Here is a 143,884-nt window from a genome sequence, read left to right as displayed (position 1 = left end):
AGACTAGAAGTGAAGTTGTTTTGAAAAAAAATCCCCAGGATTTCTCTTTCTTTTTGTGACAAACTCTGTTTTAATTCCATTTCTTTAGATTCTGTATTTGTCTGTTTGGCACCTGTCCATCACAGGGCCAATTATATTTATTATATTTCCTTATTTTCTGTGTTCTTTGGTGCTGTGACTGTGTCTTCCCTGACTGGGTAGAGACTGCCCATCTTGGGGCTAGCACATTCTTAGACGTAGAAGTGGGTTTCCTGGAGCCAGCCTTTCCTATGAAAATTTACCCACCCAGAGCCCATGCCCCAACCCTCTCCATGTCAAACTCTCACACACCAAGCCAATATTCTGCTCTCCTAAGTCAACACAAAGCCAGATACCAGACAACTAGGAACAGCCCCTTTCCCCAAGGCCCTCAGGAATGCCTCAATCTGGCCAATCCTGAACTGTGCACCCCGCTCTGCCCTGCCTTTCCTTTAAAAATCCCATTGGCCTCTCTGTGTCATCACTCAGTTACTTTTCTAAATTAAGACCCATGCACTGAATAATGTCAGAGCTAGAAGATAGAAGTCTGCTTCTGATGTGGTGAAAATTAAGAACAAAGGGATTTTACAGAAGGTTGAGAAAAATGCCCTCTTTGGTTAAATCCTGTAATTTTAGATTCTGTGAGCATCAGAAATCAGGAAGCAAGATCCAAAACATCTATGACTATAATATGAAGCCTCACACATGTGCAGTGATTTATATTTACCACCTCCTTTCACGCGCAGAATGCCCTGTGAGACTCACAATATCCCTGCGAGGAATGCCGGCAACTGCTATATCACTGGAGGATTCAGACTTAGAAAAGTTAACGATTTGTCCAAAGACAGCAACAGGAAGTCCTGCCTCTAAAACCAATCAGTGCTCTTCACACTACATCTCAGCAGTTTCCCTCTAATGGAGAAGACATCTTGGTGACTTTGTTATCCTTTAATTCCTGAAAATGCGCAAACAATATAATGGGAGATGTATGCCCAGATTCTGCTTTCTTTATACCTCCCTGTGAAGCCTCTCCTTTCTGAGAGGCTCAAGCTGTAAGAACTGACATCCTCAGAGACTGGCAACCTGGAACTCATGAGGAGAGATTATTAGAAACTCATAGAGGTGTCAGCATTGAAAAGGGAGATTCTGCTGGGTGCATTGGCTCACACCTGTAATCCCAGGACTTCAGGAGGCTGAGGCAGGTGGATCACTTGAGGTCAGGGTTTCGAGACCAGCCTCAGCAACATGGCAAAGCCCTGTCTCTATTAAAAATACAAATAGCCAGGCGTGGTGGCGGGTGCCTGTAATCCCAGCTACTCGGGAGGCTGACGCAGGACAATCACTTGAACCCAGGAGGCAGAGGTTGCAGTGAGCCGAGATTGTGCCACTGTACTCCAGCCTGGGTGACACAGCGAGAGTCTGTCTCAAAAAAAAAAAAAAAGAAAGAAAGAAAGAAAGAAAAGGCAGCTTCTTGCCTTGTGTGTTAATCTGCTCAGGCTGCCATAACAAAATGCCATTGACTAGGTAGCACAAACAACAGATATTAATTTTCTTAGTGTTGTGGAGACTGGAAGTTCAAGATTGAGGTGAAGGCAGGCTTGCTGTTTTCTCCTTGGCATGCAGATGGTCGCCATTATGAAGTGTCCTCAAAGTCTTTATGTGCACGACACTCTGGTGTCTCTCTCTGTGTCCATATTTTCCCTTTCTATAAGAACATCAGTCAGATTGATTGGACCCCACTCTAACACCCTCATTTTAATTTAATCACCCTTAAAGGGTTCTATCTCAAAACACATTCTAAGGTACTGGAGATTCGGGGCACTTCAACATTTAGATTTGGGTAGCAGCACAAAATTTTTCACATAACACCTTTCAGTGATCCACCCTTTGGCCCCTTTTGGCTGAGCAAAGTGGCTTATGCCTGTAATCTGAGCACTTCAGGAGGCTGAGGTGGAAAAAATCCCTTGAGCCGAGTTCAAGGCTGCAGTGAGCCATGATCGCCACTGCGTGGCAGAGCAAGATCCCATTTACTGAAGCAAAAAATGAACTAATCAGGGAATTTAGGATACCCATCACATTAAATGCTTATCATTTCTTTGCGTTGAGAACATTTTAGATCGTCTCTTAGCTATTTTGAAATGTACAATAAATTATTGTTAACAATAATCTCTACTGTGCTAACAGTAGAGCTTATTCATTCTAACCATATCGTTGTACTAATTAATCAAAATTTCTTCACCACCAGCACCCCAACTTTTTGCTGTACAGAAGTTTTGGATATAATCCCAATTGTCTATTTTTGCTTTCATTGACTGTGCTTTTGGGGTCATATCCAAAAATCATTGCTTGGACAAATATGATGTAGCTCTTCTCCTATGAATTATTCTAGTAGTTTTATAGTTTCAGACCTTATGTTTAAGTTGTTAACGCATTTTGAGGCAATATTTGAATAAAAATCGGATTAGAAAACCCCAATTTTATTATTTTTCTAGATAGATATCCAAATGCATCCTTCCACATCATGTGTTCTTGGCACTATTGTTGAAGTCAGCTGACCATGAATGCATGGGCTTATTGCTGAGCTCTCTATTCCATCCCATTGGTCCATCTGTCTGTTTTCATGCCAGTGTCATATGTTTTGATTAGTATAGCTTCATAGTAGATGTTGAAATCAGGTAGTGTTATACCTCCAGCTTTGTTTCCTTTACCCAAGATTACTTTGGAAAATTTGGGGGGTTTTGGGTTTCATATGAATTTCAAGATTGTTTTTTCTATTACTGTGAATAATGCCATTAGAATTTTGATAGGGGTTGCACTGAATCTGCAGATTGCTTTGGTTAGTATGGACATTTTAACACTATTAATGCTTCCAATTCCCAACCACGACATATCTTTTCATTTTTTTGTATATTCTTCAGTGTTTTATCAACATTTTATAATTTTCTGTTTACAGGTTATTCACCTCTTTAGACAAAATCACTTCTATGTATTTTATTGTTTTGCTGGTTATTGAAAAAAGATTGTTTTGATTTCTTTTGCAGAGTTAATTGTTAGTATATAAAAATGCAACTAATTTTGCTCACCAATTTCATATCTTCAAACTTTTTAAAGTTCATTTATTATCACATTATTTCTAACAGTATTTTTGTTTAGTCTTGAGTTTTCTGTGTATAAGATCATTACTAAACAAGCATAATTTCACTTTTCTTTTTTATTTGAATGCTTTATATTACTTTTTCTTGCCTGATTGCTCTGGCAAGAACGTTCACCACTATGTTAAATAAAAGTGGTGAGAGTGTGCATCCTTGTCTTGTTCCTGATCATAGAGGCAAGGCTTTCAACTGTTCATCTTTGGGCATAGTATTAGCTGTGGGTTGGTCATATGTGGCCTTTGTTGTGCTGAGGTGCATTCCTTCTATACCTAATTTGATGAGAGTTTTTATCATGGAAGAATGTTGAATTTTGTCCAATGCATTCAGTGAATCTGTTGAGATGCTCATATGGATTATGTTTTCATTCTTTGTATGTGGTGCATCACATTCACCGATTTGCATAGGTTGACCCATCCTTCATCCAGGGATAACCTACCACTTCATTATGGTAAATAATCCTTTAATGTGTTGCTTTTTTTTTTTTTTTTTTTGAGATGGAGTCTCACTCTGCCACCCAGGCTTCACCTCCTGGGTTCAAGTGATTCTCCTGCCTTAGCCTCCTGAGTAGCCGGGAATACAGGCACCTGCCACCATGCCCAGCTAATTTTTGTATTTTTAGTAGAGACACGGTTTCACCATGTTGGCCAGGCTGGTCTCGAACTCCTGACTTCAGGTGTTCCACCCACTTCAGCCTCCCAAAATGCTGGGATTACAGGCATGAAGCCACCGTGCAGGCATATATATATATATACATATATATATATATTTTTTTTTTTTTTTTGCTAGTATTCTGTTGAGGATTTTTCTATCTAAGTTCATAGGGAATGTTGACCTGTAGCTTTTTCTTGTATTATCCTTGTGTGTAGCTTTGGCATCGGGGTAATGCTGGCCTCAAAAAAGAGAATGGAAATGTTTTCTACTCTTAAATATTTTGAAGGAATTTGAGAATGATTGGCATTACTCTTTTCTTAATGTTTGGTAGAATGCTGCAAAGAACACATCATGTCCTGGGCTTTACTTTGATGCAAGTGTTTTATTACTGATTGAATCTCGTTTCTCATTCTTGGTCAGTTCAGATTTTTAATTCGTTTTCGTTTTTCTTAATTTTATTTATTTGAGATAAGAGTCTCCCTCTGTTGCCCAAGCTGAAGTACAGTGGTGCCATCTAGGCTCACTGCAACCTCCACCTCCCCGGTTAAAGTGATTCTTGTGCCTCAGCCTCTCAAGTAGCTGGGATTACAAGCATGCACCACCACACCCAGCTAATTTTTGTATTTTTAGTAAAGACACGGTTTCGCCATGTTGGCCAGGTTGGTCTCAAAACTCCTCACCTCAAGTGATCTGCCTGCCTCAGCCTCCCAAGGTGGTGGGATTACAAGGGTGAGCCACTGCACCTGGCCTAATTTGTTTTCCTCAATTCTGCATTAATGAAAGATACTTTCTATTTCCTCATGATTCAGTCTTAGCAGGTTTTATCTTTCTAGGAATTTCTCCACTTCTTTTAGATTGTCTAACTTGTGGGCATATAGTTGTGGATAATGTTGTCTTATGACCTTTTGTATTTCTGTGGTATTAAGTGTAATGTCTCATCTTCCATGTCTGATTGACTCTTCTTTTTTCTTGGTTTGTTTGGCTAAAGGTTTGTGATTTATCTTTTCAGAAAAGCAAACTTAGTTTCAAGGATCTTCTCAATTGTGTTTTGCTGCTCTCTCATTTTTTTCTGATTACACTGGATCTTTATTACTTCCTTCTTTTTACTGACTTTGAGTTTAGTTTGCTTGTCTTTTTCTAGTTCCTTAGGGTGTAATGTTAGGTTGTTTCGGAGACCTTTGTTGTTGTTGTAGGCATTTATTGCTCTGATCTTCCCCCTTAGAACTGCTCTTGCTGCTTTCCACAAGATTTAGTATGTTGTGTTTCTATTTCTGTTTGTCTCAAGATACTTTAAAATCTCTCTTGTGATTTCTTTTTTGACCCATTGTTTGGGAGCATGTGGTTTAATTTTCCCATATCCCTCCATCTTGAAATTCCTCGTTATTGATTTCTAATTTTGTCCCATTGTAATAGGAACTAATACTTGATATAATTTCAATTAAATTTGATAAGATTTGCTTTCTTATCTATATGATCTGTCCGGAGAATGTTCCATATGCCTGAGAAGAATGATACTCTACTACTGTTTCATGGAATGTTCTGTGTATGTCTGTTAGGGTACATTTGGTTTAAGTGCAGTTTGCATCCAACGATTCCTTATTGATTTTCTGTCTGAATGATCTGTCCACTATGGAAAGTAAGATATTTAAGCTCCCTACTAATATTGTGTTGCAATCTGTCTCTCCCTTCAGATTAATATTTGCTTTATATATTAAGGTTCTCTGATGGTGCACATATCTACATTTACAATTCTTATATCCTCTGGATGAATTCACCTCTTTATCATTGTATAATGACAATTTTTGTACTATTATAGTTTTTCCTTAATGTTTATTCAACCTCTACTCTGTTTTGGTTTCTATTTGCATAGAATATCTTTTTCTAGTTCTTCACTTTCTGTGTTCTTAACGGTTAAGTTAGTCTCTTCTCACAGCATATACTTGGGTCTTTTAAAAAATTATTATGATATTCTGTGTCTTTAAATAACTTAATCCATTTACATTCAAGGTATTTATTTATTTGATGGAGTTTTGCTCTTGCAACCTCCGCCTCCTGGGTTCAAGCGATTATGCTGCCTCACCCTCTCAAGTAGCTGGGATTACAAGTGCCCGCCACCATGCCCAGCTAATTTTTTTTATTTTTAGTAGAGACAGGGTCTCACCATGTTGGCCAGGCTCGTCTCGAACTCCTGACCTCAGGTGATCCACCTGCCTTGGCCTCCCAAAGTGCTCGGATTACAGGCTTGAGCCACAGCGCCTGGCCTCATTCAAGGTAATTATTGATAGTTAAGAACTTACTCCTGGCGGGGCACAGTGGCTCATGCCTGTAATCTCATCACTTTGGGAGGCCAAGGCAGATCACAAGGTCAGGAGTTCGAGACCAGCCTGGCCAATATGGTGAAACACCGTCTCTACTAAAAATACAAAAAAATTAGCTGGGTGTGGTGGCAGGCACCTGTAGTCCCAGCTACTCAGGAGGCTGAGGCAGAATTGCTTGAACTGGGGAAGTGGAGGTTACAGTGAGCTGAGATTGCACCACTGCACTCCAGCCTGGGTGAGAGTCAAACTCTGTATCAAAAAAAAAACAAAACAAACAAACAAACAAAAAAAACTTACTCTTCATTTTATTATTTCCTCATTGTTTTCTAGATACTTTGTTTCTTCCTACTCACTTGCTGTCTTTGTTATTAGACGCATTTATGAACTGGTATGTTTAGATTTCTTGCTTTTTATCTTTTGAATACTTACTATAGGTTTTTTGCTTCATGATTAGCATGAGTCTTGCATATAACATATTTTACTTATAAATGGCTATTTTAACCTGATAAAAAGTTAACTTCTATCACATAGAAAACACTACACTTTTATTCTTCCACCCACATTTTATATTTTTGATGTTAGACTTCTTTCATATTGTATATCCCTAAACAAGTTAATATGCCTATTAACAGTTTTGCCTTTTAGACTTTATACTCAATATATGTGATTATCATACTTCCATTACAGTGTTAGAGTATCCTGAAATTTGATTCTGCATTTACTTTTATCAGAGTTCTATCCTTTCACGTTTCCACATTACTACTTAATGTCCTTTTTTTCATATTAAAAAAACTCCCTTTATCATTTTCATAAGACAGGCCTAGAAGTGATATACTTGCTTAGCTTTTGTTTGTATGGCAAAGTCCTTATACGATGTCCTTCATTTGTAAAGGACAGATTGCTAAGTAAATTATTCTTAGCTGCCAGGGTTTTTTTCTTCTGTAATGTAATAATATCAACCTACTGTCCTCCTGGCCTTTAAGAGTTTTTACTGAGAAGTCTGCTGATAGCTTTATAGAGTTCCATTGTAAATGATGAGTCTCTCTTCTTTTGTGCCTTTAAAACTGTCTTTGGGCCGAGTGCGGTGGCTCATGCCTGTAATCCCAGCACTTTGGGAGGCCAAGGCAGGCAGATCACTTGAGGCTAGGAGTTCAAGACCAGCCTGGCCAACATGGTGAAACCCTATCTCTACTAAAAAATATAAAAATTAGCCAGGTGCGGTGGTGCACACCTGTAGTCCCAGCTACTTGGGAGGCTGAGGCACAAGACTGGCTTGAACCCAGGAGGCAAAGGTTGCAATGAGCCAAGATGGTGCCACTGCACTCCTGTCTGGGTAACAGAGCAAGACTCTGGCTCAAAACAACAAAAAACAAAAACCCCTGTGCTTCTGTCTTTGATTTTTGACAGTTTATTACAACATATCTTGCTGAAGTTTTATTTGAATTAAAACTAATTGGAGACCTTTAAGCTTCCTACACCTAGACATTTATATCTTTTCCCAGGTATAGACATTTGTGGCTACTATTTCTTTAAATAAGCTTTCTATAGCCTTCTTTCTGCTTTCTTTCTTGAAATCCTGTAATGTCAACTTGGCTCTTTTGATGCTGTCCTGTACATCCTGATGACTTTATTTTTTTATATTCTTTTTTCTTTCTTCTCCTCTGAGCATGTATTTTCAAATAACTTATCTTCAAGTTCACAAATTCTTCCTTCTGCTTGTTCAATACTGTTGTTACCGCTCTCTATTGCTTTTCTCATTTCACACTCGTGTTTTCAGCTCCACAATTTCTGGTTTTGATTAGGTCAGAGTATACACAGATATCTAAGAGATGAGGCAGTACAGCTGATATTTGGGTTACATACAGAATAGCAGGGGAGTTATTAGTGTATATAAAGTATGATGAGAGAATGAAGGTGGGAAGTAAGGAGGCCCAAAAGATCAAGTGGGGTCAGGACAGGTGGTAGTGAACCCATGCCCAAAGAGTTAAATAAACCAGTAACTAACAAAGATTATGAATTTACAGAACAGCAGATAAGAAATAACTTTCTGAAATGTTCAAACTCCCTCTACAAAACTGGCCAAAATTGGTTGAAACCAATATGGCCAAATGGAGTTTGCACAGACCAAGCATGCTGATGTCACAGCCTGAATTTCCTCACCATGTTTCAAACTCCCACTAAATGTGCGCATGATGCATGAGGAGACATGAAGAGAACTGTGCACGCCTGAAGACTCTCCAGACCTCTCCTTTCCTTCTACCTATCACCTGAGAACCCCAGAATCCACCTCCTAAACGTTTTATAATTAAATTACTGCCTTAAAACCAGCACAGGGAGACAGATTTGAGCTTGACTCATCTTGTGAGTCAACTTACAATAAAAAAACTTTTCTTTCTCAAAAACCTGGTGTCAAAATATTGGCTTCCAGTGCCTCAGGGAGAGAGCTCCTTTTGCTTGATAACAGTAGTATCAATTAGACCAGATGGCATAACAGGGGCTGCAGGTTCATCTTTTCTTAGTGCCTTTCCTCACCCTTAAGAATCTTTTGGGACTGTTCCATTGCTGTGTGATGCAGGCACAGAACTCAAGAGTGAACACGCTGAGAATTCTCGATGCCAGGCTGCCCAAGGCCACAGTGAGCATCAGATAAGGGAGAACTATTCCTTTGTTCTGAAAAGACTTCATGACTCAGGGCTGAGCTCAATCTAAATGACATGCAGCGTTAATTTCATTTTCTACTTACTATGTAGTCTAGGGTTCCTCCTGTTTCTCTGCCATCTAGAGATCAATTCATTTTTATCAATATTTGGGAAAATCAGCGACATAAATCAGGTAAGAGGACCCTAGATCCAGCCTCCAGGATCCTGCCCTTTGCCTGTTGATCCCGCCCTTTGCCTTTCCACTTTTCTAAATAAATTACACTAGCACAGACACACTGACATGCAGACTCTCGGGAGATACTAGCACATAAGCACTTCAGAGCAGTTTGGGGATGACAGGTATCAAAGTGAGGGCTAGGGCTGGGGCTTCTATCTGAAGTTCATAATCTATCTGTGCGTGCCGGCTAGCTCCTGGGAAAATCCCAGGGTATTTCTGTGGCCATGGGGGAGATTATTGAGACAGGGCAGGACCCCTGCAGAACAGTGTCTCCCAGACACTTATTATTTCCCTTTTCATGTGAAGATCTCTGGACCAAGCCTCCGTGATAGGGCTGATCTGGAGACCACTGTGGATGCTGTGAAAGCCTCTGATCACATAGGAGAGTAAGCTCTGGCCTCAGGAAGCAGGATCCTATCCAAGAGAGCTCCATGCTCCTGGAGGTGAGATTCTGTATGCTTCTTCAGTAGATGGCCACAGACTGAATAATCAATTGAGATTCGCATATCTTTTAGTTTCCCAAAACAGAAAAATTTTTAAAGTATTTTTATCCATGTTAAGAATAACAGCAGCTACTCAGGAGGCTGAGGCAGGAGAATCGCTTCAACCCAGGAGGTGGAGGTTACAGTGAGTGGAGATTGCGCCACTGCCCTCCAGCCTGGGCAACAGAGCGAGACTCCATCTCAAAAAGTAAACAAAAATGGCTGGGCACGGTGGCTCACCCCTGTAATCCCAGCATTTTGGGAGGCTGAGGCGGGCAGATGACCTGAGGTCGGGAGTTTGAGACCAGCCTGACCAACATGGAGAAACCCCGTCTCTACTAAAAATACAAAATTAGGCGGGCGTGGTGGCGCATGCCTGTAATCCCAGCTACTTGTGAGGCTGAGGCAGGAGAATCGCTTGAACCTGGGAGGTGGAGTGCCACTGCACTCCAGCCTGGGCAACAAGAGCAAAACTCCGTCTCACAAAATAAAATAAAAAAAAAGCTTAGTATCTGTATAAAATATACGAAAAAAGAGGAGTAACAGCAAAGGAACACAGACATGAATTAACTCAACATAGAAAGCCTAAGTATTCATGAATAATAAACATCTGCCATTTGCCTAGAGAGTGAGATTGGAGTTCTAGCCCCTCATTCTTATTTTCAGCATCAGGGAAGGTCCATTCTCCCTACTGCTCTAGAATATGCACAGGGTACAGGAACAGCAGGGTGGGGACTGAGGCTAAGCCCAAGCTAAGGGGTGGGTGGAAGCAGATTCCCGCTACTCAGCTTCTGTCAGGAAAGGCATGTGCTCTTGGGGACAGAGGGCAGTGATTCCCCATGAAGAGTTGGGGCCTCAGGTTTCCCTTCCCTCCTCCGAAGTCTGGGAAGGACCCAACTAGCCAACCCAAACTTCGAGCTACTAGTCTCTTACCCTTCCTGGAGGCTGACTGGGAAAAATCCAGCCCTACAAAGCCTGTAACCCCCCACCACCTTGCAGCTCTGTATGGCAAGACATCAAGAGAGCAGAGAGCCTGCTGGAGTCAGGGCCTGGCACTAAATCTTTATTGGATTTTCTCTTTTTGACAAGTTCCTGAATTATTATTTTTTTTCATATGGGGTCTTGCTCTGTCACCCTGGCTGGAGTGCAATGGCCCAATCTAGGCTCACTGCAACCTCTGCCTCCCAGGTTCAAGCAATCCTCCCGCCTCAGCCTCCTGAGTAGCTGGGATTACAGGCGCCCTCCACCACGCCCAGCTAATTTTTTCATATTTTTAGTAAAGACAGGGTTTCACTGAATTGGTCAGGATGGTCTCGAACTCCTGGCCTCAGGTGATCCACCCACCTCGGCCTCCCAAAGTGCTGGGATTACAGGTGCGAGCCACTGTGCCCACACCATTTTTTAAAATGTATGCCTCATGCCACCAGCTTGGGTAGATGAACCTGGCCTCCTTCCCTCCAGCCCTGATGGCCACAGGCAGAATCTTGTCGGTGCCCTGCAGTTCACTCCTCGGGGCTGAGGCACCACCTCATCATCTTCATCTGCCCGGGGGAGCCATGGTAATTCTCCTCTAGCGACAACCACAGCTCAAGCACCATAGGCAGATTCTGCACCCTGAGTCAAGGGCATGGTGATTTTAGAGCTCTACTCGTGCCCCTATGCATTAGCCAAAGGCAACAAGTGACTCGACCTCATCCGCATCCAGATGTCTGGGTCAATGCAGTGGAAGGAAGGGGTCAGTGAAGAGGCTGTTGGCGAAGACAGCCAAAGAAGTGCAGTCATCACAAAAGGAGACAAAATTTGTGTGTGGGCTCTGAAGAACAGTGCTGTGGAAGGAACCATTAGAGATGGCCAGTGTGACTGCTGGGATTTAGGCCTAGAGAGCGGGAGAAACAGGCCAGGGTCATGAGTCCTGGCTCCACACAGTCTCTCCACCCTGACCCAGCTCCAGCATCAAACTTCAGCTGCTACAGAGAAGGCCAAGTGTACGGAGCAAACAAAGCCTGCAGCCTGGGAGATTAGGAACCGCTCCTAACAATGAACTTAATAACATCACATTCATCACCTGATAGGATTCTTCCAACATGAAGCTCACAGAAGGTGAGTTACCTCAGTCCCTTCTCCTGAGAGCACTCCCTCAGTAACACACTTGTACGAGTCTCCACTCGGGCTCTGCTTCTAGGGCACATGACCCAAGACACCGGGCAACTCCTGGTTAACTCAGGACTCTGCCAGGGTTCAATAACTCAAGCTATCCTTCACCCTCGTCTCTCATACTCACTCCTGTGGTCGCTGAGTATCACCTCATTACCCAGCACATCCTGGGTAGCCATTGCACCTCCACCTCCTGTAATAATCCCATTCCATCACTTGCCCAATCTTGCAGCCTCAACATATCCCTGAGCCTTGTCTACATACACACGTCCAATTCTAGACCCCACCTCTGAGCCATAGCACATCCTCAGCCCTAGATCCACGTAGCATTAACCTCACTCTCAAGAGAGAAAAACTGGGTTAGTATTTAAGGCAGGACTTCTCAAACTTCAGTGTGCAGATGAACCTGGGCATCTTGTTAAAATGAAGGCTCTGCCTGAGCAGGTCGTGGCAGGGGCAAGAAGCTCTGCATTTCTAACAAGCTCCTGAGAATGCAAAGGCTGCTGGTCCACTGCACTCTTGTTACAATGGACCAGCAGCGTTAACCATGGGGAAAGTCAAAGTTTAATGTCAGACTTTGACGTTTGGTTACACGTGTGTTCACATTTCTAGAGCAGTTCTCAACTGGGAGAGAGTTTATCGCCCAAGGGCATAAATGGAAATTTCTAAAGATGCTTTTTGGTCTCCTTCAGCCTCATCCCCTAGGGCACAATAAAGTCTAACAAAGGGTAGGGATGTGGTAATATGAAGGCTGAGCTGGTGAAATCACCTTGTCACTCAAAGCCACATTTCCCTTCCACCACCTGGGTCAAAATGTGCTCAAGCATCGTTTCCTCTGTGAAACCCTTCCATGCAGACACCACCAGCCATACGTCCCTTGCTCCTTTCTCCAGGGTGCTCTGGGCCCCTCCCTCCATCAGTCAGAATTCCGGTCACCTTCAAGTGATGAAACCCTAAACGAACAGGCACTTGAGCAGTTTAATTCTCCCAGGTGACAATACTGGCATGGCTCTTCACAGCCTCGGGGAGGCAGGCTCCTTCTATCTTGTCCTGCCTTACTTGACCTTCACTCCTAAGATCATTTTCTGGCCCAAGGTGGCAGCTCCTACTCCAGCCATCTGGTCCACATTCCAGAGTGCAGGAAGGAGGAAAGCTGGGGGATCACGCCTTCCCCCTTAAGAACACTTCCTAGAAGCTGCATATACCACTTCTGTTCAACATCTTTTTGGCTAGAATTTGGTCACAATACCACACCTAATTTCAAGAGACACTAGGAAAATACCTTGAATCCACGTAGTCATCTGCCCAGCTAAAAATCAGAGCTTCTACATTAGGAAGGGGAGAATAGATACCGAGATAACTGATCTATCTTGCCACAGTTCTCTCCCTAGTACCGTCCTGATTACTCTGAGACCTCCTGGGGACAGGGTCCAAGCCCAAGTCTTCTTCAAGAACACAGGAAATGGCCCACAGGGGGTTCTCTGGCAATGTACAGCTAACTCTGCTTCTCATGTTGTGTACTTCTCATGTTGAAACTGTTACACACTTTCCAGGTACTAATTCACTTGGTCTTCGCCACCCACCCTGCAATCTAGGTATTACTGTAACTCTCATTTTACACAATACAAAACTGAGCTCATAAAGACTTAACAAGCTACTCCTAGTCACACGTCTATTAACTGAAGGAGCCACAATTTGGACCCAGGCAGTCTGGTTCCAAGGCACCTGCTCTTAACCCCCCAAATACTCGGCCAACATCTATGAATCTGAACTGCACTACAGGACACCACCCAGAGCACCTCGTGGACCCTCTACCCCGAAGGCCAGCAGCACTCCTGGGGGGATCCCCAGAGAATTCTTTCGGGACATAGGGGTATAATGGGTCCTGTAACAAGATCTTCTCCAGAGAAAAGCGCAGATGTTGTGGCTCTGGGGTGGTGCCCCCTCCTCCATGCTGATGACTAAGGCCAGAGGACCGACTACTTCTAGACCTTTATTTCTCTGTGAAAAGGGGGAAAATAAAAGGAATAAAATAAAAACGGCACAGTTGACACACAAAAAAAAACCAATGAGGGGGAGGACGGGAGGTGGAGAAGTAAATGGGGGAGGGGTTCCCATTACAGCAGCAGGATCCAGTGACCCGGGATGCTCACATCTCTCCCCGACGTGGGCGGAGTAGCCCCTTCCTCCCAAGGTCACTGTCCTGTCCAACCCCGTGGTCCCCTAGCCCGCTGGGAGGTGGACAGTGAGACATCTTCCCAGGCTGGGGAGAGGAGGAACCGTGCTGGGGGAAGGGGCCTGGGGTCAGACCATGCACAGGGAGTGACAGCCAAAGGCCCCCCAGTGTCTCCCCAAAGAGGGACTTGTGGGGGTTGGAGGGTGGACACCAGAGGCCAGTGTTTGCTCCTCTTCCAGCATCAGGCGAGAGACAGAACTAGGAAAACAGGAACAGGCAAGAATCAGAACCAGAGCCCTCTCTCTGCCCACAATGCCATGGTACCTCCCCCTCCCAGAAGCTGCTGCCCGCAGGCCCAGCGCCTGTCCTCAAAGTCCACCCTCCTGCTAGGGCTCCGTGCTTTCTAGGTCTTACCAGTCAGAGCCTCCTGGGCAAAGTATTTGACGTCCACATCCTGGTCCTGGGTCAGCTTCTCTAGGATGGGCTTGACTTCACTCTGCAAGGTGCTGGAAAGCGAAAGGAGACAGGGAGAGAGAGGGTGAGCCAGGATGGACTGGGGCAACAGGTGGGCACAGGGCTCTTGGGCAAGAGAGTGTACACAGACACGGACACACCAAACCCAAGGTGGGAGGAGTCTCAAGAATCCAGGGCACACACAGGAATTAGAAATCTCTGATCACTGCACAGGAGGGTGACCATAGTTAATAATAATATTTTGCATTATTTCAAAACAGCTATAAGAGAAGATTTTGAATGTTCTCATCACAAAGAAACAGTAAACATTTAAGGTGATAGATATGCTAATTATCCTAATTTGATCATTACACATTTGCACACATTATTGAAACACTACTATACCCCCATAAATATGTAAAATTATGTGTCAATTAAAAGTAAAATCAGGCCGGACGTGGTGGCTCACATCTGTAATCCCAGCATTTTGGGAGGCCAAGGTGGGTGGATCATCTGAGGTTGGGAGTTTGAGACCAGCCTGGCCAAACCAACATGGAGAAACCCTGTCCCTACTAAAAACACAAAATTAGCAGGGCGCAGTGGTGCACGCCTGTGATCCCAGCTACTTGGGAGGCTGAGGCAGGAGAATCGCTGGAACCTGGGAGGCGGAGGTTGTGGTGAGCCAAGATTGCACCATTGCACTCCAGCCTGGGCAACAAGAGCGAAACTCCGTCTCAAAAAAAAAAAAAAAAAAAAAAAGGTAAAATCAGGGCCGAGCACAGGGGCTCACGCCTGTAATCCTAGCACTTTGGGATGCCAAGGTGGGCAGACCACTTGAGGCCAGGAGTTCAAGACCAGCCTGGACAACATGGGAAAACCCCCGTCTCTACTCAAAGTACAAAAATTAGCCAAGCATGGTGGTGCACACTTGTAATCCCAGCTACTTGAGAGGCTGAGGCACAAGGACTGCCTGAACCCAGGAGGCAGAGGTTGCAGTGAGCCGAGATCGCACCACTGTACTCCAGTCTGGGCGACAGAGCGAGATTCTGCCTCAAAGGAAAACCAAACAAACTGCAAAAAACCAACCAACCAATCAACCAATTACTTAAAGGTCACAAGTATGATAAACAAGGACAGACTTCTCTGGGGCCCCAAACAGGGAGATCAGAGCAGGCTGGGAAAGTGGAACAGAATCTCAGAACCCCCAAGTCTCTGAGGCCCAGCAAATGGGTATCTTTCATTGATTTCACACATATTCACTGAGGCCTACAATGTATTAGGAGTGAATACGGAGCTAAATCACTCTTGATTTCTGCCATGAGGCACCCGGGCCAGGAGGAAGAGACCAAACTGGTACGTAAGAGGGGAGTGGTAAGTGGCCCCAAGGGGAAGTTCCTGGTCCTCCAGGAGCCCAGAGGAGGCATCCACTCTCATCTACGGGGCCCAGGGAAATCCGCCTGCACCAAGAGTCAATTGTTTTGGAAAACGGAGGAGGACTTCGGAGAGAAACGAAAGCTGAGGTTGTGTTCTGGAACAGACAGAAAGAGAAATCTGCAGTTGTGGGTCCCCCACTTTCAGTTGACAGTTCCCTGTTCTCCCCAAATAACCACTATTCTTACTTCCATCATCTCGATTCCTTCATTCTGCCTGTTTCTGAACTTGACATAAATGGTGTGTTTTCTTGGTTTTGGCTCCTCACTCAACATGGTATCTGTGAGAGTCACCTGTTGCTGCTTATAGCAGGTATTTGTTTCGTCATTGCTGAATAGTTTTCCACTGTTTGAATGAACTAAAATTTATCTACTCTACTGTGGACAGACATGGAGGTTGTTTCCGTTTTTATGGCTACTATGAATAAAGCTACCATGAACATTCTTCTGACAGAAACAGCACTCATTTCTCCTGGATAGAGACCCAGGAGTGGAAGGGCTGTTTCACAGGCTGTTTGTATAACAAGCTTCACCAAATTCCACTCCAGATCCACTCCCGTTTTCAGAGTGATCAAACCCTAAATGTACAGCCCCACGTGCAATGGATGAGAGTTCCAGCTCTTCTATGTCTTCACCATTTGCACCACTGAGTCTTTTTTAATGTTGGCTGTTCTGGGAGGTGTGTAGTCATATGTCACTGAGATTTAATTTGCATTTTCCTGAAGGCTAATGATGCTGAACGCCCTTGTCATATGCTTACTGGCTATTTGGAGATCCTTTTTCAAGTGCCTATTCAAGTCTTTTTCCCCAACTCTTTCTTGTCTTGCCTGATTTGTAGACAGGTATTGTGGATGAGTCCTTTCTCAGAAACATATATTAAAACATCTTCCTCCAGTCAGTGGCTTGCATTTTACTCTCAAAATGCTGTCTTTTGAGAAATAGTGTTACATTTTACAGAGGGTCAACTTACCCATCACTTCCTCTGGTTTGCTGTTTAACAAATCTGTGCCTACGCTAACTCAAGAAGATATTTTCCTACATTTTCTTCTAGGTCCTTTATTTTTTAAAATCTTTCTGGTTCTGGTCTGTCATCTCAAATTAATTTGTTTATGCATTGAGGCGAGACTTCTTTTATTCCTACGTGGATATCAAATTGACTCAGCTATGTTTTTTAAAAAACATACGTTTCTCCACTGAACTGCAGAGGTGCCTACTGTTAAACACATGTGGGACTGTTTCTGTACCCTTGATTCCATTCTATTGGGCGATTTAAATATGCTTGTGTTCACATCTATTTTAATTACTGTGGTGTCATAAGTCTTCGTCTCTGGTAGTATAAATCAGACAACTTTGTTCATTAGAATGTCAATTTTCCACTAAAGAACCTGTTAAGATTATTGGGCTTATACTGAATCTAAAGATGAGTTCGGGGAACTGTCCCATCCGTGAATATTATGTAGGTCTGCTTTAATTTTTTTTGAGACAGTCTCGCTCTATCGCCCAGGCTGGAGTGCAGTGGCATGATCTCAGCTCACTGCAACCTCCCCCTCCTGGATTCAAGCGATTCTCTTGCCTTCAGGCTCCCAAATAGCTAGGATTACAGGTGCGTGCTACCGCACCGGCTAATTTTTTGTATTTTTACTAGAGACGGGGTTTCGCCATGTTGGCCAGGCTGGTCGTGAACTCCTGACCTCAACTGATCCGCCCACCTTGGTCAGGTCTGCTTTAATTTCTCACATTAGTGTTTTACAGTTTACACTACAGGTGTTACATACACATCTTTCATTGAATTTATTCCTGGCTATTTGATATTTTTGGTGCAATTATAAATTATACACATACTTACATATAAAACATAAGGTGATTTCATTTTCTAATGACTTGTTGCTAGTATACAGGACTGCCAGCCCATCACCCCCTCTTTCTATTTCATGCTGTGATGTTCATTTTACAGTTGAGAAAACACACCTTGAGAAGGGAAGGGAGCCAAGGTCACACAGCAAGCAAGAAGCGCTGCCAGGCCTCTGACCCTGGGCTCTACCTTCAAAGGTCTAAGATTAAGGTGCCCACAAGAAGCCCCTGCCAGTGTGTGGGGGAGTATCCAGACCTCACCTGTTGTCCAGGATGGGCCCTATCTTCTGCAGAGACTTGGCCACATTGAAGCGGACATTGGCAACCGGGTCCCCAGCCATGCGCAGAACCGTGGGTAGCATGTGCTTGGTGGTGATGTCCTGCCCACAGACCTCAGACAGCACCTGGGGGCCAGTGAGTGGCAGGGGTGAGTATGCAAAGCTCCTGGCTAACTCTCATTTCCTGCTGCCTCTGACCAGGCCACTCTGGTGATCATCAGGCCCCACAGAAGCTGAGCAATACGGGTGACTCAGTTAGTGGAGTGAATCTCCCAACTCCACTAACACCATCCTAACACCATGTCTCCATTCTGCGATGTCCCAGTTTCTCTGTCCTCAGGCTTCCCTTAATTATTCTGGAGATCGACCTTAATTACCAAGCCCTAGGATCCCTCCTTAAAGCAATGCTCTCCAGAGAGTGGCGTGGGAAGAAATGATCAGAACACTTAGTTATATTTATTTTTAAATCCCTTCCTTTCTAGCCCTGTGTATGGTTTACACATAAATAAGTAGTACATGAGATAATTATAATCGTAGGAAAAGCAAATAGACAGGAGCACTTCCTATCTGTAGCATAACTGTTCTAAGCCCTGTGCGTGTATAACCTGATTAATCTTCACGCTCACCAGGCTGTGATTACCAGTATGAATTCTTTACAAATGAGAACACCAAAGCATCAGTTAGGTAACTATCCAAGGTCCATAGCTAATATATGGCAGCACCAGAATTTAAAACTAGGTCTGACCTAGAGCCCATACACTCACCCAACGCACCACAGATAGAGACACACATTTCTCAGGGAAGGAGAGGGGTGCTCATAAAGCTTGAGATCGCTGCTCCAACAGGTCAAGTCTCCCAGGCCCTGGGTCCCTCACCATCCAAGTCCCCAGTCCCAGAGGCCCTATGACCCTGACCCTGGGAGCCCCACCCCCTTGCCTGCAGTTCCCCAAGGACTCATCTCTGGATAGAAGATGCACTCCATGTCTCCATTCCCAAGCCAGGTGTCTCCCTTGGGGAACCCTCTAGCATCCCTCCTCTCCCATGCGCTCCAGTTCCCTAGGGATGGGCCAGCAGGCAGGTGGAAGGCTCACATTGATGCAGAAGAGCGTAGTCATGCGGTGCAGGTAGTTGGGGTCTCCGGACATGGCCAAGACCTTGGGGATGATTGTGGCATGGGCCCACTCCTTCCCAAACTTTTCCACTAGCTTCTTCAGGTTGCTGGTGGCTGCCTCGCGGATGGCATATACTGCAGAAGGGTGAGGGTGAGAGAGACAGGGATTTGGAGGTGAAGAACTGATGTGGGCAAAATGTAGGTCACATTCACCATGGCTTACAAAGCAGCCCCTAGGTGCCAGGCTGCATGTGAGCCAAAGAGAGAAAAAAGGACTTACTATGTGCTATATCTAGTAACTGTTTTTTTTTTATACAGTATCTTTTCAGCCACTCCAAGAGGTAGGTTCCACTACTGGCTTCATTTTACAGATGGGCAAACTAAGGCTCTAAGAAGTGATTTGCCTAAATTATGTGGCACTTATTACTTCAAACAGGGCTTCACAGAGATAAATAATACCTTTTATTTTTTACCTCTCTTAGTGTAAACAATGAGCCATTCTCATAATGGCCCCAAGGGACCAGAATAAGAAGTTTCAAAGAATGAGTGTGGGGCTCATTCAAAGACAGCAGGTGACTTGTTTTAGATCTGACAGCCCCAAGGGCAGGATTCAAAACCCTGGTCTGGCTGCTCAGTGGCCCTCTGGCTCTCCACTATACCAGGCAACCCCTGGGTGATCTGTTTCATCCTCCTCCCACTCAACACTTCTCTAGGACTCTAACAAGCATGTGAGCTGGTCCATACGAGCATCCAGCGGCGTGGGGAGTGACTCTAGCCTCCTCCACTGCCCGCCACAGCCCCAGCCAATCCATCCTGCCTTTCTGGAGCTCCCATCTCCTCTTGCTGCTCCTGTGAAGGTACTCACCATGATCCACAAGCCAGGCCATGCACAAGGAGTTAAGTTTCTCATCAAAGAACTCCACTCCCTACATGAGAAACCAAGGGTTCCAAGGTAAGCGTTCCAGGAGAGCAAACAGGGGGAGCTGCTAGCCACATCCCACGGAACCTATACCCACCCTAGAAAGACCGGACACTTCTCAACTTTGTCTGAGGTGCTCCTTTCCCTCCTCTCTTTGAATCCAATGCATCTTTTAAGGCCCCATTTCCTGGGTCCCTTCCTTCAACTCCCCAGGCAGTTGTCACAGCCTCCACTAAGCCTTCAAAGCCCCGTTTCCCCATCACAGCCCTGGACATACTGCACCTCCCCTGAGGCAGCACTGCCTGGCCCCAAGGCCTCCTCACTCACCAGCTGTCCAGCCAGGAGGGGCATGTACTCAATGATGGCCAGCCGCACCCGCCACTTGGCGTCCTCAGCCAGCTCCACAATGGCAGGGAGCAGGGACTGGGACAGCTGCCGGATGCCAATCACCTCGTTCACACAGTCCAGGTTAGAGATGATGTTCAGCCGTACCTCAGGGCACTGAGGAGAGGAAAGAAGGATTCTGAGAGAATGCAATGCACACAGCAACCCAGGACAGGATGGAAAGAGCTCAGCTGCATCAACTTTTATGGACATCTCCCGAGGGACTACTCCTGTCCAAGCCCAGCTCCCCGTTCTGGGAACACATTAACGGCACACAAAAAGCAAGCAGCATGGATCACTAACTTAAGCAGATTTTTAAACCTTACAATAGTATCACAAGAAATGTTTATCCATTTTCAAAGGACTTTAAGAATCACAGTAGGAAAATACAGCACCCTGGAAAAAACAGGCAGACATGATTCTTCTAATCCTAGCTCCGCTGCTTGCTAACAAGGGTTCCTTCCTGGATATCAATCCACAACATGGGAGAAGGGAAGGAAGAAAACTATTTCCTTATTAAAACTATTTTAGTCTAAATAAATAAATAAAGGAGCACTGAAATGAATCAATAACCAAGTGAACAAGCCTGGCAGGCTTGGGCTGTTGAAACCCTGCACATTCTGAGAATAGGACTGGCCCTTGCCCAGCTCCAGCCCTTGCTGTGTGAGCCTCAAGCTGCTGAACATGTGCGTGAGAAGAGAAGGCTCAGAGACTATACCTCACCCATTTAAAAAGACTTCTTTTTGGTGCACCAGTAAAAAGGTAGCCTTTTTCATTTAGACAAGTTTATAAATTCTGGTGAGAGTCAAAATGTAAAGTTTATAAATCTAAAATGGAAATCTCAAATATAAGTCAGATGAATTCCTCACACCAAGAAAACCATGCTGGTTCTTTTCTTCTAAGAGAAGCTGCCCTGAGACAGGCTGGCTGCCAGCACATGATTGCCATATAGTGCTTGCTGAAGGTGAAACTGGAGCAAAAAATGCTCCAGTCCTAGCACACTTGCAGCACATATGGGCTTGCCTTCAAACTGGGCTGAGCCTGGATCCTTCCCTCATGCCAGAGGCAAAATGATCCCCAAAACGCTGGAGAGGTGTGAAATGACATAGCAGACAACTTGAGGGGCTCTCACCTGCCAAATTATACCCATTAAAGCATCAAAAACAAATATAAATTGTATTAATATCTATAAAATGATTATAAAAACTCTGTGCATGTGAAGCATAACTCAGATAAATTACTTAAGTCATAAAATTCGTCATGAACATTAATGAAGATTCAGACTTTTAGCAACTGACGTAATTAACTGATTAAAAACAGTACAGTTAATCACCCACTAATAGGGAAAAACAAAAAGAACAAAAAATATATTAAAAATAGCGCACTCTTTTCAATGCATTAAAAATTGACTGTAATTCTGGGGCTAAGAGATTACTCCACTGTAACAGAATTGAATAACGTAACTTTTAGGGGCATGGGGGACTGAAATGTGATGCAGTACTTTCTGTTACAGTATTTCCTCCAACTTTCTAGCAGACTGTGTGGGCGCCTGTGTATAAAAAAGAAAGAAGGGGATGGGGAAGAAAGACTGAGGCTTTTGGGAACAAAGATGTCACACACCAGCAAACAATTGCACCATCTGCCCAGTTTCTCACCACCAAGGCCAAAACCACCACGTGGTCCCTTCTGCCTCCTGAACAATCTTGAATCCTTCCGTATCACTGCAGCCTCATCTCTACATACCACTTAGTCTAGCCTCAGCCTTCCAGACTCCCACAGCCTCTGGTTTGGTCTCCCTACACCGCTGCTGGCCGCCTCACTTCAATCTTTCCTTCACATAAGCCTCAGGGTGCCTTCTAACACCAACTCTATTCTGGCTCTTCCGCTTGCCCACAGTCAAGTCCAAACTCCTTCCCCAGTGGTCACCCTGATGATCTCTCCAGTCACCACCCAGCACCACCTCTCATCCTTTGTAATACAGGCAACCTGAACTGCTGGGTGTGGTCACGTGACCCTCCTGGCCAATGGGTGTATGGGGTGCAAGCACAGGTGAGGAATCTCGTCCTAGACTGTTATGAGAGAGAGAAAAAAAATCCACCACCTAATTTAAGCCAGAATGGATTCTGGGGTCTATATTACAGCACCTTAGCCTAAACCCTAAAAAACATGAACTCATCCTTAACAGCACCTGTAACACCTTAATGGCATCATGGGACTGCCTGTCTCTCTCCACTGCCAGTCTCTGAAGGCTTTTGAGGATCAAAACTCTTATTCTAGGCTGGGGGCGGCGGCTCACGCCTATAATCCCAGGCCTTTGGAGGCCAAGGCAGGAGGACTGCTTGAGATCAGGAGTTCAAGACCAACCTGGGCAACATAATATCTTGTCTCTATGGAAAATGTTTTTAAAAATTATCTAGATGTGGTGGCTCTTGCCTGTAGTCCCAGCTACTTGGGAGGCTAAGGTGGGAGGATCACTTGAGCCTGGAAGGTGGAGGCTGCAGTAGACCATGATCACATCACTGCACTGCAGTGTGGGCAACAGAGCAAGACCCTATCTCAAAACATAAATAAATAATTTTTTTTTTTTGAGAGAGAGTCTTGCTCTGTTGTCCAGGCTGGAGTGCAGTGGTGCAATCTTGGCTCATTGCAACCTCTGCCTCCTGAGTTCAAGTGATACTCCTGCCTCAGCTGCCCGAGTAGCTGAGATTACAGGCACTCGCCACCATGCCTGGCTAATTTTTGCATTTTTAGCAGACACGAGGTTTCACCATGTTGGCCAGGCTGGTCTCGAACTCGTGACCTCAGGTGATCCACCCGCCTCAGCCTCCCAAAGTGCTGGGATTACAGGCGTGAGCCACCGCGCCTGGCCATAAATAAAAACTTTAAATTTCTATTTTTCATATCCTCCATGTCCAGGAAAGGCCTCATGAAGAGTGCCTGGAGGAATGAATGCATGAACACACAGCTATGCCCACAAACATGCAACTCAGCAAAGATCTGGATGTTTGTTGAGATATCAGCAGATTCCTGGTCAATGTAGGTAAACCCTAGCAATCTAGGAAGACCCACCTGTCCCCTCCACAAACCCAGAGCTGAGATCCTGGCGCCCTTACCTCATCCTTCAGCTGAGCCAGGAAGAGGGGCAAGAGGTGCTCGATGGTGTTGTCTTTGCCCAAGATGGGAGAGAGACCCATGATGACTGAGGCCAGGGCAGACTTGACATGTTGGTTGGCATCGGACACCAGCTCCTGGGAGAGAGAAGAGGTAGGCACAGGGGTCAGTGCAACCCCTGCAGCAGCAAGTGGCCAAGCAGATGCCAACTCCTAAGAGACAATAACCTGCTTCTGCCCCTCTCATTCATAGAGCAGGGGATGACTTAGGGTACAGGGGAAATCACTATTCCTTATGAGTACCACCTACTTAGAGTTCAATGACCCCTGCTCTCAGCAGCCCCCACTCCAACCCCAAAACCCTGTGAATGAGAGGACTCAGTGACGTCTGAGGTTCTAGAAAGTACTTCCACCTTTAAGGTCAGCCTCAAGCTGCAGTCAGGACCCCTAACTGCTTGAAACCCAAGAGCTGCCTGGTTCCAGAGGGCTGGGAACCTAGTTTGCAGCTGACTATCCCCAAAGCCTTGTCTCCAGCCCCTCTTTTTGGCAGGCTCGGATCCACTTGGTTCCTCCCATCAAACTCTCTGTTACCTTGATGCAGGGCAAGATCTGGGACATGATCACATTCTCCCGACAGTCAGCTGAGAGGTTTTCACAGAACTCTGTGGGCAGGGAGAGGGAGGCAAAGGGAAGTGAGACCTGATGTGCTAGTTCCACCTCCAGCCCCTCGGATACCCACCCCACTTGCTGTGTTCCAGCTGCCAGCACCAACCTTTGACCTTGTGGGAGGCTGCGGCCCTCACCTCGGCCTCACAGTCTTTCATCAGGTTCTGGAAGGCAGGGACCAGGTCTGTCTTGGTGATCTCAGGCCCCACTGCTTTCTGGAGCTGCAGACAGGAAGGAGGAGGGGGACAGTGAGAGGGGCTGGCAGTTTACTCTGGGCTAAGGAAGCCAAAATCAAAGTGAAGGCACCAGAATTAGGGGACAAAGCGTGGGCCTTGGAAGCAGTGCTAAAATCTAATTCGAGTGCCAAGTCTGGCCCCAGGGCAAGGCTCTTCACCTCGCTGAGCCTCTTCTGCTTCCGAAGAAAAATGAGGACTGCAAGGGCACCTACCTCACAGTGTTGTCAGCATTAAAAATAACACATTTCCATATTATTCAGGCTACTGAGGTTAAGTTTTCTGTTACCTGATTCAAAAACATTCAAATAATATAGTGACTGCAACTTTTTGATTTATATATGGCTGTATTTCTTAAAGATCTGTTACCAGAAGCACGAATTACTTTTGTAATGAAAATAAAACAATAGGCCAAGTGCGGTGGCTCATGCCTATAATCCCAGCACTTTGGGAAGCTGAGGTGGACAGATCGCGGGAGTCCCAGAGATCAAGACCAGCCCGGGCAACACAGTGAAACCCTGACTCTACAAAAAACAAAACAATTAGCCGGGTGTGGGGGCAGGCACCTGTCGTCCTAGCTACTCAGAAGGCTGAAGTGGGAGGATCACCTGAGCCCCGGAGGTCAAGGCTGCAGTGAGCCGTGACTGTGCCACTGCACTCCAGCCTGGGTCATGGTGTGAGACCCTGTCTCAAAATAAAAATAAAACGATAAAGATTGACAGAAAGGAAGGCACTCTAGGGCTGGGCGCAGTGGCTTACACCTGTAATCCCAGTGCTTTGGGAGACCGAGGTGGGTGGATCACTTGAGGCCAGGAATTCGAGACCAGCCTGGCCAACATGGTGAAACCCCATCTCTACTAAAAATACAAAATTAGCTGGGTGTGGTGGTGCACACCTGTAATTCCAGCTACTCAGGAGGCTAAGGCATGAGAATCACTTGAGTCTGGGAGGTGGAGGTTGCAGTGAGCTGAGCTTGTGCCACCGTACTCCAGCCTGGGCAAAAGACTGAGACTCTGTCTTTAAAAAAAAAAAAAAAAGGGAGGCACGCTTGGCCCTGCCTGTTTCATGGCACCAGGCATGGAAAGACACACGGCTCCTGCTGCAAAGCTGGTTCCTGAAGACCTGGTAGGAAGCAGGACAGTTCATTATGAAGATGGGAATGAACAAGTAAAAATCTTGAAGGACCTCATGATATCTTGGGAAAATACTGCCTTTTATTCATCTTGCAAATATTTACTGAATGTCTACTATGTGCCAAGAACTGGTTTAACAGCCTAAAATTCCTGCCCTCATGGAATTTTTATTCTAAGACCCAGTGTGACACAGTTTATGCAGCTCAGGAGACAAGGATGGGAAGAACCTTCCCTAACTGTGGTGATGGTACGCTATTCTGAAGCTCTGAGTCCTTCCCGCAAATGCCAGTGGGAACCAGCATAATTAAAGGCAAAGGGCGCCCCAGGGTGGAGTGGCACTCAAGGCCTCTCTGATCCCACCCTGCCCTCTCTCCTGCTTTCTCTCAGGCTGGGCCATCAAGATCAGGCCTGAATGTTCCTGCTTGCACTTGCTCTCGCCTCCCAGGGTTCTTTGTCCTCTGGCTGGAACAAAGTTCCTATCTTAGCTCTTACCCACTCATCTTCTAGAACCAGCTGTAACACCACCACCCCTCCTCAGTGCTTCCAAGGCCCCACATCTGTCTGTCTGTCCCACACCTGTGACACTTTATAATCAAATTTCCCCTAAGTCAGTCTTCCCCTTCAGACTGCCTGGCTCCGCGAAGGCCAGGAATGTGCCGAATTCACTGGCCCAGCAAATAGCTGGTGCTCAGCAAACATGTTTGTGGGATGAGGCAATCTGGATCCCTGTGGAAGGAGCGCTGTCCTGAGAGTCACAGACCTGGAGTCTTGTCCCCTTTCTGCCTGGCTGTTAGTGTCACTCTGATCAGTTAATGAAACTTTCCGGGGCTGGGCATGGTGGCTAACACCTGTAATCCCAGCACTTTGGGAGATGAAGGCAGGCGGATCACTTGAGGTCAGGAGTTTGAGACTAGCCTGGCTAACAACATGGTGAAACCCCGTCTCTAATAAAAATACAAAAACTAGCCGGGTGTCATGGTGGGCATCTGTAATCCCAGTCCCTCAGGAGGCTGAGGCAGGAGAATTGCCTGCACCCGGGAGGGAGAGGTTGCAGTGAGCCAAGATTGCGCCACCACACTCCAGCTGGGCAACAACACTCTAGCCTGGGCGACAGACTCCGTCTCAAAAAAAAAAAAAAAACCACCAAAAAACCCCACCTTTTTGGGCTGTCTTCCCCTTTGTGAAAGGACAGCTTGATTATGTCAGGAACACCCCACATGTGCTACCCTTCTCTGCTCCTGTGGCACTTTCCTCCACGTAGCCTTAACTTAGCCTCAGAATCTTTCTCAAGGCAGCACTTTAAGATGCCATGTCAATCAACCAGGATTGGCATATGAAGCGAGACGCAGTTAGATGATCATAGAGATCTTACTGCTCAAACGCCCAATGATTCCATCGGCCTAATGGAAACCTCAGCTCCTATACACTTCCCTTCTGAGGGTGTCAGTGTCCCCACCAGTGGGACAATGTCAACGGTCGCTCATCTACCTCTGTGAACTTGTCAGCCACCATGTAGCGGACGCGCCAGGACTTGTCTTCAGCAGCCTGGCGCAGAGTGGGCATCACCAGGGCCTCCAGATCCTCCTGGGGCAGAAGCTGGGCGATGTTCACGCACGCCTCCACCGCCAGCAGCCGCACCGAGTCCTGGGGAGAGGAGAGGAACAGTGGGAGGGCAGCAGAGGCCTTGCTGAGCTCTGGGATTCTCTTTCATGGGTAGGAACCACCAGAAGGACGGGAGAGCAGAGGGCCAGGAAGCAAAACTCACCTGCTCGTCAGAGGCCAGGTTGGAGAACATGGGGATGATCTCACTCTTGACGTTGTCCAGCTCCAGCACCTTGGCAAACTCCCCCAGCTTGGAGGCTGCGGCCCGCCGCACCATGGGGGTGTCATCTGAGCACAGGTTCCGGAAGTACCTGGGAGTCGGGGACGGGGATCCTGAGGCAGCAGGCAGTATGGCAGAGAGGAGCAAGCACAGACTCTGCAGTCGTGTGGGTCCAGGTTTTAGCTGAATGACCTTGGGCAAGTGATGACCCCCTCTGTCTTCCCAGCCCTATGAAATGGAGCTGATAGTAACAGTACCTACCCCACAGGTCCGCATGAGGTTTAAATGAAAATAATGTGTGTGAGACACTTCGCAGATTGCGCATAATAAATCTAGTCAATGCTAAGTGCTGACGATCACATCATTCCCATAAAAATTGCTTAACCAACGAGCCAGGCACAGTGGCTCATACCTGTAATCTGAACACTTTGGAAGACCAAGGCAGGAGGATTGCTTGAGCCCAGGAGTTCAAGACCAGCCTGAGCAACATAGTGAGACCCCATCTCTGCCAAAAATAAAAAATGAGCCCAGCGTGGTGTTGCACACCTGTGGTCCCAGCTATTTGAGAGGCTAAGGCAGGAGGAATGCTTGAGCCCAGGAGGTTGAGGCTGCAGTGGGCTATGACTGCACCAGTGCACTTCTGCCTGGATGACAGAGCGAGATCCTATCTCAAAAAACAAACAAACAAAAAACTGCTTAACTAAGAGGCAGGTCTAGAGCCACAGAAAGGCTTTATTTTTCAGCAGCAATTGCTTCGGTCAAAGACGGTGGGGGCCAGTGTAAGTATCTAAGCAAGTGTACAGCCATAAACCAGAGTTCTGGAGTGAGTCAGGCTCAAACCTGGGCTTGATGGTCAATTGTTTGCAAAGTAGAGGAGCAGGAGGCTGAAAACTGAGGTGGTTTATCTGCCAAAGGCACTGGACCTGGGACAGGCTGGAGATACCATCAGATGTAATTTGCTGAAAGTTTTTATGTTCCAGATTTTGCTCTAAGCACTTTATGTGTGATAATTCTTTTAAATCCTCACATTAACCAGTGGGAAGGAGGACCTGTCATCATCTCAATTCCTAAGTGAGCAAGGGGGCAGAGGTGGGTAAACTGACACGTGGTCGTGTCCAGAGACCAACTCTCGAGGATGTGGCCTATCAGGTGGTAAGCAGGAGTGGGAGTGGAGAGAGTTCAGGGGCATTTGGGCCCCAGCTAGACCGAAAGGAGTCTGAGGCTTTAGAGAAGGTTGGAGCTGAGATGGGAGCTTGGAGCTTCCAAGGAGGCAGAGACTCACTGTCGAAGTTCCGCCTTCACAGCACTGGACACTCGGGGGTAGCAGACGGAGAAGAGGCCGCAGGCCGAGGTCCGGGAGGTGAACCAGTCGCCGCCCGCCAGCCGCTTCACTAGCGGCACAAAGTGCGCCTCCAGGTCAGAGGGCGAGTGCTCGTGTGAGATGGCCCGTAAGGACTCCACTGCCTTGTCCCGCACCACTGTCTCCTCCACTGTGGCCAGCGACTCCAGCGGTGGCTGTGGTGAGAACACAAAGTCACTGGACAACTCCCTCTCCACCATCCGCAGCCCTGGAGCCCCATCCTGCACCCCATCATGGGCTCATCTCCTCAGAGAAAACTTCCCTATTACCCATCCCGACCTTCATTAAAATAGCCTTTAAAAATGGTTGCAATGAATGATTCAAAGGAAAAACGTAACATCATGCCAGCCAGCAGAAGGTCTCTGTCAGCGTGCCTTCCACAAAGGTTCTTATTTAGGGGTCCTTGAAGGAGTTTCACTGGGGTCCATGAACCTTAAAATTACACACGTCGCTTTCTGAGGAGAAAGTTCTTAGCCTCTCAAAGTGCAATGATCATCACTGACACTGTGTAGAACATCTTACTCACTGTGTGTACTAGGCAGGACCTCCGTGTTGTACCAGGGGTGCTTGTTCTTCCTCACTGAATTCTATAAAGCAAGTCCTGATTTTAAAGAAGAGAAAATGGGCCGGGCGCAGTGGCTCACGCCTGTAATCCCAGCACTTTGGGAGGCTGAAGCGGGTGGATCACGAGGTCAGGAGTTCAAGACCAGCCTGGCCAATATGGTGAAACCCCGTTTCTACTAAAAGTACAAAAAAATTAGCTGGGTGTGGTGGTGCGCGCCTGTAATCCCAGCTACTCGGGAGGCTGAAGCAGAAGAATCCTTGAACCCGGGAGGCAGAGGCTGCAGTAAGCCGAGATCGCACCACTGCACTCCAGCCTGGGCAACACAGCGAGACTCCGTCTCAAAAAGAAAAAAAAAAAAAAAAAAGGAAGAGAAAACTGAGGTACAGCCTGGCTTGCCCAAGCTAGTAATAGCTACAGGTCAGGATCGAAAACCTGACCTAAGCTTCCCATGAACAGTTACACACAGCTCTGGTGACTGAATTGGGATCTCATGTTTCTGGGGGACTATGGGGCTCGGGACTGCTCGCTGGTTGTTACTGTAGGCCTAGAATGACTGCGCTCCTTCAGATACATACGACTGGCTCTCCACTGTATCCCCAGAGCCCAGCAGCACTCTTAGCACAAGACAGGAACTCTTAATTAGTGACCTACTGAAGGGAGACTCAACTTATCCCAATATGTTCAAATAAAGGTGTGGAGGTCTCTGATCTGAAATTCAACTTGGGCTGACAGGTATTTAAAGCAGGAAAAAAAAAATCATAAATGGAAATGCCTCCAGGGCCCAGTCAAGTAACAGAATGATGCCATCAGCCAAGGTGACAGGCAGGGGTGGCAGGAGGCATGAATAGGAAGAGGCAGGCACTGTGGCACCCTGGAGGGCATGTAGCCCAGGGAGGGCAGGTGCTCCCCAGCTCCAAGGACTGTCACTATGGGAGAATGCAGTTGGCAATAAGCAAATCTGGTTTTCCAAATGCAGCCCTCAAAAAAACTCAAGAGTCTTGTATGTGAGAAGTCTCATGTAACACATGCTACAACATGGATGAACCTTGAAGATGTTATGCCAAGGGAAATTAGCTAATAGTCATAAAGACAAATATTTTCTGATTCCACTTATATGAGGAATCTAGAACAGTCAAACTCCTACGGTGGCTGCCAGGGGCTGGGGGAGAGGGAAGGGGGAGCTCATGTCCAATGGGTTTGGAATTTCAGTTTGAGGAGGTGAAAAATTCTGGAGATGGATGGTGATAATGGCTGCACAATGTGAATAAACCTACTGCCACAGAGCTACACACTTTAAAATAATTAAAATAGCACATTCTATGTATATTTTTACAGTAAAACTAAGAATAAAAACAAATGTTTAAAAATAGCATTTAAAAATAGTTGCAATGAATGATTCAAAGGAAAAATGTAATACTAAGCAAGCCAGCGTAATGTCACTGTCACAGGTCCTCATGCTATCGTGACGTCTCAGGTTCAGGACAGTATCATGGGAGTGTGACCATAGGTGCGGTGTGACTGGGATACTGCAGGGACAGAGTTCCTGTTGTTCACCTCAGTTCTCCCACCACCTGGGCTGGCACAGAGAAGGTACTCAATCAACACTTGCCAAGTGACTACAGGTGGAACTTACGGCAATCTGTTATAAGGAGGCCTGGGACAGAGGCTGAGCAGTAATTATGTAAGCCAAGGTTCTCTTCTCGAGTAGGTTACTGCAGGAAGTAGTTCTCAAAGTATGATCCCTGACCACCCTGCAGCAGAATCACCCGGAGGCCTATCCCAGCATGGACCAAAACAATCAGAATATCTGGAGGCAGGGCCCAGGAAGGTACACATTTAAGAAACTGCAATTGATGCCTTTGCACAGTGAAGACTCACTACTGTGAAGCCTCTCTGTGAAGTCTGGGGGCAAGGGTTCTCAAACCTGGAGACCACACAGGGTAGGGAAGAGTGTGAACCGCCTAAAATCCTGTGTACTTTTATAAGAAGAGGGTCCAGAATTTAACAGATTCTCAAAGGGATCCATAATTCCAAAAGAGTTAGGAACTGCTGGCCGGATGCGGTGGCTCACGCCTGTAATCCCAGAACTTTGGGAGGCCAAGGCAGGTGATCATTTGAGGCCAGGAGTTCTAGACCAGCCTGGCCAACATGGTGAAACCCTGTCTCTACAAAAAATACAAAAATTATCCGGGCATGGTGATGGGTGCCTGTAATCCCAGCTACTTGGGAGGCTGAGGCTTGAGAATCACTTGAACCCGGGAGGCAGAGGCTGCAGTGAGCTGAGATTACAACACTGCACTCCAGCCTGGGTGACAGAGCGAGACTCTGTCTCAAAGAAAAATAAAAATAAAAAGAGCTGCTGACACAGAAACAACCCTCACACCCAGGCACGGTGGCTCACACCTGTAATCCTAGCACTTTGGGAGGCCGGGGTGGGTGGATCACCCGAGGTCAGGATTCCGAGACTAATCTGACCAACAAAGTGAAACCCCGTCTCTACTAAAAATGCAAAAATTAGGTGGGTGCGGTGGCACACGCCTGTAATCTCAGCTACTCGTGAGGCTGAGGCAGGAGAATCACCTGAACCTGGGAGGCAGAGGTTGCAGTGAGCCGAGATCGCGCCACTGCACTCCAGCCTGTGCAGCAAGAGTGAAACTCCATCTCGGGAAAAAAACAAAACAAACAAACAAAAAAACAATCCTTACACTGCAGCTACAGGAGTCTCTGTAATTAATTCCATTTCATCACTGCTGAGAGCGAGGGCCGGGAGTGGGTCTGACACATCTCTGGGTTTCCACAGCCTAGAGACCTTGCTCAATGTTTGTGGAATGAAGAAACTACACAAAGCCATTTTCTATTTCTTATAACCTGTCAAAATCCAGGTTAACAGCCACCTCCTCCAGGAAGCCTTCCCTGACAACTTCCCAACCCACCTAAGCAGGTTAGGCGCCTTCCCTGGGTTTTAAGGACCCCCCTGCCTCCCTTGTTTACAGCTCTGAAAGCAACCAGGAGCCCTCTGAGGATAGCACATAGGAGTGGCTAAGAATTAGGGGCCTGGGATCGAATCTGGACTCTGCCTCTTCCCAGCTCGGACAATTCACTTAAATCTGCCTGTGCCTCAGTTTCCTCATCTGGGCAATACAGCTAACATCAGTATACAACTGTGTAAGGCTCTTGGGATGTGCACTGCAGGCAACGAGCAAGCACAAGCTATTCTGGTTTCCAGCACTGCCTGGCCCAGACAGCCCCAGGATATGTCTGCTGGCTGACATGAACGTCAGGCACATCGGTCACAGGGAACTGCTTCCCAAAAGGAAGCGTGGCTTGACTGGGACTTTCCTCACTGAGAATGTTCTGTTGGGAGACCCTGGCCAGGTAGGAGAAGGATCCCTGGGTCCCAGCCCAGCTCCACAGCAAGCCTGAGTCCCAACCTCAGTTGCAGACCCTGGGGGCCCTTGTTGAAGCCTTGTGGTTTCATAAAAATAATGTCTTCTGCTCCTAAGTCCTCTGAGAAGCTACTGAAAGCTATGAATTCACTGCTCAGAAGTTCACCTGACAAATACCAGGCAGGGGCTACAGACAATTTTGTGAAATTCAAGGAATCCCTTCTAGGCTGGCCCCCAAACCTCATCATGCTCATGTTAAGCCCTGTTTTGTGTAAAATGTATGAAACGATCTATTTGTATACAATTTTCTGTGTGTCCATACGCACAAATTATACACATATGCCCAGATGAAGGCTGAGATACCCGAATTTAATGGTAACTATCAAGTTTCCTTAGATAATGCTGTTTGGGAAAAAACAAATTGTTATATTGACTCAAATCCCAAGATCCCAACAATGATAAGCACCATTCTTTATACACCACTAGAGCTAGGAGAAAGGCTGCTGCTAACTAATACACCATCAACTGCCGGTGCCACATTGTATCTCTAGCGACAGTGAAATACACAATCACTGGGGGAGTGGGGCAGAGGCAGAGGCAGCAGCAGCGGCCCAGCACTCTGAGAACAGTGAAAACCAGGGGACTAGGTAACCTGTAGGGTCTGCCTTCCCAGATCATCTTCTCTCAAACAACGCTGCTTGTTGGGATCTGGCCCATCTTTGTGTCCTTGGCCATCACCTAGCACGGGACACACAGGCAGGCAGTGGGGTGGGGACCTGGCAGACAGTCAAATGGACAGACCAAGAATCCCAGCTCTGCCATCTACTAGCCATACAATCTGAAGAGACGCTTAACCTCTCAGTGCTCCAGGTGGCTCACCCATAAACAGGGAATCCCTCCTACCCCAAAGGCTGGATATGATGTCACAGCAACAATAATGACAACTGCAGTTAACATCTGTTAGTACCTACTAAGTGCCAAGTACTGTGCTAGGGCTCTTCAAGATAATTTAAAAAGGTTTTCATAACCCCATTGTGCAGATGAGAAAGGTACAGCACAGAGAGGGTAAGTAATTCTCTTACGAGTCACACGGCAAATAAGTAGTAGAACCCAACCTGACTCTAAACCCACAGCCCTGTATGTAGAATCCCAGGTAAGGCCTGGCACTGGGCACCTACCTGACCACTAAACAGAAAGGATGATAACTGCACCCTGAGTTCACGATATTAAAAGCCACTCCTGACTTGCTGGATTAAAGCGGATGTCCATGGCCCGGCTGTTCTGACGTGATCCCCACGCTCTCTGACACGCTCCCCTCCCTGCCCTAGGCCAGCAGGGCCATGGGCCGACCCTAAGGGGTGGGCAAGAGGACTTCCTGCCTTCCACTCACCAGCAGGCAGTGCACGTACTCTGGGCCTCCCACCAGGGTAGTGAAGGTTCCCAGCTGTTCTGCCAGGGCCAGGAGGACTTCATCTTCATCATAGATGGTATCTGTGGAACCAAGACAGACTTCGTGACTATCCCATCTCAACTCTGACCCCAGCCCAAGCTCAGAACACATGGACTCCATTCTGCTTCCTCAGGCTGTCAGCACTCAGTTCTTCCATCCGCCCACTTGCTCCCCACTCTCCACCTGGGCTGACACAGATATTAAGGTACAGGCTTGGCTGGGATAAGAGAGCCCTAAGTCCTGCTTCTGCCCTCTAGCGGGTGTGAAACACTGACTGAGTGATTCTACCTCTCTGAGTCCCAGCTTCTGCGTCTGTAAAATGGTGTTCACCATCCCTCCCTCGTAGCAACGGTTACAGTGAGGAGCAAATATGACTAGGTGTATAAAGCGCAGAGCATGGTCAACGAGAGCTTTTTTGGGGTCCAGCTTCTCCCCTCAGCACTGTTCCCTCTGCCAGAAATTTATTTTTATCCTTGGAGATTCAGTTTAGCCGCCCCTTCTTGGAAGATTTCTAGGATGTCCGCTACACCTTCTCTGGGCTCAGTCTCTCTCTCCTTCCATGCCACCTTTACCACATCCTTAACATAGGCTATAATCAGCGAGCCCAGGACTGGCTCCTCTCTGTGCCCCAGTTCCTGCCAGAGCTGAGCACAGACAGACAGCAATTCAGGTTTGCTGAAAGAATGAATATGTGAAGGGAAAATCCATTCTGTCCCTAATGCCCACATCCAAAGGCCTCTCTCTTAAGCTCCATCCTCTCATCCCTGAGGCAGTGGGAACTGCTGATCTCTGCACAGCACAAGCTGCTAATATCCCTGGCATCTATTGGCACTTAAACCTCCTGCATTTAAGTTGGGTGTATGGCAATCCAGCAGCCGACTGCATTTCCCGGACGCCCTTGCAGTTGGCAAGGTCACGTAACCTTGCTCTGGCCAAAGGGGTGTGAGTGTAAGTGGTGGGTTCAACTTCTGCATCACCTCCTTACCACAACCCTCTCATTTAAGGAGTCATTATCATCATCTCCATTTTATGGTAGGTTCAAATCTTGCTTTACTGTTGGCTGCTTATACAGCAGCTCACTTCATCTCTCTGAGCCTTTGTCATCCCCTAAATCACAACAGGGCTGTTCTCATTTCATAGGGTTGTTCGGAGACTAAAGGGAAATAAATGCTTTCATTGAAGAGCTCAGCACAGGGCCCAGTAGGAGGGTTAGTATCTCTGCCTCTTCCTTCAATAAATAAATTCTCGCCAATATGACTCCAGCTACACTGTTCTTAGGCTCGTTCCCAGCCTCAGTTTCCCTGGCTCCCTCTGCACACAGTTAAAACCACCCTTCCTGTTTTCTTTGTCTCCTGAAGACCTTATGCGTATCCACGGACTCAATTCTTATTCATCTTTATCTCCAGTCTAGACCTTATAGCCAAGCAATGCTGCTGAAGGCCAAACACCTGGGAGCTGCCAGCACCTTGTCTTTCCACCAATCCACAGAGAACTATCCTTCTTGGAAGGGTTGGCAGCTCCTTCTGAGCCAAGCCTGTCAACCCTCCCAACCTAAGGTCACTCTGATCATCACTAGCTGTCGCCTGGGAGACTGCAACAGCTTCTTACCTGGTTTTCCTGCTTCCACCTTTGCCCCTACACCATCTGATCTCCCAGACCCCAGAGTGACTCTTTCAGGTGTAAAAGAAATCCCGACACTCTTTCATTTCAATCTGCCAATAGTTTCAAAGAAACCTGATCTCACATATTGTGGTCACTGTTCTTCTCCAACCTCATGTCCTAGTCTCACTCTCCCTTAACAATCTTGCTCAACCCATGGCTACCTCACTGCTATTCTTCCAACACACTGAGCATACATCTGCCTCTCCCCACAGCCTGAAATGCTCTTCCCACAGAGTTCCACATGGCTGGTGCCTCCGTTCCACTCAGGACCCTCTGCCATTAAGCTTCCATAAAAACCCAGAGGGTTCAGAGAGCTTCCAGATGGTGAAACACGTGGAGGTTCTTGAGGGTGGTGGGCTCAGGGAGGGCACGGAAGCTCCAGGCCCTTTCCCCCATACCTCATTCTCTGTATCTCTTCATCTGTATCCTTTGCAATATCCTTTATAATAAACCAGTAAACATAAGTGTTTCCCTGAGTTCTATGAGCCTAATCAAACCCAAAGAGGGGGTCGTGGGAACCCCAACTTGAAGCTGATCAATCAGAAGTTCCACAGGACCAGCGACTGGTGGGCGGGGTTGGGGACAGTCCTGGGGACTGAGCTGTCAATCTGTGGGATCTGACACTGTCTCTGGGCAGACGTGTCAGAACTGAATTAGAGGACAACCAGCTGCTGTCCACTGCTTAGTTTGCGGAAAAAAACCCAGACATATGGTCACAGAAGTCATGTTCTGTGTTATGATTGCTGTGGTGTGAAAGTAGAGGAAAGTCACAGAGTTTTCCCTACACACCCCAAGTGTTAGGTACTCCTCTTATTAGACTCCTTTACAGACAAGGGAAATGAGGCTAAGAGAGGTGGAGTGACCTACTCAGGTTTTCCTAGCAAGTCAGTGGCACAGCTGCTTATTGCAAACCCAGGTCCAACATTTTTCCTCTACAACTTCTTCACTACTTTATTATCCTGCCATGCTTCAGCATTCTAAAGCTTTCAACTCTCCCCAACAGTTCACCAATAGAAGCCACCTGGTTTGGGGCCATTTGTTCAGTGTCACATGAACAGACACCTACTCTTCATGTACCATCCAGTCAGACACACCTGCACCCCTCAGTCATTAGCTGTGCCACTGCAGGCGAGTCACTGCACCTCTTTAGGCTCCAATACCCCATCTGTCCAGTGTGGGGAGGGGTAACAATCTCAAGCTCCTTCCTCCCCAGGATCATCACTAGGTCCAAGTAAGATGTTCCCATACACAAGAGTTTAGTGACAAAGCACTCTGAACCTTCAGCTGTGATTTCAGCTGGTAATAAGTATTAAGATAGGAAGTAGTAATGGGAATAATGATAACAGAGAATTTACTATTAATTGTGGTCCAGTCTGTGTCAGACAGTGTATTAAGTGCTTTACCTACATCCTCACAAACAGCAGTGCTTAGTAACAGCCTGGCAGCTATCGCTTAGGCGGCACGTACTATACAGTGTTATAAGCACTTTACAGTATCTTATTTAGTCTTCATCTTAGGTTACATAATTATGCCCATTTCATCTGTGAAGAATCTGAAGCAGGCAGATGTAAAATATCTTGCCCAAAGTCACACACCTAGAAAGTGGTAGAGCTCGGATTTGAAATCAGTCATTAACCAATGCTGTTAAGTTAAAGGCCAGAATGACTAGATAAATATCCCTTCTCAGTTACCTCCTCACTGCACGACCTTGGGCAAATGAATCACTTCACCTCTCTACACCTTGGTTTCTTCATCTATAACATGGGGACAGTAGTATTACCTGCTTAAGGCACTGCCGTGAGATCAACTGGGTGAAATGATGGTGATGTATGTTTACTGAGTACAGGCAGCTTTCTAAACACTTTATATGAACTCAATCCTCACAAGATACGGTGTAGAACACCACCTGGCATACAGTAAGCATATCATAAGTATTAGCAATTGTTATTAACATTGAATGCTCAGATCAACACTTTGGCACATGGATGATTATCCCAATCTACAGATGAAAAATGTAAGAAACAGGTAAACTAACTTGTCTAAAGTCACCAGCTTCCAACTGTTGGAGCTGCAACTCAAACCTCGTTCTATCTGCTTCTAGATCCCTTTCACCATCTGTCTCCATCATTCCAGACCATTCTTTTAGAGCAAGACTGCACTTCTCTGAATCCCTTTTCCCACTCCATAGTGTCTAACACAGGGCAGACATTCACAAACAATATGTTAAATCCACAAGTCTTCTCTTATATAGTGAAAACCACCTCCCAAGAGTCCCCACATCTGGGCCCCAGGGGTCCCCTTCGTTACCTGTAAGGAAAGGCAGAAGCTCACTTCGGGTCCTTTCAACCCCAAGGGCCAAGGCGATGGTGGACAGCTTCTTGATGCTGTTGAGGCGAAGCTAATGAGAGAACAAGAAGAGGAGGGGAGAGTGTTAGAAACCCCAGACACGCATGAGTTCTGACAGCTCTGAACCCAGTCAGCCCCTGCAAGCCTTGCTTGGTTACATGTGAAGATGCTCAAGAGTAATTTGGCAAACACCCACCAAGAGACTCTGTGACCTCGAGTGAATCATTAAATAACAACAACAGTAGTGGCAGCAGCAACAAATGCAAAAGCATCCCTTGGGTCTTATGGAGGTGACACCTACTCAGTTGCACTTTCCAGGACCACTCTGTTGAAAACTGTACTCCCTCTCCTCCCTCTCTCTTCATCACTTTCTCCTGTACATAGTATCATGTAACATGCCAATGCACTGTACTTTAACAGCAGCAGCCACGTTTATAACACGCTTCCTCTGTGCCCAGTCCTCGGCTAAACACATCCACACACCTGCACCCATGTCACTAGCTGGAGTCCCATTTTACAGACAGGGAAACAGGCTCGGGGAACAAAAGCCCCCCTCAGGGTCAGATAGCTAAGATCGCATGGAGCAGGATTTAAAGCCAGGATTGCTGGCTAAGTGACTGTAAAAGAACAAACAACACTCCAGCCTGGGCAACAGAGTGAGACTCTTCGTCTCAAAGAAAAAAAAAAATTATTGTAATAAAATGACTACAAAAACAAGAGTAGCATTAGCAGTAGTAATAATACCACCAGTATTATTACTGAATAGCAGCCTCAAAAAGTTATATCCCAGTGACGTGCACGTCAAAACAGTCTTTGCAGACGTAGTTAAGTGTGTCCAGATAATATCATCCTAAACGGAGGGTTAGCCTTGAATCCAGTGACAGTGTCCTTCTAAGAGACAGAAAGGAAGACAGATACAGAGGGGAAGGCACGCATGTGAAGATGGGTGGAGAGACCAGGAGATGCATCCACAAGCCAAGGAACACAAGGAATTGCTGGAGCCACCAGAAGTCCTAACTTCCAGAGAGGCATGGAATGGGTATCCCTCAGAGCCTCCAAAAGGAACCAACCCTGCGGAGACCTTGATTTCAGACTTCCGGCCTCCAGAACTGTGAGAGAATAAATTCGTTGTGTTAAGCTACCCAGTTCATGGTGATTTGCTGTGGCAGTCCTAGAGAACTATTATATTTGGCTAACACACATAATAGATCTCACAACAAGCATTTACATGTTGGGACCTCATTTGATCCTCCAGATCCTAAAAGAAAAGCATGGCTAATATCCTTTTTTCACCACTTTGGAAAGTGAGGATCAGAGAGGTAAAGACACCTACCAAAGCAAGCACCGAGGGAGTGTGGGATCCAAAGCCAGCTGCTCTGATGGCAGGACAGACTGTGAAACTCTCCCCATTTCTTCATCACCACGAGGCCTCTCCCATTATTAATAGCTCCCAGCACTGTCACAAGAATGGAATGAGCTCATGAGTGTGAGAGTGGGAGGAAATGCTTTCATGAGGGGGAGAGTGACTAATGGTCCCACAGGGGACCTTTCTTCCTGGATAGAGGCAGAACAGGTAGGGACAGGGCGAGGTTGAGGAACAGGAGCTCCCTTAGCCTGTTCTGTTCTGAGGCCCTACATAACTGAGACGAGGTCTACAAGTGGCTAAGATCTTGCGTGAGTTGGGTTCTCCGGTCCAGGAGTTGAAGAGTATCTCTGGGATCACAGACGATGAGCATCTGATGAAGTGTTGTGATGGTCTCTCCTCAGAAAAATGCACACAGTAAATCTTTCATACAGGTAGTCCAAAAACTCACCATTCTGGCATTAAACGGACCTCAGGATAAAGTACTACAAAACCTGCAACTGATTTTCAGCTAAAAAATAAAACGTATATAGAGACAGACCTATAGAAAGATAAAAAACTAATATAGCGAACACTAACAATCACTGACCTGGGGTGTAAGTATAGAGACGCTCACTGCACTACGCTAGAAGTCAGCAAAACTTATTCTATACATTGCCAGACAGTAATTATTTTCAGCTTTGCAAACCTAACTACTGAACTCTGCCTGCGTGGCACTGAAAACAACCATAGAACCAGAACTAGAGAAGCAAACAGGCATAGCTGTGTTCCAATAACTTTACTTGCAAAAGCAGACAGTGGGCTGAATTGGGCCCATGGACTGTAGTCTGCTGACCCTTGTATTAGTCTTCCAAAGTTATGCATGTCTGAAACTTTCAGAATAAAATACTGTGGGGAGGCCGGGCGCAGTGGCTTATGCCTGTAATCCCAGCACTTTGGGAGGCTGAGGCAGGCGGATCATGAGGTTAGGAGATCGAGACCATCCTGGCTAACACAGTGAAACCCCGTCTCTACCATAAATACAAACAGAAATTAGCCGGGCGTGGTGGCGGGCGCCTGTAGTCCCAGCTACTCGGGAGGCTGAGGCAGGAGAATGGCGTGAACCTGGGAGGCGGAGCTTGCAGTGAGCCGAGATCGTGCCACTGCACTCCAGCCTGGGTGACAGAGTGAGACTCTGTCTCAAATAAATAAATAAATAAAATAAAATAAAATAAAATACCGTGGGGAGTATTGACCTAGTTGCCTATTTCTTTCCTCTTTGTTTTCTCCAAGTTGATCTGTGTGTTCTTCTCTCAGCCTGAGCTATGGGGAAATACACACATGGGCTAGGGCCATACTAGGTGACCAACAGCCCTGAGGACAATCAGATGGTACAGGGAATAATCACAATTAATAATCATAATCGTAAATGCCAGAACAATAGCAACAAACATTTATTGTTTGCTACATGCGTGGCAGCATTCCAAGTGATTGACATGGATGATTAACACACTGAATCCTCGTAACTGCTCTGAGGTGTGTATTGTTAGCAGCATCCCCACTTCACTGATGCACAGAGGCGAGTGAGGACACTGATGCACAGAGGTGAGGCTGTCACTTACTGGAAAGCAATGAAGCCAGGCAGCCTGACTCAATTTCAATATCATACTGTCATTTAGGCAAAAATGTTTGTATCATGAAGCTTCCATAAAAACCAAAGAGGAAAGGATTCAGAGAGCTTCCTGATAGCAGAACATGCAGATTCTTGGAGGGTGGCATCCCTCCAAGGCACGAAAGCCAGGGATGGCACGAAAGCTCCCCGCCCCTTCCCCCATAGCTCACCCTATGCACCTCTTCATCTGTATCCTTTGGAATATCCTTTATAATAAACCGGTAAACCTAAGTGTTTCCTGGAGTTCTGTGAGCCACTCCAGCAAATTAATCAAACCCAAAGAGGGGGTCGTGGGAACCCCAACTTGAAGCTGGGGATGCCCAAGAGGTGGGCCCATGACAATCAGGCTGCTTTCCCATCCAGAGAGCTCCCTTCCTTCCACTGCTGTTCTTTGGGATTCTGCTTTTGGTTTCATTAAAAGTGTTTCTTCAGGCAGACAGCATCATCAATGCTTGAGAAAGATGGCCTAGGGTGGTACTACAGAGCTGCACTGTCCAGGTTCAAGGCTAAACTGCTTACATATTAGCTGTGGAATCTTGGGCAATCCTTGTACCTTTCTGAGCCTCAATTTTCTCATCTGTGAAGTGGGGATGATGAGAATACCTACCCTCAGAGGGTTGTCTTGAGTACAAAATGACATTCTACAGGGACACCCTAGCACTAGGGGAAGATTAATAATGGCAGCCGTGGCAACCACGCCTCACTGACAGCATCCTGATTTTGTTCAGATTATTAAGAAGGACATCGTGGCAGCTGGTCCACTGATGTTTCTTTTCCCTTTTTTCACCATGACAGAATAATAACAGTAAATATTTCCTTAGTCTCTACTATGCCCCAGGCTTTAATGTTTTAATTCATTTGACCCTCACAATCCCATGAGGGAAATACAGAATCCCCCATCTTGTGGCAGAGAACACAAAGGCACAGGGAGGTTAACTGCATACAGCTTACTGGTAGCAAAGCCAGGATTTGAATCCCAGCCACCAGGTTCTTAACCAGTACTATGGATTCATATTTGCTCTGTTTTTTCTTTTTTGTTGTTCTTGTTGTTGTTTTGAGACAGGGTCTCGCTCTGTTACCCAGGCTGGAGTGCAGTGGCACAATCGTAGCTCACTGTAGCCTTGACCTCCCGGGCTCAAGTGATTCTCCCGCCTCAGCTACCCAAGTAGACGGGTCTACAGGCAGGTGTCACCAAGCCCAGCTAGTTTTTTAACTTTTTGTAGGGATGAGGCCTCACTATGTTGCCCAAGCTGCCCTCAAACTCCTGAGCTCAAGCGATCCTCCCACCTCGACCTCCCAAAATGCTAGGATTACAGGCATGAGCCACTGCACCCGGCTTTTTTTGGTTTTTCTCTTGCAGAGGGGTGGGGTGGTGCCATGAATCCCCCCAGTAGGTCTAATAATGAACGCAATTTTGAAAGAGGTGAACATAAACAACACTAGAAGATATGTATAATAGCAGAAATGACATGCGAACACAATTCCTGATTTCCACTGGTAACAGTCACAGGTTTTGCTAACGCTACCTATGATATACTATAGTAATATTATAATCTATAACAGAAGGGAAGTTAAATGTAAGTTAGAGGTTAATGAAAATAAAATGTTATTTTTGCCATCCAAATTCATGGACCTGCCTGGGAATTGCAGATGATCCCCAAGTTAAGAGCTCCTGCATGGGGCTATACTGCTGTTCATAATCCTTGGTTTTCAGCTGTACACATGACCCCTGGAAAAGACATTTGTGAATTGCCTTTGCATCTGAATGTGACTATAAGACTAACATCTGGCCGATAAAATCCAAGTGGAAATGTTTTGTGCAACTTATAGGGATGGGGGTCACACTTATCTTCCCTCCTTCCTGTCTGGAATGGAGCTATAATGGTTGGTGCTTCGGCAGCCAACTTGGGGACCTGAGGTAACCTGGGGGACACGGAGGGTAGAATGGAGGATACAACCAGCGCATAATGGTAAGAGCCTGGGACCCTGACACCATGAAGTGCCACAGCAGCCTGGATTGCCACCAGACATTTTGGTCATCAGTCAGATATAAACTTCAAGCTCATTTAAGCCCCTGTTATTTAGAGTTTTTCTACTACTTACAGCCAAACTTAACTTCAACTAACTCTGCATATGACCCAGTTCTTGGCAAAGAGATATACAAGCAAGTCTGCTGAGGAGATTCAGGAGAGATTTTCCTCCTTCATAAAAGGGAGGAGGGAAAGAACCTCTGTGTCCTAGGCTGGCCTCTGCTAAACTGCACTAAAAAGTGCAGTTCCACTAGGACAGCAGATGCTGCCGGAATCTTATAACCAAAATAGGCCGGTCAAAAAAACCGCATTTCTGTGATATCTTTGAGCTGACCCAATTCTGTGATAGCTTTGAGCTGCTGAACTTGCTATATGAGAAATAAAGAGAACTCTTACTTGTTTAAACAACTCTAGGTTGGGGTCTCCGTCACATTCCTGATAGAAAATCTATTAATATCATTTCAGAAACCTTGACTGGCCATTGATCATGTCATATCCTGAGAATTCCCTGTGCGCTGACTATCTCCCAAGTGTGTCCCCACCAAGCACCTGCTACAATTGTGATACTGTGAGATACAGATTTGGGCTTCATCCCCATTTCCTTGCGTACAACTCCTCAAATCTTTGGAATCTCCAAGGCGCTTTTTGTATGCTAATGTTGACTGATACCTTCAGGATGGGGTCCATGGTCACTGGAAAGATAGTCATGGAAAACACAGGGGCATGATTAGAGGGTTGGGATTTTCAGCCCCACCCCACAACCTCCAGGGATCGGAGAGGGGCTGAAGGTCAAGGTGATCACCAGGTTTAATCAATCCTGCCTACCTAACAATGCCTTTATAAAAACCCAAAAGGACAGGGCCTGGGAACTTCAACATAGCCGAACACACAGAGGTTCCTGGAGGGTGGTGCACCCAAGAAGGGCATGGAAGCTCCACACCCCTTCCCCCATAGCTCACCCTATGCCTCTCTTCATCTGTATTCTTTATACTATCCTTTATAATGAACTGATAAACTTACATGTTTCCCTGAGTTCTGAGAGCTGCTCTAGCATATTAATCAAACCCAAAGGCAGGGTGGTCATGGGAACTCCAACTTGAAGCAGGTAGATCAGAAGTTCTGACAACCCAGAATGGCAACTGAAGGCGAGGGCCAAGGGGCAGTTTTGAGGCCTGAGCCCTCAACCTGTTGGATCCAACACGGTCTCCAGGTCGTGTCTGAACTGAATTGGAGGACATCCAGTTGGCGTGTGCTGCAGAACTGAATGCTTGCTTAGTGGTGGTGAAGAATCCCTCCCCACCCCAACACACATTTAGTCACGGAAGTCTTCTTCTGTGTTGTTGATTGTTGTGTTAAGTGAGAGAATAGGAATTGGGATTTTCCAAAGAGTCCACCCATATGGTTCCATGACAGCACTTACCACCCTAGACTGGGACTCTCTGTGTCCCAGCAGGCCTCGGCACAGAGCCTGCTCTGCGGTGAGTTAATAAATAAAATCCGCCTTCCCACTATATGCACCTGTGGAAAGGGGACCCACTTTTGAAGATCCACCCTGCATTCAACCCATGGAGCCTTCCATAATATGAATGTATATGGTATAATCCCACATGTAGTATGTTTTCCCTGCACATTCAGAATAAAAGCTAAGGCCTTACTCTGGCCTACAAGGCCCAACACAATCTGACCCTAGTCTACTGATCCATTCTCACTGGGCCTGGCTTGTCACAACTGCTTCCTTGATAGTAACCAAAAAAACAAACAGCCCAGTGTATTCCCAACCCAGGCCTTAGCACTTGCTGACGGTCCCACACGGTTCCCCAGATGCCCCATTTCCTCAGGTCTGCTCAATCCCCACCATATGACTACTGCAGAACAATGAACAAGCCAATTTCACTGCATCTTCACAACCAGGCACACGCTGATTCTTCATCATTATCCCCATTTTGCAGATGAGGAATCTGGGTCCAAAGAGGGGAAAGTACTGCTCCAGGGGCACACAGAGAGCACAACTGGCAGAGCAGGGGTTCAAACCTCAGTCATCCTCAACTCTTCCCTCTACATTACCCACCAGCAAATCCCATCAGCCCCCCTCAACATGTCCTGACTGTAACCGTACTTCCCCCCTGCATGCTAACACTGGTCCTGGGTGCTTTGTAATGGCACCTCAACAGGGCCCAACCCCTATGACAGCCAGAGGAAGGATCCTTTAAAATTATACCAGAGCCGATAATTACTACTCAAAGCCTTGCAATTCCTCCTCCTCCCTCCCATCTTCAAGGCCTTCACCTTGGCCCACAGGCCTCACTTGATCTAGTCCTGGTCTAGTCCTCACCTCCCACCACTTTGCCTTTCTCTCTGCCTCAGTCACACTGGCCTTTTTGCTGTGCTTTGAACGCATCAAGCATCCTCCCACTCCTGGCCTTTGTACCAACTATTCCCTCTGCCCAGACTGCTCTTCCACGACCTGTTCATTTCATTCAAATCCTTGTTCAACATCACTTCCTCAGAGCAGCTTTCTCTAACCTCCCTATCTAACAAAGCAGCCCCAGGTGCTTGCTCTATTCCCTGTACCTGTCTTATTTTGTTCTTTTTTTTTTTTTTTTTTTTGGAGACAGGGTCTTGCTGTCGCCCAGGCTCTCACCACAGCCTGGATCTCCCTGGTTCAAGCAATCCTCTGACCTCAGTCTCCTGAGCAGCTGGGACCACAGGCCTGTGTCATCACACCAGCTAATTTTTTTTTTTTTGGTAGAGACAGGGTCTCACTTTGTTGCCCAGGCTGGTCTTAAACTCCTGGGCTCAAGCGATCCTTTCACCTTGGCCTTCCAAAGTGCTAGAATTGGCCAGGGGCGGTGGCTCATGCCTGTAATCCCAGCACTTTGGGAGGCAGAGGCGGGCAGGGAGTTTGAGACCAGCCTGGCCAACATGGTGAAACCCACTCTCTACTAAAAATACAAAAATTAGCTGGATGTGGTGGTGGGCGCCTGTAATCCTAGCCACTCAGGAGGCTGAGGCAGGAGAATCACCTGAACCCGGGAGGCGGAGGTTGCAATGAGCAGAGACGGCCTGGACGACAGAGTGAGACTCTGTCTCAAAAAAAATAAAATAAAATAAAACCAAAGTGTTAGAATTAGGCTTGAGCCACCATGTCCAGCAATTTTTCTTCTTAGCAATTACTGCCACTGACATCCCACTACAGATCTACTATCTGTCTCCCAAACCATAATGTAAACCCCACAAGGGCAGCTTTGCTGTTTTGTTCCCTACTGTATGTCTAGTATCTAAAACAGAGTCTGGCACACAGGAGGTGCTGATAAATATTTGCTGAACAAATAAATCAAGACTACAGGATTTCATATCCCATGTTCCTTCTAGTATCCTGAACTGTCTCAGACACAATTAAAATATCTGGCATATGAATATAATCAGCAACCGTGTGTCCCACCCCAGATTCTATTCCACCCTTAGGTCCTACTTCCTTTCCTGGCTCCTTCACTTCTCAGCTGCACAGCTTTGGCCATGTTATTTATGGTGCTTCAGTTTCCTCATCTGGAGAATGTGGACAAGGACAGGACCTACTTCAAAGAGTGACTGTGAGAATTCAGTAAGATCGTCAGTGATATTCCTCTGTACTGTACCTAGCATAGAGCAAGCACCCAATAATTTGTTACGCAGATGGTTTAAGTCAGAGGTCAGCAATTTTTTCCCTGCAAAGGGTTAGACAGCAAATATTTGAAGCTTTGAGGCCATCTCTGTTACAACCATGCAACTCTGGGCTGTAGCACAAAAGCAGCCATAGGAGCTTCCAGACAGATGAACACCTCGCGGTTCCTGGAGGGTGGAATGCCTAGGGAGGGCATGGAAGCTCCACACAACTTCCCCCACACCTCACCCTGCATGTGTCTTCATCTGTATCCTTTGCAATATTCTTTAGAACAAACCGGTAAGCTGCCTAGCTCTGATCCTGGCACAAAGACATCTCCCTACAAATGTCTGCTGGTTAGTGGATGGATGGATGGATGAAAAGATGGGAGGATAGACAGCTGAAGGAAGTGATCCTGGAGTTAAAGAAAACAAAAAACTGGCCGGGCACAGTGGCTCACGCCTGTGATTCCAGCACTTTCGGAGGCCGAGGCAGGAGGATCACCTGAGATCAGGAGTCTGAGACCAGCCTGGCCAACACGGGGAAACCCAGTCTCTTCTAAAAACACACACACAAAAATCAGCCGGGCGTGGTGGCCTGCGTCTGTAGTCCCAGCTACTCAAGAGGCTGAGGCGGGAGAATTGCCTGAACCCGGGAGGTGGAGGTTGCAGTGAGCACAGATCGCGTCAGTGCACTCCAGCCTGGGCAACAGAGCAACAAGACTCCGTCTCAAAAAAAGAAGAAGAAGAAAAAAAAAGGCCATTACATATCTGTTCCCTCTTCCTGGGAGGCTCTCCCCCACCTTCTTTCAATCTCTTCTCAAACTCTGCATCCTCAGAGGGGCCTTGCCTGATTGGCCTTCTTAAAATGGATCTGCCCCACCCCACTTTGTACTTGCTGTGCCCTCTGCTTTCAGGCGTGTTCTCAAACAGGATCTCAACAAGGCCTCCCCTGACCACACTTTAAAACTGCATGCCCTATATATACCCCATCTCTCTTATTTTTATTTGTCTCCCTAATGCTTATCCCCAGTATACTCTGTTTATTGTCTGTCTCTCCTCACTACAAAATAAACTCCCCAAGGCCTAGAGTTTTTGTCTGTCTTGTTCCTGCTATATACCAGTGCTTAGAACAGTGCCCTGCACAGAATAGAGGCCCAATTCAATATGGATTCGCTACCACTACATCCTATTTGTTTCCTTCCCATCACTTTTCACACACTCATCTATTCAGCTCTGCTGACCTGTTTCACACCTGGATCCTGTATAGCAACTGGTGTCTCCACTATATCCCCAGCATCATATCTCATACATGGCATATGTTTACTGAACAAAAGAATTCATACAACCGCCCTATGAACTAGGTAATTAACCCCATTAAAGAGAAGAGGAAACAGGCCTAAAGAGATTAACTAACTTGCCCTTGTCAATCAGTAACAAGTGGAAGGGCCGGGAATACAACCACAACCTGTATGCCACCAGAAACAGTGATATACCAGGAACCTAGGAGGCGAGACCCACGTTTGGCAGGTTACCCAGTGCACCTTGTCCAATTTTATAAATGGGAAAACAGACCTAAAGGGAGGATGGGACCTCTTTAATCACCACTCCCAATAATTACAGCTAATATTTATCGAGCCCTTACAACAGGCCTGACACCATTCTACTTTTTATTTGTGTCGTAATTCGTTCAGTCCCTCACAAGTCCCTCCAGCAAGACCAGGACTACAATTAGCCCATATTTTACGGAACACAGAGACCCAAAGCGGTGAAGTAATTTGCACAAGGTCACACAGCAGGTGGGAGGTGGACTTGCAGTTCTAACTGTTCTCAATCCCACACCAGCCCGGCTCAGAGCCTTGGGTCGCCTCGTCCCATAACCAGGAATGTTCATCCGGGCTGGGCGCGGTGGCTCACGCCTGTAATTCCAACACTTTGAGAGGCCGAGGCGGGTGGATCGCTTGAGGTCAAGAGTTCCCGACCAAGCCTGGCCAACATGGTGAAACCCCGTCTCTGCTAAAAATACAAAAATTAGTTGGGCGTGGTGGCTCGCGCCGGTAATCGCAGCTACTTAGGGGGCTGAGGCGCGAGGATGGTTTGAACCCGGTATGCAGAGGTTGCACTGAGCCGAGATCGCGCCACTGCTCCCCAGCCCCAGCCTGGGCGACACAGAGACTGTCTCAAAAAAAAAAGAAATAAATAAATGTTCATCTGCTTAGCAAATCCTTCACCCCCTATCCTCGTCAATGGGAGGATCCGGGGAGGTGGGTTTCTACAACCTAATTCACTCCTAAACTTGGCTAGTCCCCACCTTTGGTGGGGGGGTGTTTTTGCGTCCCCGTCCTCTTAGGACACCTAAACCAAAATGAGAGGCGGAGGAAGAGCAGGAATTGGGATGGCAGGCCTTCGCCTCTCGGTCCCCACTTGGCCCAGCAGTCGAAACCCAGAAAAGAAAAAAACCTTCCCAGGTCCCGACCCACCAGGCGGCCCTCCCGTACTTGGAGCAAGTCATGCGCGCCCCACATCCCCAAGAGGCCATTCAGAGGCCGCTGCCAATCACGGAGTCCTCCTCTCTCCCAGACCCAGTCCGCCGACCCCAGCCCTGGCCACAACCTCCCAGGACCGCGGACCGCCGCGCGCACAGGGCAGGCCCGGGACCCTCGAGGCTAGCGCTGGCCCCCGCCCTCCACTGGGCCGACACCCAATCGGGAGCGCCGTCTCAATGAGTCCGGGCACCCGGGGAGATAAGAGACGCACGCTGATTGGCCGTCGCCCCCTTCCGCCACTCCCAGCGAATGCTGAGTCTTCCCCGCGAGGGCCGCCCGTGCCCCCAGGTACCCCTCCGCGTCTTCCCCAAGTCCCCGGTAGCCTCCGGACCTGAACGTCCTCATTGCGGAGTTCGTCTATGAGCACCGCGATGGGGTACAGCGAGTCGTCGCCGTCGGCCGCCGCCATCTTGGCTCCGTCCCGTTCCTGTCAGACTGCGGCCAGCGCTGTGCTGAAACGTGGGGGGGGCAATGCTGGGAGGAGAAGGAAGGGCGGGCGTGGGGGCGCCCGAGCCAGTTTACAGGGGCTGCTCCACGGCCATTGGCCGCGCTACGCCGGGCTAAGCTCGCGTTTCTTTGGTCCGGACTTGTGAAGTCCCGCCCACTTCCCATTTGCCATTGGTCGAGTGAACAAGATTTGACTAGTTTGAGCCTAGGAGAGGGGGAAGAAAGCGGAAGTTAGCCGTGTCCTAGCGACCAAGATTGTACCCGCCCTGGTCGCTGCTAACAACGACCGAGACGAGCAGTAGTTTCTACCCAATGAGGGGCGACATGGGGAGGAGGCTAAGCCTGCCCTTTCGTGAGTCCCCGGGAAGGCTTCTGCGCGTGCGTCGGTGGTAATACGTGACGTCATGTGGGGAGCTGGAGGGTGTGCAGGTTTTGGGTTACCAGGCCGTGGTTCCGCTGGCTGGCTGGCTGGCTCTCCGCGCCTTTGCGCGGCAGGAGGAGGGAGTGAGACTTTGATTTGTGCTTGATTTATGCCAAGGCCCAGAGAAGGGAGCGACTTGCCCTTCTCTCTTTTTTCTTTTTCTTTCTTTTTTCTTTCTTTTTTTTTTTACTTTTTTAAAGACAGGGTCTCGCTCTGTTGCCCAGACTGTAGTGCAGTGGCAGGATCTTGGCTCACTGCCGCCTGGACCTCCCCGAGCTCAAATGATCCTCTCGCCTCAGCCTGCAGAAATAGCTGGGACTATCGGCGCGCGCCGCTAGGCCCGGCCAATTTTTAAAAAAATGTTTGTGGAGACCGAGTCTCACTGTGTTGAGCTCAGTTGCCTTGCTGTTTGGATGAAACCCAAGCCCCTCGGGCGGTATTCAATACCCTGTCTAGGCGCGTCTCCCGTCTGTTTTTTACCTTTTATCTGATGTCCTGGAGAATTACAGCTGCCTGAGCACTGCTTGCGTTTTCATGCCAGCAAGCCTCCTTGCCCAAGCTGTGCGTTCTGCTCGGGGTGCCTTTCATATTCACTTCTGAGATCTCTGCATAAATGCCTCCCCTTTACTCCCTTTCCTCTCTGTCTTCAGGCTCTGTTCTCTAGGCTTCCAGAGCCACAGAACCCCTCTCTCTGTCTCTCCAGTCCCATCTATCTCTCTGTCTCTCCAATCCCACCTCTCTCTCTCTCTCTCTCTCTCTCTCTCTCTCTCCAATCCAATCTCTCTCTCTGTCTCTCAATCCCAGAGCCTGGGCTGTGACTATGTATTCGAATCTGTTTCCTCCATAGAGTGGGAGCAGGATTGGTTCTGACTAATCTCTGTTTTTAACCTCTTCAACACAGCCCCACCCCGCACCGCAATCTTAGGACTACTCTAACTGAGGGAGTTGAATGGGGATGGGAAGGCCTGGGATGCTCTTTCCTCCTTTATTCTGCTACTTGAAGGGCTGGGCTGAGCTAGCACTCTGACAGGTCTGAATACCCACAGCATCTATTTCTTTTTTCTTCTTTTTCTTTTCTTTTTTCTTTTTTTTTTTTTTGAGACGGAGTCTCGCTCTGTTGCCCAGGCTAGAATGCAGGGGCCCGATCTCGGCATACTACAGCCTCTGTCTCCCGGGTTCAAACAATTATCCTGCCTCAGCCTCCAGAGTACCTGGGATTACAGGCGCCTACCACAACGCCCGGTTAATTTTTGTATTTTTAGTAGAGACGGGGTTTCACCACTTTGGGCCAGGCTGGTCTCAAACTCCTGACCTCAGGGTGATCTGCCTGCCTTGGCTTCCCAAAGTGCTGGGATTACAGGTGTGAGCCACCGCGCCCGGCCTTTTTTTGAGACGGAGTTTCGCTCTTGTTGCCCCGGCTGAAGTGCAGTGGCTCAATCTCTGCTCACTGCAACCTCCACCTGTCGGGTTCAAGCGATTCTTCTGCCTCAGCCTCCGGAGTAGCTGGAATTTACAGGCATGAGCCACCACGCCCGGCTAATTTTGTATTTTTAGTAGAGACGGGGTTTCACCATGTTGGCCGTCTTTGGTCTCGAACTCCTGACCTCAGGTGATCCACCCACTTGGACTTCCCAGAGCGCTGGGATTACAGGTGTGAGCCACCGTGCCCAGCCCAGCATCTATTTCAAATACCCTTACCCACTGCAGTTAGGAAACTGCTGCTCATAAAAGTGGGGATGGGGTTGAATATTTCAGTCCCAGCCCTCCGTATTCCCAGGACTCCTCTCAGCCCCAAGGTCTCTGAGGCTAGGGATCTTTTTAGCTATGCATGCCTGTCTTGGTGTCAGGCTGCTTGGGATGTTGGGCTGGTGGCCTTTGAAGTGCTTAGGGCCTAGGAATTTTCAGAGGCTTAAATGAGGCATTATAAATCTCAGAAACAAAATAAAAACAAATTATGGATTCCAAAATGCAAACTTTAATAAGTATTTAACAAATAATTATACAAATCAATACCTATACAGATCAATACCTATACAGATCAATACCTATACAGATCAATGCCAATGATAATAGCTACAGTAAAGTGTATTCAATAAATTAATTCATTTAACCCTGACAATAACTCTATGATATATGTAAAGTAGCAGCATCATCCTAATTTAATGGATGAGGAAACTGAGGCGCAGAGAACTTTAGGAATTTGTCCAAGTTCTCATAGATGGTAATAGTGGTGCTGGAATTTGTTTGTTTGTTTGAGACAGGGTCTTGCCTTGTTGCCTAGGCTAGGAGTGTAGGGACGCAATCTGTTTCGTGCTCAGTGCAGTCTTGATCTCCCAGGCTCAAGTGGTCCTCTCGCCTTGCCCCCCCCAATGCCCGGTAGCTAAGACTAAAGGCATGTGTGACCATGCCCGGGTAATTTTTTAATTTTTGTAGAGACCGCTGGGGTCTCACTATATTGCCCAGGCTGGTCTCAAACTCCTGGGTTCAAATGATCCACCTGCCTTGGCCTCCCAAAGTGCTGGGGTTACAAACAGGAGCCACCCCACTCATCGGGTGCTGGAATTTGAACATGGGCAGTCTGACTCCAAAGGCTTGCTTGACTAAAACTCAGCTTTAATATAATGATACAATCCAGGTGTGGTGGTGGCTCATGCTTGTAATCTGAACACTTTGAGAGTCCAAGGAGGAAGGATTGCTTGAAGCCAGGAGGTAAAGACCAGCCTGGGTAACATAGCAAGACCCCTGTCACTGCAAAAAAGAAAGAAAGTTTAGCCAGGTGTGCTGGCACATGCCTGTAGTACATCAGGTACATCCCTGTAGTACTCAGGAGGCAGAGGCAAGAGGATCACTTGAGCCCAGGAGATCGAGGCTGCAGTGAGCCATGATCACACCACTACACTCTAGCCTGGGCAACAGCCAAGACCCTGTCTCAAAAAAAATTAAAATAAAATAGAAATACATATATATGTATATATATATACACACACACACACGTATATATATATACACACACACATATATATGTGTATATATATGTATATATATAAAATATTTGATGGGGGATTTTGGATTATTTTACTATGCCTGAGTTCATAGTGGGGTGGGGTGTACAAATGCAAGAGATTCTGGGACTAGGAGACATTCCTGATGTTGGGTCTTGGGCTTTCCTAATCCTCAGTTTCCTTTTTTTTTTTTTTTTTTTTTTTGAGATGGAGCTTCACTCTTGTTGCCCAGGCTGGAGTGCAATGGCGCAATCTCAGCTCACCGCAACCTCTGCCTCCCAGGTTCAAGCGATTCTCGTGCCTCAACTTCCCCAGTAGCTGCGATTACAGGCATGCGCCACCATGCCCAGCTAATTTTTGTATTATCAGTAGACATGGGGTTTCTCCATGTTGGTCAGGCTGGTCTCGAACTCCTGACCTCAGGTGATCCGTGTGCCTTGGCCTCCCAAAGCGCTGGGATTACAGGCGTGAGCCACCACACCTGGCCTTTTTTTTTTTTTTAATTTTAAAAATGTACAGACGGGGGTCTCACTATGTTGCCTAGGCTGGTCTCGAACTCCTGGGCTCAAGTGATCCGCCTTGGCCTCCCAAAGTGCTGGGATTACAGGTGTGAGCCACTGTGGCCGGCCCTGATCCTCAGTTTCTACATATGTAAAATAGGAAAGTCCACTATTTGATAGATTATTGCATAAAGTATCGGACATACCAACTATGGATTATTAAAGAACTTTCATAAAAACCACTTAGATCTGTATGTATGGAGTAAGAGAAATGGGGACGATATATGTTGAATGGAAAGTGGAAGTTGCAAAGTGTCTTAGTTCAGGCTGCTGTAACAAAATACCATAAACTGGGTAGCTTATAAACAACAGAAACTTATTTCTCACAGTTTGGGGCCAGGAAGTCTGAGATCAAGACACCAGCAATTTAGTGTCTGGTGAGGGTCCACTTTCTGATTCGTAGATGGTGCCATCTAGCTGTGTCCTTCTCACATGGTGGAAGGGAGAAGCAAGTTCTATCAAGACTCTTATTTTATTTTTTATTTTCTTCTTTTTAAAATTTAAAACATCCAGCTACTGCACAATACTGGAATTTTTTTTAACAATTTTTTTTTTTTTGGAGGAAAAAATGGTGAGATCCTGCCATAGGGTCTCACTATGTCACCCAGGCTGGAGTGCAGTGGCATGACCACAGCTCGCTGCGGCCTCAAACTCCCGGGCTCTAGCAATCCTCCCACCTCAGCCTCCTGAGTAGCTGGGACTACAGGCATTCGCCGCCATGCCTAGCTAATTATTTACTTTTAATTTTTTGTGGAGACAGGGTCTCAAACTCCTGGCCCCAACTGATCCTCCCTCCTTGGTCTCCCAAAGTCATGGGCTTACAGGTGTGAGCCACTGTGTCTGACAGAATTCGTATAAGGACACTAATCCCATTCATGAGGGCTCCACCATCACGACCTAATGACCTTCCCAAGGCCTTACTACTGAAAATACAGCTATTGGAGAGGTTGAGACAGGAAAATCAGTTCAATCTGGGAGGCGGAGGTTGCAGTGAGCCAAGATGGCACCATTGCACTCCAGCCTGGGTGACAAGAGCAAAACTCCATCTCAAAAAAAAAAGCAATTTCAGGATCAATTTTTTTTTTTTTTTTTTTTTTTTTGAGATGGAGTCTCGCTCTGTCATCCAGGCTGGAGTGCAGTGGTGCAATCTCAGCTCACTGCAATCTCCACCTCTTGGGTTCAAGTGATTCTCCTGCCTCAGCCTCCCGAGTAGCTGTGACTACAGGCGCGTGCCACCATGCCCAGCTAATTTTTGTATTTTTAGTAGAGACGGGGTTTCACCATGTTGGCCAGGATAGTTTCGATCTCTTGACTTCGTGATCTGCTTGCCTCGGCCTTCCAAAATGCTGGGGTTACAGTTTTTTTTTTTTAATCTTTGGAAATTAACCAAGAGTTTGCAGCAATCTAGGGATTATATTCATCGCTTTCGAGGAAAACAGCTGAATCTTGGGAAGAATAGCAAGCTTTGTGGGGTTTTTTTTAACTTGCCCTATTTCATTGTCCCTCCACTGATCCACAGTAGACTTGAAAGCCAGCAGTCTCCATCAGAGAGGAACAGCAACCTGGCAACCATTGGCAGGAGGAGAACAGGGCTGGAGTCCCTTCAAAGTCCCAGTCCCAGGAAATTGTCATTATTTGACTTGTCAAGTGGCCCTCCTGTAAAACCCTACTTGCAGCGCTCTTTTTATTTGTCCTGTCTAGAAGCTCGCTCAGCCTGAGTAGTTCTCTCTACCCTACCTAGGATGGTCTCAAACTCCCGGACTCAAGCAATCTGCCTGTCTCAGCCTCCCAAAGTGCTGAGATGACAGGCATGAGCCACCATGCCCAGCCAGGGGATCTTTTTGTTCAGAAGATTGATTATTCCCATGTATTAAAGGGAAATGTACACTATGTTGGTAGATAATTCTCCCAGGGCATCTCACATATCTTCACATTTTTTAAAGCTCTTGTTCCAGACTATCTTATCAAGAATGTTTTTGGGTTTTTTTGTTTGTTTTTTGAGATGGAGTCTTGCTCTGTCATCCAGGCTGGAGTGCAGTGGCTCAATCTTGGCCCACTGCAACCTCCCCCTCCCAAATTCAAGCAATTCTCCTGCCCGAGCTTCCCGAATAGCTGGGATTACAGGCACGTGCCACCATGCCTGGCTAATTTTTTGTATTTTTTTAGTAGAGACGGAGTTTCACCATGCTGGCCAGGCTGGTCTCAAACTCCTGACCTCATGATCTGCCCATCTCGGCCTCCCAATGTGCTGGGATTACAGGCATGAGCCACCGCGCCCGGCCTGTTTGTGTTTTTTCGTTTGTTTGTTTGTTTGAGACAAAGTTTCGCTCTTGTCACCCAGGCTGGAGTGCAATGGCACAATCTCGGCTCACTGCAACCTCCACCTCCTGGGTTCAAGCGATTCTCCTGCCTCAGCCTCCCAAGGAGCTAGGATTACAGGCTTCCGCCACCATGCCCAGCTAATTTTTGTATTTTTAGTAGAGACGGGGGTTTTACCATGTTGGCCAGGCTGGTTTCGAACTCCTGATCTCAGGTGATCCACCAGCCTCAGCCTCCCAAAGTGCTGGGATTACAGGCATGAGCCACAGCGCCCGGCCAAGAATGTTTGTATAGCAAACGGTTTAGGAAGATAGCAACAGCGAGTCCCCATGGCCAGAGGCAGATTTGTTGCCTAACCACTGTAAAAAATATATATAATAATGATGCATATGTCAGAAGCCAAGGTTGGGGAGGTCTTCCTGTGGCCCTCTTAAAAGATTGCTTTATAAGCTCAGGATTCTTCATTGTGGCACACACTCACTGCATTACACACTCACTGCATTACACACTCACTGTATGCAAAGCATCTGTCCAGACCCTTTCTCATCAGTCCTGTTGGACTTGAAGTGCAAGGGGATTGACGTGAGTATCAAGTTTTTGCTTCTTTGCTGTGTTGTCAGTAATAAAGTCTGTTGGACCTGACACCAGAGTCTTATATCTTCTTCAAGCAACCTTGAATTTTTTATTTATTTTTTGTTTTTATTTTTATTTTTTGAGACAGAGTCTCTCTGTTGCCCAGGCTGGAGTGCAGTGGCGCAATCTCGACTCACTGCAGCCTCCATCTCCTGGGATTAAGGGATTCTTGTGCCTCAGCCTCCCGAGTAGCTGGGATTACAGGCATGTGCACCACTAAAAATACAAAAATTAGCCAGGCATGGTGGTGGGCTCCTGTAATCCCAGCTACTCAGGAAGCTGAGGCAGGAGAATCGCTTGAACCCAGGAGGTGGAGGTCGCAGTGAGCTGAGATCACACATCACTGCACACCAGCCTGGGCAATAGAGCGGGACTCCGTCTCAAAATATATAAATAGCCAGGCGCGGTGGCTCACTCCTGTAATCCCAGCACTTTGGGAGGCTGAGGTGGCGGATCATCTGAGGTTGGGCGTTCGAGACAAGCCTGACCAACATGGAAAAACCCCGTCTATACTAAAAATACAAAATTGGCCAGGTGTGGTGGCACATGCCTGTAATCTCAGCTACTCAGGAAGGCTGAGGCAGAAGAATCGCTTGAACCCGGGAGGCGGAGGTTGCAGTGAGCCGAGATCACGCCACTGCACTCCAGCCTGGGCAACAAGAGCAGAACTCCATCTCAAACATAAATAAATAAATAAGCTGGGTATAGTGGCATCTGCCTGCGGTCCCAGCTACTGTACTTGGGAGGCTGAGGTGGGAGGATTGGTTCGGTCCAGGAGATTGAGGCTACAGCGAGCCATGAATGTGCCACTGCACTCCAGCCTGTATGACAGAGCAAGACTCTGCCTCAAAAAAACAAAAGAAAACAGCCGGGCATGGTGGCTCACGCCTGTAGTCCCAGCTACTCAGGAGGCTGAGGCAGGAGAATCGCTTAAACCCTGGAAGTGGAGGTTGCAGTGAGTCGAGATTGTGCCACTACACTCCAGCCTGGGCGACAGAGCGAGACTCTGTCTCAAAAACAAAATAATATTAACGGGAAATAGTATTGACAAGGATGTGGAGAAAGGGAACCCTTGTACACCACTGGTGGTCATGTAAATTGGTAGAAAACATTACGGAGGTTCCTCAAAAAATTAAAAATAGAACTACCAGGTGATTCAGCCATCCCCCTTCATGGTATATATCCAAAGGAATGAAATCAATATCTTGGAGAGAGATCTGCACTCCTATGTTTATTGCCACAATAATCAAGATGTGGAAAAAACCTAAGTGTTCACTGATGAATGGATAAACACACACACACACACACACACTATTCAGCCTTTAAAAAAAATGGAAATCTAGGCCGGGCGTGGTGGCTCATGCCCGTAATCCCAGCACTTTGGGAGGCTGAGGCTGGTGGATCACCTGAGGTCAGGAGTTCAAAACCAGCCTGGCCAACATAGTGAAACCCCCGTCTCTACTAAAAATACAAAAAACTAGCCGGGCATGGTGGTGGGTGCCTCTAATCCCAGCTACTCGGCAGACTGAGGCAGGAGAATCGCTTGAACCCAGGAGTTGGAGGTTGCAGTGAGCCGAGATAGGGACATTGCACTCCAGCCTGGGTGACGAGTGAAACTCCGTCTCAAAAAAAAAAAAAAAACAAAAAAAACAGGCCAGGCACGGTGGCTCACGCCTGTAATCCAAGCACATTGGGAGGCCAAGGCGGGCAGAACATGAGGTCAGGAGTTCGAGAGCAGCCTGGCCAGCATGGTGAAACCGCATCTCTACTAAAAAAATACAAAAAAATTAGCTGGGCATGGTGGTGCACACCTGTAATCCCAGCTACTCGGGAGGCTGAGGCAGAAGAGTTGCTTGAACCCAGGAGGTTGAGGTTGCAGTGGACCAAGATCGCACCACTGCGCTCCAGCCTGGGCGACAGAGTGAAACTGCGTCTCAAATAAAAAGGAAAAAAACGGAAATCTTGTCATTTGTGATGACTTGGACGAACCTAAGGGACATTATGCAAAGTAAAATAAGACAGACACAGAAAGACAAATAACGTATGATCTCATATATTTTTTTTTTGAGACAGAGTGTCGCTCTGTCACCCAGGCTAGAGTGCAGTGGCACGATCTCAGCTCACTGCAAGCTCTGCTTTCTGGGTTCACGCCATTCTCCTGCCCTCCTGAGTAGCTGGGACTACAGGCGCCCACCCCCATGCCCGGCTAATTTTGTTTTTTTATTTTTAGTAGAGACTGGGTTTCAGTATGTTGGCCAGGCTGGTTTTGAACCCCTGAGCTTGTGATCTGCCTGCCTCGGCCTCCCAAAGTGCTTGGATTAGGGGCGTGAGCCACCGCGCCCGGCCGTATGACCTCATTTATATGTGGAATCCAAAATAGTCAAACACACAGAAGCAGAAAGCAGAATAGTGGTTGCAAGAGGCTGAGAGGTGGGAGGAAATGAAAAGGTGTTCGTCAAAGTGTGCAAAGTTTCTCATGAAGAGAAACTTTTTTTTTTTAATTTCATGGGGAAATTAAAAAAGCAAAAAGCAAAAAAACAAAAACAAAAAGGAAAGTGTACAAAGTTTCAGTCCTGCAAGATAAACAAGTTCTGGAGGCCTACCATACAACATACGGCACATGATTAACAAATACGGCGTTGTACATTTACAACTTTGCTGAAAGGGTAGGTCTTATATAAGATCTTATGTTATCACAAAAGGACAAACAAAACCAAAGCGGAGTGAAGAAATGAACTGGAAGGGAATTTTTGGAGGCAATTGATAAGTTTATGGCATTAGTTGTGATAATAGTTTCAAGGATGTATACTTATTTCCAAACACGTGAAGTTGTATACATTAAATATCTACAGTTTTTTATATGTCAATCATACCTCAATAAAGTAGTTTTTCTTTCTTTCTGTCTTTCTCTTTTGAGGTGGAGTTTTGCTCTTGTTGCCCAGGCTGGAGAGCAATGCATGATCTCAGCTCACTACAACCTCCACCTCATGGGTTCAAGCAATTCTCCTGCCTCAGCCTCCAAAGTAGCTGGGATTACAGGCATGTGCCACCATGCCTGGCTGATTTTGTATTTTTAGTAGAGATGGGGTTTCACCATGTTGGTCAGGCTGGTCTCGAACTCCCAACATCAGGTGATCCTGTGTATTACAGGCATGAGCCACCAGACCTAGCCTAATAAAGCTTTTTTTTTTTTTTTTGAGACGGAGTCTCGCTCTGTCGCTCAGGCTGGAGTGCAGTGGCATGATCTCAGCTCACTGCAAGCTCTGCCTCCCGGGTTCACACCATTCTCCTACCTCAGCCTCTGGAGTAGCTGGGACTACAGGCACCCACCACCACACCTGGCTAATTTTTTGTATTTTTAGTAGAGACGGGGTTTCACCATGTTAGCTAGGATGGTCTCTATCTCCTGACCTCGTGATCCACCCGCCTCGGCCTCCCAAAGTGCTGGGATTACAGGCATGAGCCACCGCGCCCAGCCATAAAGTAGTTTTTAAAAGCTCAAAGAACCCTGCAGAGCTAAGACTCCTAGGGAAAAAAAAAAGAAAAACTTAAAGCAACAAAATACTGTTGCCATTTAAAACTAACTGCTCTCATAAGGGACACAATTATGTTAAAGGGAAGACTCACATTCTCCAAATCAAAATGAGTTTAAGTGTACAAATTGGAGAATAGATTTGGGAGAAAATTGACCTATATAGATGGAGAACATAAAATGTTGAGGGAGAGAGGAACCAGGACAGAGAAGAGCAGGACAGCAGGGTAAGGGGCTGCATAGGTAGAAGGGAAGAGCTTCAAGCCCCCAATGCAAGAGCAGCCCAGAAGGGACTGGAAGAAAAATAATTACAATAAGGTTATGAAACTGTTTCCCATGGAGCTGGATGGCATCTCTTTCCTTGTGTGTCAGCCATGCAGTGTCTTTAATAAAGGCCAGGGTTGGGCACGGTGGCTCACACCTGTAATCCCAACTGTTTGAGAGTCCAAGGCAGGAGGATCACTTGTGGCCAGAAATTTGAGGCCAACCTGGACAACATAGTAAGACCCCATCTCTCTCTTAAGAAAAAGGCCCAATATGGTGGCTCATGCCTGTAATCCCAACATTTTGAGAGGCCAAGGCAGGAGGATCACTTGACCCTGGGGTTTGAGAACAGCCTGGGCAACATGGTGAGACCTCGTCTCCACAAAAAAATCCAAAAATTAGCCAGGCATGGTGGTGTGTGCCTGTGTTCCCAGCTACTCAGGAGGCTGAGACAGGAGTGTCACTTGAGCCCAGGAGGTTGAGCTATGATCACACCATTGTAATCCAGCCTGGGTGACAGAGTGAGACCCTGTCTCCAAAAACAAAACAAAACAAAAAACAAAAAAACTAGCTGGGTGTCAAGGGCGTCCGTGTGAAGAGACCACCAACAGGCTTTGTGTGAGCAATAAAGCTTTTTGCTGGGTGTAGTGGCTCACGCCTGTAATCCCAGCACTTTGGGAGGCCGAGGCGGGTGGATCACAAGGTCAGAAGATCGAGACCATCCTGGCTAACATGGTGAAACCCCGTCTCTACTAAAAATACAAAAAATTAGCCGGATGTGATGGCAGGTGCCTGTAATCCCAGCTACTCGGGAGGCTGAAGCAGGAGAATGGCTTGAACCCGGGAGGCGGAGGTTGCAGTGAGCTGAGATCACGCCACTGCTCTCCAGCCTGGGCGACAGAGCAAGACTCCATCTCGGGGAAAAAAAAATAATAATAAGTAAAGATGTTTAATCACATGGGTACAGGTGGGCTGAGTCCGAAAAGAGAGTCAGAGAAGGGAGATGGGGTGGGGCAGTCTTATAGGATTTGGGTAGGTAGTGGAAAATTACAGTCAAAGGGGGTTGTTCTCTTGTGGGCAGGGGCGGGGGTCACAAGACGCTCAGTCGGGGAGCTTCTGAGCCAGGAGAAGGAGTTTCGCAAGGTAACGTCATCAGTTAAGGCAGGAGCTAGCCATTTTTACTTCTTTTGTGATTCTTCAGTTGCTTCAGGCCATCTGGATGTATACATGCAGGCTTGGGCTCAGAGGCCTGACACTGGGCCTGGTGGCATACATCTGTAATCCTACCTACTCAGAAGGCTAAGGTAGGAGGATCCCTTGAGCCCAGGAGTTTGAGGCTATAGTGAGCTATGATCCACCCCTGCACCACAGCCTGGGTGACAGAGTGAGACTGTGTCTCAAAATAAAAATGAATAAAAAAAGGCCAAATGGTTAAGTGAGGCTTTTCTGTGAATGTGGTTTTTTGGGGGCTACTAGAAAGAAAAGCTGTGTTAATTTAAAGCAAAGACAAGTTTTACAAAAAAGCTTGAATAGAGGACATAGTAGATCCTGAGAGTATAAATCCCTGGGAATTAGCAAACATTTGTGGGAAAACGATGGACTTTCAGGATGATAGATTAATGAGGTTAAAGTCTAGCTCTCTAAGAGTGATGCTAGACTCATATGAGATCTCAGTTACATGTGGAATAAATAAAGTTTTACCAAGGGATATGTTTTTTATATTTATTTATTTATTTATTTAAGACAGAGTCTCGCTCTGTCGCCCAAGTGGAGTGCAGTGGGGCAATCTCAGCTCACTGCAACCTCTGTCTCCCAGGTTCAAGTGATTCTCCTGCCTCAGCCTCCTGAGTAGCTGGGACTACAGGTGTGCACCACCACACCCAGCTAATTTTTGTATTTTTAGTAGAGATGGGGTTTCACCATGTTGCCCAGGATGGTCTCGAACTCCTGACCTCAAGTGATCTGCCCATCTTCAGCCTCCCAAAGTACTGGGATTACAGGTGTGAGCCACCGTGCCCGGCCCAAAGGGTATGTTTGATATGATGAGGGGATGGAAATGGAATAGATGGAGGCTTAGAGAAGAGTGACGGGACCACATGCAAGTGGCTCACGCCTATAATCCCAGCAGTTTAGGAGACAGAGGCGGAAGGATCCCTTGAACCCAGGTGTTTGAGACCAGCCTAGGCAACATAGTGGAACCTCATCTCCACAGGAAAAAAAAAAATTAACTAGGTGTGTGTAGCCGGCACAGACCTAGGGGGACTGAACAAAGGAGGGTGAACAAGGGAATAAAAGACAAAGACAAGAGAGTATATTTGGAAGAAGGGGTCAGGGGGCACTTGCCTCTAGTGGACAAGGACCCTGAGCTTTACACAGTCCTCCTACACAGCCCTCCGTATTTATTAGGCAAAAGAGATAGCGAGAGCGGTGGGGGGGTGTAGGTCAGCAGTTTGATTGACAGCAGGCTTGCAAGACTGCATTCTTCGAACAATAGGTGCTAGATTTCTCAATAGATAACTTCAAGGAGCCCGGTGCCAGGGAGTGAGGCCCTCAGCAAACCTTTTGGTGGCAGGGCAGTGTGAGTTTGCCCGCATCCTGCATTCATGATAAACAGTTTGCTGTTTGATAATATAGTCTCCAGCGGAACGCTGAGTTGGTCATGATCCCTTTGGCCTTTTCGGCTCCCAACAGGTGTGGCGGCGCATGCCTGTAGTCCCAACTACTGGGAGGCTGAAGTGGGAGGATCGCCTGAGGCCGGGATGTCAATGCTGTGGTGATCATACCACTGCACTCCAGCCTGGGTGACAGAGCAAGACCCTGTCTAAAAAAGAAAGGAAAGAGAAAAAGCTAAAAGATATAATATTTTTTAGAGTTTAAAAAAAGAACAGTGGGCTGGGCATGGTGGTTCACACCTATAAATCCCAGCACTTTTCGAGGCTGAGGTGGGTAGATAGCTTGAGCCCTGGAGTTTGAAACCAGCCTGGGAAACATAGTAAGACCCTGTCTCTATAAAAAACCAAAAATTAGCTGGGCGTGGTGTTGTGCACCTGTAGTCCCAGAGTCCCAGCTACTTGGCAGGCTAAGGTGGGAGGATCACTTGAGCCTGGAGGTGTTGAGGCTGCAGTGAGCCGTGGTCGTGCCACAGCCTTCTAGCCTGGGCGTGCCACAGCATTCTAGCCTGGGCAACAGAGTAAATCCCTGTCTCAAAAGAAAAAGGAAAAAGAACAGTGAAGGGATTGGATTGGTTATAGACGTTTGCTGGGGTTGGCTAGACTGGATGGTGGGAGGAGGGTCAGGGCTCACCTTCTCCTTTTTATCTCTTCTCTGCACTAAAGAACCTTTGTGCTGTTCCGTCGCTCTGTGATGCAGGCCTAGAACTCCGGTCTGAGATGCACGCTCTCAGTGTCCAGTAGCTCCAGGCAGCAGTGCCAACAAGAGTGCCCTTCAAATAATAGAGAGCCATTTCTTTGTGGGAGGACACTCGGTGCCTATGGCTGAACTCAAACTGGACTCCACGTGGCATAGATTCCACTTTCTACCTCCTGTGTGGGCTGGAGCTCCTCTTGTTTTTCTGCCATCTAGAGAAGAATCCATTTTTATCATTATTTGAGTAAATCAGAGACCCAAGTCAAGTAAGAGATCACTAGATCCCATCACCAGCATAAATTGATATTTGCCTATTTGTTTTCTTTGCTAAATCAATAACATCAGTGCAAAGAGACACCTAAGATTAGCCTCCTCAGAGAATATCATCCTTCTAGAGATACAGGTTGGGCGGGGCTCAGAGTGATACACAGAGCTTTTTTTTTTTTTTTTCTGATACAGAGTCTCACTCTGTCACCCAAGCTGGAGTGCAGTGGCACAATCTTGGCTCACTGCCACCTCTGCCTCCTGGGTTCAGGAGAATCTCCTGCCTCAGCCTCCCGAGTAGCTGGGATTACAGGTATGCACCACCACGCCTGGCTAATTTTTGTATTTTTTTATTTAGTAGAGACGGAGTTTCACCATGTTGGCCAGGATGGTCTTGAACTCCTGACCTCCAGGGATCCGCCTGCCTCGGCCTCCCAAACTGCTGGGATTACAGGCATGAGCCATCGAGCTCGGCCTAAACAGAGCTTTTATCCAAAAATTCCAATCTATGTATGTGTGGGAGACAGATCTAGGAAAAATTCTAGCGTCTTTCAGTGGCCCTGGAGGAAATTATTAAGGGGCAGCAAGATCCCTGCAAGAGAGCCGAGTCCAACAGTATTTGTTCATAAGATACCTTCACACGTCAGCTGTCTCTAGGCTAAACTTGTGTAATGGTGTTGATCCGAAAAGTAATGCAGAGCCTCTAAAAGCCTCTGATCATATGCAAAAGATGAAGTTCTGGTCTCAGGGAGAAGAATCCATCCATAGAATGTCACACTCCTGTGGGTCACAGCAAAGGACCACTGACTGAAAAGTCAATTGCGGATCACATACAGATCAGCCTTCTTTGAGTTTCTCAAGGAAGGAAAAATAGTATTTATTTATTTATTTATTGAGACGAAGTATTGCTCTGTCACCCAGGCTGGAGTGCAATGGCGCCATCTCAGCTCACTGCAACCTCCCTGTCCTGGGTTCAAGAGATTCTCCTGCCTCAGTCTGAGTAGATGGGATTACAGGCACCCACCACCATGCCAGGCTGATTTTTGTATTTTTGGTAGACACAGGGTTTCACCATGTTGGCCAGTCTGGTCTTGAACTCCTGACCTCAGGTGATCTACCCACCTCAGCCTCCCAGAGTGCTGGGATTACAGGCATGAGCCACCATGCCTAGCCCTTTTTTAAGATTTATATTTCTTTCTTACTTAATTACCTACTCATCTGAAGGAAATTTTTTTTTTTTTTTAAGACGGAGTATCACTCTGTCCCCAGGCTGGAGTGCAGTGGCGCGATCTCGGCTCACTGCAACCTCCACCTCCCAGGTTCAAGCGATTCCCCTGCCTCAGCCTCCCGAGTAGCTGGGTCTACAGGTGCGTGCCACCACGCCCGGCTAATTTTTTGTATTTTTAGTAGAGACGGGGTTTCACCATGTTAGCCAGGATGGTCTCAATCTCCTGACCTCGTGATCAGCCCCCATCAGCCTCCCAAAGTGCTGGGATTACAGGTGTGAGCCACAGCCCCCGGCCTTGGAAAAATATACATTTTTAAAATTTTATCTACTTTACAGTTTGGGCGGCCAAGGCAGGAGGCTTACTTGAGCCCAGGAGTTCAAGACCAGCATGGACAACAACGTGAAACCCTATCTCTACAAAAAATTTGAAAATTAGTCAGGTGTGGTGGCACATGCCTGTAGTGCCAGTGTATTAGTTTGTTCTCACATTGCTATAAAGAAATACCTGAGACTGGGCAATTTATAAAGAAAAGAGGTTTAATTGGCTCATGGCTCTGCAGGCTGTACAGGAAGCATGATGCTGGCATCTGCTTGGCTTCTGGAGAGGCCTCAGGAAACTTACAATTATGGCAGAAGGTGAAGGGGAGGCAAGTACTTCACATGCCCAGACAGGAGGAAGACAGAGAATGGGGAGGTGCCACGCACTGTTTTTTTTTTTTTTTTTTTTGAGCCTAGGCTGGAGGGCAGTGGCACGATCTTGGCTCACTGCAACCTCCGCCTCCCGGGTTGAAGTGATTCTCCTGCCTCAGCCTCCCAAGTAGCTGAGATTACAGGTGCGTGACACCACACCTGGCTAATTTTTCTTTCTTTTTTTTTTTTTTTAAGAGACAGAGTCTCACCCTGTCACCCAGGCTGGAGTGCAGTGGCGCGATCTCGGCTCACTGCAAGCTCTGCCTCCCAGATTCAAGCAATTCTCCTGCCTCAGCCTCCCGAGTAACTGGCAGTAAAGGCACGCGCCACCACACCTGGCTAATTTTTGTATTTTTAGTAGAGATGGGGTTTCACCATGTTGGCCAGGCTGGTCTCAAACTTCTGAGCTCAAGTGATCCATCCACCTTGACCTCCCAAAGTGCTGGGATTACAGGCGTGAGGCACTGCTTGGAGCCAAATTTCCTCTTATCAAAACATCAGTCAGATTGCATCAGAGCCCATTCTAACAAGCTTAGTTTAACTTAATAGCCTCTAAATGCCCTATTTCAAAATACAGTCATATTCTGAGGTACTGGGTGTTAGAACTTAAAGACAATGATTTATTTTATTTCATTTATTTATTTATTTTTTGAGACAGAGTCTCGCTTTGTCGCCCAGGCTGGAGTGCAGTGGCTGGATCTCAGCTCACTGCAAGCTCCGCCTCCTGGGTTCACGCCATTCTCCTGCGTCTGCCTCCAGAGCAGCTGGGACCACACGCACCCGCCACCACGCCCGGCTAATTTTTTGCATTTTTAGTAGAGACAGGGTTTCACCGTGTTAACCAGGATGGTCTCGATCTCATGACCTTGTGATCCGCCCGCCGCGGCCTCCCACAGTGCTGGGATTACAGGCATGAGCCACCGCGCTTGGCCAACAATGATTTTTTTGGGACGTGATTCAGCTCATAACATTCTGGACTCTGGACTCCCAAAATTCATGTCCTTCTCACATGCAAGATCCCTTCACCCCCATCCTAACATCTCAAAAGTCTTCTTCTTATTATTTTTTGAGACAGAGTCTCACTCTGTTGCCCTGGCAGCAGTTCAGTGGTGCAAAGACAACTCATTGCAGCCTTGACCCCCTGGGCTCAAGAGATCCTCCCACCTCAGCCTCCCAAATAGCTGTGACTATAGGCGTGAGCCACCATGCCTGGCTAATTTTTGTATTTTTTGTAGAGACAAGGGTCTTACTGTGTTGCCCCAGGTTGGTCTTGAATTCTTGAGCTCAAGCAATCCTTCCACCTTGGCCTCCCAAAGAGCTGGGATTACAGGCCAGAGCCACTGCTCCTGGCCCATTTCAAAAGTCTTAATCCATTTCAGTATCAAACTCTAAGGCCCAAATATTACCCAAATATTATCTGAATCACATATGGGTGAGACTCAAAGTGTGGTTCATCCTGAGGCAAAATTTCTGTCCAGCTGTGAAACTGTGAAGCCAAAGAAGTTATTTGCTAACAAAATACAATGGTGGGACAGGCATAGGATAGACCGTCAGCCCTGGAAACCACCCTTCTACTCTGTTACTGTAATTTTGATGTTTGTAGATTGCACATGTAAGTAAGCACACGCAGGATTTGTCTTTCTGTGTCTAGCACATTTCGCTTAGCATAATGTCTTCTGGGTTCCTGGATCCAGCCACGGCTGCACATCAAATCTTCACGGAGATCCTAGTTCCCTGACTACTGAGTAACTTCAGCCTTAACTGGCTTCAGCCTCACTGGCAAGACCCGATGGAGTCCACCAGGATCGCAAAAATCGATTTTGACTTAAATTAGTTCAACTTGACAAGAAGAAAACATCATAGTTTCCAACAGAAGTGGACCACAACTTTAAGCTTTGATCTTAAAGTCTAAAACATTAACTTAAAATAGGCAGGAAGCAACGCTGCTTCACAGGACAAGAAATAGTCACAAATACTCCTAAATCGGGAGAACAAAGACTTGCTGGGTGGAAGGCAGAGCGAATAACAGGCCCCGCCCACCAAACAGGTCCCGCCCACACCGCCCGTCCCGCTTAGCCCACCTGGCCCCGCCCACTACCGCATCAGCCTTGCCCCACCCTTTCAGGGTTCCCAAATCTGGCCCGTCTTTCTGCCCCTTCCCTTGCGGGTCGCACCCCGCCCAGGCCCCTCTCCCGCCCCAGTCATCTCAGTCTTTTTTCTCAGGGCGTGCAGCTTCCTGCACACCCGGAAGCAGATCGCGCGGGGAAACGATCACAGCGCTGCGCGTCAGTTTCCGTCTACCTGGACTAAACATTTGCTTCGCCCCGTCTGCCTGAATCGAACGTGCACTTGGCAGTCTTCCCTTGTCCATACCCGTTTCCTGGGGATCGCTACGGACCTTAAAATACCAGCAACAGCCCCTTCGCCCCAAGTAAGTCTGATAATTGCTTCCCTTTCGGTTTAAAAATCTCTCTGAGGCTGTTCCTTGCTCCCTGCCTTTCTGCCTTAGGACCATGTAGACAACCCCACTCAGGTCGTGTTCCTGCTTAAAACCCTTACTGACCTCTGCTTCGGCCCTGCGCCAAGTCGAGTCCTCACTCGGGAGGTGGATTCCCGCTCGTTGCGACCCCGGAGCTTCTCCGTCGTCAGCCCCTGGAGGGGAGCGCCCGCCGTCCGGCTCCTGAAGGAGTCGCTTCTCCTCCCAGGTCCTGGGATTCTGCAGACCCTCCCTGTCCTGAGACACCGTACCCCCTGCCACCTTGTGTCCTCCTCACGCCGGGTCCTTTCGCTCCCCAGGCTTCCCCTTCACAGCCACTGCTTTTCTTGATCCCCCCCCTTGGGGGAGGTCACCTGAGTCTTGTGACACCCAGTGTTCTTCCTTCCCAAATTTTACTCCACTGGAAAATATGCTTTTCCGGGAGGTGGGCATCCTATTCCTCCCCTTTCTTACTGAATGTGTGGGTGAGAGGGATCAGGAGAGGAAAAGACGGGGAGCGACGGAGCAAAAGGAAAGACCGAATAGAAGAGAATGAGGGAGACCCATAAATACACGGCAAAATGGATGATACTTTAGGGATTTGCAAAGAGACAGCAAGAGTGAAAGAGAACGGATGGAGAAAGAAGCAGGGGGAGGAAAGCACATAGAGACATTTAGAAAAAAAGGGGGACCTTCAGAGAGATGAAAGGCAGCAAAATAGAATGGGGCGGCAAAGGAGGAGGCACTGCAGACGGACAGACAGTGGGGAGAAGGTGAAAGAGTTGGAGCCGCAGCCGACAGAGCTACGTGGTGCTGGGACTGAAAGAGAGGGAGAGAGGGCAGTGGGTGACAAGCAGAGTAGAGGGAGAACCACAGCAGGGAGGAAGCCTAGGGAGTTGGGGGTGCTAGAGAGTGGGAACAAAGGAGGTGTAACAGGTAAGAGGGAATTTTAACAAGGAGAGCAGAGAGGGAGCTCAGATGGGGAAAAAGAGGCAGAAATACGTGGAGATTGGGGACAATCAGAAAGATTGGGGAGAAAGAGCTACGAGAAGTGAAGTAAGTTGCAGAGCATTGGGCAGAACAGACATAAAGAGGAGAAAAACAGAAAAGGGGAGGAAAGGTGCAGAATGAGAGAGGGACACACACAGTAGTGAAGAAAGTGGGAGAGGACCCCATCCAGATGAGCGATGAGTTGATTGGATATGGATGGTGGTTGTAATATTCTAATTCGTGACTTTATACTCTAATTTAAAATTCATTTCTTTAAATTGTACTCATAAGGATGAAAATTACCACTCTTTTCTGTAAGGCTTGTGCATTTTGTATTTATTTGTATCAAAAGATATTTGGAATTTCTGTTTAGCCAGAGAGCATTTAAATTAAGTCATTCGTGGTAACTCTTTTCTTCCCTGGGATGGGGTAGAGGATAGAGTAACTGAGAAATGGGGCGATAAATGACTGTCACTGTCACTACAAGGTATGTCTTTTTTTTTTTTTTTTCTTTTTTGAGACAGGGTCTTGCTCTGTCAGACTAGAGTACAGTGCCATGATCTCCGCTCACTGCAGCCTCAACCTCCTGGGCTCAAGCAGTCTTTCTGCCTCAGAGTGCTGGGATTACAGACGGGAGCCAGCACGCCAGGCCTACAAGGTATATCTTTGTATGAGTATTCAGAGTCTTATTTTTTTTTGGTAATGGATTTGCTTTTTTCTTTTTTTGGGACGGAGTTTCGCTCATGTTGCCCAGGCTGGAGTGCAATGGTGCCATCTCGGCTCACTGCAATCTCCGCCTCCCAGGTTCAAGTGATTCTCTTGCCTCAGCCTCACGAGTACCTGGGATTACAGGCATGTGCCACCACGCCTGGCTAATTTTGTATTTTTAGTAGAGACGGAGTTTCTCCATGTTGGTCAGGCTGGTCTTGAACTCCCAACCTCAGTGATCTGCCGGCCTCGGCCTCCTAAAGTACTGGGATTACAGGTGTGAGCCACTGCGCCTGGCCTACTTTTTTCTTTGTAGTTCCACTTAATTCATCGTTATTTTGGAAGCTTGAGATAAGTGTTAGTTTATTCAATATCTGCCTTTCTATAAATAATTACTAACTTCTGAAATAAGATTTGGTGGCATCCTATAATCAGCTGACGTCATTCATTTCTAAATGTTAAGTATTGTCATTTTTTTAAACTTTCACCCTATAATTCATTAAATTTTTCAAAAACTTTCCAAACTGTTAAAGTGTCCAATACAGTATAGACACCACGGTGTACGTTAGATTCCCCTGAACTTCTTCATTTTATAACTGAAAGTTTATACGCTTTGGCCAACATTTTTCCATTCTCCCCACCACCAGCCCCTGGCAACAACTGTTCTACCCTGTTCCTATGAATTGGATACTTTAAAACTCTGCTTGTGAGGTCATACAGTAATTGTCTTTTAGTGTCTGTCTTATTTCACCTAGCATAATGTCTTCCAGGTTCATCCATGTTGTTGCAAATAGCAGGAGAATCGCTTGAACCTGGGAGGCGGAGATTGCATGGTTCATCCATGTTGTTGCAAATAGCAGGATTTTCTTCTTTTTGATGGTTGAATAAATCCATTATACATATGTACGCATACTATATATATCTATATAAATACACGTACACATAAAGATATGTATACAGACACATCATACATTTTCTTTTTTATTTTTATTGATTGATTGATTTATTTGAGATGGAGTCTTGCTGTGTCACCCAGGCTGGAGCACAGTGGCATGATCTCAGCTCACTGCAACCTCTGCCTCCCAGGTTCAAGCAATTCTCCTGCCTCAGCCTCCTGAGTAGCTGGGACTACAGGTGCATGCCACCACACCCGGCTAATTTTTGTATTTTTAGTAGAGACAGGGTTTCACTGTGTTGGCCAGGATGCTCTCAAACTCCTGACTTCAGTTGATCTGCCCGCCTCTGCCTCCTAAAGTGCTGGGATTACAGGCGTGAGCCACCATGCCAGGACACTTGGTCTTTGTTTAGGAATTTATTATCCTTGCATCCCCCTGGTGCAGTGGGCTGTCTCTCCACATGCTGAGGTCTTCCCTGTGGGCATGGTTGTAGCGCAGAAAGGAATGTGTTGTTTCCAAGCATTAAACAACAGATTTTTCACTTTCAGATTTAACTTGTAAAGAATTAATTATATTGACTGAGAGAGAAGCCCAGAAGAGGAAGAAGAGGAAAGAAAAGGAGTCAGGGATGGCTCTTACACAGGTAAAATGATATTCTTAGTGGCTCATTCTGTCTCCTTCCTTTTTGAAATGTGACACATTGGAGTTGCGAATCTCCTCTGAGTCTGAAGCATCCTGCCTGACACGTTTGCTGCCATTCACCCATGCCTTCCCTCAGTTTCTCTCATCTCATTTAGCTTCTATCTCACTGTGACCCAGTGACATTAACTTGGGAAGAGGCTCCACTGGGCATGGTCCTGGGAGAGACTCACACCCAGACACGGATGGAGACGGGGTATGGGCCCCACAATGTCAGAGCTGTTGGCAGCAGAGATTGTTTAGAGGCAAAATCAGGATGCAGTCAGCTCTCTGTAGACCAGAAGTAGAGAAGCTGCACACGGAAGTGACATATTAATGTGCACGATACCTCATAAATTCTGGAAAAGAGGCCTATGAGGGGAGATCTTTTTTGCCTAATTTTATACAACATTTGAAGGTGTATGAATTAGTCACTGTTTCTAACTTCAAAATCTTAATGACTGGGAATGGAATGGACAATTAGATACACACGTCAGTGACAGAGGGCGTTTATTTTATCATTGATTTTTTTTTTTTTTTTTTTTGAGACGGAGTTTCGTTCTTGTTGCCCAGGCTGGAGGGCAATAGTGTGATCTCGGCTCACTGCAACCTCCACCTCCCTGGTTCAAGTGATTCTCCTGCCTCAGCCTCCTGAGTAGCTGGGATTACAGGCATGCGCCACCACGCCCGGCTAATTTTTGTATTTTTAGTAGAGACGGGGTTTCACCATGTTGGTCAGGCTGGTCTCGAACTCCCGACCTCAGGTGATCCTCCCGCCTCGGCCTCCCAAAATGCAGGGATTACAGGTGTGACCCACCGTTCCTGGCCCATCATTGATTTTAAAATATAAAATCAACCTGAATGTCAGATTCTTTTAGCCGTCGTCACTATATCCGTCCCACAGAGACTGCAGTGTTCATGCTGGGACTCTTAGCAGTTGTTTTATGTAAAAAGGTTATAATTTTGCTCAGATGTAGGAGCAGAACTCCTTTGTTATTAGAGAAGATGGAGCCAAATTCTCTCATTGCACCAGTTATTACTGAACATCATATTTCTTTTATTTTAAACATCACATAATATATTTGTTTGCAGTAAAAGTCCAAGCAGAGATGCAGTTGAGTCATTAAGAAGGTGGTACAACATGAAGATGATAGGGAAATAATATTTTATTATATATGAAATTCATGCTATGTTAGATTTTAGCTGTTCCTGTCAAAAAAAAAAGGGTACCTCTGAGATGATGGATATGTTAATTTGTTAAACCATAGTGACTTTTTTTACTATCTATACTGTAATATCATGTTGTATACCTTATATATACCATAAAATTTATAAGCAAACATAAAACATGGGGCATCAAGGAAACATTTCAGTTTTATGCTAAAAAAAAATTTATAATCTTAAAAAAGGACATTGGCCAGGCGCAGTGGCTCATGCCTGCAATCCCAGCACTTTTGAAGGCCGAGGCAGGCGGATCACGAGGTCAGGAGTTAGAGACCAGCCTGGCCAACATAGTGAAACCCCACCTCTACTAAAAATACAAAAATTAGCCTGGTGTGGTGGCGCATGCCTGTAGTTCCAGCTACTCGGGAGGCTGAGGCAGGAGAATCCCTTGAACCCAGGAGGCAGAGGTTGCAGTGAGCTGAGATTGCACCATTGCACTCCAGCCTGGGTGACAGAGCTAGACTCTGTCTCCAAAAATAAAAATAAAAATAAAAAAAGGACATTAAGGCATATATATTCTGAAAATTTAACTACAGAATATGAAATGGCTGCTAGAATGCAGTAAAAAAAAATTGAGCAAAGAATGAAGATTATTTTATTTTGATTTCTACAAATTAATGAAATGGAAAATGGAAATGCAAAGAGTTATCATTTTCCCCAGATCTTCAACATCTAAAAGAAACATAGTAGTAGGTTTTGTTCAAATGAGTGAGAAATCTCATGTGATGTTGGTGGGAGAGGGCTGCTTTGCAGCTCAGGGTAGTGGAGAATCTTGCCAGATCTAGCAAAGCAGGAAATGCACCATCCTAGAGGAAGCGATCACTCTTTCAAGTGCCCAACCTGGGGGAACCCAGGTTCCTTTCCCTATCACATCATCCACCATCCCTCATGTTTCTGTGAGGAGCTACTGTTGCAAGTTCTGTGGCAAGAGTCAGTGAGAGGTGTCAAGTTGCATTTACAGGTCATTATGAGATTTCAGAAAACAATTCTTCAGTGAATGTTCTGCTGTGAAGTTTTGTTTTGCAAGTTTTTGAAGTGTAGATCTTTTTATGTTAATAAACACTAATTGTTTTGCATCCTCTTTGGAGCAGTGCCTAAATGAAGACGTAGGGGTCTTTTACTGTTTTTTGCTGTTACAAAGAATGTCACCGTGGCTGCCTTGTATGCATGCTGTCTTCACCACAGATGTCTGAAGTTTCCTCCAGGTTGGGCAGTTTAAAGAGTGAGTGCCTCTTTTAGGATGGCATACCACAAAAGCAAAAATAAATAAATGTTTTCCTTTATCTTTTTCTGGAAGGCCTGGCTCACAGTGTGATTATAAAATACTATGTTTCTTTCAGATCTAAGGTTTTCTTGCTTACATTTTCTTTGCATGCATCTTTTTTTTTTGGTGATGAAATCTGGCTCTGTTGCCCAGGCTGGAGTACAGTGGCATGATCTGAGCCAACTGCAACCTCCGCTTCCCAGGTTTAAGGGATCCTCCTGCCACAGCTTCCTGAGCAGCTGGGACTATTGGCACTCACCACCACACCCAGCTAATTTTTTTGTATTTTTTGGAGAGAGGGGGTTTCACCATGTTGACCAAGCTGGTCTCAAACTCCTGAACTCAAGTCATCCACTTGCCTTAGCCTCCAGAAGTGCTGGGATTACAGGCATGAGCCATTGAACCCAGCCTTTGATTATATTATGCCTTTCAGTAAAGCTTGTTTGTTTACTTACAGTTAAGTAATGTTATATATATTCACATTATTTATTGGACTTCCAGAATACATATGTTCTTGGTGCTTGATTGTTTGCCATGAGCCCCTTATGCTCTCTTCATTTTTCTCTGTTTTTTATAGTTTTTGTTTCTCTCCCTGTCAAAATCCCCTTTGAGTTCACTGATTCCTTCTTCTGTCTGATTAAGTCGGCTGTTGAACTCATCTAGTGACTATTTCAACTCAGTTATTTTATTTTTAGCTCTAGTCTTTCTTTCTTTTTCTTTCTCTTTCCTTCCTTCCTTCCTTCCTTCCTTCCTTCCTTCCTTCCTTCCTTCCTCTCTCTCTCTCTCCCTCCCTCCTTTCTCTTTCTTTCTCTTTTTTTTTTGAGACAGAGTTTCACTCTTGTTGCCCGGGCTGGAGTGCGATGGTGCGATCTCAGCTCACTGCAACCTCTGCCTCCTGGGTTCAAGCAATTCTCCTACCTTAACCTCCTGAGTAGCTGGGATTACAAGCACGCACCACCAAGCCTGGCTAATTTTTTGTATTTTTTGTAGAAACGGGATTTCACCATGTTAGCCATGCTGGTCTCAAACTCCTGACCTCAGGTGATTTGCCCTCCTCGGCTCCCCAAAGTGCTGCGATTACAGGTTGTGAGCCACTGCACCCGGCCATTACTCTCTTTCTTTCTCACTTTTTCTTTCCTTCTCTCTTTTTCCTCCCTCCCTCCCTCCCTCCCTCCCTCCCTCCCTCCCTCCCTTCCTTCCTTCCTTCCTTCCTTCTTTTTCTTTTCCTTCTTTTGTGGCAGGGTTTCACTCTATTGCCCAGGCTGGAGTTCAGTAGAACGATCCATCTACAACAACAACAACACACACACAATTATAATTTTCTGACTGGGGATTGTGTCCTCTCTGAGCCTTTGCTTGTCATCTCCTAATTGAAGAGGTTTGCTGGTTTCTACTCAGAAGCTCCCCTGTTACCTGTGTGTGCTATTGAAGACTCTGGTGCTGCAGTCAGCTATGGTACTAGATCTTACCTAGTGTCTTTCCGTGTTACTGCACACACTGGTTTATGTCAATCTTTTTTCTCAGTATCCCCTAACCTTTCATCCTGTTCCTTTCAGTGATTAAATTCAGGCAAGACAGAAACCAGTTGATAGGCTTTGGTTGTGTCTCCACCCAAATCTCATCTTGAATTTTCAGTAGAGACAGGGTTTCACCATGTTGGCCAGGATGGTTTCGATCTCTTGACCTTGTGATCCGCCCACCTCGGCCTCCCAAAGTGCTGGGATTACAGGCATGAGCCACCGCACCCGGGCTGTGGAAAGCAGAATTTAAGAGTGATGAACTAAGATGTTTGGCAGAAACACTCTCAAAGCAAATTGTTCAGGTTGCTGCATGGCTTCTCTGACCTGTTTATAGTAAAACAGGAGAAGAGAGAAATGAGTTAAAAACAGTTTGTTTTCAAAGCCCAGTGTAAAGGTTTGGAAAATTCTCAGCCTGGCCATGTAAAGAATTAAAAGTGTATTTAGGAGAGAAAACCAAGAGGGGTGTAGCCAAGTGGCCTCTGACAAGGAGATTAGTATGGATAGAAGTAAGCCAGGACCTGATTATTGAGACAATCAGAGAATCATTCCAAAGGCATTTTAGAGATCTTTAAGACTGCTGTGCCCATCGTAGGTCCACAGTGCCAGGGCCTTGAGGGCAGAATAGTTTCAAGGGAGTGGCCCAGGGTGCCCTTTGGACCTGGGAACTCCGATACCTCAGGTCTGTGATCTCTGTATGTCAGAGCAGAGGTCCTTGGCTACCCCACCTATGGCTGAAGTGGGACCAGGTGCGGACCAGCCACCACTCCAGAGGGCACACACTGTTGAGAGCCAAAAAGGCCAAAGGGATCGTGATCAACTCAGCATTCCACTGGAGGCTATATGATCAAACAGCAAACTGTTTACCATGAATGCAGGATGTGAGCAAACTCACGACTGCGCCTGCCGCCAGAAGGTTTGCTGAGGGCCGTCACTCCCTGGCGCCGGGCTCCTTGAAGTTATCTACTGGGAAATCTAGAGCTTATTGTTCGAAGGATGCAGTCTTGCAAGCCTGCTGTGATCCAAACAGCCGACTGAGTTACCGACAATCACCCCCCCTTCCGGTTATCTCTTTTACCTAATAAATTCGGAGGGCTGAAAAAGCTCAGGGCCCTTGTCCACTAGAGGCAAGATGCCCCCTGGCCCCTTCTTCCAAATATACTCTCTTGTCTTTTTCTTTTATTCCCGCGTTCACCCGCTTTGTTCAGTCCACCAGGGATCGAGGTCGGTTACAACACACAAACTGTAAACCTTGGCAACATCAACACAGTGCTAACTAAAAGTGTGCAGAGGGCATGAGATGTGGACTCATGGTTACTTCCATCTAGATTTCAAAGAATGCCTCAGAGATCCTTGGAGCCTAGGCATAAAAATGCCATAGGAGTGAGGCTGTCCCTGGAAGTCCCCACTAAGGCAATGCTCAGTCTAGCTGTGGAGGCGGGGCCAACTTCAGAGAGTCCCTGTTAGGATAAGGTCCAGTAAAGCCCTGGGAGCAGGGCCACCTTTGAGACCCCAAAACTGTAGAGTCACCGGTATGTGATTCCAGCTCGGGAGAGCTGCAGGCACTGTGAGAACTTCCATGTGGGGTGATCCCAACAAAACCACTAGGGCAGGGATCCCCAGGATGTTGGGACCCAACCTCTACTCCAGGATGTCTAGAAGGTGGGACACGGAGTCAAAGATTATTGTCAAGCCTTAGTGTTTAATGTGTATGCCCTGTTGGGTTTCAGCCTTACATGGGAACAGCTACCCCTTCTTTCCTGTTTCTCCCTTTTGGAATTGAAATATTTAACCTGTGTCTGCCCCACCATTGTATTTTGGAAGCACATAACTCGTTTGATTTCATAGTTTCACAACTAGAAAGCAGTTTGCCTTTGGATGAAATGCACGTTTGAGTCTCACCCCTATCTGATTTAGATTATAGTTAGATACAACTCTAGACTATAGGCTTTTGAATTGGTTGTAGAAATAAAACTTTGGGAGCCATTAGGATAGAATGTATTTTGTTTGTGAGAAGTATATCAATTTTGGGGGCCAGGGGTGGAATGTTACAGTCTGAGGTTTTTTTTTTTTTCTCCTCCACAATTCATGTTGAAACTTAATCCCCAGTGCCCAATCTTTAAATGTTATGAGGCGTGGCCTTTAGGAGGAGATTGGATCATGAGAAGTCTGCCTTTATCAGTGGGTATGGTGTTCTCGTCAATGAGATATCAAAAGGCTTATTCTACGGAGTTCACTGCTTTTTGCCCCTTCTGTCCCTTCTGCCATGTGGGGGCACAGCATTCGTCCCCTATGCAGCAACAAGACCATCTTGGAAGCAAGGATCATCCCTCACCAGACATCAGTCCTGCTAGCACCTTGATCTTGGATTTCCCAGCCAGCAGAATCATGAGAAATACATTTCTATTGTTCATAAATTACCCAGTGTGTTTTACTTGGTACAGCAGCACAGAGAGACTAAGACATTCTGTAACCATAATTTAACCATTTGTTTCTTTTGATTCAAGACTGATTCTCAGACATCTGGATTCAGATGCCTGCTCTGCCATTTTCAGGTTGTTGACCTAGGTGACTTTTTAGCATTTTCTGTGACATAGTTGTCTCCTAGTAACATGGGAACAAATCTCTCTATCTATCTATTATGTTGTTATTTGAATTAGAACATGTAAAGCATCTGGAGTAATGCCCAGCACATGGGGAGTGTTCCAAAACTTCAGTCGTTGCTGTTGCTGTGGTCATCACAGTTTTTAGTTTCTGACCTTTCTTTAAAGCTTCTATGGACATTGTCATCTGCAAGACACCACTCGTATACTAGCTCATCTGGACACTCAGTTGATACATTGAACATAATATCTAACACTTATACAGATAACCACGTGTTCATTTCTTTGTATATTTCTTGCATTGTACACAAAAATGAGAAGCGTACACTGATTTACGGGATATCATAATCTCCTATTGATTTTTAAAACAAACTTAAATTAGGGACACATAACCTTCTCACAGATGCCTTGCATGGATATGTGAAAACACACAATCAGATTGATGTGACAGTTCTCTCCTCTTCTCATTTTATGTATAGATAAGAGCTCTCCCATTGCTCATGTTGAAATGTGTTTTTCATTTCAGGGACCTTTGACATTCAGGGATGTAGCCATAGAATTCTCTCAGGAGGAGTGGAAATCCCTGGACCCTGTGCAGAAAGCTTTGTACTGGGATGTGATGTTGGAGAACTACAGGAACCTGGTCTTCCTGGGTAAGGATAATTTTGCTCTAGAAGTTAAGATCTGCCCTCGTGTATTTTTGTATTTTCTCTGTTGTCTTTCTTGGGAGCCCTTCCATTATTTGACTGAGACTGAAGCCTTGTTGACTCACAAATAAAAAGCTTCATAATGCTGCATCTGGCCTTTCACTTCCCATATCATCACACTATCCCCTTTTTGAATGTCTTCCCTTGTTGTCCTGTGCCCTTAGTAGAATTCCCATATTTAAGTATTAGTCAGTATAATGGTACTTTTTTTTTTTTTTTTTTTTTTTTAATGGAGACAGAGTCTAGCTTTGTCACCCAGGCTGGAGTGCAGTGGCGTGAACCCAGCTCACTGCAACCTCCGCCTTCTGAGTTCAAGCAATTCTCCTACCTCAGCCTCCTGAGTAGCTGGGACTACAGGCTCACACCACCACTCCCGGCTAATTTTTTGTATTTTAGTAGTGACGGGGTTTCACCATGTTGCCCAGGCTGGTCTCAAACTCCTGAGCTCGGCAGTCTGCCCGCCTTGGCCTCCCAAAGTGCTAGGATTACAGGCGTGAGTCACCACACTACTTCTAAATTAGTATCTCTCTTTTCTTCCAAAGTCAGGATTTTAACTATTCTTTGGGCAATTATATACCCACAGCTCTGCAAGCACAAACGCTGCTGCCCCATGCTTATAACTCTTTGCCCTCCCCTCTTGCCCTTCCTCCTCCCTGCCTCTTCCAAACATATTACTCTGGTCCAGATGGACTACCCAGTTACTTACTAGCATATTAATTGTACACTCCCATTATTGCAGTACTCCCTCACCTTCCATGTTACACTCAGTGTGTAAGGGGTGACCCCTACTCATTCACTTGACAACTTTCTGAGAACACTGTCTATGTCAATATGTGCAGGGGATGATGGCTCAGATACTGTTATTCATGAAGGGTGACTGAATAATGTTTTGGCAACACACCTTGGCTCTTGAAGTATTTCTTTCCACACTCTTGGTATTTGGAGTGACCAGTTATCTGCACTGACTGTTTGGCCAGTTTTATTTAAAAACATGTTTGATCCCGGAAACCCAGGTTCATGTCTTACTTTCTTTGTAATTTGGGTGTAGATACATAAATCCTGTGGGCAGTCTTACTGTCCTTATTTGTAAAATAGTGATAATTTATCTTAAGATTTTTTAAAACAAGTTAGTGCTGTTTGCTAGCTTAGAATATTGCATGTTTTATAGTAAAGACTCACAAATTTCTTTGTTTAATAAGGTATATCAACATTATTTCATGTTTATAATGAGATGGCATATTAGCTTTAACTTAATGTGGTTAGGTATAGCAGATACCGTAGATAGGGTGGTTTAAACAACAGAAAGTCACTTTTCACAGATCTGGGTGACGAGCAGTCCACATGTCAGAGCCAGTCACCTTGGTTCTTGGTGTGGGCCCTTTTCCTGGTGTATCATGACTAACTCTTTCTGTGTCCTCACATGGCAGAAGGATCGCCATGCAAAAAGCAAAAGCTTTTTCACACCTACTCAAATTCCCATTCCGTTCCTGAAATTCTATCTACCATGGTGACCTAATTGCCTCCCAAAGTTCACACCTCCAAGTAATATTACATTGAGGATTAGGACCCCAACATACGAGTTTTGGCAGACATAAGTCAATATAGCTGACTTGCACTGCTTGTTAGTGTTGCAAATGTCTATTTTTTATGGAAATAGATAGTTTTTTGTTTGTTTGTTTGTTTTTCCGAGACAGAGTCTTGCTCTGTCACCCAGACTGGAGTGCTGTGGCGCGATCTCAGCTCACTACAACCTCTGCCTCCTGGGTTCAAGCAATTCTCCTACCTCAGCTTCCCAAGTAGCTGGGATTACAGGTGCACACCACCATGCCTGGCTAATTTTCGTATTTTTAGTAGAGACGGGGTTTCATCATGTTGGCCAGGCTGGTCTCGAACTCCTGACCTCATGATCCACCCACCTCAGCCTCCCAAAGTGCTGGGATTACAGGTGTGAGCCACTGCGCCCGGCCAGAAATAGGTCGTTTTAGAACAGGTTTAATACTTATATAATAAGTATTCAGAAAAATAACTTAGTGTTATAACTTCAAAAAATTCTTTCTCATTTTCCCAGTACTATTTTTGATTTATAATTCTAGCTTGCCATTTATATAGATCATTAATTAGTTGAACTTGTTGATATTTAGCTGTAATTTGACATTTATTCGTGCACAATAAATATGAAGTAAATATATATGTATATAACTATTTTCTCTTCTGAGAGAGCCATATGTTTGCTGCCAGTTGATGTATGATTTGGGGGCATGGTGGAAAAATACTTGTTTTAGTGCTAATATATGTTTGCACAACATGAGTCTTTCAGTCATTGAATGTTTGAAACTAGGCTTCCTTAAAATTAATTTGAATTACATGTGATTACTCTTTCTTTACTGAAGAATTCTACTCCTTTTTTATTTGTAAAAATAGAAGATCATTGTGGTAAAGTTTGGTAACTGTCTAGTATAAACATTACTTTTAGTGTAGTATGTTTTCAATATAAAATATTTACGAATAGTAGTTATTTAAAAAAAACCAAATAATACTAGTTATTTTTAAAATCTATGTTCGGCCAGGCGCAGTGGCTCACACCTGTAATCCCAGCACTTTGTGGGGCCGAGGTGGGCGGATCACGAGGTCAGGAGTTCGAGACCAGCCTGGCCAATATGGGGAAACCCTGTCTCTACTAAAAATATAAAAATTAGCCAGGTGTGGTGATGTGTGCCTGTAGTCCCAGCTACTCAGGAGGCTGAGGCAGAAGAATAGCTCGAACCCAGGAGGCGGAGGTCACAGTGAGCTGAGATTGTGCCACTCCACTCCAGCCTGGGCAACAGAGCAAGACTCTGTCTCAAAAAAAAAAAACCAACGAAAAAACTCCCATGTTCATTATATTTTGTAGGTATCCTTCCTAAATGTATGACCAAGGAATTACCACCAATAGGGAACAGTAATACAGGAGAAAAATGCCAAACAGTGATGCTGGAAAGACATGAATGTTATGATGTTGAAAATTTTTACTTAAGGGAAATCCAGAAAAATCTACAGGACCTTGAGTTTCAATGGAAAGATGGTGAAATAAATTATAAAGAAGTGCCAATGACCTATAAAAACAATCTTAATGGTAAAAGAGGTCAACATAGTCAAGAGGATGTAGAAAACAAATGTATTGAAAATCAGCTTACATTAAGCTTTCAGTCACGTCTGACTGAACTGCAGAAATTTCAAACTGAAGGGAAAATTTATGAGTGTAACCAATCTGAGAAGACAGTTAATAATAGTTCCCTAGTTTCACCACTTCAAAGAATTCTTCCTAGTGTCCAAACCAACATTTCTAAAAAATATGAGAATGAGTTTTTGCAGCTGTCATTACCCACCCAACTTGAGAAAACACACATTAGGGAAAAACCTTATATATGTAATGAGTGTGGCAAAGCCTTTAGAGTGTCTTCAAGTCTTATTAACCATCAGATGGTACATACTACAGAGAAACCTTACAAATGCAACGAATGTGGCAAAGCCTTTCATCGGGGCTCACTACTAACTATACATCAGATAGTCCATACAAGGGGGAAGCCATATCAATGTGGTGTATGTGGCAAGATCTTCAGACAAAATTCAGATCTTGTAAATCACTGGAGAAGTCACACTGGAGAGAAACCATACAAATGTAATGAATGTGGCAAGTCCTTTAGTCAAAGTTACAACCTTGCAATACATCAGAGAATTCACACTGGAGAGAAACCTTACAAATGTAATGAGTGTGGGAAAACCTTCAAACAAGGCTCATGCCTCACTACACATCAGATAATCCATACAGGAGAGAAACCATATCAATGTGATATATGTGGCAAGGTCTTCAGGCAGAATTCTAATCTTGTAAATCACCAGAGAATCCACACTGGAGAGAAACCATACAAATGCAACATATGTGGAAAGTCCTTTAGTCAAAGTTCCAACCTGGCAACTCATCAGACAGTTCATAGTGGAAACAAACCTTACAAATGTGATGAGTGTGGCAAAACCTTTAAACGGAGCTCCAGCCTCACTACACATCAGATAATCCATACAGGAGAGAAACCATATACATGTGATGTATGCGACAAGGTCTTCAGTCAACGTTCACAACTTGCAAGGCACCAGAGAAGTCATACTGGAGAGAAACCTTACAAATGCAATGAATGTGGCAAGGTCTTCAGTCAGACTTCACATCTTGCGGGGCATCGGAGAATTCATACTGGAGAGAAACCTTACAAATGTGATAAATGTGGTAAAGCCTTTAAACAGGGCTCATTACTCACTCGACATAAGATAATTCATACCAGAGAGAAACGTTACCAATGCGGTGAATGTGGAAAGGTCTTTAGTGAAAATTCATGCCTTGTAAGACATTTAAGAATTCATACTGGGGAGCAACCTTACAAATGTAATGTGTGTGGCAAGGTCTTCAATTACAGTGGAAACCTTTCAATTCATAAGAGAATACATACGGGAGAGAAACCTTTCCAATGTAATGAATGTGGCACAGTCTTCAGGAACTACTCATGCCTAGCACGTCATCTAAGAATTCATACTGGGCAGAAACCTTACAAATGTAATGTGTGTGGCAAGGTCTTCAATGACAGTGGAAACCTTTCAAATCATAAGAGAATTCATACTGGAGAGAAGCCTTTTCAATGTAACGAATGCGGCAAGGTCTTCAGTTACTACTCATGCCTAGCACGTCATCGGAAAATTCATACCGGAGAGAAACCTTACAAATGTAATGATTGTGGCAAAGCCTATACTCAGCGTTCAAGCCTCACTAAACATCTGCTAATTCATACTGGAGAGAAACCTTACAATTGTAATGAGTTTGGAGGGGCATTTATCCAAAGTTCAAAACTTGCAAGATATCACAGAAATCCTACTGGGGAGAAACCACACAAATGTAGCCATTGTGGTAGAACTTTTAGTCATATAACAGGCCTGACGTACCATCAGAGAAGGCATACTGGAGAGATGCCATACAAATGTATTGAATGTGGCCAGGTCTTTAATTCCACTTCCAACCTTGCAAGGCATCGGAGAATTCACACTGGAGAGAAACCTTACAAATGTAATGAATGTGGCAAGGTCTTTCGTCATCAGTCAACACTAGCACGTCATCGGAGTATTCATACTGGAGAGAAACCTTACGTGTGTAATGAGTGTGGCAAAGCCTTTAGAGTGCGTTCAATTCTAGTTAATCATCAGAAAATGCATACTGGGGACAAACCTTACAAATGTAATGAATGTGGTAAAGCTTTTATTGAAAGGTCAAAGCTGGTGTACCATCAAAGAAATCACACTGGAGAGAAGCCATACAAATGTATTGAATGTGGCAAGGCCTTTGGGCGGTTTTCTTGCCTCAACAAACACCAAATAATTCATTCTGGAGAAAAACCTTATAAATGTAATGAGTGTGGCAAATCTTTCATTAGTCGCTCAGGCCTCACTAAACATCAGACAAAACATACTGCAGAGAATCTTAAAACAAAATTCAATGTGGAAAAGCATTTAGATGTTCTCCTAACTTCTGGGTTCAAATAATTCATACTTATTGATATAGCTTGTATATTTGTCACTTCTGTCTGAAATCTCATGTGGAATTTTAATCCCCTTTATTGGAGGTGGGGCCTGGTGGGAGATGATTGGATCACAGGGGTGGATTTCTCAAGAATGGTTTAGCACCACCCGCTTTTTGCTCTTCTTGGGATAGTGAGTTCTGGTGAGATCTTGTTTTTTTGTTTGTTTTGCTTTTTTGAGACGGAGTCTCTCTCTGTCACCAGGCTGGAATGCAGTGGCGTGATCTAGGCTCACTGCAACCTCTGCCTCCCAGGTTCAAGTGATTCTCCTGCCTCAGTCTCCCTGAGTAGCTGGGACTACAGGTGCACACCACCATGCCTGGCTAATTTTTGTATTTTTAGTAGACATGGAGTTTCACCATGTTGGCCAGGATGGTCTCAATTTCTTGACCTAGTGATCTGCCTGCCTCGGCCTCCCAAAGTGCTGGGATTATAGGTGTGAGCCACTGCGCCTGGCTGAGATCTTGGTTAAAAGTGTGTGGCACGTTAGGCATGGTGGGTCATGCCTGTAATCCCAGCATTTAGGGAGGTTGAAGCAGGCAGATCACTTGTGGCCAGGTGTTCAAAACCAGGCTGGTCAACGTGGTGAACAGTTGTCTCTACTAAAATACAAACATTAGCCAGGCATGGTGATGCATGCCTGTAATCCCAGCTACTCAGGAGGCTGAAGCATGAGGATCACTTGAACCCAGGAGACAGAGGTTGCAGTGAGCAAAGATCGTGCCAGTGCACTCCAGCCTGGGTGACAGCGAGACCCTGTCTCCAAAAAAAAAAAAAAAAGTGTATGGAACTTTCCTCTCTCACTCCTATTCTTGCCATGTGACATGCCCACTCCCCTTTTTCCTTCCACCATGATTTTAACATTCCTGAGGCTTCCTCGGAAGGTGAGCAGATGCCAGCACCATGTTTCCTGTAAAGCCTGCAGAACTGTGAGTCAATTAAACTTCTTTATAAATTACCCAGCCTCGGATAGTTCTTTATAGCAATTCAAATATGGCCCAATACATTTACACATGCAGTAAATGTAGCTAAGTTTTAAGGTATTGTTCACTACTCACTTGGCATAAGAATGTACATACTAGAAGGCCGGGTGTGGTGGCTCACACTTGTAATCCTAGCACTTTGGGAGGCTGAGGTGGGCAGATTGCCTGAGCTCAGGAGTTGGACACCAGCCTGGGCAACAGAGTGAAACCCCGTCTCTACTAAAATACAAAAGATTAGCCAGGCATGGTGGCATGTGCCCATAGTCCCAGCTACTTTGGAGGCTGAGGGAGGAGAATTGCCTAAACCCGGGAGGTGGAGGTTGCAGTGAGCCAAAATCACACCACTGCACTCCAGCCTGGGCAACAGAGCAAGACTTTGTCTCCAAAAAAAAAAAAGAATATACATATTGGAGAGAAATTACTGAAGTGCAGTATGTGTGGCAAGAATTCTATTCAAAGATCAAAACTTGTGGATCTATAGATAATTCATAGTGCAGAGATGCTTTACAAATGAAAAGAGTGTGGCAAAACCTTTACCAGAGTTCAATCCCTACTGGACAGAAGGGAGTTTATACTGATAGGAAATCTACACGTATGTGCCAGAGACTTTCCCCAGGCATCGGAACTCACGAGACATCAAAATATACAACTTTGAGAGGAACCACACAAACGTAATATGTGTGGTAAGGCTTTTACCTGAACATCAAAATGGAAACCAAAGTATTCATACTGAAGAGCTACCTTACAAATGTAACAAATGTAGTAAGACTTTTTAAAAAAATCAAATGTTCGGCCAGGTGCGGTGTCTCACGCCTGTAATCCCAGCACTTTGGGAGGCCGAGGCAGGTGGATCATGAGGTCAGGAGATCGAGACCACCCTGGCTAACACGGTGAAACCCCGTCTCTACTAAAAATACGAAAAATTAGCTGGGCGAGGTGGTGGGCGCTTGTAGTCCCAGCTACTTGGGAGGCTGAGGCAGGAGAATGGCATGAATCCAGGAGGTGGAGCTTGCAGTGAGCCAAGATCGCGCCTCCAGCCTGGGCGACAGAGCGAGACTCTGTCTCAAAAAAAAGAAAAAAAAAAAAATCAAATGTTCATGCTTTTGGAGTGAGAGAATTTATATAGGAGAAAAATCCTATGAATGTGCTGAACATGAAGGGGACTGTAAGCAGTAGTGTGTTTTCAGTCTTTACCAAATTCATACTGGAGGGAAACCTTACAAATGTAATCAGTGTGGTAAAATTTAAAACCAGTTCTCACAACAGACTACACATCCTTGAAATCATACCAGGGATAACGAAGCCTGCTTCTCCAAGATTGGCCTGGAATATTACATACTACACAATAACTACAAGACAAAATTTGTTAAAACTCAAGACAGTATGTACGTCAAAGGAGCCAGAACATATGTGGAAAAGGCCAATTCAGTTTATAAAATATTGTATTCAATTTGAGGTTTTTGTTTTGTTTTGAGAGAGTCTTTGTTCTTTCCTCCAGGCTAGTGTGCAGTGGCGTTATCTCAGCTCACTGCAACCTCCACCTCCCAGGACTTCTCACATTCCCCCACCCCTGGTTTTTTTTAATGATGATTTTAACTCTCCCCTCTAATGCCTTTTTCTTTTTAAAAATTTTTCGGAGAAATCATTTTAGAAGAAAATGAGTCTCTGTTCTTAGTTTTCCTCTGATCCCTCATGGCTAGGACAGTTTATTCCTAGAGAGGGAGGTCCCATATTATTAGGAAAGCTGATATTTTGCACGTTGTGAAGTCTCATGTCCTGCGGAGAGAAAATGGGGGGAGAAAGGGAGAGAAACAACAAACAGAAAAATAACAATTTCGGAAAATTGACATGGGCCATATTACTCTGAAGTTCATACATCAGTAGCCAGGTATGAAAGTGCCTTATATATGTAAATAGGCTGTTACTATCTTCTTCTGACATTTAAGTTGTCTAGCTTCGGTTCTCAGGGCTTTAAGAAAGCACAGCTTAGTTTTTAGTGATTTGAAATTAGAAAAATCGGGGAAGAAGGAGGGAAAAAATTAAAAACATTATTTTGGAGATGTGTAGCCCAGAAAAGTTAGAATTCAGTCCAAACTTTAGAAAATAATAAAAATTGAAAAACAATAGGCGAGACTAGAGTCTAACAACAGATGTACTGTAGTTTTTGAAACATAATTTTTCTCACTCCAGTTTCCCATTTTTACTAAAGACCAATCATGGTATGACTGATTTGGTTTATTATTCTTGGCCTGTTTATACGTATAAGTGCAGCAAGAATCATTATTTTTCACACAGACTCTTTATATTGGCTTTGATGGAAATTTGTTCCACAAAAGGAATATCAGATAAGACTTTTTAAAAGCCAAGCCCAGCCATTGCCGTGTACCACCAAATACCTATGAGTTGGGTAAATTCCTCTCCTCTTGAGGTCCCAAGATAACTTGGAGTTCCTGGGCCTATCAGAAAGGGACATTCTTTACTTAACACAGGTCAGAAACTCTGTATAGGGATGCTGTAGGCAGGGTATGAGGCTAGTTTTCCAAGGGGCTTTAATGGGCTCTATGAATCAAGTTTGATTCCTTAAAGGAAAGCACACCATTTCAGTCAAAGCCTTGGTAAAATAGCCATTTTCTCTGATGGTATTCTGTTGTAAAAGAAAACTTTTTTTTTTTTTTTTCCCAAGACAGGGTTTCACTCTATTAACCAGGCTGGAGTGTAGTGGTGTGATCTTGGCTCACTGCAACATCCACTTCCCAGGTTCAAGCAATTCTTGTGCCTCAGCCTCCCAAATAGCTGGGATTATACACATGCGCCACCACACCTGGCTGATTTTCATATTTTTTGTAGAGATGGGGATTTTCCATGTTGGCCAGGCTGGACTTGAACTCCTGGGCTCAAATGATCCGCCTGTGTCAGCCTCCCAACGTGCTGGGATTACAGGCTTGAGCCACCATGACCAGCTAAAAAAAAATCTTATTGCACTTATGCAAATAACTGTATTGCCATAAGTTATGAATACTCACAAATAGTTTCCAAATTCCAGATAATTCAAAAGCAGAGAGACAAATATGCACCAAAATTTGTTTACAGGAGTATACTTTCCTCAGTTGTTAACAGCTGCCAACAGCTCATAAGAAAAGTTTTCTTGTCTCTGAAAAACAAAACAAAGGATCAGCAACAATTTTTTTTTTTTTTTGGGATGGAGTCTCGCTCTGTCGCTCAGACTGGAGTGCAGTGGCATTATCTTGGCTCACTGCAACCTCTCCCTCCTGGGTTCAAGTGATTCTTTTGCCTCAGCCTCCTGAGTAGCTGGGATTACAGGCGTGTGCCACCTTCATGCCCAGCTAATTTTTGTATTTTTAGTAGAGACGAGGTTTCACCCTGTTGGTCAGGCTGGTCTCGAACTCCTGACCTCGTGATCCACCCACCTCGGCCTCCCAAAGTGCTGGGATTACAAGTGTGAGCCACCACGCCCAGCCTTTTTTTTTTTTTGAGATGGAGTTTTGCTCTTGTGGCCCCGGCTGGAGTGCAGTGGCATGATTTTGGCTCACTGCAACCTCCGCCTCTTGGGTTCAAGCAATTCTCCTGCCTCAGCCTCCCGAGTAGCTGGGTTACAGACACATGCCACCAAGCGCAGCTAATTTTTGTATTTCTAGTAGTAGAGATGGGGTTTCACCATGTTGGCCAGGCTGTTCTTGAACTCCTGACCTCAAGTGATCTGCTCACCTAAGCCTCCCAGAGTGCTAGGATTACAGGCATGTGCCACTGCACCCGGCCAAATCACCTTGTGAAGAGGATCAAAATAAGACAACAATTGTCCATAAATGACAAAAAAGTCTTAGGACGGCCACTATGAAAGCACAATTGACTAGAACTTTTGGTTACTTCTGTGGCATACAATAATTTTACATAATAATTACAATTATTAATAACATACATGAAGTCATATCACAGTTACAAGAGTTTCTCATAATTTTGGAACACATGCCAATAACATATTTGTACAAATACAGCCCAAAGAAAGCCAAACACCATTTCCTATTTGACAATGCTTTCTGTTTGATTTTTATACCGAATAAACTTTATGTGCCTCTTTCAGACTTCAGGAAACTAATATGAAAAGATTAATGAAGACCCAATTTAAAGTTTGACAAAAAATATTTGACAAACTTTAAAGTGCTTGATATCACAAAATAGGATCAGAGGCCATTGTAAAATAAGTCCTTCATTTAACCAAAGTGATGCCACAAAGATTTCAAAGGTGCAAACCATTATTTTTGGAGAGAGGACACTTAATTTCTCAAACAATAATCCCTAATAAAGAGAGCATGAGGCTAATTAAATTTGTTATTCAAAATTTTATAAACAATCTAAAATTTTAATCATCTTGCCCATAAGATATGATTTCCATAAGCCTTTTTACAACCATTGTAATCTTTATTATGGAGTGGGTCAATGCTCCAAGAAAACCTTGTTAATCTGACACAGAGGCTCACATGCTGGTCTTGCATCAGTGTGCCTTTGACATCGATGGTTAATTTATAGAGAAACTGAACTTATTTTATCTCTCCAGGTAAGCTCTTGCAATTTCATGTGCCCACCTCTTCTGTAATAGCCCCTGGGCCTTGAGGAGTTGAATAGTTTTACTTTCTTGTCCTGCGTCTCAAGAACACAGTTTATTTTGATTGGCGTCTTCTATTAGGTCTGAAAATGAGGCTTTAACTGCTGTCAGTGTTTAAGATTTAGCAGGACTTGGTGTCCTTTTTAGACCCAGACGTCAAAGCTCTGTAACTTAGTGACACAAGGACTTTAAAAGCACATACAGGCCAGGCATGGTGGCTCACACCTGTAATCCCAGCACTTTGGCAGGCCAAGGTGGCAGATCACTTGAGGTGAGGAGTTTGACACCAGGCTGGCTAACATGGCGAAACCTCATCTTTACTAAAAATACAAAAAAATTATCCGGGCATGGTGGTGTGTGCCTGTAATCCCAGCTACTCGGGAGGCTGAGGCACAAGAATCCCTTGAACCTGGAGACAAGGTTGCAGTGAGCCAAGATGATGCCACTGCACTCCAGCCTGAGTGACAAAGTGAGACTCTCTTTAAAAAAAAAAAAAGCACATACAGAAAATACGTGGATGTGATAACCTTAATTAAAAAAACTTTTTTTAATCTCAGTTTTTTTCTAACCAAACCAAACTTAGTAATAATGACATAGGAATTATTTTGATAAAGTGTAAGATCTGTTTATTAGGCCAGTTATCTAAAGGCAAAAGAAAAGACCTCCTCCAGTGCAACTGCTGTTTCCTATGGGGAATATTACATTGAAAGGAAACATTTCCTTTAGACCTCTAGGATAAAACATTTTGTTGTTGTTGGCATGAGGCCACAACAGTTAGAAACTAAAAGAGAAAAACTTACAGGAGCTGAAAATCAGTTGAAGGATAGAGTTATTATTTCAGGCCTTTTAAAAGAGGAGAGAAAGCTGAAAACAGCAAGACACAATAAAAGTTGAACTTTTTGTAAAAAAATTATAGTGTCTTGTAATTTATTAAGAGTAAAGCAATACCTTAGGAAAATTTGGTATTTTGATCCAATTATTTAGTCTATAAGTGGTTTTTTTAAAGATCAAAACCCAGTCACTAGAAAGACCATTATAATTTCTGTTTAATTTATATACAACTTGAAATATAAAAGGTTTTTTTTTTTTTCATAAATCCTCTTATTAATGACTTACACAGACCATTCATGACAGGCTTGGGCACCCACCTCTTCACCTTTCTTCTGCTCCTACTCATTCCACCCTTTATCCAAACTCCAATTCCCTCTGCTATTTTCCTGCCTCAATAGTATTTGGCAGGGATAAGTATGAAATTGCTTGATCAATAAATGCAAACAAAAATGTATGCTGGTGATTCTTAAGACATTTCTAATATTATTTTACCAATACTTTTTGTTGTTGTTGTTGTTTGAAACAGAGTCTTGCCCTTTTGCCCAGGCTGGAGTGCAGTAGTATGATCTTGGCTCACCGCAACCTCTGCCCCCTGGGTTCAAGAGATTCTCCCACCTCAGCCTCCCAAGTAGCTGGGGTTACAGGTGCCCAACACCATGCCTGGCTAATTTTTGTAGTTTTAGTAGAGATGGGGTTTCACCATGTTGACCAGGCTGGTCTTGAACTCCTGACCTCAGGTGATCCGCCTGCCTCAGCCTCCCAAAGTGCTGGGATTACAGGCATGAGCCACCATGCCTGGCCTATTTTACCAATACTTTTAAAGCTAACTTATTAAAGATTTTACTTAAGTCATGTGAACTTGAGAAACATTTTGGCTTATTATTTAATTTACGAGGACTCTTTAAGCCAGTTTAGCACCTTGTGTCCAAAACACAACAAAATACGTATACAAACACATTAGCACACACATACATTCTCATATAACCAAAGATCATGTAGCTTTTACTTCAGAACTTTAGTCATGAGGTATTAGTAGAAACTCATTGGTTTTCAAAAAGAAATTGCAAACAGTGGATTTTATCTCATTAGAAAAGTAACAGTGGACTTCAAGCAGGCAGAAAAGAAAGCAGAGAGAGAACTTGGGAACTTTACAGTTGCAGGCTGACCTTTGGGCTCTGAATTTTCCTTCATGTACTTCTGCACAAAAAGACCATATAAGTTCATGTCACACAAACACTTGTAAGAAGAGGTGCCATAAAACCAAAGGAGTGCCTGAAAGGGGCGTCATTCTTCTGGTTTTCTCCTCGTTCTTAGATTATTTGGTTCCCACTTTTTTTGTTTGTTTCCTTAAAAGGAGAAATGGAGATGTGGCCTAGGGTTTTGTGGAGTAAGTCAAAGTATGTGCTGCTTGCAAAGGAGACTCCACAGTGTGTTACCACTGAGTCACTGCCGCCCTCCTATGTGTCTCAGTTTCTCCTCCGGAGGTCTAAGCACCTCCAGGAGGGCTCAAAGCACAAGTTACTAGCACCCATATGCACCTCCTGGATTAGTCTTTTTAAAACTAATTTTGTGGGGGTTCTCTGTAGAGCCACTACACATCACGGTGGGTCAACTTCCCAGATACTCCCATGAGGCCCCCGGTCACCTAGGGGTGCCTATCAGCTGCGAGGAGCAAAATACTCTTTCTGTTCGAAGCTGAGGATACTCAGTCCCTCATTTACCTATGAAAACAACAATTCGGATCCTCATGTAAATGTGAACAGACAGGCCAAATTGAAATTGATTTTGAGAGAAAAAGCAGTAGAGAAGACCCCTTTAAAATGCATCTGTGTACTAGAAGAAGGATTCTTTTTTTTTTTTTTTGAGACAGAGTCTCTCTCTGTTGCCCAGGCTGGAGTGCAGTGGCACAATGTCAGCTCACTGCAACCTCTGCCTCCTAGGTTCAAGCAATTCTCTGTCTCAGCCTCCTGAGTAGCTGGGATTACAGGTGCCCGCCACCATGCCCGGCTACTTTTTGTATTTTTAATAGAGACAGAGTTCACCATCTTGGCCAGGCTGGTCTTGAACTCCTGATCTTGTGATCCACCTGCCTCAGCCTCCCAATGTGCTGGGATTACGGGCTTCAGCCACCAGCCCGGCCACTAGTCTTTTTTAAACAGGTAGGTCTTGCGTGTACTAAGACTAAGAACTCACTCATTATCATGGAGAGAGCACCAAGCCATTCAGAAGAGACCCAACCCCATTACCCAAGCACCTTTCATTCGGCCCACCTTCAACAATTTGGGTCATATTTCAACATGAGATTTGGAGGAAACATATCACTGTTCCTTACCACCAGATACCAGCAACACCACCAATTGTGACAATCAAAAATGTCTCCAGACATGTGCAAACGTTTCCTGGAGAGGGGGCATCATTCTTGGAAATACCACCTTCCAGTATAGAGATCAAGAAAGCAGAAGGTGCTTGGGCCGGGCATGGTGGCTCACGCCTGTAATCCCAGCACTTTGGGAGTCTGAGGTGGGTGAATCACGAGGTCAGGAGTTCAATACCAACCTGGCCAAGATGGTGAAACCCTGTCTCTACTAAAAATACAAAAAAATTAGCCAGGCGTGGTGGCAGGCACCTGCAATCCCAGCTATTCAGGAAGCTGAGGCAGAGAATTGCTTGAAACCAAAAGGGGGAGGTTGCAGTGAGCCGAGATCACGCCACTGCACTCCAGCCTGGGTGACAGAGTGAGACTTCATCTCAAAACCAAACAAAACAAACAAAAAGAAAGCAGAAGGTGCTAATGTGCCATATGGCTTTCAACTGCACTTGACACAATATTTTGTAAATTCTTCAAAAATGAGTTAGCTGATTTTCAAGAGATGTTTAAGTCTGCAGCAGTAGCTCATCTGCAACTGATAAAACTCACATTTGAGAAGTGGTTTGAGGGGCAACAGCAAGTTAAAATTATAACAAAGTCCAAGTCAAGGCCATAGCCCTAACGTTCTTTGAAATAACCTGCCAGTTGATTAAGGTAACTCTTGTGAAATTGTTTTTTGTGGGTGGATGAAATGGCAAGTGTAGTAAATAGAAACTAGACTGTGGCCCAAGAAGTTCAAAAACACTGGAATAAAATTCTGAAACTAAGGAAGGGTTCCTAAAACTCGTGGGTATAGCTAAAGTCATGGGTTTAGCTTTGAAAATGTCCCTATTTTGAAATGGCATCAGATAAAATGCTATCTTTTGTTATACTTTTCATAATGTTATACTTTTGAGACTTCTATCAGTCCATAGTATTTTATAAAAACAAAATTAAATTTAGACTTATAATAGTCTTTGGGATGGTACATTTAAGTGGAAAAGAAGTAGCTGGGGAAAGCTGCTTACTGCAGAAGGAGGGCATACTTTCTGATACTGCATGAGGGATGTCATCGGGTGAAGTTAAGAACGACAAAATATAGTGGACTGGAAACCTATTCTCAGGAGAACTGTAGCCATGAAAATTACTGTTGTTCATTCTTGACCTCCTGGAACCAGGCCCTAACTCATCTTCTCAGCAAAATTGCACATTTGCTATGGACCTACTGGGTAGTACCTTCTTTGTTTTCCTTTTCTGAATGTGAGGGTTAATTCAGGTTTTATTTTTCTGTTCCACCATGAAATGTCGTGAGTGGCGAGGACTCCATTGGGCTCTTAATGAACAGAAGTGTCATGAGACTGTCATGAGATCCTTGCTTGCAACTGAAAGTTATGTTTGGGCTTTTTTTTTTTTTAAATGTTAGAGGAAGTGGAGGTGAATATTTTGTGTGGGCAAAAGAGGAACAAATTATTTCTGATGGAAGCTGTGCTGTCACATATTGTAATATTTCGAGACAGGGTCTCGCTCAGTCACCCAGGCTGGAGTGCAGTGGTGCGATCTCAGCTCACTGCAACCTCCACCTCCTGGACTCAGGTGATCCTCTTCTCTCAGCCTCCCAAGTAGCTGGGACTACAGGTGCACACCAGCATACCTAGCTAATTTTTGAATTTTTTTGTAGAGATGGGGTTTCGCCATGTAGCCCAGACTGGGAGAAACATATTTTAAGGTATAATTAGCATGTTGTGTTGTTAAAATCTCAGTGATAAACTTGCATATTAGCAACAGAGCTCTTGTTTCCACATTATAGAATTTCAGTTTATTTTCTTGTATCATTCCAATGCTTTCCCTGAACTTAAAATAAAAGGGATCCTCCACATATTGGTGGAACACATTCTTTGCATCTGTTATTTTTCTATTCTTTTTTTGCCACACAAATCTGAGAATGTCACCTCGATTTTTGGATCCTTCAAGTTCTTCAATGGAAGAAATGTAAGTCCATAAATTGGGTTAAATGGTTTCTAGTGGAGTGTGTAATGATAAAAAATTATTTTTAAAATGTAGTTTTGGCTGGGCTCTGTGGCTCATGCCTGTATTCCTAGCACTTTGGGAGGTTGAGGTGGACAGATTGAGCCCAGAAGTTTGAGACCAGCCTAGGCAACATTATAAAACCCCATCTCTACTAAAAACACAAAAACTGAGGTGAGAGGATCACTTGAGCCTGGGGAGGTGGAGGCTGCATGAGCCGTGATTGCACCACCACACTGCAGCCTGGGCAAGAGAGCAACATCCCATCTCAAAAAAAAATTACATTACAGTTGAAAAATCATAGAATACAATGTTTAATATGATAACTCAAATATGCATTGTTAGAGCCTTTGAAAAATGCAATTTTATTAAATTATTTAATATTTATTGTCTGATAAATTTAATTTTTATAGTGCATGTGTAAAAATATTATAGACAATTTGAACAGTATTTCAGAAGCACTTTCAACAATTATATTGTGTAAAGTGTCCTATGTATGCATGAATAAAGGACATGTATAAAGTATTTAGCATGAGGAAAATTGAGTCTTTCTCAACCTAGGCATCATAAGTTTCAGGAGTAAACATTCAGTATTTTTTTTTTTTTTGTATTTTTTAAAACCAGAACATTTATTGCATGACTAATCATAGACATTCTTAAGATGAACTGGATGCTGCAACAGCTGCCCTCTTGGGTTTAGGTATTGTTCCTTCACAGAATCCATGCCTGAATCTGTGGTATACAATTTTTAGGTGCCTCATTCCACCAGTTCCGGTGGTATTTTGTCTTTTAGCCTTGGCACTCCAGTTATACTTTCTCTTGCGCTTGACAGCGTAGCCACATTTGCCACAGGTCGACTTCTGAAGGTGGTAGGCCTTAGAGCCACGGCGGCAACACAACGTGTGCGTCTTATTGCGACGCTTTCCAAACAATGACGTTCCCTTCGTCATCTCGCTTCTGCGGCCAAGACCAGAGAGACCGGAAGAGAAGGCACTTCCGCTATATCACGCTCAGAAGCTCAACATTCCGTGTTGAATTAGAGTCTGAGCCGAGATGGCATTACTGCACTACTGCTTGGGTGACCGGAGCCAGACAGTGCCTCAAAAAAAAAAAAATTCTCCCAGGCTCAAGCAATTTCCAACCTCAGCCTTCCAACTAGCTTGGACTACTGGTGCACACCATTACCCTTGGCTAATTTTTGTATTTTTTGTAGAGATAGAGTTTTGTCATGTTGCCCAGGTTGCTCTTGAACTCCTGGGTTCAAGCAATCTGCCCACCTCAGCCTCTCTCAATGTGCTGGGGTTACAGGCGTGAGCCATTGCACCCTGCCTTGTTCCTTTACTTGCTTAGTAAACTTGCTTTCACTTTACAATGTGAACTCACCCCTAATTCTTTCTTGCATGAGATCCAAGAACCCTCCCTTTTGGTTGTAACTGCCCAACAGGTTCTCCTTCCCTGCTGCCTAGACAGAGCTGATTCATCAAGACAGGGGAACTGCAAGAGAGAGTTTAATTCATGTGGAGCTGGCTGTACAGGAACCTGAAATTTTTTTATTACTCACATGAGTCTCCCTGAAAACTCGGGGATCAGGGTTTTTAAGGATAATTTGATAGGTAGGTGTCAGTGAGTCGGGAGTGCTGATTGGTTGGGTAGGAGACGAAATCATAGAGATTTGAAGCTGTCATTTTGCACTGAGTCAGTTCCTGGGTGGAGTCACAAGACCAGATGAGCCAGTTTATGGATCTGGGTTGGTGTCAGGTGATCCATCAAGTTCAGGGACTGCAAACTATCTCAAGCACTGATCTTAGGTTTTATAATAGTAATGTTATCCCCAGGAACAATCTGGGAAGGGTGAGAATCTTGTAGCCTCCAGCTACATGACTCCTAAACCATCATCTCTCACCTTGTGCCTAATTTGTTAGTCTTACAAAGGCAGTCTAGTCCCCAAGCAGGAAGGGGGTTTGTTTTGGGAAAGGGCTGTTAATGTCTTTGTTTCAAATTATAAACTAAGTTCCTTCCAAAGTTAGTTCAGCCTATGCCCAGGAATGAACAAGAGCAGCTTGGAGGTTAAAAGCAAGATGGAGTTGATTAGGTCAGATCTCTTTCACTGTAATAATTTTCTCAGTTATAATTGTGCAATGGAAGTTTCAGGTTCTGGATCAGGACCCCTTTCTGGTAACACAAGGATGGTTATGAATGCATCCAGACATCCAAAAAGTTATCTCTGAAAGCCAGAGATTTCCTTTCCCTATGGGTTCTTCCCTTGCATGTCAACGCAAGGATTCACTGGGGACCTAGAATTGTGCAGGGCAGTTAGGAAGAGAGAGACAAAAGAGAGAAGAGGTGAAGTAGTTTTGAAGAAGAGAAAGAAGGTCCCATGCAGCCTCAGTTTTTTTTCCAACAAACTTTTCATGCTGGGAAATAGGATCCTGGTTTATTTGTGGGAGGGATTTTATAGGAGGGTGAGAAAAAAATGCCCTTTGAGGGTAGAGTCTGTGGAGCCCTAATTGGGGAAAAGGAGTCAGCCTGAAAGGACCAGGAGAAAGCAAAGAGATAAAGCAAATAAGCTATAAATCTTTCTTCATGGTCCAGAACATATAAAAAAAATAGAGGAAGCAGATAAGCTGTAGGTCTCTTTTTCTTTATGGCCAAGGACATATGGCCTTTCTGTGGAAAGAACGTAAATAAGTCACAAATTTTCTGCTTTCATTTATCATCAAACGCCTCAGCTAACAGAAGAATGCAAGTTAGCTCCCTGCTACCTTGGCCTTCCAAAGTGTGGGGATTATAGGCGTGAGCCACTGCACCCAACCAAATCTCCTTTTCTCATGGCTCACTGCAGCCTTCACCTCCTGGGCTCAAATGATCCTCCTTCCTTACCCTTCCGAGTTGCTGGGCCCACACGTGCAGGCCACCATGTCCAGATAATTTAATTTTTTGTAGAGATAGGTCTGGCTATGTTGCCCAGGATGATCTCAAATCCCTGGCCTCAAGCAATTCTGACACCTCAGCTTCCCAAGTAGCTGGGACTACAAGAGTGCATTACCAAGCCTGGCTAATTTTTGTATTTCTTGTAGAGATGGGGGTCTCACTATGCTGTCCAGGCTGGTTTTGAACTCTTGAGCTCAAGTGACCTGCCCACCTGGGCCTCCAAAACTGCTGGCCCATCTCAAAAGGCTTAATCCATTTCAGTATCAACTCTCAAAAGTCTTAATCCATTCCTGTATCAGCTCTTAGGGCAGAATACCCCCTAAATATTATCTGAACCACACATGGGTGAGAATCAAGGTGTGATTCATCCTGAGGCAAAATTTCTGCCCAGCTGTGAATCTGTGAGGCCAGAGAAGTTATCTGCTTCCAAAATATAATGGTGATAAAGGCATAGGATACATCCCCCAGCCCTGGTAACCACCCTTCTAATCTGTTACTGTAAATTTGACGTTTGTACTTTGCACGTGTAAAAGCACATGCAGTATTTGCCTTTCTGTGTCTAGCATATTTCGCTTGGCATAATGTCTTCCGGGTTCCTGGATCCAGCCACGGCTCCACATCAAATCCCCAGGGAGATCCTAGTTCCCTGACTATTGAGTAGCTTCAGCATCACCGGCAAGAGTGGATGGAGTCCACCAAGCTTGTAAAAATCGGTTTTGACTTAGTTCAACTTGTTAAGAAATCATCTTAGTTTCCAATATAAGTGGACCACAACTTTAAGCTTTAACCTTAAATTTTGAAACATTAACTTAAAATAGGCAGGTAGCAACGCTGCTTCACAGGAGAAGTAGTCAGAAAACCAAAGACATGCTGCCTGTGAACCAGAGTAAATAACAGGCTCTATTTCGGCCCCGCTTACCCCATGAAACCCCGCCCCCCATGAAACCCCGCCCCCCATGAAACCCCGCCCCATCCTCCGCCGCGGCTCCGTCACGCCCCACCTAGCCACGCCCACTGCCGCTCCGGCCCGGCTCCACCCTCTCAGGGTCCCTCCCCGAGTCAGGCCCCTCTTTCAGACCCGCCCCTTGCTGGTCGCGGCTCGCCCAGGCCCCGCCCCCTGGCCTCCCAGTTTTTTCTCTCCGCTAGCAGTTTCCGTCACTCCCGGAAGCAGATTGCGCCAGGGAAAGGCCTTATCGCTGTGTGTGTATTTCAGTCTACGTGGATTAAACATTGCTTCGCTCCGTCTGCCTGGATTAAACGTGCACTTTGCAGTCCTCACTTCTCCATACCAGTGATCTGGGGATCGCTACGGACCTTAAAATACCCATAGCCCCTTCGCCCCTGCAACAGGCACTTCTCCCCACGTAAGTCCGAGAATTGCTTCCCTGTCGGTTTAAAATCTCTCTCAGGCTGTTCCTTGCCCCCTGCCTTTCTGCCATGTAGATAACCGTGTCGATAACCCCATTCAGGTCGTGTTCCTGCTTAAAACTCTTATTGACCTCTGCTTCGGCCCCGGGCGAGGTCAAGTCCTCCCTCGCGAGGTGGATTCCCACCAGTCGAGACCCCCGAGCTTCGCCCTTGTCGACCCCTGGAGGGGAGCGCCCGCTGCCCAGCTCCTGAAGGAGCCGCTTCTTCTCCCAGGTCCTGGGATTCTGCAGACCCTCCCTGTCCTGAGACAACGTCCCCCGCGCCACCTAGTGTCCTCCGCGCGCCACCTAGTGTCCTCCTCACGCCGGGTCCTTGCCCTCCCCAGGCTGCCCCTTCACAGCCACTGCTTTTCCTGACTCCGCGTTGCAGGAGGTCACCCGAGTCTGTCTTGTGACACCCACTGTCGTTCCCTCCCAAATTTTTACTCCACTGGAAAATGTGCTTTTCCGGGAGGTGGGCATCTTATTCCTCCCCTTTCCTCCTGAATATGTGGGTGAGAGGGATCAGGAGAGGAAAAGGGGGGGATCGACGGGACAGAAAGAAAAACTGGGGAGAAAAGAATGAGTACACGGCAAAATGGATGATAATTTAGGGACTGGCAAAGAGCAAGAGTGCAAGAGGACGCATGGAGAAAGTAGCACGGGGAGAAAAGCACATAAAGAAATTAGGGAAAAGGGAGAGCTTCAGGGAGCTGAAGGGCAGCAAAATAGAGAGGGGCGGCAAAGGAGGAGGCACTGCAGTCAGACGCGGGGGGCGGAAAAGGTAAGAGTTGGAGCCGCGGCTGACAGAGCCACGTGGTGCTGGGACTGAAGGAGAGGGGAGTGGGTAACAAAGGAGAGTAGAGGGAGAACCACAGCAAGGAGGAAGCCTAGGAAGTTGGGGGTGCTAGAGAGTGGGAACAAAGGAGATGTAACAGGGAAAAGGGAATTTAACAGGGAAGAGGGATTTCAACAGGGAGAGCAGACAGGGAGCTCAGATGGGGGAAAAGAGGCAGGAATACGTGGAGGCTGGGGACAATGGGAAAGTTTGGGGAGAAAGAGCAACAAGAGGTGAAATAAGTTTCGAAGCATTGGGCAGAATAGACATAAAACAGGGAATAAAGAAAGGGGAGAAAAACAGCAAAGGGAAAAAAGACGTGCAGAATGAGAGAGGGAAACACATAGTAGTGAAGAGAGTGGGCGAGGACCCCACGCAGATGAGCGGTGAGTTGATTGGATATGGATGGTGGTTTTAATGTATTGATTTGTGACTTTATACTCTAATTTAAAATTTGTTTCTTTAAATTGTACTCATGAGGATGAAAATTACCACTCTTTTCTACAAGGCTTGTGCATTTTGTATTTATTTATATCAAAAGATATTTGGAATCCCTATCTAGCCACAGGGCAGTGACTTGATTCAGTCATTTTGTAACTCTTCTTTCCAGGGATGGAGTAGAGGATGGAGGAGGAGAGAAATAGGCAAGAAATGACTGACTGTCACTACAAGATGTATCTTTGGTTTTTTGTTTGTTTTTTCTCTTTTTGAGACAGGGTCTCTGTCGCCCAGGCTGGAGTGCGGTAAAATTATATCGGCTCACTGCAGCCTCTCAGCTGCACTCCATCCTCCTCAGCCCCTGAAGGTGCTGGGATTACATGTGTGAACCACCTCTACAGGCCTACAATGTATGTCTTTGAAGGAGAGTTGAGAGTGTTGGTTTTTTGTTTTGTTAATGGATTTACTTTTTCCCTTGTAGTTGCTTTACAGTTAATTCATTGTTATTTTGGAAGCTTGATTTAAATTTTAGTTTATTCAGTTTCTTCTATAATTACTAACTTCTGAAATAAGATTTGATGTCATCCTGTAATCAGCTGATGTCATTAATTTCTAAATATTGCCTTTTTTAAACTTTTACCCCATAATTTATTAGATTTTTCAAAAACTTTCCAAACTGTTAAAGCGTCCAGTACGGTAAACTCACCACGAAGTACATTAGATTCCTCAGAACTTCTTCATTTTATAACTGAGAATTTGTACCCTTTGACCAACATTTCTCCACTTTCCCCACCCACCATCCTGCCTTGTTACTATGAATTGGACTTTTTTAGATTCTACTTGTGAGAACCTACAGTAGTTATCTTTCTGTGTCAGTCTTATATCGCCCAGCATAATGTCCTCCAGATTCATCCATGTTGTTGGAAAAGCAGGATTTTATTTATTTTTATTTTTATTTTTTATTTTTGAGACAGAGTCTCGCTCGCTCTGTCGCCCAGGCTAGAGTGCAGTGGGGCGATCTCGGCTCACTGCAAGCTCCGCCTCCCGGGTTCACGCCAATCTCCTGCCTCAGCCTCTTGAGTAGCTGGGACTACAGGCGCCCGCCACCACGCCCGGCTAATTTTTTGTATTTTTTTTTTTAGTACAGACGGGGTTTCACTGTGTTAGCCAGGATGGTCTCAATCTCCTGACCTCATGATCCACCCGCCTCGGCCTCCCAAAGTGCTGGGATTACAGGCGTGAGCCACTGCACCCGGCAGGATTTTCTTTTTTATGGTCGAATAATATTCCATTATATAAATATACACACACACACACTCTGTATATATACACATACATAAATATATGTACACACACATTTTCTTTACATATTCATTCCTGGATGGGCACTTTGGTTGTTTCTATATCTTGGCCGTTGTGAATAATACTGCAGTGATCATGAGGGGGCAGAAGTTCCTAAGTTTTTTGTTTTTTGTTTTTTTAAGTAGAGACATGGTCCCGCTGTTCTGTCCAAGCTGGTCTCTAACTCCTGGTCTCAAGCGATCTTCCCATCTCAGCTTCTCAGAGTGCTGGGATTATAGGCATGAACTACCACACCTGGCCTAGATGTCTCTTAAACATACTGATTGGATTGCCTTTGGATTTATACCCAGAAATGAGATTGCTGGATTGCATTGTTGTTCTATTTTTAATATTTTGAAGAACATCCATAGTGTTTTTCATAATGGCTGTACTGATGTGCACTCCCAGCAGCAGTGTACGAGGGCTCATTTTTCTCCATATCATTGCTAACACCTGTTATCTCTTGCCTATTTGATAATAGCCTTCCTAAGAGGTATGAGGTGATAGCTTATGGTGGTTTTGATTTGTATATCCCTGATGATTAGCGATCTTGAGTACCTTTTCATATACCTGTTGGTCATTTGTATGTTTTTTTTTTGAGACAGAGTCTCACTCTTGTTGCCCAGGCTGGAGTGCAATGGCGTGATCTCAGCTCACTGCGACCTCATCCTCCGAAGCACCTGAGATTACAGGCACCTGCCACTATGCCTGGCTAATTTTTGTATTTTAGTAGAGACGGGGGTTTCACCATGTTGGTCAGGCTGGTCTTGAACTCCTGACCACAGGTGATCTGCCCGCCTCGGCCTCCCAAAGTGCTAGGATTACAGGCGTGAGCCACCGCGCCTGGCATTTGTATGTCTTATTTGCAAAATGTTCAGGTCCTTTGCCCCCTGTCCCCCCCCCCTTTTTTTTTTTTTGAGACAAAGTCTTACTCTGCTGCCTAGACTGGAGTGCAGGGGCGCCATCTCGGCTCACTGCAACATCTGCCTCCTGGGTTCTAGCGAGTCTCATGCCTCAGCCTCACAAGTAGCTGAGATTACAGGCATGTCCCACCATGCCCGGCTAATTTTTTGTGTTTTTAGTAGAGATGGGGTTTCACTGTGTTGGCCAGGCTGATCTTGAACTCCTGGCCTCAAGAGATCTGCCTGCCTCGGCCTCTCAACATGCTAGGATTACAGGCATGAGCCACTGTGCCCGGCCCAACATCAAAGAACTTTAAAAGGCATTCCCTTCCTGACTTAAGGAACAACTTCTCATTGTCCAGGCCTTCTTGTTGTACAGCCAACAAAATACTGCAAATCTCCAAAATATTCTTCAGGATGTTTATTGAGGAAAATTTTATTAAAAGTGACAGAGCTGTATTGTCACAATCCAAAGCTGTATTGTTCAAGGGTCAGCTGAATTGAGGAGCAAGTCCTAAGCTGAGCCCTCGGGGAGAGTGGGCAGCTGGAGTGGTGCATTGGTCCTGTGGGCGTGGAACCCAGAGCTGCAGCACAGCAAGCACTCTTGATAGTGACTTCTTTGGGGTCCATCACTCTGGGGGCTACATTTGTTATTTTGGAGTATTTTGGGCAGCAAGTTAAGATGGTTATAGATGCGTTTTGGACTATCTAAATGTCAATATGGAGAGTTTCCTTGGAAGATGTTGGGTCTCACTGGGGTATGTGCATCATTGGAGACATCTGTTTTAGTAGATGGTGGTGCCAGTGTTCAAGGGTGGGGTCATTATGAATGGAATTGAGTGTCTTGGGTCATTGAGTCCTCAGGTATCTTTGTGTGTATTAGGTCAGCAGGAGTTTATGAGTTGTTGGGGCATGTGGGATTTCGTAGCACGATATGGGGAGCACTATGGAGTATCTGGGAAGGGTGTGGACCCCAAGGAAGTTTGTAAACCTGTCTCAGTTTAGGAGGGGAACGTTAGGGCCTCAAACTCTAGTGACAAAAGGCTTTCGTTAGGGAGGGTTTTCTGTGGTGGGTCTATGGCAGGATGGTGGCTTAGGGAAGATTTTTCAAAGAATCAGAGAATATAATATCACAACAACCTGCAGCACAAAGATTTCAATTGGGACTGTCCTCGGAAGATACAGCTGTTACTTTCTCGCTGCCAGGACAGTGGTGATTACTTTCCCCCCACCTCTGTCTGCTGCAACAATCACAGGGAGCTACGAGGCAAAATGCTTTAAACTCAGTGTGGAACAGGGATATTTTCTCCAGGCAAGAGGGTCCACTAGGTGCTGGGGAGGCAGTCTGGGGAGAGGATGGGTAATGCTCTTTGGAGAATGACAGGCCTAGTAATTGCAGGGTGTAAAGGAAAAAACAAGTTTTTTCCTTTCTACTCTCACACTTAACACAGAACTCTTCTGTGGCCAGTGTTGGGGAGTTTTCTCCTACACACTAAAGAATTCTCCAGCAGACACCAGCTAGATTGCCTTATAATTCAATTTAATTCTGGCACTGTCTACCTGGAGTTAGAGTCATCTCCCACAGGTTGCCCACAGGTTAAGGGCTCAGTCTCACAAGACCTCCCCGGCTCACTTCAGCTACCATTTCGAAAGTAGTAGGTTGTCACCTATACTTCTGACCTACTGACTCCAAATTGGCATTCCTACTACCCCAGCCAAAGGTTTGATTAATTTGCTAGGATGGCTCACCGAACTTAGAGAAACACATTTACCAGTTTCTTATTGTTGAAGGACAAAATCACGACAAATTCGATCCTTTTGTCGTTAATAAATGTGATGATTGGGTTTTCACACTCATGTGAGATGTGCTCAAACCTTGTTACGATGTCGTGATAAGAAGGGAAATTATTACAAATTCATTTTTTAACTCCTGTTCTTGTTTTCTTTTTTGGAATTTTCTTTTTTCCTAAACGTGACTTATTTCAAGGGTCAGTTTGCTAATGTGGCGCTTAGCACGAGAGACTTCATTCTGGCTTGGTCTGGTAGTGCGGGAGGCTAGTACAAAACAACGGCCTTTCCATAAAAATGAACAAAATAATGCGCTTGGCCAGGACATGGGTGGAGCTGGAGGCGATTATCCTTGGCAAACTAACACAGGAACAGAAAACCAAATACTGCGTATTCTCACTCATAAGTGGGAGGTAAATGATGAGAAAACATGGATACGTAGAGGGCAACAACACACACTGGGGCCTACCTCAGGGTGGAGGGTGGGAGGAGGGAGAGGATCAGGAAAAATAACGAATAGACATTAGGCTTAATACCCGGGTGATGGGGCCAGACGTGGTGGCTCACACCTGTAATCCTAGCACTTTGAGAGGCCGAGGCGGGCGGATCACCTGAGGTCTGGAGTTCGCAACCAGCCTGACCAATACAGTGAAACCCCGGCTCTTCTAAAAATACAAAATAAGCCAGGTGTGGTGGCACGTGCCTGTAGTCCCAGCAGGAGGCTGAGGCAGGAGAATTGCTTGAACCCGGGAGGCGGAGGTTGCAGTGAGCCGAGATCGTGCCATTGCACTCCAGCCTAGGCGACAGAGCGAGACTCTGTCTCTCACACACACACAAAAAAACCCAGGTGATGAAATAATGTATACAACAAACCCCCATGACCCGTTTACCTGTGAACCAGGCTGCACCTCCTGCACGTGTACCCCTGAACTTAAAATATAAGTTAAAAAGAGAAAAAAAATTGGCCTATTATAAAGTGTAACAACTGCAACGTCTATTTTTACCTCTAGGGAATTATTTTAAACATCGTTTACTGATGGTGGTATTGCCCATTAAATGCATGCACACACACAGACCCTAAAGCTTATCGTTTCCTTCCACTCTGCCCTAATTGAAACAAAACATAGTACTAACTACATTTCTGCCTGTATGAGTACCCCTCTTCTGTGCTAAAATCTTATTTATACTCTCCGTCTTCACTTCTTGCCTCCAATTCCCTCTTGAATGCATCCAGTCAAACTTGCATATCCACCATTCCACTGATAACTTTATTTTTCAGAGTCACCAGTGACCTCCCCATTTCTAAATCCAATGTATTTCTTTTCCTGCTTTAGTCTTTCTTTTCCTGTCAGGAGCTTTCTGTTTAATTTTCTTGTCACCTCCCTGACCATTTTCCTCTGCTGCTGTGTCCTGACTTCGAATGTTTCTCAATGTGGGAAAGCCTCATGGCTTAGTCCTTGAACCTCGTCTTATCTCTGTCCACACCCACTGTCTTTCCTCATCATCTCATCTCATGGCTTTAAAACCCCACTGTATTAGTCCATTCTGGAATTGCTACAACAAAATTCCAGAGACCGAGTAATTTATAAAGAAAACAGGTTTAATTGGCTCACAGTTCTGCAGGCTGCACAGGAAGCATAGCGACATCTGCTTCTGGGGAGCCTGTAGGAAGATTCCAAACATGGTAGCAGGCGAAGTAGGAACAGGCGTCTCACGTGGCGGGAGCAGGAGCAAGAGAGAGTGAGGGGGGAGGCGCTACATGCTTTTAAACAACCAGATGTGAGAACTCACTATGATAAGAACAGCACCAAGGGGTGGTGCGAAACCATTCAACACAAATCCACCCCCATGATCCATCCACCTCCCACCAGGCCCCACCAGTAACGGTGGGGATTACAATTCAGTGTGAGATTTGGGCCAAGGACACAAACCTGATCCATATCACCCACCTACTCACCTACACGTCTCCATGTCCCCTGCAGGCCTGTCCCCTGCACTCTAGAATTCCGTGTCCTGTTGTCTCCTCTGTTGTCTGTTCAGCCGTCTAAGAGACGTCTCCACCTTTATGTGTCTAAAGTGACTTCCTAAACTCCCTAAGTACATTCCCCTGCGCTCCTGCACATCTCAGATGACGGTGGCCCTATACTTCCTGGCTCTAGCTTTACATGTCAGGATATATTTGAAATAGAGAAGATATGACATTATATAGAAGGGTTTTAATTAAAATGATAAAGAAAAGTTACATTTACCTAAAATGGTAGGGAAATGCATAGTTTCTAAAAGTGCTGTGAGCTGTGGGAGAAAAATGTTTGAAGACCTCGTCCCTACCTGATCTGCTGCCTCGGGACCTCTGTGACCTCATTTCCTACCTGTGTCCTCCTCACTCCCTCTGCTCCAGCCACACAGGCCTCTTTCCTATTCCTGGAGCCGAGGGTGTCTACCTGGGCTGTCCCTGTGCCTAGAACTCTCTGGCCCCTCAGTTGCAGGTAATCTGGCAAGATATCCCCCATCCCGAGCTGCAAAGGTGCCCTCTCCCACCAGCATCACATGAGACTTCCCACTCATTTAAACAAAACTTACTACTATGTTGTTTTTACATTTTGAGGATCTGGGGAAAATGGCAACCCAAAGAAAAGTAACTTTGAAACAACCAACCTGCTTTTAGTTTCCTGATTTTGCTCCATTCAGCCCCTTTCAGCTTATGAAGCCAACCTCCTCCCCTTAGCTCACAGAACACTCCTTTCATTTTAAGAATGAGGTGTTGTCTGATTCTAGGATTGCAAATAAAAGCCAATAAAGGCAGGTCCATATTTTCTGCTCTGTGTGTTTCTTTCTGGCCCTTTGCCTTCCACTTTCTACAGACTGGTGACAGCAAGGCCCCAAGGGGAGGTCAGAGCTGGGAGACTGGGGCTGTGGTAGTCTTGCCCCCTTTGAGACTACTCAACCCTCGCTTCACACTAGAGTGCCAAGGCATTTGTAACACATGGTTCATTCCCCCTTATAGAGATTCTCCTTCCAGTAGTTAGGGTGGGGCCCAGCCTCCGTAATGTTTTAGGTACCCAAGTTGATTTTTTTTTTTTTTTTTTTTTTTTGGTGACAGAGTCTCTGTCGCCCAGGCTGGAGTGCAGTGGCTTGATCTTGGCTCACTGCAACCTCCGCCTCCCAGGTTCAAGTGATTCTCCTGCCTCAGCCTCCCAAGTAACTGGGATTTAAGGGGTGCGCCACCATGCCTGGCTAATTTTTGTATTTTTGGTAGAGAGGGTGTTTCACCGTGTTGGCCAGGCTGGTCTCGAATTCCTGACCTCAGGTATCCACCCGCCTCGACCTCCCAAAGTGCTGGGATTACAGGCATGAGCCACCGCTCCCAACCCCAAGTTGATTCTCATTTGTATCCAGCATTGAGCTTCCAGCCTCTGTGTCCCCCATTTCCGAGGGCAGAGCTCAGCCTGTGACCCACAGAGGTGACGGGGGGCTGTGCGCTGCATGGGGTTTGATCAGGGGTAGGTCCGTGCCCTGAATGGGAGCTCAGTCCAGCCTAGCTACACACTGCTGCAGCCTGTGTGTGGGCTTCTCCCGGAGGGGAGCTAGTGGTGAAGAAAACGGTGAAAGATTCACTTGGTCTTTGTGTAGGAGTTTATTATCCTTGCATCCCCCCTGGTGCAGTGGGCTGTCTCTCCACAGGCTGAGTTCTTCCCTGTGTGCATGGTTGTGACACAGAAAGGAATGTGTTGTTTCCAAGCATTAAACAACAGATTTTTTTACTTTCAGGTTTGATGTGTGAATAATTACATTGACTGAGAAAGAAACCCAGAAGAGGAAAGAAAAGGAGTCAGTGATGGCTACTCAGGTAGAGTGATACTTTACTCAGGTGAAGTGATATTCTTGGTGGGTCATTCTATCTCCTTCCTTTGTGAAGTACAGGGCGTCGGAGTTGCAAATCTTCTCTGAGTCTGAAGTGTCCTTCCTGACACATTTGCTCATGCTCATCCATGCTTTTCCTCAGTTCCTCTCATCTTATTTAGATTCCATCTCACCATGATCCAGTGACATGAACTTGGGAAGAGGCTGCACTGGGCATGGTCCTGGGAAGGGCTCACACCCAGACATGGATGGAGATGGGGTGAGGGTCCCGTGGTATCAGAGCTGTTGGGCAGCAGGGATTGTTTAGGGGCCACATCTGGATGTACTGTCAGCTTTCTGTAGACCAGGAATAGAGAAGCTGCATGTGGAAGTCACATATTAATGTGCATAAATACCTAGTAAATTATCGAAAGGGGCCAGGCGCCGTGTCTCATGCCTGTAATCTCAGCACTTTAGGAGGCTGAGGTGGGCGGATCACTTGAGCTCAGGAGTTTGAGACCAGCTGGCCAACATGGTGAAACCTCGTCTTTACTGAAAATACAAAAATTAGCCAGTCATGGTGGCAGGGGCCTGTAATCCCAGCTACTCAGGAGGCTGAGGCGGGCGAATAGCTTGAACCCGGAGGTGGAGGTTGCAGTGAGCCAAGATGGTGCCACTGCACCCCAGCCTGGGTGACAGAGCAAGACTTCATCCTCAAAAAAAAAAAAAAAAAAAATATGGAAAAGGAGGCATGTAAGGGGAGATCTTTCTGCCTGATTTTATACTACATTTGAAGCTGTATGAATGAGTCACTATTTCTAACTGCACCACCTTAATGACAGGGAATTGAATGGAAAACTAGATACAGACATTAGAGCGTGTTTTATTCCATCATTGATTTAAAAATATGAAATCAACCTGAATGTCAGATTCTAGCCATGGTCAGAATATCCATCTCACAGAGACTGCGGTGTTCCTGCGGGGACTCTTACCAGCAGTTGTTTTAAGTTTTAAGGTTATAATTTTGCTCAGATGTAAGAGCTGAACATTTGTTATCAGAGAAGATGGAGCCAAATTCTCTCACTGCACCAATTATTATTAAATATTATATTTATTTTAAACATCACATGATGTATATATTTGTTTTTTTTGGTAAAATTTCAAGCAGAGATGCAGTTTAGGCATTAAGAAGTTAATACAACACGAGGATGATAGGAAATAATTTTGTTTTGTTTTTTGCTTTTTGTTTTGTACGGAGTCTCGCTCTTGTCACCCAGGCTGGACTACAATGGCGTGATCTTGACTCACTGCAACCTCTGTCTCCCGGGTTCAACCGATTTTCTCTTGCCTCAGCCTCCCAATAGCTGGGATTACAGGCGTGCACCACCACGCCTGGCTCATTTTTGTATTTTTAGTGGAGATGGTGGGGGGTTTCATCATGTTGGCCAGGCTGGTCTCGAACTCCTGATCTCAGATGATCCGCCTGCCTCAGCCTCCCAAAATGCTGGGATTACAGTGTGAACCACCACACCCAGCCTGTAAATAATGTTTTATTATATATGAAATTCATGCTAAATGAGATTTTAGCTGTTCTGGCCAAAACAGAGGGAAAAAAAAAAAAGTAACTGTGAGATGATGGGTGTGTTAATTTGTTAAACTCTAATGACTTTTTTTTTACTATCCGTACCATAATACCATGTTGTATACCTTAAATATACACAATGTAATTTATCAGCAAACAAAAATGGGCATCAAGGAAACATTTTAGCTTTTTTTTTTTTTTTGAGACGGAGTTTCGTCTTGTTGCCCAGGCTGGAGTGCAATGGCGCAATCTTGGCTCACTGCAGCCTCCGCCTCCCGGGTTCAAGCGATTCTTCTGCCTAAGCCTCTTGAGTAGCTGGGACCACAGGCATGCACCACCATGCCTGGCTAATTTTGTATTTTTAGTAGAGACAGAGTTTCTCTATGTTGGTCAGGCTGGTCTCAAACTTCCGGCCTCAGGTGATCCACCCGCCTTGGCCTCCCAAAATGCTGGGATTACAGGCATGAGCCACCGTGCCCAGCTTTAGTTTTACACAGAAAGAAATTTATAACCTAAGAAAAGGACATCAAGGCATATATATTTTAAAAATTTAACTACAGAATATGAAATGGCTCCTAGAATGCAGTAAAGGAAAATTGAGCAAAGAATGAAAATTATTTTGGTTTGATTTCCACAAAATAATGAAACCTCCTCACAGTCCAAGGAATTGGAAAATGGAAATACGAAGGGTTTTCATTTTCCCCATAGCCTCAAAATGTAAACAGAACATAGTAGTAAGTTTTTTTTTTTTTTTTTTAATTGGGTGGGAAATCTCATGTGTCGTTGGTGTATGAGGACACCATTGCACCTTAGGGTAGTGGGAAATCTTGCCAGATCCAGGAAAATAGGAAATGCACCATCCTAAAGAGGCAATCACTCTTTCAGTTACCCAACCTGGAGGAACCCGGGTTTCTTTTCCCTGTCACTTTCTCCATCATCCCTCATGTTTCCGTGGGGAGCTACAGTTGTAAGTTCTGTGGCAAGAGTCAGTGAGAGGTGTCAAGATGCATTTACGTGTCATTATGAGATTTTAGAAAACAATTCTTCAGTACATGTTCTGTTGTGAAATTTCATTGTGCCAGTTTTTCAAAGATACATCTTTTTTTGTTAATAAGCAGTAATAGCTTGTTTTGCATCCTCTTTGGAACAATCTCTAAATGAAGACATACGGATCTTTTATAATTTTTCACCATGGCTGCCACAATGCTCTCTTCACCACAGGTGTTTGAGGGTTCCTTCAGGTTGGACAGTTTAAAGAGTGGTTGCTTCTGTTAGGACGCTATACCACAAAAGTAAAAATAAATAACTGATCTTTCTTTGGAAGGCCTGGCTCGCTGTGTGATTATAAAATACTGTGTTTTTTTAAGATCTAATATTTTGTTGCTTACATTTTATTTGCTTGAATCTTTAATTTGAATTTTTCTGTATATCTTGTTGTAGATTATATTTGATTATAAAGTTTTAGATTATAAATAACATAATAGGTTCACAAGTAGATTGGCAAACCCCTCCATTTTCTTTCCAAAATTATTATGGTTCTCCTTTTACGCAACACAGCCACATATTATTTAAATTCCACATATTGGCCGGGTGTGGTGGCTCACACCTGTAATCCAGGCACTTTGGGAGGCCAAGGTGGGTGGATCACCTGAGGTCAGGAGTTCAAGACCAGCCTGGCCAACATGGTGAAACCCTGTCTCTACTGAAAATACAAATATTAGCCGGACATGATGGTGCACGTCTTTAATCTTAGCTACCTGGGAGGCCGAGGCAGGAGAATCACTTGAACTTGGGAGGTGGAGGTTGCAGTGAGCTGAGATCGTGCCACTGCACTCCTGCCTGGGTGACAGTGAGACTCTGTCTTTAAAAAAAAAAAAAAAATCCCACATATTCTGTTTGTGTTTTCATGGCTCTGAATTTTTTCAGTTGCAGGCCTTTATGTCACCATGTCTTCCAAAAAGAATCGAGTTTGTCAGTCTTTGATAATATCTTTATTATGTCTTTCATTAAAGCTTGTTTGCTTATGTAAAGTTCAGTAATGTTAGATATATTCACATTATTTGTTGGACTCCCAGAACGCATATGTTCTTGGTGCTTGATGGTTTTTCATGGGCCCATTAGACTCTCTTCATTTTCTTTATTTTACTTAATTATTTATTATTTATTTTTTGAGATGGAGTCTCGCTCTGTCGCCCAGGCTGGAGTGCAGTGGCATGATCTCGACTCACTGCAACCTCTGCTTCCTGGGTTCAGGCAATTGTCCTGCCTCAGTCTCCCTGAGTAGCTGGGACTACAGGCACGTGCCACCACACCTGGCTAATTTTTGTATTTTTAGTAGAGACGGGGTTTCACCATGTTGGCCAGGCTGGTCTTAAACTCCTGACCTCAGGTGATCTGCCTACCTTCGCATTTTCTTTATTTTTGGAGACAGAGTCACACTCTATTGCCGAGGCTGGAGTGCAGGGGTGGCATCTCAGCTCACTGCAACCTCTGCCTCCTGTTCAAGTGATTCTCATGCCTCAGCCTCAGATTACAGGCATGTGCCACCATGCCTGGCTAATTTTTGTATTTTTAGTAGAGATGGGGTTTCATAATGTTGGCCAGGCTGGTCTCGAATTCCTGCTCTGAAGTGATCTTCCTGCCTGGCGTTCTGAAAGTCCTGGGATTACAGTTGTGAGCAATCATGCCCGGCCCACATTTCTTTTTAATTCTTCAAAGCCAAGATGTAAATTGCCATTTCTTTCATGTAGGTTTGTAGAGATTCAGTTGGTTTCTTTTTGTAGACCGTATTTCCCTGTTTCTTTGTATGTTTTATTGTCTTCTTTTGTGACTTCAGCATTTGAAAAAATCAGCTGCCTCCCCAGATTTGGTGGCTGCTTTGTTCAGGGAGGACATTCCAATCAACTACCCTAGATTCTGGAGACTTCCCATGCTTTTTCTCTGGGCCTTTGCTTGTCATCTCGCTATTGAAGAGGTTTGCTGCTTTCTACTCAGAAGCTCCCCTGTTTTCTGTACTATTGTGGATAGACTCTGGTACTGCAGATACTGTGGTACTAGATCTTCACCCTCATGTCTTTCTGTGTTACTGCAGACACTGGTTTATGTCAGTCATCTTTTTGCTCAGTGGCCCCTAACCTTTCATCCTGTTCCTTTCAGTGCTACCACAGGAGGTCACCACTAAGGCAATTCTCAGCCTAGCCATGGAGGCAGGGACACCTTAGAGAGTGCTTATTAGGGCAAGGTCAAGGGGAGCCCTGGAAGCAGGACCACCCCTGAGACCCCAGAACTGTAGAGTCACCAGTATGTGATCCCAGCTCGGGAAACCACAGCCTGTGAGAAGTTCCATGTGGGTGATCCCAACAAAACTAATGGGGCAGGGATCCCCAGGACACTGGGGACCTAACTCCTACTCCAGGATGTCTAGAAGGTGGGACATAGAGTCAAAGAAGATTGTTGTCAAGCCTTAAGATTTAATATGTGTGCCCTATTTGAGTTTCAGACTTAACATGGGAGTAGCTACCTCTTCTTTCCTGTTTCTGCATTTTGGAGTTGAAATATTTAGCCTGTGTCTACGCCACCATTGGATGTTGGAAGCACTTAAGTCGTTTGATTTCACAGGTTCACAGCTGGAGAGCAGTTTGCCTCAGGATGAAACACGTTTTTGAGTCTCACCCATATCTGATTTAGATTATAGTTAGATGCAGCTGTAGACTATAGACTTTTGAATTGGTAGTAGAAAAAGTTAAGACTTTGGGGGGCCATTGGGATGGAATGCATTTTGTATGTGAGGAGTACATGAATTTTGGTGGGGCAAGATGGAATACTGTGGTCTGAGTGTTTTTCTCTCCTCCACAATTCATTTGAAACTTAATCTCCAATGCCCAATCTCCAAGTATTATGAGGTTTGGGTTTTAGTAGGTGATTGGATCCTGAGGGGTCTGCCCTTATCAATGGGATATGGTGTTCTGCTCAGTGAGATATCGAAACGCTTATCCTACGGAGTTCACTGCTTTTTGGCCCTTCTGTCCCTTCTGCCACGTGGGGACACAGCGTTCCTCCCCTCCAGAAAATGCAACAAGACACCATCTTGGAAGCAGGGATCATCCCTCAGCAGACATCAGTCCTTCTGGCACCTTGATCTTCGATTTCCCAGCCTGCAGAATTATGAGAAATATATTTTTATTGTTCATAAATTACCCAGTCTGTCTTATTTGGTTATAGCAGCACAGACAGACTAGGATATTCTGTAACCATAATGTAACTGTTTGATTGTTTTGATTCAACTCTAATTCTCAGACATCTGGGTTCAGATGCTTGCTCTGCCATTTTCAGGTTGTTGACCTAGGCAAGTTTGTTAGCGTGTCTGTGACACAGTAACATGGAACAAGTCTCTCTCTCATAGGCTATTATGTTGTTATTTGAATTAGAACATGTAAAGCATTTGGAATAATGCCCAGCACATGGGGAGTGTTCCAAAACTTTAGTCATTGCTGTTGCTCTGGTCATCACAGTTTTTAGTTTCTGACCTTTAAAGCCGCTGTAGACATTGTCATCTCTGAAAACACCACTCATATACTAGCTCACCTAGACACAGTTGATGTATGGAGCATAATATCTAACACTTTTTAAGGGATAACCATGTGTTTTTCTTATTTGTGTATTTCTTGTATTGTCCACAAAAATAGAACTATACACTGATGTAGAGAACATAATAGTCTCCTATTGTATTTTATAACAAACTAAAATTAGGGACCAATAACTTTCTCACAGATGCCATATAGATATGTCAAAACACACACTTCAAAGTGATGTGATAGTTCTCTCCTCATTTTGTGTAAACAAAAGACCTCTCATATTGCTTCTTTTTGAAATGTGTTTTTCATTTCAGGGGCATTTGACATTCAAGGATGTAGCCATAGAATTCTCTCAGGAGGAGTGGAAATGCCTGGAGCCTATGCAGAAAGCTTTGTACAAGGATGTGATGTTGGAGAACTATAGGAACCTGGTCTTCCTAGGTGAGTATAATTTCCTTCTAGAAGTTCAGATTTGCCCTTGTGCATTTTTGTATTTTCTCTGTTGTCTTTCTTGGGAGCCCCTCCGTTATTTGAGACTGAAGCCTTGTTGGTTCAAAAATAAAAAGCTTCACAATGCTGCATCTGGCCTTTCACTGTCTCCTTTGTATATATATTCTGCTGCCTTCTTTGTACATCAGTGGTGGTTCCAGAGCTGTAGTTCGCAGAGAACTTTATGGCAGAGTTAAAATATCCGATTCCCTGTTTTCTGTCCATGTGCTTTTTTGTTTGTTTAAAACAGGTTCTTGCTCTGTTGCCCAGGCTGGAGTGCAGTGGTGTGATCACAGCTCACTGCAATCTCTGTCTCCTGGGCTCAAGCAATCCTCCAACCTCAGCCTCCCAAGTAGCTGGAATTATGCGTGCGTGCCACCATGCCCGTGTAGAGACAGGGTTTTACTATGTCACTCAGGCTGCTCTTGAACTCATGGGCTCAAGGAATTCTCTGGTCTTCGCATCCCAGAGTGCTGATATTATAGGCTTGAGCCAGTACGCTTGGCCTATCCCTGACCCTGTGATCCACCCGCCTCAGCCTCCCAAAGTGCTGGGATTACAGGTGTGAGCCACCACGCCCAGCCAAAGCTTATATTTTTTAAGTCCACATAATTTGTTTTAAGTGACCGCTACTTTAATCTGGTGCATTTTCATGTATTGTAAGTGAACTTTGTTTTTATTTATTTAATAATCAGTTCCATATTTTTGAGGATACTCAGTTTTCTTTGTTTTATGTTTCTTTTTGAGGTAGTGTTGTGTTGGGGAATGTATATCATTTTATATATTTTACAAGATTTCCTTCTTTAGTACAGATGGTATAGCTCAGGAGCAGTTTCTCTAAAACTTACACAAACTCCATAGTGTTGTAATAAGACAGTTTCAGTTGTTTCTTTTACTCCCTTTCTCCTGACTTAATTCCTACTATTAAATTTGTTAATGAGACCGGGCACGGTGGCTCACGCCTGTAATCCCAGCACTTTGGGAGGCCGAGGCGGGTGGATCACGAGGTCAGGAGATCGAGACCATCCTGGCTAACACGGTGAAACCCCGTCTCTACTAAAAATACAAAAAATTAGCAAGGTGTGGCGGTGGGCGCCTGTAGTCCCAGCTACTCAGGAGGCAGAGGCAGGAGAATGGCATGAACCCAGGAGGCGGAGCTTGCAGTGAGCAGAGATTGCGCCACTGCACTCCAGCGTGGTGACAGAGCGAGACTCCATCTCAAAAAAAAAAAAAAAAAAATTGTTAATGGAATTGATTACAGTTCTTTTCATTGGAAATATTTTAATACCTTGAATATATTTTTTTAATATAGTTACTATCTTAATTGTAGAAATACCATGAAAGAGATTGGTCATACTTTGTTTTTGTTTGTTTGTTTGTTTGTTTTGTTCTGTTTTTTGAGACGGATTTTCATTCTTGTTGCCCAGGCTGGAGAATAATGGCGTGATCTCACCTCACTGCAACCTCCGTCTCCCAGGTTCAAGCGATTCTCCTGCCTCAGCCTCCTGAGTAGCTGGGATTACAGGCATGTGCCACCACGCCTGGCTAATTTTGTATTTTTAGTAGAGATGGGGTTTCTTCATATTGGTCAGGCTGATCTTGAACTCCCGACCTCAGGTGATCTGCCAGTCTTGGCCTCCCAAAGTGCTGGGATTACAGACGTGAGCCTCTGCGCCCGGCCTCGTCATACTTGTTATATCAGACACATTGCTTTTCTGTAGTAAGTTTCAGTTTCCTAAATATAACTTGCTGGATTTTCTTTAAATCACACTTTTTTTTTTTTTTTTGGAACAAGTGCTATATTATAATAATTATTCTCCTGTCTGCTTTCAAGTCCATCATGTTATACTGAATTATTATTTTCAAATCTTACTTTATTATACATGTAGCCCATTTCTTGCACTTCAAGAACTTCTCAGCTGATGTTTATAAAACCTATGTATTTTTTCCCGTCATGCTTAGGGAATGAGCAATACATTTTTTTAAAAAAATTATATTTTATCCGGAAGTGTTTTTCCTAAGTTTTCTTCTAGGATTTTTGTAGCCTGAGGTCTTACATTTAAGTCTATATTCATCTTGAATTAATTTTTGTATATGATGAGAGATAGGGGTCCAGTTTCATTCTTCTATTTATGGCTAGCCAGTTTTTCCAGCACCCTTTATTGAATAGAATGTCTTATCTCAATTGTTTTTGTTGACTTTGTCAAAGATCAGTTGGTTGTAGGTATGTGGCTGTATTTCTGGGTTTCCTATTCCATTCCATTGGAGATCTGTGGCTGTGTTTCTGGGTTCCCTATTCTGTTCCATTGGAGATCTTCTATTTTAACAGAAGCATTTATATCTAACAATTTTCTATCTTAGCACTGTTTTCTCTGCATACATAAGTTTTGGTATGTTCTATTTTCATTTTCCTTTGTTTTGAGATATTTTATCATTTCCCTTGAGATTTCCAATTTGACATATTGGCTGTTTAGGAATATGTTGTTTCCACGTATTTGTTGATATTCTAATTTTTTTTCTGCTGTTGATCTCTAGTTTTATTTTATTATGAAGGGATAAGTTACGCTTTATGATTTCAGTCTTTAAAATGTGTTAAACGAGGTCAGGAGTTTGAGACCAGCCTGGCCAACATGGCGAAACTGCGTCGCTACTAAAAATACAAAAATTAGCTGGGCGTGGTGGTGCGCGCCTGTAGTCCCAGCTACTCGGGAGGCTGAGTCAGGAGAATCGCTTGAACCTGGGAGGTGGAGGTTGCAGTGAACCAAGATCACGCCACTGCCTTCCAGCTTGGGTAACGGAGCGAGACTCAGCCTCAACAAAAAAGAAGTGTTAAAAAGTTTTACTTTTAAATATTTCTTTTGAAGAATGTTCTGTGTGAAGTTCTGAAAAAATTCTTTTGTGCTGTTTTTGGGAGATGTGTTGTGCATATGTAGGTTAGGTCCAATTTAACGTAAGTTTAGGTTGCCTATTTACTTACTTTTTTTCTGTCTGTCCTATTTATAAAAGTGGTCTGTTGAAGTCTTTTATTATTACTGGGGAACTTTTCTCCCTTTAGTTATGTTTCTCTTGCTTCATATATTAAGGATCTCTAATATTAGGTGCATATATAACTGTAATTGGTATATCTTCTAGTGAATTAACCCTTTAATTATTACATAATGCCCTTCTTTGTCTCTTGTACCAGTTTTGACATAAAGTCTGTTTTGACTGATACCAGTTTAGCCACCTCTGATGTCTTTCTGTTACCATTTATAAGGGATATCTTTTTTCACCCTTTCAATTCAGCCTACGTGTGTCCTTCAAATAAAAATGAATCTTTTGTGGATAGCATGTAGTTGGAGCCTGTTTTTAAAATTCATTCAGCCAGTCTCTATCTTCTGATTGTGGAGTTTAAGCCACTTACACTTAATGTAATTACTGATAGAGAAGGACTCACTCTTGCCGTTTTGCTGAATGTTTCCTATATCTCTTAGTTTTTTTGTTCTTCATATCCGTTACTGCCTTTGTGTTTATTTAGTTGATTCTTTTGTCTTGACATACTTTTATTTCCATTGTGTGTGTCTTCTATACATTCTTTGTGGTTACCGCTGCAATTACAGAAAACACTTTAGATTTATAACATCCTGTTTTAAACTGGTAACAGTTTGACTTCAGTCACATAGAAAAATGACTCCTTTACAGGTCTGCTCCCATGTTATGTTTTTGATATCCCAGATTACTTCCATATATACTGTGTCTCCATGAACGTGTATTTAAACCTTGACAACAATTTCCTGCTTTCTTAGTTTTTTCAGATTAATATTTGCCTATTTTGCTAGCGTTTCTTCTTCTGCATCCCAAGTCTCCTTAACATTGTTGTACTATCAATAAGGTTTTATGTTGTCTTTTTGTGTGTGTACAAAATAAATTCATCCATCTCCTCTTCATGGCTGTTATCAAATTTTTTCTTCAGGATTATATTGTAGGAACATTTTTTCGCATATCTCCTGATATGTAGGGTTGTTGAGCATATGCCTGGAAATATAACTCATGGGACATTCAATTTGATAAAATTCATAGCATATATTATAAAGACATAAGTCTGCTTTCTTCCCATATCCTCAAACTGCCTCCTTTTTAACTGTCTTCCCTTGTCCTGTGCCCATAGTATAATTCCCATATTTAAGTATTGGCCAGTATAATGCTACTTCTAAATTAGCTTCTTTTTTTGTCCAAAGTCAGGATTTTAACTGTTCCTGGTGAAATTATATACCCACAGCTCTGCAAGCACAAACCCTGCTGCCCCATGCACATTACTCCTTGCCCTTTCCTCTTGCCTTTTCTCTTCCCTGGCCTTTCCTAAAATAGTACTTTGTTCCAGACAGAATACCTGGCTACTTACTAGCATATTAGTTTTACACTCCCATTATTGCATAACTCCTTCATCTCCCACACTACTCTCACTCTGTAAGGGATGACCCTACTCATTCACTTGATCACTTCCTTTTTTTCTTTTTTTTTTTTTTTTCATATGGAGTCTTGCTTTGTCGCTCAGGCTGGAGTGCAGTGGTGTGATCTCGGCTCACTGTAACCTCCACCTCCCGGGTTCAAGCAATTCCCTGCCTCAGCCTCCCATGTAGCTGGGATTACAGGCACCTGCCACCACACCCAGCTAATTTTTGTATTTTTAGTAGAGATGGGGTTTCACCATCTTGGCCGGGCTGGTCTTGAACTCCTGACCTTGTGATCCACCTGCCTCGGCCTGATCACTTTGTGAGAACACTGTCTAAATCATTATGTGCAGGGAATGATGACTCAGATACTGTTATTCATGGGGATGGCTGAATAATGCTTTTGGCAACACAGCATGGCTCTTGAAGTATTTCTTTCTACACTCTTAGTATTTGGGGTGACCTGTTATCTGCAGTACCTGCTTGGGCGATTTTTGAAAAAAACATAATGTTTGATCCTGCAAACGTAGGTGCATATCTTACTTTCTTTGTAAATTGGATGTAGATACATGAATCCCGTGGGCATACTAACTGCTTGTGTGTTAAATAGTGGTAATTTACCTCAAGACTTTTCAAACAAGTTAGTGCTGTTAGCTAGTCTAGAATATTGTTTTTTAGTAAAGACTCACAGATTTCTTTGTTAAATAAAGCATATCAACATTGTTTTATGTTTATAATGAGATAGCATATTGGCTTTACCCTAGTCAGCATGGCTACCTATAGTAGATATTGTAGATTGGGTGGTTGAAACAACAGAAATTCCCTTTTCACAGCTCTGGGTGGTGAGAAGTCTAACATGTCAGAACCAGCCATTTTGGTTCTTGGCATGGCATGGGCCCTTTTTCCGGTTTACCATGGCTTTCTCTTTCTGTGTCCTGACATGGCAGAGGACCGAATTGCCTCCCAAAGACCACACCTCCAAATACTATCACATTGAGGATTGGGTCCTCAACATAGGAATTTTGGCAGACATACGTCTTTATATCAAAGCAGCCTTCATCGTATCTGTAAGTTTTCATTTTGTAGTTTCTTCCAAACAGTGTTTGTTGTCTTTTATCTTAGTTCATATGCTTTTCAAGTAGAAATCTCTTTATGATATATATTTTGTGGCCAGTTAACTAGGTAATTAGAGGCAATGAATAGGACCAGGTGTGGTGACTCATGCCTGTATGTAATCCCGGCACTTTGGGAGGCTGCAGCAGGCAGGTTGCTTGACCTCAGGAGTTCGAGATCAGCCTGAGCAACATAGGAAAACTCTGTCTCTACCAAAACTACAAAAAAATTAGGTGGGCGTGGTGGTGAACATCTTTGGTCTCAGCCATTTGAGAGGCTGAGGTGGGAGGATCGCTTGAGTCTTAGAAGTGGAGGTTGCAGTGAGGCAAGATTATGCCACTTTACTCCAGCCTAGGTGACAGAGTGAGACTCCATCTCAAGAAAAAATGACAATAGATAGGGAGTTGCTCTATTGATTGTTACATAGGTGTAGGCATGAAATCATAGTCAGTATTTTTCCTTCCCCACTTTTTATTCTATATTATGCTGTGTATTTACCTTTCTCCCATCCAAGTAGTAACCAGGTCTGACACTGGTTAGCTTCTGAGATCAGCTGTGTTCCAGGTGGTATGGCCATAGACATATTTATCTTTCTTTTATCTTTAAAAGTCAGTGATCTCAACATATTTTCTAGTTATCATAGGCTGTCTCTAGAATATATGTTCTTGCTTATTATAAAGGGAGATTTGTTTAGAATTCCATACTATAAATTTGTGTATTTGCATATGATGCAAACTTGTATATGCAATATACAAATTTATAGTATGGAATTCTAAGTATATTGTATATTGTATTTTACTTACCTGCTGGTTTTATCATGGGTTATTAGAGTGTTTTATTTATTAATTTATATGGTGATTATTAATTAGTTTATCTTGTGAATATTTACCATTACACTATATCTTGCTGTAGTTTGGCATTTGTTTGTACACAGTAAATATGAAGTAAATATATATAACTTTTATTCTCTTATGAGAGAGCCACATTTTCTGCCAATTGGTTTGTAATTTGGTGTCATTGGTTGCAAAATACTTGTTTTAGTGCCAATATATGTTTGCACAACATAAGTCTTTTGGTCATAGGATGTTTGAAACTAGGCTTTCCTAAAATTAATTTGAATTACATTTAGTCACCCTTTCTTAACTATAGACTTCTATTCATTTTGTATTTCTAAAAATAAAAGATCATGGTGGAGAACTTTCACACCTGTCTAGTATAAAGATTATGTTTAGTGTAGGTATGTTTCCAATATAAAATATTTGTTTATCAATAGTAGTAGTTTAAAAAAAACTCATGTTCATTATGTTTTGCAGGTATCTCTCCTAAATGTGTGATCAAGGAATTACCACCAACAGAGAACAGTAATACAGGAGAAAGGTTCCAAACAGTGCCACTGGAAAGACATCAAAGCTACGATATTGAAAATTTATACTTCAGGGAAATACAGAAACATCTACATGACCTTGAATTTCAATGGAAAGATGGTGAAACAAATGATAAAGAAGTGCCAGTGCCCCATGAAAACAATCTTACTGGTAAAAGAGATCAACATAGTCAAGGGGATGTAGAAAACAATCATATTGAAAACCAGCTTACATCAAGCTTTGAGTCACGTCTGGCTGAACTGCAGAAAGTTCAAACTGGAGGGAGACTTTATGAATGTAATGAAACAGAGAAGACAGGTAATAACGGTTGTTTAGTTTCTCCACACATTAGGGAAAAACCTTATGTATGTAATGAGTGTGGCATAGCCTTTAAAGCGTCTTCCAGCCTTATTAATCATCAGAGGATACATACTACAGAGAAACCTTACAAATGCAATGAGTGTGGCAAAGCCTTTCATCGGGCCTCACTACTAACTGTACATAAGGTAGTCCATACAAGAGGGAAATCATATCAATGTGATGTATGTGGCAAGATCTTCAGAAAAAAATCATATTTTGTAAGACACCAAAGGAGTCACACTGGACAGAAACCCTACATATGTAATGAATGTGGCAAGTCCTTTAGTAAAAGTTCCCACCTTGCAGTTCATCAGAGAATTCATACCGGTGAAAAACCTTACAAATGTAATCTGTGTGGGAAATCCTTTAGTCAGCGTGTCCATCTTAGACTTCATCAGACAGTTCATACTGGAGAGAGACCCTTCAAATGTAATGAGTGTGGCAAAACCTTTAAACGGAGCTCAAACCTCACTGTACATCAGGTAATCCATGCAGGAAAGAAACCATATAAATGTGATGTATGTGGCAAGGCATTCAGACATAGATCAAATCTTGTATGTCACCGGAGAATCCACAGTGGAGAGAAACAATACAAATGCAATGAATGTGGCAAGGTCTTCAGTAAACGTTCAAGTCTTGCAGTGCATCGACGAATTCACACTGTAGAGAAACCTTGCAAATGCAATGAATGTGGCAAGGTCTTCCGTAAACGTTCAAGTCTTGCAGTGCATCAGAGAATTCATACTGGACAGAAAACTTACAAATGCAGTAAATGTGGCAAGGTCTACAGTAAGCATTCACGTCTTGCAGTGCATTGGAGAATTCATACCGGCGAGAAAGCTTATAAATGCAATGAATGTGGCAAAGTTTTCAGCATACATTCACGACTTGCAGCTCATCAGAGAATTCATACTGGAGAGAAACCTTACAAATGCAATGAATGTGGCAAGGTCTTCAGTCAACATTCACGTCTTGCAGTGCATCGGAGAATTCATACTGGAGAGAAACCTTACAAATGCAAAGAATGTGGCAAGGTCTTCAGTGACCGTTCAGCTTTTGCAAGGCATCGGAGAATTCATACTGGAGAGAAGCCTTACAAATGCAAAGAATGTGGCAAGGTCTTCAGTCAATGTTCACGTCTTACAGTGCATCGGAGAATTCATAGTGGAGAGAAACCTTACAAATGCAATGAATGTGGCAAGGTCTACAGTCAGTATTCACATCTTGTAGGGCATCGAAGAGTTCATACTGGAGAGAAACCATACAAATGTAATGAATGTGGCAAAGCCTTTAATCAGGGCTCCACACTCAATAGACATCAGAGAATTCATACCGGAGAGAAACCTTATAAATGCAATCAGTGTGGGAATTCCTTTAGTCAGCGTGTCCATCTTAGACTTCATCAGACTGTTCATACTGGAGACAGACCTTACAAATGTAATGAGTGTGGCAAAACCTTTAAACGGAGCTCAAACCTCACTGCACATCAGATAATTCATGCAGGAAAGAAACCATATAAATGTGATGAATGTGGCAAGGTATTCAGGCATAGTTCACATCTTGTAAGTCACCAGAGAATTCACACTGGAGAGAAAAGATACAAATGTATTGAATGTGGCAAAGCCTTTGGGCGGTTGTTTTCCCTCAACAAACACCAAAGAATTCATTCTGGCAAAAAACCTTATAAATGTAATGAGTGTGGGAAATCTTTTATTTGTCGCTCAGGCCTCACTAAACATCGAATAAGACATACTGGAGAGAACCTTACAACTAAACTCAATGTGACAAGGCCTTAGACGTTGTCCTAGTTTCTGGAATCACCAAATAATTCATACTTACTGATATACCTTGTATATTTACCCCTTCTCTTGAAATCCCTGTGGAATTGTAATCTCCAGTATTGGAGGTGGGGCCCATTGGGAGGTGATTGGATCATGGAAGTGGATTTCTCAAATTGAGAAAGATTTAGCATCATCCCCTTGGTGCTGTCCTGGCAATAGTGACTTCTCTTGAGGTCTGGCTGTTTAAAAGTGCATAGCACTTCCCTGTTGCTTGCTCTCATTCTCACCATGTGAAATACCTACACCCCCTTTGCCTTCCACCATGATTTTAACCTTCCTGAGGCTTCCCTAGAGGGTGATCAGATGCCAGCACCATGTTTTCATTTAAGCCTTCAGAAATTGAGCCAATTAAGCTCTTTTCTTTATACATTAGCCAGCCTCAGGTTTTTTTTGTACCAATGCAGTTATCACCTAATACATTTACACATGCAGTAAACATACCTAAGTTTTAAGCTAGTATTCACTACTCACTAGGTGTAAGAATTTGTATATATATTCCAGGATGTATACATCCTGGAGAAAAATCACAGAAGTGTAATACGTGTGGCAAGAATTCTACTCAAAAGCCAGAACTTGTAAATCTAGGTAATTAAAAGGGCATAGATGTATGAAATGAAATGAGGGTGGCAAAACCTTTACTAGAGTTCAATCACTACTTGTCATAAGAGAGTTTATACTGAAAGGAAATCATATAAATGTATGTGTCAGAGGCTTTCCCCAGGCATCAGAACTCACTAGGCATCAGAATATACATCTTTGAGAGGAACTGCAGAAATGTAATGTGCATGCTAAGGTTTTTACCCGAACATCAAAATGGAAAGAGTATTCATACTAGAGACAACCTTCCAAATAAATGGTTTTGAAAAATGAAATGTTCAAAGACCTGGAATCAACCCAAATGCTTATCAGTGATAGACTGAATAAAGAAAATGTGGTACATATACACCATGGGATACTATGCAGCCATAGAAAGGAATGAGATCATGTCCATTGCAGCGATGTGGATGGAACTGGAAGCCATTATCCTCAGGAAACTAACACAGGAACAGAAAACCAAACAGCACATGTTCTCACTTAAAAGTGAAAGCCGAACAATGAGAACACATATACCCAGGGAGGGGAGCAACACACACTGGGGCCTGCTGATGGGGGTGGGAAGGGCAGGGAAGTGGAGCATCAGGAAAAATAGCTAATGCATTTTTGCCTTAATACCAGATGATGGGTTGGTAGGTGCAGCAAATCACCATGGCACACATTTTCCTATGTAACAAATTTGCAAATTGTGCACATGTACCCAGAACTTAAAGTGAGACAAAACCAATGTCCACGCCTTTGCAGTTTGATTGAACGTATAAAGGAGAAAAATCCTGTAAGTATGCTGAACATGAAAGGACCTGGAAGCAGTAGTGTGTCTTCAGGCTTTACCAAATTATTCCTACTTGAGAGAAAACTTGGAAATGTAATCAATGTGGCACAAATTTCAACCAGTTTTTTAAACAGACTACACATCTTTGAAATCATACTAGGGATAACCAAATCTGCTTCTCCAAGATTGGCCTGGAATATTACTACAGAATAACTACCAGACAACATTTGTGAAAACTCAGAACAGTATGTATTTTAAAGGAGCAAGTGCGTATGTGAAAATGGCTCATTCAGTTTATAAAATATTACATTAAATTTGAGGTTTCTTTTTTTTTTTTCTTTTGTGACAGTCTTGCTCTGTTCCCCATGCTGTAGTGCAGTGGCACCAGTTCACCTCACTGTAACTTCCACATCCTGGTTTCAAGCAATTTGTGCCTCAGCCTCCCAAGTAGCTGGGATTACAGTCATGCCACCATGCCCAGATAATTTTTATATTTTTTCATAGAGTTGGTGTTTTACCATGTTTGCCAGGCTGATCTCAAGCTCCTGGCCTCAAGTGATTTGCCGCCTTGGCCTCACACATTGCTGAGATTACAGGCATGAGCCACCACACCTGGCCAATGGGGCGTTTCTTAAAATAGCTACTAGACTATGACGTTTATCCTAAGATTTGAAGTCTATCATCTTCCTTACATATCCTTCATTGTGGTATCTGGGAATGAATCAACAAGATGAGAGGGCCTCCTTCATTCAGTGTGGCTCCTTCATTTCCATGCTTCCTGAAGATTAAGGTCACTGAATTTTAAAATTCAATATTCTGTGAGTTACACACCATGGAGTAACTGGGAGAATAATGTAAGTTTATGATGTAAGTTGTGCTTGTGTTCCAGGCGTCCATGAACACGTAGAGTGCCACTTTGGGTTGTAGGAAATAATTGCACAACCAACTGACTGAAATACCAGTGAGGACATTGATGGAATATTAAGGGTATTCATGAGAGGCAAGTGATAGGTTACTAGGGATGGATTGTGTGGGAGAAATAATGCAGAGGAAATGAAGATCATCTCCATTGAATGACAGCTGTTATATAGCAAAGATAAATGTAAAATTATTCTTGGAAGTGGAAGACAGCAGTTATCAGAGAGGAGAATTTAATCAAAAGAATCAGAATAGCATGGTCACAGGCCAGATTCACATTGAAGCATTTACTCTATATTTTACTGCTGTTACATTCAAAATGTATCAGAAGTCTCATGGTTCAATTAATAAAACATTATTTGTTTTCGTAACTCAGTGACGTTCCTTTCACCAACACAGATTTATCCCACCTTAGTAAAGAACTTCTAACAGACACTGCATTACACTCTGCTGGTTAAAATAATGTGCGACAATTGTTTTCTATGGCGAAATCAAACAACATAGATTTTTGCCCGTACCATAGTCCCCCTTTAACCCGCAAGATGCCTTCCAAGTGTCCTCTGGTGGATACCTGAAACTGGATAGTACCCAACCATAAATATATAGTTTCAGTCAAGTTTTGAGGTGTGACAGCAAAGCTAGTACTGATTATTTTTATTCACACTTGTACAGATTTATGATAAATCTTAGCATCTTCATCTGTATTTTGTTCTTATTAAATCAATAACCTTTCACTTAACTTAAAGGAGGCGCTTTACAGCTTTCTTGCTTTCTCTTTTTTTTTTTTTTTTTTTTTTTTGTTAGGGGGTTTTGCTATGTCACCCAGGCTGAGTGCAGTGGTTATTCACAGGTAAGATCTTAGCACACTGCAGCGTCAAAAAGTGGTTCTCCCACCTCAGCCTCCAGACTACCTGAGACTACAGGTACATGCTATTGTGTCTAGCTTACAGCTTCTCTGAGATATCCAAGTTGCAAGCCTCACTACTTTTGTGCTTTGGGGCCATAATTAAGTAAAATAGGAGATACTTGAACACAAACACGATGATACTCTAACAACGCTAACTGAGATGACTAGTAAGTGACTGAGAGAGGGGTAGGTTATTCTGTGTGGCTACACTGTATAAAGGGATGATTTATGTCCTGGGTGGAACAATGTGAGATTTCATCACATTAGTGAGAACAGTATATAGTTTAAAATTTCTGTGTTATTTATTTTGGGAATATTCCATTTAATGTTTTTGGACCACAGTTGCCACTGGTAATTGAAATCATGGAAAGTGAAACTGCAGATAATGTGGGATGACTGTACCAATGTCTTGGGGGGAGGGAGCCAGCTGATTGTGAGATGTAAGTTTGTGATTCTGAGATAGCAGCTTTGCAAAAAACTGCAATTTGTCAATTCACCAATATTGATAATGTGCAAGCTTGGTGAGCTGAGAATATTCCTGAAAACCTTTGTTCCCACTGCGAATTCCCGGGGACAGTTATGAGTTCCTAATGACGTCACCACAAAGACATTTTGGAGTGTTTGGTAAAGGCTGTTTCTTTTCAGTGATTGCTGGAAGCAGATGGGATCAAATAAAAATAGAACACTGTGGGCTCCCAAGGCTGAGGTGGAGCTGGAGGATGCCGGCCAGACTGCGGAGCAGCAGTCTTCCTTGTGCACATGCCTGAAGTCCGCGTGGGTGTTTGAGGAAGTGGGGATACAGCATTTAATGAAAAATGTATGCTTAAGAAGTAGAAAATGGCAGTCTTCCTAGATAATTTTCAATGGCCAGAATGTGAATGTATTGACAAGTGAGAGAAGAAATGTTGTGGCGTCTGTTGTGACAGGTATATTGTTTTTTACAGGCTGGTGGATAATGACGCAGCTGTGGTGTATTGTAGGTCAGAACAGTTGAACCATGCCTTTCACACATGTGGTGTATTTCCCACATTGGCTTTCTTCATGATAAATGCTGTATCCAATGCTCAGGTGAGAGGTGATAGCTATGAAAGTGGCTGTTTAGGAAGAACAGGTCCTTGAGTTTGGCTTTTCGTTGGTTTCATGTTGATGTTTGGGGTACTTATTGCTTCCATGTGGATTCTTTTTGGTGCATATGTTACCCAACCACTCTGATCTACAAATTTGGAAGAACTGAAGAGCTATGGACCTGAGATCACTCCTTAAATCACATTTTCTTTATGTTATATTCTGTTTGTAGATAAGTTTTTATCTTAGTACACGTTGCCAAATGGAGTAGCTTGTACATTAAATGTTTTCTTTACATTTTTATGTTGTGTTATTTTGTCTTTTTTGTTGTTGTTGTTGCTGTTGTTTTTGAGATGGAGTTTGGCTCTTGTTGCCCAGACTGGAGTGCAATGGCGCGATCTCGGCTCACCACAACCTCTGCCTCCTGGGTTCAAGCGATTCTTCTGCCTCAGTCTCCCAAGTGGCTGGGATTACAGGCATGCACCACCACACCCAGCTAATTTTGTATTTTTAGTAGAGATGGGGTTGCTCCATGTTGGTCAGGCTGGTCTCAAACTCCCAACCTCAGATGATCCGCTCCCCTCGACCTCCCAAAGTGCTGGGATTACAGGCATGAGCTACCACACCCTGCCTATGTTGTGTGTTTTTAAAGTTTTATGAAATTTCTGTTCTTCATTTTTCATTGCATAGACTGTTAATATGTATATAATACAAGACTATATGGCTTGGATAATGAGTATCTTTTATTCCTGAGATTTAGAACTTGATCTGTTCCCTAAGCCAGGGTTATATCATCATGTCATTTTAGAAGTAACCACTCTCTCTCTGGCTTGGCGCAGTGGCTCACGCCTGTAATCCCAGCACTTTGGGAGGCCAAGGTAGGTGGATCACCTGAGGTCAAGTTTGAGACCAGCCTGACCAATATGGTGAGACCACATCTTTACTAAAAATACAAAAATTAGCCGGGCATGGTGTCAGGTGCCTGTAATCCCAGCTACTTGGGAGGCTGAGGCAGGAGAATCATTTGAACCCTGTGGGTGGAGGTTGTAGTGAGCCGATATTGTGCCGCTGCACTCTAACCTGGGTGACAGAGTGAAATTCCATCCCCCCCCCCTAAAAAAAGTAACCACTCTCTCTCAGTATCTCTAATTTCTGAAGATGTGCAAAAAATATAATTTTATATAGCTGGAATGAGCACTTAGCCATAAAAGGTATTTCAGCAAGTTGTAATTTATTTTGGCCTAAAAATGAGGTTTTTTTGTAAAGGAAAAATGTTTGTTCTTATGTATTGAAGAAGTGTACGTTTATATAATGATTTTTTAAATGCCCAAAGGACTAGTTTGAAAACCTATTCCAAGAATTCCTCTAATATGACCTTATATGAAAAGGGATAATACATGATCAAATAAACTCAGTTTTTTTTATGGTTACTGTAAAAAGACTGTGTAAGGCAGCTTAGCACCATGCTTCTCATAAAAGCAGCTTAAATTATCCACTGGGGTTATCTTTTGACAACCTGCCATTATCTGGTGTTACACAATTCAATAGCAAGCAAGTTTGAGACAACTGCAGTTCAAAAGCATGAACCATATAACAAAAAGTGGAATAATTAAAGATAAGGCACTTCTTCCCAAAGGGAATTATCACCTAGTGAAAAATTACGCATTTCATCTACTCAGTTACTGACTGCAAGCAAGTCTCTCTGCTCTAGCTCTCAAGCTTTGGGTGAATGTCCCTGCGAAATGTATCTTCAAGTTGAAAGTTCACACTCCAGTCAAAAACTCCTTTTACTGAGTTTGCGGTACTGTATTTGCATGTGTCTATTTCTCTGGACCTTTATTGCTACTTTTGCTTTCCTTTGTTACACAGATTTTGTGTTGCACTTTCTTCTCCAGAGGGGTGATATAGAGCCTTGGTTATATGAATAATACCAGTGATAGTGTCCACAGCTCAAATGCAAGCCCATTTGGCATCACTCCTTTCATCTCTCTGAGAGGATTTATTGTGTGCAGAGTATGAAGCAGTTGTGGAGCTCTGTGCCTTTGTCAAGATACCATCTTGTTTGATGACTTCTTTGTTGTTTTTCCTTGAAAATGTCAGTAAGCTCTGTTATGCTTCTAGCAGATTGTAAGACTGTTTGTTTCCACCCTCATAACCTGTTGCAATAAATATTATTTCTCACACATTTTAATATTGTTAAGTTTGTTGGAGAAAACAAACCATAAAAATTCATTTGCTGTTCAGTTTTCAATTAAAATAAAGAAATAGAACATTGTTAATTTCTGAGACTTGATGGACAGTAATATGGAAAATCTTTTCATTTGCCTATTTGTGCATCTGCATCGGTGAAATTTCTCCTCATATTTTTAACCTATTTTCTAATTCAATTTTTTTTCTGTGATATACTTTACTTTGTAGAGCAATTTTTGGTTCCCAGCAAAATGTAGTGGAAGGTACAGAGATTCCTCATATAGCTCCTTCTGAGAAACCTTAGAAAATATAGCAAAACATAGCCATTAAAATAGAAAAACATTTACCAGATGGACAGCACCTCACCCGGGTGTGTCAACAGATGGACAGGAGTCCGGGTCCGGGTGTGGCTATCAAGGACACCAGATGTCCAGGGTAGTGTCCCATACATTCCCAGAACTAAAGTAGAAAAACATTTCCAGAAAATACCCCTTCCCGCCTGTGAGCCCCCTGACCAACCAGTGTAGGACAGCTGGCTCAGGCCATAATTAAGAACCAATCAGTCACTCCCAATCCTCGCGCCTTAATGCTTTTTGAATGTGTGACCCAATCAAATGTGTGTATCCTCCCCTTGTTTGAATTTGTAACCTCCCCCAGATTGCTGTGTAACCCCTCCCTTGTTTTGATGTGTAGTTTTTGCCTATATAAACTGTGTAAAACAGCCGTTCGAGGTCTTTCGGCCTCTTGTGCTAAGGACCCTAGCGTGCTAGTAATAAAGTGTGCTCTTTGCTGTGATCTCCGTGTCAGGTAGTCTCTCGCGGCGGCCCCATCCCGAAGTAGAATCTTGAGCAAGGTTCTAACACTTCCCCCACATATGCATAGCCTTTCCCCATTGTCAACATCCTCCACCAAAGTGGTAGATCATCATCCAACATCCCTAGTTTATAGTTGGCTCACACTTGTACATTGTGTGGGTTTGGACAACTGTAAAATGGCACATATTCACATATTATGGTAACATGCAGAGTACTTTGACTACCCTAATGATCCTCTTTGCTCAATCTAAATTTGTGTATTTCTTTCACTTCTGTCACTTGTTGCTTCACGTTTTGCAGCTGTTTTTTAGTGCATACACACTGATGGTTCTGAAATCATCTCTGTAAGTTGACATTTTTATCATGTAATCTCCCTGTTTTTCCCTGTTATTTTTATTTTCTCTGAAGATTACTTCTTTTGTTCCAGTCAATTTTGCAAGTTTATTTGCCAAAGTTAAGGATGCTTGCCTGTGACACAGCCTCAAGAGGTTCTGGCCACATATACCCAAGGTGGTTGGGGCGCAGCTTGGTTTTATACACTTTTAGGAGATATCAATTAATGTGTAAGATGCACATTGGTTTGGTTTGGAAAGGCAGGGTAAGTCCAAGCAGGGAGGGTGCTTCCAGGTCATCGGGTAGATAAAAGACAAAGGTTGCATTCTTTTGAGTTTCTGGTAAGCATTTTCAAAGGAAGCAATCACACGCATTTATCTCAGTGAGCAGAGGGATGATTTGAATAGAATGGGAAACATGTTTGCCCTAAGCAGTTCCCAGCTTGACTTTTCCCTTGGCTTAGTGAGTGTTGGGTGCCAAGATTTATTTTCCTTTCACATTTCCCCTTTTCTCCTTTAAAAATCTTTGGGAGAGGCTGGGCGCGGTGGCTGACGCCTGTAATCTCAGCACTTTGGGAGGCCGAGGCGGGCGGATCACGAGGTCAAGAGATCGAGACCATCCTGGCCAACGTGGTGAAACCCCATCTCTACTAAAAATACAAAAATTAGCCAGGCGTAGTGGCACATGCCTGTAGTCCCAGCTACTCAGGAGGCTGAGGCAGGAGAATCACTTGAACCTGCAAGGCAGAGGTTGCAGTGAGCCCAGATTACGTCACTGCACTCCAGCCTGGGGACAGAACGAGACTCCGTCTCAAAAAAAAAAAAATCAGGTTTCATCTGATCCTTCATGGCTAGGACAGTTTATTTTCAGGCGGGCAAGTCCCATGTTATTTGGAAAGCTCATTTTTAGCAGTTTGTAAAGTGTCGTGTCCTGTGAAGAGAAAATAGGAGGAAGGAAGAAAAACAAAGAACAACCCTGGAAAATAGATACAGGCCATATTACTCTGAAGTCCATACATCAGTAGATAGGTATGAAAGTGGCTTATGTATGTGAATAGGTTGCTGTTATTTTCTTCTGAAGTTTAAGTTGTCTAGCTTCAGTTATCAGGGCTTCAAGAAAATACAGTTAAGTTTTCAGTGATTTCAAATTAGAAAATGTGGGGGAAAAAGAAAGAAAGAAGAAAAAATTGAAAACATTATTTCAGAGACATGTAGCTGGAAAAAATTAGAATTCAGTCCAAACTGTGGAAAATCATAAAAATTGAAAAACGTAAGCTGGGCGCCATGGCTCACGCCTGTAATCCCAGAACTTTGGGAGGCTGAGGCAGGCAGATCACGAGGTCAAGAGATCAAGACTATCCTGGCCAACATGGTGAAACCCCGTCTCTACTAAAAATACAAAAATTAGCTGGGTGTGTTGGCATGTGCCTGTAGTCCCAGCTACTCAGGAGGCTGAGGCAGGAGAATCGCTTGACCGTGGGAGGCAGAGGTTGCAGTGAGCCAAGATCGTGCCACTGCACTCCAGCCTGGCAACAGAGTGAGACTCCATCTCAAAAAAAAAGAGAATACTCAGAAATAGTTTCCAAATTCTGGAGAAAGCAGATAGAGAGAAACAAATATGTTCCAAATTTTCTTCACAGCAGTATACTTTCCTCAATTGTTAAATGCTGTCGGCTGGGCACGATGGCTCATGCCTATAATCCCAGCGCTTTGGGAGGCAAGGCGGGAGGATCACCTTAGGTCGGAGTTCGAGATCAGCCTGGCCAACATGGTGAAACCCCGTCTCTACAAAAATACAAAAATTAGCTGGGCATGATGGTGGGTGCCTGTAATCCCAGCTACTTGGGAGGCTGAGGCAGGAGAATCGCTTGAACCTGGGAGGCTGGGAGGCAGGGGCTGCAGTGAACCCAGATCATGCCATTGCACTCCAGCCTGGGCAACTGTCTCAAAAAAAAAAAAAAAAAATTGCTGTCAATAGCTCAAAAGAAAAGTTTCCTTGACTCTGCAAAACAAAACAAAGGATCAAAAGAAAAAATCAGAAAGATTACTTTAGACTCCTATTAGTTCAGTCCATGCAGTTAATGTGTGTTGTGTTTGATATTCATGAACATTTTAGTTATCCATGAAAGTTTTGAAAGTTCTTTCCTCTATTCCTCTATTCTAATGTCACATTTTCCAAAGTTATCAGAAACTTGCATTCCAGAGCACCTATCAAATTCCTGTAGCTGATTATAAACCAACTTTTGAAGAGGATCCAAACAAGACAACAATTGCCTGTGGCAACAAAATGTCTCAGGACAGCTGTTATTAAAACCACAATTGACTATAATGGAAATTTTGGTTACTTCTGTGACATACCACCATTTTACATAATAGTCAATAATAATAATTATTATTATTATATTTTGAGACAGAGTTTTGCTCTTGTTGCCCAGGCTGGAGTGCAGTGGAACAATCTGGGCTCACCACAACCTCTCCTCTGGGGTTCAAGCGATTCTCCTGCCTCAGCCTTCTGAGTAGCTGGGACTACAGGCATGCGCCACTACACCGGACTAATTTTGTATTTTTAGTAGAGATGGGGTTTCTCCATGTTGGTCAGGCTGGTCTTGAACTCCTGAACTCAGGTGATCCGCCTGCCTCGGCCTCCCAAAATTTTGGGATTACAGGTTTGAGCCACCATGCCCAGCCAACAATTATAATTATTAATAACATGTGGCTGGGCACAGTCACTCACATCTGTAATTGCAGCACTTTGTGAGGCTGAGGTGGGTTGAGGTCAGGAGTTCAAGACCAGCCTGACCAACATGGTGAAACCGCATCTCTAGTAAAAATACAAACATTAACCAGGTGTGATGGTGCACACCTATAGTCTCAGGTACTTGCGAGGCTAATGCAGGGGAATTGCTTGAACCCAGGATGCAGAGGTTGCAGTGAGCCAAGATGGTGCCACTGCACTCCAGCCTGGGTGACAGAGTGAGATTCCATCTCAAAAAATAAAATAATAACATATAGTAAGTCATATCAGAATTATAAGAGTTTTCCATAATTTTGGAATACATGCCAATTTCATATTTATACAAGTACAGCCCACAGAAAGCCAAACACCATTTTGCATTTGACAATGCTTCCTGTATGATTTTTATACCAAATAAGCCAAATATGTCTCTTCTGGATTTCAGGGGATTAACAAAAGTTTAATGACGACCCAAGTTAAAATGTGACTTTGGAAAGCTTGTCAAATATAAAAACTTTAAAACACTTGATATCATAAAATAGGATCACAGGTCATTATAAAATAAGTGATTCATTTAACCAAAGTGGTATCACAAAGATTTCAAAAAAAGGTGGCAACCTTTATTCTTTGAGAGAAAAGACTTAATTTCCCAAACAATATTCCCTAGTAAAAATGGCACAAGGCCAATTAAATTGGTTTTTCAATATTTTATAAACAAACTATAAAATTTTAATCATCTTGACTGTAAGTATAATTTCCATGAGCCTTTTTATACACTATATAATCTTTATTAAATAGTGGGCTAGGCTGGGCACGGTGGCTCATGCCTGTAATCCCAGCACTTTGGGATGCCGAGGCGGGTGAATCACCTGAGGTCAGGAGTTTGAGACCAGCCTAACCAACGTGGTAAATCCCCATCTCTGCTAAAAATACAAAATTAGCTGGGTATCATGGCACATGTCTGTTACCCCAGCTACTTGGGAGGCTGAGGCAGGAGAATCACTTGAACCCATGAGGTGGAGGTTGCAGTGAGCCCAGATCGCACTATTGCACTCCAGCCTGGGCAACAGAGTGAGACTCCATCTCCAGAATAAAAAAAAGGTGGGCTAATGCTCCAAGACAACCTTGTTAATCTGACGCAGGGGCTCATATGCTGGTCTTGCAACAATTTGCCTTTGAAATTGATAGTTAATTTCTAGAGAAACCAAACTTATTTCAGCTCTAAAAATTGACCCTGACAATCTCACATGACCACTTCTTTCAGTATAACCACTGGTACTTGAGGAGTTGAATAGTTTTAATTTCTTGCCCTGTGTTTCACAAACACAGTTTATTTTGATTAGGAACTTCTACTGGGTCTGAAGATGAGGCTTGAACTGCTGTCAGTGTTTAAGATTTAGCAAGACTTGGTGTCCTTTTTAGACCCAGGAGTCAAAGCCCTTTAACTGAATGGAACAGGGACTTAAAAGCATATATGGAAAGTTATATGGATATAATAAACTTAATTAAAAAAAATTTAATTTAAATTTCCTTGTAACCAAACCAAACTTAGTAATACTGACACAGGAATTACTTTGATAAAGTGTGAGATCTGTTTAGTAGGCCAGTTTTCCAAAGGCAAAAGAAAAGCCCTTCTACAGTGTGACTGCTGTTCCCTATGGGAGATATTATGTTTGGAAAGAAACATTTCCTTTAGACCTCAAAAATAAAACATTTTATAGTGTCAGGCCACAACAGTTAGAACCCAAAGAAAAAAAGTTTACAGGAGCTGAAAATTAGGTGAAAAAGTTATGATTTCAGGCCTTTTAAGAGGGGAGAGAAAGCTGAAAACAGTGAGATTCCATAAAATTTGAACTTTACATTGAATAAATTATGTTTCATAATTTATTTGGAGTAAAGCACCGCTTAACAAAATTTTGTAGTTTGAACCAATTCTTTAGTGTATAAGTGGTGTTTTTTAAAATCAAAACCCAATCTCTAGAAAGACCATTATAATTTCCCTTTAATTATAGTGAATTTGATCACATAAAGCTTTTTTTCATAAATCTTATTATGACTTACACAGACCATTCATGACATGTGTGGGATTTCTTGTTTTTCCTGAACATTCATCTTTCTTATACAATCAGTCATTTTATTCCAGGACAAAATTTCTGATACAAGATTCTTTCTCATATAGAATTATTTTTCTTTAAGCTTTCCTACCAAAAATATTTATTTATTTTTGAGACAGAGTCTCTCTCTGTGGCTCAGGCTGGAGTGCAATAGCTGAATCTTAGCTCACTGCAACCTCCATCTCCTGGGCTCAAGTGATTCTCCTGCCTCAGCCTTCAGAGTAGCTGGGATTACAGATGCACACTGTCATGCCTGGCTAATTTCTGTATTTTTAGTAGTGTTGTATTTTGAGACTTCTACCAGTCCATAGTATTTTCTAAAAACAAAACTAAATATAGATTTATAATAATCCTTTGGATGGTAAATTTTTGTGGGAATGAAGTAGCTGGGTACTCTGGAGGCTGAGGCAGGAGGATCACTTGAATCTGGGAGGTGAAGGTTGCAGTGAGCCGAGATAGCGCCACTGCACTCCAGCCTGGGCAACAGAGCCTGTCTTAAAAATAAATAAATAAATAATAAATAAATAGAAGTAGCTGGAGAAAGGTGCTTACTGCACAAGGAAGGCATACTTTCTGATACTGTATTAGGGATGTCATCAGGTGAAGTCAAGAACAACAAATCACAATGGACTGGAAACATTCTCAGGAGAACTGTAGCCATGAAAAGGACTGTTGTTCATTCTTGACCTTGTGGAATCAGTCCCTGACTCATCTTCTCAGCAACATTGCACATTTGCTGTGAAACAGAAACTACGGGGTATCTTCTTTATTTTCCTTTTCTGGATGGGAGGGTTTATTCAGGTTTCATTTTTCTGTTCCACAATGAAGTGTTGTGAGTGAGGAGGACTCTATTGGGCTCTCAATGAAAAGAAGTCTCATGAGACTGTCATGAGATCCTTACTTGTGACTTGAAATTACATTTTGGCTTATTCTTTTATATTTTTTAGAAGTGGGGGTGAATATTTGGTGTGAGCAAAAGAGGAACAGATTATTTCTGCTGGAAGCTGCACTGTCACATGTTATAATATTTTGAGACAGGATCTTGCTTTGTCACCCAGGTTGGAGTGCAGTGGCACAGTCTCAGCACACTGCAACCTCCACCTCCTGGGCTCAGGTAATTCTCCTACCTCAGCTTCCCAAGTAGCTGGGACTACAGGTGCATGCCACCAAATCCAGCTAATTTTTGTATTTTTTTGTAGAGATGGGGTTTCACCATGTTGCCCAGCCTAAGAGTAATATATTTTAAGGTATAATTAGCATGTTGTGGTTTTTTGTTTTCTTTTTTTTGAGACCGGGTCTCGCTCTGTTGCCCAGGCTGGGGTGCAGTGGTGTGATCTTGACTCACTACAACCCCTGCCTCTCAGGTTCAAGCAATTCTCCCAAGCAGCTGGGATTACAGACGCCTGCCACCATGCCTGGCTAATTTTTGTATTTTTAGTAGAGATGGGGTTTCACCATGTTGATCAGGCTGGTCTCGAAATCCTGACTTCAAGTGATCCATCCACCTTGGCCTCGCAAAGTGTTGGGATTACAGGTATGAGCCACCGCACCCTGCCAAATTAGTATGTTGGGTTTTTAAAAATCCCACTGATATAGTTGTACATTAGCAACAGAGCTCTTGCTTTTACATTATACAATTTTAGTTCATTATCTTGTATCATTCCAGTTCTTTCACTGAACTTAAAATGTAAGGGACCCTCCACATATTGATAGAATACATCCTTTACATCTGTCAGGTCTCCGTATATTTTTTTGCCACACAAATCTGAAAATACCACCTTGATTTACGAATCCTATAAGTTTTTCACTGAAGTACAAGGAAAGAAATGTAAATCTTTAAATTGGGTTAAATCGTTTCTAGGAAATTGTATAATGATTTTAAAAATTATTTTTAAAATTACATTTTGGCCAGGCACAGTGGTTCACGCCTGCAATGCCAGCACTTTAGAATGTGGGGGTGGGGAGATCGCTTGAACCTAGGAGTTTTAGACTAGTTTGGGCAACATGGTGAAACCCCATCTCTACTAAAAATACAAAAACTGAGGTTGGGGTATCGCCTGAGCCTGGGGAGGTGGAGGCTGCTGTGGGGTGTGATTACATCGCTGCACTGCAGCCTGGGCAACAGAGTGAGACCTCATCTCAAAAAAAAAAAGAAAAAAGTTTTGCTACAGCTGTGAAATCATTAGCCTTTGAAAAATAATTCTTTTATTAAATAATTTAATATTTATTGTCTGTTAGATATTAATTTTATAGTACAGGTGTAAAAATATAGGTAATTTGTCTAAACAGTATTTCAGAAACACTTCCAACAATTATATTGTGTGAAGGGTTCTATGTATGCATGAAGAAAGGACATGTATAAAGTTTTTAGCATGGGGAAAATTGAGTTTTTATCAACTTAAACGTCAGGAGTTTCAAGAGTAAACATTCAGTGTTGAAATAAAAACTGTCTGAATCTATCTATCTATCTATCTATATATGTTTTTTTTTTTTTTTTGAGAGAGAGAGTGGTTGTGTTGCCCAAGCAATAGTGCAGTGGCGTGATCTCAGGTCACCGCAACCTCCACCTCCCAGGCTCGAGCAATCTTCCCACCTCAGCCTCCCGAGTAGCAGAGACTACAGGTGCATGCCACCACCCTTGGCTAATTTTTTTTTTTTTGTAGAGATGGGGTTTTTCCATGTTGCCCAGGCTTGTCTCAAACTCCTGGGTTCAAGCAATTTTCACACCTCAGCCTCCCAAAGTGCTGGGATTACAGGTGTGAGCCACTGCACCCTGCCTTATTCCTTTACTTTCTTAAAAAACTTGCTGTCACTTTACTCTCTGGACTCACCCCTAATTCTTTCTTGCACAAGATCCAAGAACCCCTTCTTCTGGGTTTAACTGCCTAATAGGTTCTCTTTTTCTGCTGCCTAGACAGAGCCAATTCCTCAAGACAGGGAAATTGTAATAGAGAAAGAGTTTAATTCATGTGGAGCTGGCTGTACAGGAGACTGAAGTTTTATTATTACTCAAATGAGTCTCCCTGAAATCTTGGGGATCAGGGTTTTTAAGGATAATTTGATGGGTAGGGGCCAGTGAGTCCAGAGTGATGACTGGTTGTTCAGAGATGAAATCAGAGAGTTGACACTGTCCTTTTGCACTGAGTCAGTTCCTGGGTGGTGTCACAAGACCAGATGAGTCAGTTTATTGATCTGGGTGTCAGGTGATCCATCAAGTGCAGGGTCTGCAAAATTTCTCAAACACTGATCTTAGGTTTTAAAATACTGATGTTATTCCCAGGAACAATTTGGGAAAGGTGACAATCTTGTAGCCTCTAGCTGCATGACTCCTATAGTTTCTAATCTTGTGACTAACTTGTTAATCCTATAAAGGCAGTCTAGTCCCAAGCAGAAAGGGCATTTGTTTTGGGAAAGGGCTATTAATGCCTTTATTTTAAAAGATAAACTAAGTTCCTCCCAAAGCTAGTTTGGCCTACACCCAGGAGTGAACAAAGGCAGCTTGGAGGTTAAAAGCAAGATGGAGTTGGTTAGGTCGGATCCCTTTCAGTGTAATAATTCTCAGTTATAATTTGCAATGGCGGTTTCAGGATCTGGATCAGGACCCCTTTCTGGCAACACGAGGATGGTTATGAATGCATCCAGACATCCAAAAAGCCACCTCTGAGAGCTAGAGATTTCCCTTTCCTATAGGTTCTTCGTCCCTTGTATGTCAACCCAAGGATTCACTGGGGATCTAGAACTGCGCAGGCCAGTCTAGGAAGAGAGAGACAGGAAAGAGAAGAAGAGGAGGTGAATTAGTTTTGAAGAAAAGAAAGAAGGTCCCATGCTACCTCTGTTTTTTTCTGACAAACTTTTCATACTGGGAAATAGAATCCTGGTTTATTTGTAGTAAAACTAGGAGTCCAGGGATTTTATAGGAGGGTGAGAAAAATGCACTTTTATGGTATAGTCTGTGGACACCTAATTAGGGAAAAGGAGTCAGCCTGGCAGGACCAGGGGAAAGCAAAGAGATAAAGCAAATAAGCTATAAATCTGCCTTTCTAGGTCAGGTGCGGTGGCTCACGCCTGTAATCCTAGCACTCTGGGATGCCAAGGCGGTCAAATTGCCTGAGCTCAGGAGCTCCAGACCACCCTGGGCAACATGGTGAAACCCTGTCTCTACGAAAATACAAAAAAAAGAAAAAAATTAGTTGGGCGTGGTCGTGGGTGCTTGTAGTCCCTGCTACTCTGGAGCCTGAGGCTCGAGAATTGCTTGAACCCAGGAGGCGAAGGTTGCAGTGAGCTGAGATCATGCCACTGCACTCCAGCCTGGGTGACAGAGGGAGACTCTGCCTCAAAAAAACAAAACAAAATTTTAAAAAACTGCCTTTCTTCATGGTCCAGGACATATAAACAAAATACAGGAAGCGGATAAGCTGTAGGTCTGTTTTTCTTTGTGGCTTAGGCCATATAGCCCTTCTGCGCAGATAACATACATAGCTCATAAACTTTCTGCTTCAATTTTTCATCAAACACCTAACAGAAGAAGGCAAGTTAGCTCCCTGCTTCCTTGGCGTTATCTTTCATTTATGTATTTGTTTATTTATTGAGACAAGAGTCTCACTCTGACTTCCAGGCTGGAGTGCAGTGGTGTGATCTTGGCTCACTGCAACCTCTGCCTCCCAGGCTCAAGCAAATCTCCCACCTCAGCCTCTTCAGTAGCTGGGAGTACAGGTGTGGGTCACCATTGCCAGGTAATTTTTGTATTTTTAGTAGAAACAGGGTCTCACCATGTTGCCAAGGCTGGGCTGGAACTGCCCACCTCGGCCTCCTAAAGTGTGGAGATTACAGGGGCAAGCCACTTTGCCCAGCTGAATCTCCTCTTCTTATAAAGAAATCAGCCAGATTGGATCAGAACCCACTTTAACAAGCTTATTTTAACTTAATCACTCCTGTAGATGCCATATATCCAAATACAGTTATATTCTGAGGTACTGGGTATTAGGACTTCAAGATAGGGTTTTTTTTGTGAGTGGAAATTTTTCTGCTCAGAACACACTGTGTTCTGGACTCCTAAACTTTATGTCCTTCTTACATGTAAGATCCCTTCACTCCCATCAGAACAAAAATCTTTTACTTATTTCTTTGAGACGGGGTCTCTCTCTGTCACCCAGGCTGGAGTGCAGTGGCATAATCATGACTTGTCACAGTCTTGACCTCCTGGGCTCAAGTGATCCTCCTGCCTCAGCCTCCCAATAGCTGGGACCACACATGCAGGCCACCATGCCTGGCTAATTTAATTTTTTGTAGAGATTGGGTCTGACTATGTTGCCCAGGCTGGTCTCAAACCCTTGGCCTTAAGTGATCCTGCCACTTCAGCCACCCAAGTAGCTGGGACTACAGGAGTGTGCCACTAAGCATGGCTAATTTTTATATCTTCTGTAGAGACGGGGTTCTTGCTATGTGTCCAGGCTGGTCTTGAACTCCTGAGCTCAAGTAATCTGCCAGACTTGGCCTCCTGAATTGTTGGGGTTACAGGCCTAAGCTACCTTGCCTGGCCCATCTGAAAAGTCTTAATCCATTTCAGTATCAACTCTAAGGCCCAAATATCACCTAAATATTATCTGAATCACATATGGGTGAGACACAAGGTGTGGTTCATCCTGAGGCAAAGTTTCTGCCCAGCTGTGAATCTGTGAAGCCAGAGAAGTTATCTGCTTCCAAAATACAATGGTGGGACAGGCATAGGAAAGACCCTCAGCCCTGGAAACCACCCTTCTACTTTGTTACTCTGAATTTGATGTTTGTACTTAGCACATGTAAGTAAGTGCATGAAGTATGTTTCTTTGTGTGTGTTGGGAACGGGTGCTCAGTGTTGCAAAAATCAACACTGAGACAAAGGATCTCTCAGCAAGGCTAGTTTACTTTCTGCAGAAAGGGTGCTGCTCACTAGCAGTCTTGCCACGAGAGTACACACGAACAAAAGAGAAGGGTCATTTATAACCTGACGCATCTGGCCGGGCGTGGTGGCTCATGCCTGTAATCCCAGCACTTTGGGAGGCCGAGGTGGGCGGATCACAAGGTCAGGAGATCGAGACCATCCTGGCTAACGTGGTGAAACCCCGTCTCTACTAAAAATACAAAAAATTAGCTGGGCGCAGTGGCAGGTGCCTCTAGTCCCAGCTACTCGGGAGGCTGAGGCAGGAGAATGGTGTGAACCCAGGAGGCAGAGCTTGCAGTGAGCCGAGATAGTGCCACTGCACTCCGGCCTGGGCGAAAGAACGAGACTCCGTCTCAAAAAAAAAAAAAAAATAATAATAATAATAATAACCTGACGCGTCCACCCTACTGCTGTGTTTGGTTTCCATTGGCTGGAATCGGACCCAATTCTGTGCTTGACCTGACTGGCTAGCACCTTAGAACTTCCCAAAAGAGGCAAAGGCAGAGGAGAGCAAAGGAAGAGAGGAAGTAACTTGTGGAAGGCTGAGAGAGGCAAAAACACTTCCAAATAAGGAAGAGGAATAGGCTGTGACCTAATGCTTGCTTGGAACAATTCAGGCATGCCAGGGCAAATATCTAGGCTAAAATGTGGGAGCTAAGAACACAGAGTATATTGATTTCTCTATTATGGCTAGCAGATATTTAAGAATATTAGCACAGGTCTTTGAGTAAATTTTGCTTCTAAGAGAGGTTACTATCTATTCTCAGTTAGACTGGGAGGAAAGTCCCTTTGAAGAGGAACCTCTACTTATTTCATTTTCTACACTGTGTCTAGCACATTTCGCTTGGCATAATGTCTTCTGGGTTCCTGGATCCAGTCA

General features: G+C 44.5%; 4 protein-coding genes and 1 pseudogene across 6 annotated transcripts; 3 read left to right on the top strand and 2 right to left on the bottom strand.

The window, feature by feature from the left end:
• Positions 1-13,632: 13,632 nt before the first annotated feature.
• PPP2R1A (protein phosphatase 2 scaffold subunit Aalpha) lies at positions 13,633-50,029 on the bottom strand. The gene is made up of 15 exons (XM_003807634.5): positions 49,548-50,029; positions 37,949-38,039; positions 33,920-34,020; positions 28,501-28,733; positions 27,162-27,309; positions 26,885-27,040; positions 24,137-24,251; positions 23,956-24,026; positions 23,368-23,502; positions 20,198-20,371; positions 19,817-19,877; positions 18,932-19,086; positions 17,824-17,966; positions 14,243-14,334; positions 13,633-14,086 (listed from the first exon to the last, which is right to left on the bottom strand). The coding sequence occupies exons 1-15, from the start codon at positions 49,623-49,625 to the stop codon at positions 14,070-14,072; spliced, it is 1,770 nt and encodes a 589-aa protein (XP_003807682.1). The 5' UTR covers positions 49,626-50,029; the 3' UTR covers positions 13,633-14,069.
• An 18,009-nt stretch (positions 50,030-68,038) lies between these two features.
• Positions 68,039-95,273, top strand: ZNF836 (zinc finger protein 836). 2 transcript variants are annotated; one of them, XM_008959788.5, is made up of 4 exons: positions 68,039-68,373; positions 71,561-71,655; positions 78,825-78,951; positions 81,896-95,273. In XM_008959788.5, exons 2-4 carry the CDS (start codon positions 71,641-71,643, stop codon positions 84,562-84,564), a joined length of 2,811 nt encoding a protein of 936 aa, XP_008958036.3. In that variant the 5' UTR covers positions 68,039-68,373; positions 71,561-71,640; the 3' UTR covers positions 84,565-95,273. The 2 variants fall into 2 exon arrangements, with proteins under 2 accessions (XP_008958036.3, XP_034801315.2); XM_034945424.3 differs by having other exon boundaries at positions 68,039-70,066.
• A 676-nt stretch (positions 95,274-95,949) lies between these two features.
• LOC112437883 (large ribosomal subunit protein eL37-like) lies at positions 95,950-96,834 on the bottom strand. Its single transcript, XM_034945428.3, has one exon. It carries the CDS (start codon positions 96,354-96,356, stop codon positions 96,063-96,065), a length of 294 nt encoding a protein of 97 aa, XP_034801319.1. The 5' UTR covers positions 96,357-96,834; the 3' UTR covers positions 95,950-96,062.
• Positions 96,835-99,476: 2,642 nt separating this feature from the next.
• On the top strand, positions 99,477-131,884 carry ZNF616 (zinc finger protein 616). 2 transcript variants are annotated; one of them, XM_034945426.3, is made up of 4 exons: positions 99,477-99,701; positions 108,819-108,897; positions 115,361-115,487; positions 122,392-131,884. In XM_034945426.3, exons 2-4 carry the CDS (start codon positions 108,886-108,888, stop codon positions 124,596-124,598), a joined length of 2,346 nt encoding a protein of 781 aa, XP_034801317.2. In that variant the 5' UTR covers positions 99,477-99,701; positions 108,819-108,885; the 3' UTR covers positions 124,599-131,884. The 2 variants fall into 2 exon arrangements, with proteins under 2 accessions (XP_034801317.2, XP_057156637.2); XM_057300654.2 differs by lacking the exon at positions 99,477-99,701 and adding an exon at positions 99,835-100,967.
• LOC112437921 (small nucleolar RNA U13) lies at positions 105,075-105,157 on the top strand (annotated as a pseudogene).
• Positions 131,885-143,884: the final 12,000 nt, after the last annotated feature.

Source organism: Pan paniscus, chromosome 20, assembly GCF_029289425.2.
Source record: "Pan paniscus chromosome 20, NHGRI_mPanPan1-v2.0_pri, whole genome shotgun sequence".
Taxonomy (NCBI): domain Eukaryota; kingdom Metazoa; phylum Chordata; class Mammalia; order Primates; family Hominidae; genus Pan; species Pan paniscus.
The sequence above is the reverse complement of the archived record's forward strand: the minus strand, read 5'-3'. Positions and strand labels throughout refer to the sequence as shown.

Coding starts and splice junctions, on each gene's coding strand:
- PPP2R1A (XM_003807634.5), bottom strand. CDS start 49,625: ATGGCGGCGGCCGACGGCGACGACTCGCTGTACCCCATCGCGGTGCTC. Junction 34,021..37,948: donor GCTTCTGCCTTTCCTTACAG/GTAACGAAGGGG, acceptor TTGGTTCCACAG/ATACCATCTATGATGAAGAT. Junction 24,027..24,136: donor AGCCTCCCACAAGGTCAAAG/GTTGGTGCTGGC, acceptor CCCTGCCCACAG/AGTTCTGTGAAAACCTCTCA.
- ZNF836 (XM_008959788.5), top strand. Junction 78,952..81,895: donor CAGGAACCTGGTCTTCCTGG/GTAAGGATAATT, acceptor TATATTTTGTAG/GTATCCTTCCTAAATGTATG.
- LOC112437883 (XM_034945428.3), bottom strand. CDS start 96,356: ATGACGAAGGGAACGTCATTGTTTGGAAAGCGTCGCAATAAGACGCAC.
- ZNF616 (XM_034945426.3), top strand. Junction 115,488..122,391: donor TAGGAACCTGGTCTTCCTAG/GTGAGTATAATT, acceptor TATGTTTTGCAG/GTATCTCTCCTAAATGTGTG.